General features: G+C 32.3%; 7 protein-coding genes across 10 annotated transcripts in view; 3 read left to right on the plus strand and 4 right to left on the minus strand.

Annotated features, from left to right (window-relative positions):
- The first annotated feature begins 48164 nt into the window (after nucleotides 1-48164).
- LOC133694165 (probable protein phosphatase 2C 9) lies at nucleotides 48165-51959 on the plus strand. Its single transcript, XM_062115626.1, has 7 exons — nucleotides 48165-48448; nucleotides 48720-48823; nucleotides 48933-49076; nucleotides 49738-49977; nucleotides 50079-50355; nucleotides 51278-51432; nucleotides 51568-51959. Exons 3-7 carry the CDS (start codon nucleotides 49038-49040, stop codon nucleotides 51706-51708), a joined length of 852 nt encoding a protein of 283 aa, XP_061971610.1. The 5' UTR covers nucleotides 48165-48448; nucleotides 48720-48823; nucleotides 48933-49037; the 3' UTR covers nucleotides 51709-51959.
- A 3815-nt stretch (nucleotides 51960-55774) lies between these two features.
- Nucleotides 55775-58712, minus strand: LOC133694167 (14-3-3 protein 7-like). The gene is made up of 7 exons (XM_062115627.1): nucleotides 58553-58712; nucleotides 57468-57774; nucleotides 56985-57072; nucleotides 56747-56856; nucleotides 56425-56573; nucleotides 56269-56303; nucleotides 55775-56041 (listed from the first exon to the last, which is right to left on the minus strand). The coding sequence occupies exons 1-7, from the start codon at nucleotides 58617-58619 to the stop codon at nucleotides 56036-56038; spliced, it is 762 nt and encodes a 253-aa protein (XP_061971611.1). The 5' UTR covers nucleotides 58620-58712; the 3' UTR covers nucleotides 55775-56035.
- Nucleotides 58713-68810: 10098 nt separating this feature from the next.
- On the plus strand, nucleotides 68811-71436 carry LOC133694745 (uncharacterized). 2 transcript variants are annotated; one of them, XM_062116430.1, is made up of 7 exons: nucleotides 68811-69088; nucleotides 69182-69232; nucleotides 69306-69555; nucleotides 69924-70076; nucleotides 70356-70461; nucleotides 70557-70671; nucleotides 71055-71436. In XM_062116430.1, the coding sequence occupies exons 2-7, from the start codon at nucleotides 69185-69187 to the stop codon at nucleotides 71091-71093; spliced, it is 711 nt and encodes a 236-aa protein (XP_061972414.1). In that variant the 5' UTR covers nucleotides 68811-69088; nucleotides 69182-69184; the 3' UTR covers nucleotides 71094-71436. The 2 variants fall into 2 exon arrangements, with proteins under 2 accessions (XP_061972414.1, XP_061972413.1); XM_062116429.1 differs by having other exon boundaries at nucleotides 68812-69232.
- Nucleotides 71437-71970: 534 nt separating this feature from the next.
- On the minus strand, nucleotides 71971-74473 carry LOC133694744 (5'-adenylylsulfate reductase-like 4). Its single transcript, XM_062116428.1, has 4 exons — nucleotides 73995-74473; nucleotides 73283-73470; nucleotides 73056-73180; nucleotides 71971-72770 (listed from the first exon to the last, which is right to left on the minus strand). Exons 1-4 carry the CDS (start codon nucleotides 74193-74195, stop codon nucleotides 72316-72318), a joined length of 969 nt encoding a protein of 322 aa, XP_061972412.1. The 5' UTR covers nucleotides 74196-74473; the 3' UTR covers nucleotides 71971-72315.
- A 2968-nt stretch (nucleotides 74474-77441) lies between these two features.
- Nucleotides 77442-84248, minus strand: LOC133695247 (uncharacterized). Its single transcript, XM_062117150.1, has 4 exons — nucleotides 81803-84248; nucleotides 80802-80943; nucleotides 78505-80727; nucleotides 77442-78078 (listed from the first exon to the last, which is right to left on the minus strand). Exons 1-4 carry the CDS (start codon nucleotides 84100-84102, stop codon nucleotides 77722-77724), a joined length of 5022 nt encoding a protein of 1673 aa, XP_061973134.1. The 5' UTR covers nucleotides 84103-84248; the 3' UTR covers nucleotides 77442-77721.
- A 37820-nt stretch (nucleotides 84249-122068) lies between these two features.
- LOC133693477 (uncharacterized) lies at nucleotides 122069-125761 on the plus strand. The gene is made up of 5 exons (XM_062114696.1): nucleotides 122069-122424; nucleotides 122755-123279; nucleotides 123380-124694; nucleotides 124782-124928; nucleotides 125054-125761. The coding sequence occupies exons 2-5, from the start codon at nucleotides 123226-123228 to the stop codon at nucleotides 125566-125568; spliced, it is 2031 nt and encodes a 676-aa protein (XP_061970680.1). The 5' UTR covers nucleotides 122069-122424; nucleotides 122755-123225; the 3' UTR covers nucleotides 125569-125761.
- A 15558-nt stretch (nucleotides 125762-141319) lies between these two features.
- The window catches only part of LOC133694463 (probable pectin methyltransferase QUA2), a 5668-nt gene continuing 2808 nt past the window's right edge, over nucleotides 141320-144179 (minus strand). For 2 of the 3 annotated variants that reach the window (XM_062115971.1, XM_062115974.1), the window contains exons 5-9: nucleotides 143646-143859; nucleotides 143279-143454; nucleotides 142843-143146; nucleotides 142120-142258; nucleotides 141320-141927 (exon numbers count right to left, since the gene is read on the minus strand). In XM_062115971.1, coding sequence (XP_061971955.1) covers nucleotides 141763-141927; nucleotides 142120-142258; nucleotides 142843-143146; nucleotides 143279-143454; nucleotides 143646-143859 — 998 coding nt within the window. In that variant the 3' untranslated portion in view covers nucleotides 141320-141762. The remainder of the gene's footprint in view (nucleotides 141928-142119; nucleotides 142259-142842; nucleotides 143147-143278; nucleotides 143455-143645; nucleotides 143860-144179) is intronic. The other variant, XM_062115973.1, reaches the window with a different exon arrangement.

Below are 144179 nucleotides of genomic sequence, written 5' to 3' on the forward strand. Positions count from 1 at the left end.
GGAGGTTTTGGCGGGTTATTTTTTCCGACAGAATCACCGACGAATTCAAAAAGACAGCCTGTACAGCGATGTGACCGGTTCGCCGTTTATTTTGCCGACGGAATCACCGAGGGATTTGAGATGGTAGATCCATACAGTGACATGTCGATTGTTCCGTCAGAATCATCGACGGTTTCATCGACGGTTTCACCGACGGAGTGTCCGTCGGTGAAACCATCGGGAAAAGTTAATATATGTCCGCTCTGCCGACCCTCTCCTCCCCTATTTCTCCTTCTTCTTCCTAATCCCAACTCTCCCCCATCTACAAACAACCAGCCCCCCTCCCCCCGAATAAAAATCTCCCTTATATCAACACAACAAGTTATATTTCTTGAAGTTTTGTGGTCACAGCATCCGTGTTCTGATTTACCGACAGATTTTATCAATTTTTGTAAGTAATTCTATCTTTTTAAATTTTAACATTTAATTAAATGTCAATTTTATTGTTTTTTTAGTATATGTATTTTGTTAGTAGATATACATGTTTTATTATTATTTCTTAAACAAACTTGTAGTATATGAATGTATAATTCTATACCTGTTATGGTTTGTTTTAGATTTTGTAAGATTGTATTTGTTTGTAAATTGTTAAAACTTTATGGAACTACCGAAGTACATGTGCTGTTTTGAAATAATTAATAACTTGCTTAATGGGTCCGTTTAAAGTTTTATCAATGGTATTGCGGAGTGGTAATTTCTATAAATTTATATATTTTAATTTGTATGGACGTTGATAAATGATAATGAATATTTAATATTTATGAGAAGTTGTGATTGGTTTGTTGGATAATCTCGAGGTAAAGTAATATTTTTGCAAGTTTATTTACCTAACTTAGTTAATTAATACATGATGTCATCATAATTTTATAGAGGTTCGATATAAATTATGGATGATCGTTCATGGATGTATCGAGATTCACCCCAAGGATTACGGAGGATGGATTATTGTAACGGGGTTCAGGGTTTTATTAATTTCGCAACATCTATTCCCAGAAATTTTACTGGAGGCGGTATTAGGTGTCCATGCAGGAAGTGTCAAAATAAAAAGTATCTGCATCCAGATGTTGTAATGATTCATCTTCTACACAAAGTGTTTATGGAGAATTACCAGTGTTGGTATGCACATGGAGAAGTATTTGTTAGTGAGAGGAGAATGGAAGAAACGGTGGTTGGGTCTACTTCTAGTGCTAGCAAAGTGCATGAAGCGGCAAATGACAACACTAATCCTTACAGAAATATGGTTATGGATGCAATGAGAATGAATCAAGGTAATATCAGTCAATGTCCAATCATAGAAGAAAAATTTAATGCAGATGCAACTAGGTTTTTTGATTTGTTGAAAGATTCTGACGAACCACAGTAAATTATCGACCGTAGCACAGGTGTTCACCATCAAGTCAGATCACGGGTTGAGTGAGGCCGGGTATGAAAAGATTATTGAATGGGCAAGAAGCATTTTACCTAAAGAGAATAGGCTGAAAGAGAACTTCTATGTTGTGAAGTCCATGATGAAACCCCTCGGTTTAGGATACCAGAAAATTGGCATGTGCCATAACTTTTGCATATTATACTACCTTGAAAATGCTGAGATGACCGAGTGCATGACATTCGGGCATTCCCGTTACAAACCTAGAATTGGCAGAGGAAAGACTCTAGCGGCATATAAAAAACTTAGATACTTCCCGATCAAACCTAGACTGCAAAAGTTATTCATGTCACCAAGGACTGCTGAGCACATGACATGGCACCAAGCACACCATGCGGTTGATGGAGTGATGGTTTATCCTTTTGACGGCAAAGCGTGGAAACGCTTAACAGTGTTCATCCTCACTTTTCAGCTGAATCAAGGAATGTGCGTCTTGGGTTGTGTACAGACAGATTCAACCCATTTGGGTCATACTCACCGTTTATAAATTGCCATCGGGAATGTGTATGAGGCCGGAGTTCATGTTTTTATCTACTATCATACCCGGTCCAAGCAACCCGGGGGGGAATATAGATGTTTGTCTTCGACCGTTGATTGATGAGTTGGCGCAGTTATGGTCCTCCGGAGCTCTGACTTATGATATATCGAGGAAACAAAATTTCCTTATGAGGGCGGCTTTGATGTGGACTATCAATGATTTTCCAGCTTATGGAATGCTTTCTGGTTGGAGCACGCATGGAAAACTCGCATGTCCATACTGCATGGAAAACAACAAGGCATTCACGCTAGCAAACAGAGGTAAAGCTTTTTTTTTTACTGTCACCGTCGCTTCTTGCCACTTAATCACAGGTACAGAAAGAACAGAAAAGATTTCTTTGTTGACAAAGTTGAAAAAGATGTTACATCCCCGCGTCTTTCTGGTGAAGAATTGCATGATGTTGTCTCAGAGTACGGTGACATTGTGTTTAGCCTTCAATCAAGTAAGCAAAAGTTTCCTGGTTTTGGTTTGACCCATAATTGGGTAAAGCGAAGTATCTTTTGGGAGCTTTCTTATTGGAAGACCAATCTGTTCCGAAATAACCTTGACATCATGCACATAAAAAAGAACATGTTTGAGAACATTTTCAACACCGTTATGGATGTGAAGGGGAAGACAAAGGGCAACATCAAGGCTAGATTGGATATAACTTTATACTATAACCATAAAAATATGGAGTTGGTTTATGATGAGTCACGGGTCGCAAAACCAAGAGCAAGCTTCGTGTTAGAGAAAAACGCACAACTGCTAGTCTACAAATGGCTTAAGAGTCTACGTTTTCTGGATGGATATGCATCCAACATATCAAGGCTGGTTAATATAGAGGACTGCAGATTGTATGGAATGAAGAGTCATGACTGCCACGTGTTTATGCAAACACTCATCCCATTAGCTTTTTGTGATTTGTTGCCAAAGGGAATATGAGATGCACTCACGGAGATCAGTCATTTCTTTAGAGATATATGCTCCAGGAAGTTGAATGTTGATCACATTGAGAGGCTTCAAACGAATATCGTCAAGATACTATGAAAACTTGAGATGATATTCCCTCCATTATTTTTTGACTCAATGGAGCATCTCCCTATACATCTACCGTTCGAGGCAAAAGCTGGAGGACCAGTCCAATATAGATGGATGTACCCATTTAAACGGTTAGATATTACAGTTGTAATGTAATTCATATATAAAAGTATTTTATATGTTTTTCTTAATTGAAAATACTTGATTAATATTTCAATGCAAGTACTTGTTTAATCTCAAGAAAAATGTTAAGAACAAGGCGCATATTGAGGCTTCAATATGTGAGCCCTATATTGTTGAGGAGATCTCAACATTTATCTCGTACTATTTCGAACCTCATCTGAGAACGAGAATCAATTGCGTTCCACGGCATGATGATGGCGGTGAAGTGCCTTCCAGTGGGAACTTATCAATATTCTCCAATACTGGATGACCCACACCTAAAAATGCCGTAAGAGGAAGATATTTATCAGAAATAGAGTTCAAACAAGCACACAACTATGTTCTTTTTAACTGTGATGAGCTGAGACCTTTTATTCAATAAGTTTATACTAATTAAACTTTGTTAGTAATATACTGTTAATTATATATTGTAATATCATACACTCATCATCACTTGTAGGCAACATCGACAATATTTACTCTCCAATAACTCACAGCTGACCGAATCCCAGATCTTTTAATTACAAGATGAACAGTTTTCCACGTGGTTTAAAACACATGTAAGCACTATCACAAACTCATTCTAACTTGTAAAATTATTGTACGTATGCATGTCATTACGAGATTCTCATTCATTTACTGTTTATTGATGTACATTACATACAAGGTTTATCAAATGGGAAAGAGTGCGCCTAAGTCATTATCTTCACTATGCCTGGGGCCTGAAAGAAAATGTAAGTGCTACAACGGGTATTTTGTCAATGGATATGTTTTCCATACTGAAGAATACGGGCAAGGAAGAAAGACATATAACAGTGGTGTTTGTGTTAGGGGATCCACTAGTAGTGAGTTAGAAGTTGACTACTATGGTAGATTAGAAGAGGTTGTCGAACTGGAATATCATAACGAGCAGAATAAAGTGTTTTTATTCAAATGCTATGGTATGACACGACTGACAGAGGAATCAGAGTTGATCCGCACTATGGTCTAGTCGAAATCAACTCAAAAGCTAGACTCCGTAACATAAACGATGTCTTTGTTTTCGCAAAGCAATGTCAACAAGTTTATTACACATACACCCCTTCATTTAGAAAGGATCGATCAAGAGTGGATTGGTTGTCCGTTTTAAAAACGAAACCCCGGGGTTGTGTCGAGGTTGTTCAGGATGAGAACAAAGACACAAGTGTGCGAGATAAAGTCTTTCAAGTTAGTGAGTTGGTTGAATCATATCAAGTTGCGTCTTTGATTGAATTGGAAGAAAATTCAAATTTTTATGTTTTCGATGATAGTCTTGTTGATGTTGACGCAGATGAGTTGAATTTTGTTTTGAGCTCTAGCGAACAAGTAAATATCGATGAAGAAGATGATATCCATATTGAAGATTGCGATGAAGGTGATGACAATTTAATTGATGACGAAGAAGAAGAAAATTCTGACTAACTGCCAAAATGAAGCCCTGTGTAAAACCCTTTTATTCATGTAATTTAGATTATGGATGATATATTTTGTAACATGAAATATTTATTACTTGAAATAATTACTTGAAATGCCACAATCACAAAATAATTACTTGAAATAATTATAGATCATGGATGATATATTTTCTAACATGAAATAATTACTTGAAATGCCACAATCACCGACGTCCATACCGACGGATACAAATCCGACGACATTTCATAGAGAGTTCAGAAAATAATTACTTGAAATGCCACAATCATCGACGTCCATATATCGACGGATACAAATCCGTCGGCATTTCACAGAGAGTTCGAAAATAATTACTTGAAATGCCACCATCACCGACGACGGATATAAATCCGTTGGCATCTCACAGAGAGTTAAAAAATAATTACTTGAAATGCCACATTCACCGACATATATACCGATGGATATAAATCCATCGGTAATTTGTCAGCATGTCAATTTTACCGACCAAATTACAGATGGACCACACGAATTCTAAAAGGTTGTGCATTAAATGCACATCTGACCGCGTCATAGTGCCTGTTGCTACTCAATTTTTGACCCATACTTTGATAAATTTTCAAATAAAAAATAAAAAAATAAAATAAAATAATAATAATAATAATAAGGGCTTACATGTGGCGGTAACATAGAGCATCAGGGTTAAGGAAGCAATATATCAATGAGATAATTACTAAATCATATATAATTACCGCAATATAAAATACCATAGATATATGATTTGATTCGTGCTGGTTAGGGAAAATAATCACTGCAATTAAAAAAAATACCATATATATAGGATTTGTTGGTGCTAGTTATAGTAGACAATCTCTGCAATAATTATTGCAATATTTCTTTAAATAGCACGTGTAGAGATTTTCTATATAAAAGAACACCTGGCCATATAGAAAAGGGAGGGAAGAAAATGGAGAAAAGAGAATTTTAGAGAAAAAAAATAGAGAGCAAGCAAAAAACCTAACCCTATTCTCTTTATTAAAAAAGGCTACAGTGGCTGCCCCCGTCCTTGGCCAAAAACAAGCCAACAATCCGGCGCCCCCTCCCTTTTGATATATTTTTTTTCTTCCCAAGCCTCCAGCCAATCCCCTCTCTTTTGGCCAAAAGCCAGAGAGCCGCTGGACACCGCCTCCCTTCCCCCTCTCCTAGCCAACAAAAGGCAGCCGCTCATCCTCTCTTCTTCTTCGACAGAGCCCCACCTTCTTCTCCTCTCACAGCCTCCAACAGCCGTCCCCAACTCTTCCCCATCTTCCTCCTATGGTCGCTCTCTCCCTTTTAAAAAATAAAAACAGAGCCGCCCTCCCTGCTTTTGATTTTTGCTCCCGTGAACCAGCACAAGCCTTCCTCTTCTCCATCCAATAGCCCACAAACGCCGTCCCTTCCTCACGCTAGCCGCCCACCCTTTGGGCAAACCAGCAGCCTCCAGCGATACCCATCTTCAAGTCCCACGTCTCTCCCCATCTGTTTCGGCCTTCTCCCACAAACCCATGGTTCCCCATTTCCTCTGTTTCTCTCCCAAACCAGCAGCCGTCCCCACCTCCTTCCCCACAGCAGCTGGCCACTAAACCTCTCTCAGCCTCCCAGCACACCACAGAGACCGTCCACTGCACTTCCTCATCTCCCTTTCCCGATCTCGCAGCAGTCGATCTCCTTCACCGCCAATCAGCCAGCTCACCTAGACCAAATTTCAGCCTCCAATAAGCAGCGGCCAAAGAAATAGCCCGAATCCAGCACCGTCGTCGCCCAATCGCAGGAGCTGCCACCGGGAGAAGAAGGAGAGAACAGCAAACTGAGAAGAAGAAAGAAGACAGAAGTTAACAGATTTAAAAAGGAAAAAATACAAGAACAATCTGGACAGAAATGGATTAAAATCAACTGCCTGCGTTTTCTTTTTTTCTTGTTGCAGGTCACCGCCGGCGAGGAAGGGAAGAAGGGGTGAAGCCAAGTCAGATCCACCCTGTCCCTTGCTTTTTTTCTTGCGGCGCGTGAACCCACGCGCCGCCAGTGGCGACGGCGCGTGGAGGAGACGCGCCGCCATTGTTCCTGCAGTCCAGATGGCCTCCCCTGCAATTCCTGGATTTTTGAGGGTCTGTTTTTTTTTTTTGTAATTTTTACATGCTGGAATATGGATTTAAATTACTGTTAGTGGTTTTGTTTAATTTCTGTATTTGTTTAACATGTAATTATATATAGGTGTATGAGAAAAAAATATAATAAAAAGGGATGTGTGTGTGTGTTTGTACCTTTTTTTTATGTTAGTAAATTAAAAAATAAAAAAGGATAAAAAAATTTATTTAATGTTTTAATTTGTATATTGTCAAGTATCTGAAGGACAAATAAAATCATGTTGTATTTTCCGTGAAAATGTAAGAATATGTTTCTACATATATTTTGGGATTTAATAGCTGATTTATTAAAGCCTTAAGAATTTGACTAATATGTTTAATTGCGATGAACTGTGATGTGTGTTTTACAAAGAAAATAAAAAAATATTTTCTTGCGTGTTGCATACGGCCAATACCCTAACATGTTTTGAATGTTTTTTTTTATATATATAAAAAAATATATTGGAAGTTTTGAAAATGTGTTTTTGCATGGATTTCTTAAACACAAAAATTATTTTCTTGCATTTCTGGATTTTACAACATGTTTGTAAAACTCCAAAGGGTGTTGGTCAATATTTCAAAAAATATAAAAATCTTATTTTGTGGAGAAATCATCTAGTACGTATTCACCATTAATGTTTGGATAAAGAAATCCTAAAGGAATGAATATCCAAAATATTTAATGGGAATAATTTGTTATTATTCACTGTTAATATTTGGATAAAGAAACCCTGAGTGGTAAATATCCAAAATAATTTTCTAGGAATAATAAATCCGCACACATCCTTGAAAGAAGCCTTGATTATAATCAAGGACATTTCAATTTTTACTCCATGGTTTACGAGCCGTGAGGGTATAAAATACTAAGGCAAAAATAGGCTTTTAAAGCGACCTAGATTTCTAAATTTTTGTCCCTCCTCCTGGCGATTTACGAGTCGCAAAACTCTTGAAATACTAAGGGAAAAATGAGCTTTTAAAACACATGGAATCTCCTTGGATTTCTACTTAATAAATTTAGTCTGAATCAAACACAGATTTCAAGAGATCTGCATTGGTTCTCCTTGACACTTTGTAGACATATCTAAAGGTATGATCTATATTGGCCAAGAATTCTTGCTTTTAGACTTTGAACCCAAATCCATTCATCATAGCAAACCTATCATAGGAAAACTAATTAAGAGAACACCAACACCATAGCAATCATAAAGCAAACCAAACACCAAGCAGCTTACCTTAGGTAGGGCATACTAGGGGTGCTAATACCTTCCCTTTACGCAACCAGTCCCTTGCCTTAGAATCTCTGAAAGACCAGTCAGGTTTCCTAGTGACCATAATACTAGGTGGCGACTCCCTTATTCACAATAAAACAAAAGACCCCGAAACCAATCGAGGGTCGCCGCGACGCCGCGCTCCGCTCGCGAGGGTGCGACAGTGCCGACGGATCATGAAAAATATGGAGGGTCATTAAAAATTTTGGTGAGAAATTCAAGAAATACCGACGGATTTTTGACACGTTACCGATGGAATAAATTAAAATAATAATTAATTTTATATCCGTTGGTGAATCCATCGGTAAAACTGTCATATAAGTTCCAACGACCGCCCCTTCAGTTTATTTTTTCTTCCTCAGTTTTTCACCTTAAATTTCAATTCTTTTCCTCTCCGTTCTTCAAAGTTTTCACCTGCAATCTCTAGCAAGTTTTCTTATGAATCTTCATCAGTTTAAAAGGTATGTGTTTCTTCTATTTCATTTTATTTTAAGGGTTTTTTTTGCTATTTTTTTTGCTATTTTTTTTGTTTTGGTGTATTTTTTGTAATGTAGATAAAATATTGAATTCAACACATTATTAAAGTAAGCATATTTCATTGCTAAAGTCTATAGTTTTTTTTTTAATTTATTGAATATTTTTTATTGTTGTATTGGCATAATTATTATTAGTTAATTTGTTCAATATTTATTGTTAATGTTGAATTTACCATAAAATTAGTAATTGAATATGTTGGAATAACTATTAATTTTACTCTATTATTGAATGATTTGTGTTTAATTTTTTGCATTTATTTGTATTGGCATAATTATTGAATAATTTTTTAAATTGTAATTGTGAATATTGAATTTACCTTAGTATTAGTAATTGAATATTTTGGAATAATTGTTAATTTTACTCTATTATTGCATGATTTATATTTAATTTTTTCCATTAATTTTAATTGTTAGTCAACAGTTTTTATTTATTTATTGAATATATTTTATTGTTGTATTGGCATAATTATTGAATAATTTGTTGAATTGTAATTCTTAATATTGAATTTACCTTAGGATTAATAATTGAATATGTTGGAATAATTAGTATAGATTGGGTCAATTAGTTGTGGCTTTTGTTAATATGTGCAGGTTTGTGGATTTGGGTAGTATCCATTATAGGGGAGGTGCTGTCGAATTTTTTTTTAACATTTGAATTTAATTATATAATTATTTGTATAAAATTATGTAGATGCGTAGAATGAAAAGCAGAGTTGGTCACTCATGTACGGTCGCAGCTAGCTCGTCTAGCATCGATGATGATATTTCCTTAGGTGCCTCTCAAAAAGAGGCACCTACACCACCTACGCCGTCAATTGATGCTGCCTCTTCCAGCGCTACTTCACAGCGCAGAGGCGGGGTGCCTTTATAGCGGAATCAATTTACCCGTAAGTACGAGGCACAGTGGAAGGATGACCTTTCAATGTAAGTTTGTTAGGGTTTAATTTTTTATTTTTTTAAAAATTACAATATAATTTATGAAGTAACCACTATTTAATTTATTTCATGTATTTTCAGGTTCACAAACATTGAGGCTGCCCGAGTAATATCATCGGCGTTTAAATCGTCGATGGAGATTCCATTGTTTCAATGGAGTCAGATATCCAAGCATCCTGAATGGATGCCTCAAATCAATGCATGGTTTGATAGATTTCAGGTTGGTGTTAATTTATAATTTTCAGCTTATTTTCAATAAATTATTAATATAATTGTAAATAAATTATTATTTTTATTTAAACTTGTTTATTTGTACACAGCACAAATTCTGCTGGGACAGCGAGCATAACACTGTTGTAAGGAGGGTGTGGGAAAATCATGAGGCAACTAGGTAAGATAAAAAAAAATACAAGATTTTTTTTAGACAAAAATTTATGTTTCGAAATGTAATTTTTGGTTGCGTGAAGTAGGTTGCGTGATTTTTGGTATGAAGTCCAAAAAAGGGCAAAAAAAACCGCGAGGGATAAAGGTTCACACGACGCACTATCTTGAGCACGTGACGTCTAAGCGGTTCACACGACGCTCACAGTTCGGTGCTGGCAACCGGAATCGGCCAATTCATGGCTCGATGACAACGCACACTAGCGGCTCCATTTCATTTGCTGCATATGCGAAACAAATGGTAAGATTAATTTAAATGAAATATATCATTAAATTAAGTTGTTGTTAATATATCTTTTTTCATTATAGGCTGTGTCTCTTGGACGTGAGCCGAGCCCGATGGAGCTGTTTGTGGAGACGCACGTGCGAAGTCAAGACCGCCAAAAGGGAGCGCAACAGTTCGTTGATAACCATGCTCAACATTTCGTGGTATGTTTGTTTGACCATTTTATTTTGTAAGTTATTATGTTTATTGAATTGAATATGCTGATTACTTTTTTTATTTTCAGGAGACCTATAATAATCGGTTGAGGGAGAGGTACGGGGATGATATTTTGACCCATCTAGAATTCGATTCGGATTTGTGGATGGAGGTTGGATCGTCAGGTGGACCCGATAAAAATCGGGTTTACGGGCTCTCCAACACTATGGCCGACAACTTGCGGTCGACTCGTAGTGTTTTAACCGTTGGGAGCTCCCAATCAATATCGAGCTCCCAATCTAAGAAGTTCGTGGCCTTGCAGCAACACACGACTTAGCTCACCAACAAATACGACCACCTATCAGCAGAGTACGCACAACTCAAAGTGTCTCAAGCACAACAAAGAGCGAAGTATGAACAACAAAAAGCGGCTTATGAACAGTTTTGCGAAATGGTCATGAACATGGCAAATAGTGGAACATGTGCGCCTAATCCTTTTTCGTCGTATAACCACTAGCCTCCTCCTCCAGGATCTCCTCCTCCTCCTCCAGCTCCACCTTTATATTAATTTGTAACAAACATTATTTACCTTTAAAACTTCATTTAATATTTTTTTTGAAACATATTCAGTTTGTAATGAATATTATTTAACTTTGATTTTTTTTACGTTTAATATAAATTTTATTTGCATAATTGGTTTGTATTACAATTAATTTATATAGTTTTATATTATATATTCTAAATAATTTTTTAAAAACAAATTTAGAAAAAAAATATTACCATGGGTTTTACCGACGGATTCATTCGGACGGTATTTTAAACACTCACCGACAGACTTACCGACGGAATTAATCTGTCGGCATTTAACAGTAGCTGCCACACTTACCGATGAATTTACAGACGGATATATTCGGTCGGTATTTCATACACTCACCAACAGATTTACCGAAGGTTAGTAGCCATCAGTAAATCACGATATCACCGACGGACTAAAAATCCGTCGGTATATTTTAAGCGGGAATCTTTTTTTTGGCACGCAAATTCCGTCTATAAAACCATCGGCAAATGAGTTTTTTGTTTTGCCGACCGATATAGCGATGGAATGGGGAATCACTGACGAAAGGAAAACCGTCCGTCGATGATGACGTCGGTGAAAAAATCACCGACAAACTGCTAATCACACACCGACAAAATTTTTCCATCAGTAAAACTGTGAAATCTTGTAGTGGTTTTGATTTGTTATAAGCTACATGATGGTTTTCTTTCTAAATCCAAAAAGATCTCCTTTTCTTCACAAACTTACTTTCTAAAGTCCTTTAAAAGACATTTAATTTTGAACTCCCTAAAATTTTTAATAATAATATATACATATTTTCATTTCGAAATAAAATCCAAAAAAATCAAAAATATAAAATCCCAAAAATTTTTGAGACACAGGGAGATAGACCTTCAAGCTGCAATAGACCAAAATGCCAGATCTAGATATTTTTGACAAGATGAGATGAAGAAAGAAAGAAAATTGAGGTTGAAATCCAAACTTGACCAAAATCAGAAGAATTAATTAAGTTTAGGGACTTAAGAAAACTTCTAATTTGGATCAATTCATAAAATTTGGATTCAATTAAGGTTGTATAGATTCAATTAAGGACTTAATTGAAGAAAAATCAACTTTGAAAGCCTAATTTGAATTAATTTGCAAAGATTGAAAGATTAGAGACAATTAAAACTTTGAAAGACCAACTTTCTTAGGAAAAAAACATTGTTCTTTGAATAAAATCATTGTCTTGAAGCTTAAACAATATGCCTACAACTTCAGCAAACCCAACAGACTAACTTAAAACAACCTAAACTATAACAACTTTAATACCTAAAACCTATTACCACAACTTCAAAAAAAAAAAATTAACCTAACATCAAAGCCTATAAACATCATTTTATACCAAAATTTAACACTTTAATGAACAATTCTAATCATCCGAACAAGTTTCAAACAAAACATACACACAATAAATCATGTCACAACTAATCATTTGAAAAAAAAATTAAATAAGTCACCAAATGCATTAAAACTAACAAATAGCTAAAAAAGAAAAGCATAATGAAGATAATACAAACATTTAATAAGTAGAATGAAAAGGGAGGGGTGTGCTCATTGAGCTCTAACCTCTAATCAAAGTTAAGGAATACATTAACAATGTTGCCTTCTTTGCTTGGAATTTCATGCCCCATTCTTAAGCTTCTAGTCCTTTGGTACTTCTACTCTTACTTTTAGACTCAAAAGCTTTGCCTTTTACCTCTTTCTTTCCACTTCTTATCAATCTTTGAAAACCATTTTTATTAAGAGACTTTTGGTGATCAAATACTCTAAGTTTTTCTCCTTTTTTTTTTATTATCTCTCCCTCATCCTTTCTATGATTTCTTTTTCTTTTATAGCCTGAAAAGGCAGGTAGTTGTAAAACCATTAATGGGTTTGAAGGTGGGTTTTCAAAACCAGATCATAGGGGATTATTTCCTCTCCTTTTTTTTATTGTTAGGAGATTATTCTTCTTTTTTTCCTGCTTTCTACATGTATAACAAACTCTTGAAGCTTCTAGAAAATATTGGGAACTTCATAACTGAAGCTCAGCCAAAAATGGCTGACTTGAGGTGCATTTTCCATGAATTAATCATGGCAAATAGGAGGTTATTAAAGCCAAATAAGCCATATATCCTGTAGAGGGGGTGTTATTCTTCAACTGGGATCAAACTATGATTGATTTGGTGGCCTGTAGCTTTCCCATCATCGATCTAAAGTTAGGTGTAACACTATCAAATTTAATTGAATCAAGCAAAGCTGTCATGGGACTCGAAGTTGAGGGCTTCCACATGGCAAGTGGGGTAAAAACGTTGAACAAGGGTGGCACAACCATGCAAAAGGAAAACTCATTTATTGATAGAAAGAGGTCGAAGATGCCACCTTCTTTTGCCTAAATGTGGCGACTCAATCAGCCTTCTCGACTCAGGAAGACAATAAAACTGGGATAGACGACATGTCACTCAATCTTTTTATTAAAATTGAGTGACATATTGTTTACTTAAACCCTAAAAATTAGGGCTTTCTAATTGGGATTTTGATAAATTTCAAATTGATTTATGTTGTTTCAATTTATGCTCTAAAATCCTTAATAAAGATGAACCTGACTAATTTTATGCAATTAGGCTCCTAACAAAAATTAATTAAGATCTTCTAAGTCTAGCTCCTTTCATAAAATAGCCATTGTTTTTCAATTTTTTTTTAATTTAGTTCCTAATTAAGCCTTAAACTTTGGTTTTCTTCAATTTAGTCCTTAGAAAAGTTCAGTGCAGCCCCTAATATTATGCACCTTTTGCAAAAAGGTCCTCAATCATGAATTTTTTTCAATTCACCTCTTGTAATCTTAAAATTTCAAATTTCTTGCAATTGAACCCATGATTTTACAAATATGGCCTTCGAAAGTTTCAATTGTGTCTCTAATCTTTCAATTTTGCGAGTTAATCTGAATTAGTCCTCAAAACTTAATTAATTCTTTTAATTTTAAAAAAGTTTGGATTTCAACATCAATGTTCTTTCTTTCTTCATCCCATCTTGTCAAAATATCCCGATTTGGCTATTCTTCTAGCCTTTTGGTCTGTTGCAACTTGAAAGTCTATCTCCTCATGTCCTGAAAATATTTTAGGATTTTATATTTCTATTTTTTTTGAGATTTTATTTTTAAATGACAATACATATATATATTATTATTAAAAAAAATGTAGATATCCAAAATTGGATTATGATAATTGTCTCTCTCTTTACAATACTTACAAAGTAAAGTCTTTTAAAGGACTTTAGAAAATAAGTTTGCAAAGAAAAGAAAACATTTTCAAGTTTGAAAAAAAAACCACCTGGGAACTTATAACAAATCAAAATGGTGTTAGGTGTTTGAGCGCTCACTAGCCCCATGAAAAATATTTAGGATTTTTTACGAATAGTCTGTGTTCAGGTGTCCTACTCGTGTGTGAAAAAATATCTAGGATTTTTTATAAATGGCTTTTTTCGGGTGACCAAATCGTGGTCTCTAATCAGATGACATGCCTGTGGTGGTCTTTGTTCGGATGACCGGCCTGTGGTCTCTGTTGGATAACCTATCTGTGGTTTGTGTTCTGGTAACTTCTTTATGGTCATGATCGAGTGACCTGCCTATAGTTTGTGTTCGAGTAATTTGCCTATGGTTTGTGTTTAGGTAACCTATATATGGTCTCTGATTAGGTGATCTATCCATGGTTTGTGTTCGGGTAACTTGCTTGTTGTCTCTGATCAGGTGACCTACTTGTGGTTTGTGATTGAGTAACCTGTCTATGGTGTGAAAAATATCTAGGATTTCTCATGAATGGTCTGTCTTGGATCTTCTTATGAGGATTTTTTGCCTCCTTTCTTTCAAGATGATTCATCTTTTGCCCGTGCACTTTTAATCATCTCTAGACCGAAATCTTGATGGTTTAAATTTGTTGAACCTTTTTGGTTGCTTTTGAGGAACCTTCCTTGAAAATTTCTAAAAATATGCTTATGATGTTTATTTATGTATTTTACATGTTTATGTTTTGAAAAACTTTTTCAATTGTTCTGATTGTTTGGCTTCTAAGCTACTTGAGCCAGCGTGTAGGTCTTTTCACGATTATCACAATGTCTTTAGTGATTTTTTAGAGTTTTTGACCTTATAGATTTGAGGAAATAATTTCATGCTTTAAAATAGTTGTCTCCTTTCAAACGTGTTTATGTCGGTGACTTAAGTACAAGATACTTTTCAAAAGCCTTCATTTATCTTGATAATTCTTGGGGATAAATCTTATACAATTGTCAGAATTTAACCTTTTTCGATTTTGAAAAATTAAGTGATTTTGCTATGCATTTAAAAAATATCTTTAAATTACACAATTCCCTGTTTTTTGAAAAATGAATGATTTGTTTTCATTGCATTTTAAAGGGTGTTTAAAATTGACAATGTACTATGGTGAGGTAACAGAAATTTGGTATAGATTCTTTATGGTAAATGCTTGTTTTTCTTGCATGCTAATTTTATGTTCATGAATGACATCAAATAGTTTTGAAGCTTATAGATGAGACTTTAAGACGCATAAATTAATCTCTTCGATGCTGGTTTATTGTGACTATAGGCATTTTCTTTAAAAAGAATGGTCGTAGTTTGAAGAACTTGATCAGGTTTTGAATATTTGAGCCGGAAGAAACACCTCATCTATTGACAACTGGAATCAGTCTCACAGGATAAAAGTTTTGGCACCAATTGTTTTCTCAGCACGATCGTAGAAAGATGATTGCTCCCATGATTTTGTTGTCTGCATAATTTTCTATTAAAAAAAAAAAAAAACCCTATCCAGAGGATCTGCTCTCTTGCATGAGCTGTTTTGCTTCAGAGTGGGGATTGGAGGTTAAACTGAACATATGAAAGTAACCTTATATTCTTTCCATCCCAAAACAACCCACCAGGCTTCCATTTTTGGTACGAGGGAAAATGCATGGTTAGGCTTCCATGTTATAAATTTCAGTATTATGCCATGGCGAATCTGGATGTTGACATGGAACCTTCTTATAAAACAAAACATATTGCAAATTCACAGTTCACGCCTCGACAGTTTTCTCAAAGGTTAAATGGCCTTGACCATATTAATTAGGAAGCTAAACTGTCCTAGTCCTGCAGTAGGTAGAGATCCCGTCGAAATGTGGAAGGGTCATTTATGTGGCTTTCAAGGAGAAACAAAAGGGTTAGATGAGTTTACTACAAAAAGCCTTCTTCCAGGTTCTTCAACTGCCTCAGTCACACGTTTTATGCCGGATGGTATCCCAGTTGTTACTTCTCCTATGGTCTATATTGGTACGTTGTTTAGTTTTTCAACAACACTTTACAAATCAAACATACTTTTTAAATTATCAAATCTCACTTCATGATACATTTTTGAATTCATATCTTGTAAAGCACAAGTCTTGACTTGATTTCATAAATAAATCAAGTCATTATAAATATTCAAATTTAAAAAAAAGTATTAATTATTTTATTTTTTAAGAATAATTTAAATAAATATTGCAACTCATATACTTTAATAAAATCAAATATTTACACAAGTATCATTTAGATGCTCAAAATTATCTACACGTATACAACTCGCAGGTAGCATATATAATGAGCAACTTGCAAATGTGACTTGTAGCTCGTTAAAGTGTGCTATTTTCTTAATTGTTTTTGGACTATGATTTGTTATTAATTTTATTTTATTTTATTGTGCTAAAAACCAGAAAACACTCAACAATTCTACTTGTTTTTTACGTGTCATCGTCAACAGTGAAGCCTTTCTTGGATATTTTATGTTAGATTCTTCCAATAATGAAAGTAAAGAGCAGTAATCTAATGTCGAAAAAAAGGGATACTGATGATAGGCCATCGTATGCACACTGTCCGATGATGAGTAATAAAATCTCATTCTAGAATACTAAGAAATTATCGGTGTCCTTGAAACCTTGTATCCATGTGTGGATGGGGACATGGCGTTCTTTATTACATGCTTGATAATTGATAGTCCAGACTTTTTTTTGTTCTCTTTTGGTGCCAAACTAAGAAGCAAGCGAATCGGAATCATGGGATGCTGAGACTGGAAATCGTGGCTTTTTCTAGCTCATAAATTTTGGTCACTTTTAGTGTTTCTTTTTCGGAAAAGAAAGCATCAAAACTACTGCATTTCTTAGGACAGGCGAAGGCATTGGATTCTATTGAGGACAACTAAGTCAACCATGTTTTATACCAAAAAGAGAGTGCAAAATGATTTGAGAAACACCATGAAAATGCTCGACGATTGGAATGAAGCAGGTATTCCCCACTGGTTTATAAAGCCTATGTTGTGGTAATGGACATTGCATAAAGGTGCTTGTGATTCATGTCTGATCATTACTAAATCAACACAGCTTGACTTTCCAACGCCAGGCAAGAGATAATCTAATAAATGAAATAGATGATGTGTGCCACTAACAATTCATTCTCTCTACGAATTCAGACTTCACTTTGTGCTGTTGTGCAACTTAACTATTTATTCTCTATTCTATTGATTGAAGCAGCATCCAGCTGAAGAAAGTCCAGCATTGATCCTCATGCCTCATTCTCTAATATACACCATCTTTTCTGGTTTCTTTAGGGATCGTCAATAGACAATTGGGACATAAGTTCTTCCTTGTAGTTCCTGTCTCACGCTTGAGAAAAGACCTTAAAGCACCATAATGAAGCTTTTTGGGGATTTCGGCTCCCCTATGCGCGGACCGGTGGTGTTCTGATAGTTGCTCATTAAAAGCTAAGTACACTGACACAATATTTAACGTGGTTCGGCAAATCGTCTACATCCACGGGAGAAGTCTATATTATTAGAGATAGAAAAAGGATACAATAAAAATACAATAAATACATGGAGGAGGAGGATACATTCACTCTACTCAACTCCCAGCTCTCACACACTGTTGCACATGACAACAGGGCTGCTACCCATGGCAGCAGGGGCAGTAGCTCCTCTTTCTCTCTTCTTCTCTTCACTTACTCTCTACACTCTCTCTCTCTCTTTGCTCTCCAAAAATATGCCTCTTTTATAGGCATCAATGGTAAGTTTCTCCAGCATATTTGTTAACATCAATGGGACAAGAAAGCCTTAAAGCATGCTACCAATTGTGGCACCAATGGTGCTTCCACTAAGCTTGGTGGTGGGGTATTGCCACAACATGGCAATATCCTAACAATCACTTCCTTTGTCATTTATGTGGGCAATTGTCCTCTTGCTTCTTCAACACAAGCTTGCATTCTGCAGCTCTTCCAAGCTTACCATTTTGAGAGCATCTTCAACACAACATTCCCCTTCGAGCGTATCAACCATGCTTAGTCTGGAATGATTTTTTAAGCCTCACACCAAGGCTTACAACACCCCCTCAAATGGAAATTCCCTAAGTGTGACAGTCATTATCTGAGTATCTCAATGTGATCACGAGCTCACCACTCTTTCAAGAGTCTACTCATCTAGGAGTTGCGTCTGCCCTCTGTTGCACCCTAGGAACCACGCCTTACTTCTCTGTGAGTCTCTCGCTCTTAGTCTTAAGAGTCTATGTAGCTCTCCACCTTCAACCATGGGGGCAGCCCAATAAAGGTTAATCCATATCTGTCTTCATACTCTGAGTATTACAATACCATTACCGAGCTCACCACCTTGACAAGAGTCAACTTGTTCCTGGAACCTGCGCATGCCCACTGCTCATTCCTAGTAGTCGCATCTTAATGCTCCACAAGTCATCCACTTATTGTCCAAGTTAAATGTCTTCTAGCTTATTGATCTTTAGCATGGGGGCAATATCCATGAAAGTCAATCCTGTATTTGTCTCTATACTCATCATAGCCACTTCATTGACTATCCATACACCTGTCCACTTATATCTAGCCATCACATTGGCTTTGGGGTGTTCTGAACTTGGCTCATATCGTGGCCCTCACACCTTCTCTAAGGTGTCTTTGCCGGTTGTCATAGGGCTGTCTGAACTTGGGCTCATATCATGGCCCTCATACCTTCTCTAAGGTGTCTTCGCCTTTCACAGACGGTTGCATCCTCCTTCAATTGAGATGCTTCAAAATGGCTCCAAAAGTCTCTACCACCATGTGGACTATGGGAGATCACTGCCACTGATTACATAGAAAGAGAAAGTTGCGGTATACTCCTCGCAATCCTCCACCTTGATTTCTATGTTTAGAGCTTCTGCACCTTTTTGCTTGACAGCTCCGCCTACACCAACTCTCTTTGGTGTCTTCACCTATCATCATAAGCGGTCGCTTTTTTATCACAGGTGATGTAACCATATTATTCGATAGTTTCACCCACATTTAACTAGTGTTTTGCCTATGTTTTATGTATAAAATGCCTTGATATTCTTTGTTTTATGTTTTGAAGGCACGTTTAGATGAAAGATGCAAAAAGGAGTAAATTGGAGGTAATTGACAGATTTGACCCTCAGTCGATGTTTTGTACAGATCATGAGTTCTAGAAGTCAAAATGAAATGATTCCAGTGGCATTAAAAAGCTAACATCCATACCTTTCTGGAAATCTAAGTCAAGAAAAATAAAAATACAAAGAGCATGGAAATCACATCCTTCAAAGTCAAAACTCGCATTCTGCCAATGTTGACCTTTTTCAATTCAAAATTCAATATCTAGAGCTGTAGATATCCAATTGATGCAAACTCAATTGTTTTGGATTTCTAATTCAAAGGTCTATAAACGCTCCAAATTTCAGCAAAACATGATGTCATATGAGGGAGATATGAGTTTTCAAAGATGACAACTGAATTCTGCCAGCAAACAGGTTCGTGAAGAAACGAATCCAAATTACATCCCGAAGCATCAAAACCGACATCCAAGTTTTAATTTCAGCAATTTAGCTCCTCAAGAAAATCAATCCAAAAGGTCAAGGAAGGCAGCCACCAACCTCAAACCACCAACCACAAACCAGCTGCCAGCCATCAGCCGCCAGCCGCCTTCACACTACCACCATCTATTGATGTTCACACTTGAACTTTGATTTTTCTTACTTATAATTTGTGTATAAATAGACAGCTAAGTTTATGCTATTAAGAGAGCCAAAAAAAAAAGGGAAGGAAAAAGAGCCAAGATAGAGGGAGAGAGAGTGCAGTTGAATCAAAGAAAGAAGGGTAGCAGCCATAAGAGAAGAAACACAAACTCTCCCCTCTACAAATCAAAAATCATGTATTCTTCCATCTTTAGGAGTAGTTGTTCAATAGATATGCAAGGTTAAGCTCGTTTTCTTGGTTGCAAGGACGCAAACACCTTCAGATTTCAAGAACTGTGAGATTTATTCTTCCATTTATTTTCAGTTTGTATTATGAATGAGTATGTTTGTTTTCCTATGCATATTTTCTATGATTGTTTATCTTAATTGCTAGAGCGGACTCTAAGTTATTATTGTGAACAATCTATTGCTAAGTTTGGTATCAAAACCGGAGTTGTGATATATAAACTTGTGAAGCAACTAAGCTTGATAATTGTAGCGGAACTACGTTATTAAACTTAAGGAGAACATTCGATCAAATACAACACAAGCTGACAACTTGGTTGTTAAGATTAATGAATTTATCTAGATCTTAAGGCTGTCATTGGATTAAATCATTAGTGCGGACACTATGATTGTTTGTTGGTTAGGGTTAGTTATACAGCGGATCTGTTAATTAACCAACGTTAAGAAAAGATAAAAATTCAGAATATAAACTGGAGTTTCATTTCAAGGATCGGTTCTGATTTCTATAGGTGGATGTATGCTTGAAACCAAGGTTTGTTTTCTTGATATATTTTAGTTTCAATTGATTTTATTTGCTATTTTAATTTTTTTCATAGTTTAGATCATCACAAATCAAAACCTCCCAATTGCATAACGTATAGCATAAAAATCCAAACTAAACCTTCCTCGTGGGATCGACCCCTTGCTTGCTCTATACTATCTTGTGTGTTTTAAGCTAGGGTAACTAATTTGTGCGACCGCGACATCGCAACAACAAGCGTTTGCACCCCCTCAATTAGGTGCTTCTGCAATAGCTCTCTTTCCATCCTTGTATGTATTGGAAAGGTCTTCGCCTGTTGTATTCATTAAGAGTATAAGAGACTTCCTGCTGTACAACTTCTAACAGTCTCTGCTCTGAGCTTTATCTGGGAACTCTTCTTCTCCTTGCACCTGTTGTCTCATTTCAGTACCTCGTTGGATCCTATTAGTACTCTGCACAATCTTCGTGTGTCATTGTGTAATTTCTGTTCTCCAGATTTCTCCCTATTGCTTGCTTATGTTTGATAGTAACTCATCCTGTCACAACACCTATCTAAGTTGAAATAGGGTGCCAATCTTTATCCCTTTGCTGTATTTCTCTTCCATTATTAGGGTCTTCATCAATTCTCCCATCGAGAAATCACAGTCACCGAATCTACCTTCTTTAGAGAAATCACTACTTCATTAGATCCTTGAACATACGAAACCCAACTATTCTCTTGTGTTGTCATCCTGCTAGTCTTCAACCGTTTCATTACAAATTACTATATATATGAAAATAGTACCATATGGATAATCCTTCCACTAAGCAAGTTTCTATGAAAGATTGGAGGGGTCACACCGATCCCGCTTAAAACTCAATCTCCTAGATAGAACTTCTTAGGCCATATCTATCCATCGTATTGTCTTTCTATATATACAACCATTTGCTAGCTTTGTTGCGGCTTTCCTTTACAACTGATCTGGAATATCCTGGTTTTATACCTGATTTCTCAACATCTGGCGAGACTACCAGTTCTTAGATTCGTCAAGATTGGTCTTCATCAATTTCCACTCTCCACCTCAAATTGTCCACATGATCGGGTGTCCAGAGCGTTCTAATTTTGCCTTCCTTTAAGGCAATTAAAATTTCTCCCACTAATCAATTTAGCACATGTAATTGGGTAAACATGTGTGATTTTTTCTTCTTTATCTCCATCGACTACCATAAAGACCTTTAGATGCCTCCTAATCGGGCAATCTTTTTTAATACACCACCACCATTTCTAGTCTCAGTTTCAATGATCGAACCACACCATTGCATCCGAAACGATCAAATTAGCTGGAAACAAGTCTGAAATTGTCCAAATCACATTTCAAACGGCTAAGATTTGATCAAAACAAATCTGGCTTAATCAATGACCCAATTCAATCTCAAATCCTGTTGCATGTAGGATCAGCTACACTAGATCCTATCGCTCGCTCTCGGCTCGGCTCGCGACTACTGACGTGGTACATGGGTCCCACTGTGGTGATGTGTCATCTGACTGCGTGCTGACATGGCATGCAAACTATGCATTCTGACGCCATGAGTACATCATGATGATGTCATACTTATCCGAGTCAGCCAAGTGGGTCAGGTCAACCTATCTAGGTGAAGAAGACGCGTGGCGCGTGTCTGTACGCGTGGTCAGCCACCTCGTCGGTGCGTGTGGGCGCGTGCGGGCATGTCCGACGCTGTTTTCACCAGTGGCTTCGTCTCTTCCTCCTCTACACAGTGGTATGGTCAAAACACAATTTTGACAACTTTCATTTTTGAGCAAAAATCAAACACCACTTTAAACCATATGCTCTGATACCAATTGTTGGGGATTCCGACTCCCCTATGCGCGGGTTGGTTGTGTTCTGATAATTGTCAATTGAAGGCTAAGTACACTGACACAATATTTAACGTGGTTCGGGAAATCACCTGCATCCACGGGAGAAGTTCATATTATTAGAGATAGAAAAAGGATACAATAAAGATACAATAAATACATGGAGGAGGAGGATTACATCCACTCTACTAGACTCCTAGCTCTCACGCACTGCTGCACATGACAGCAGGGCTGCTGTCCATAGTAGCAGCTCCTCTTTCTCTCTTTTTCTCTTCACTTACTCTCTACACTTTCTCTCTCTTTGCTCTCCAAAAATATGTCTCTTTTATAGGCATCAATGGTAAGTTTCTCAAGCACATTTGTCTACATCAATAGGACAAGAAAGCCTTAAAGCATGCTACCAATTATGGCATTAATGGTGCTTCCACTAAGCTTAGTGGTGGGGTATTGCCACAACATGGCAATATCCTAACAAAGCTTGCGCACGGGGCACCCATGTAAGTGATTAATTCATTACATAGCATGTGGAAGGAAGCCTTTCAGTTCCTAAAAAAGAAAAACATAATTACCATCATTTGTATCAAAGAGCCATCTCAATCCAATACTTTAAGTTATTAGGTGAAGTTTCATGATATGATTTATATTATTCTCCAACACGTCTCTTTAAGTGAAAGCTCTTTGGACTTGAAACTTGCACAGATTTACATTACCTTGTACTTAATTTTTATCAAATAAATAAGGGTAGTGAGATTCGAACTCGTGACCGCTTAATCATCAAAGCTCTAATACCATATCAAAAAATTATTTAACCTAATAATTTAAACTGTTAGGTGAGTTTCAACATAAGAGGATTAAGTTGGAGTGAAAGTGTAAATATTATGCATTATCGGAAAGCTGTATTATTCTGCTTCTTTTTTCCCATAAACTGCCTGGTCTTGGGCTACATATATACCTTTAGTTCTTAAATCTCTATAATTAGTTCTTTAGAGCTGGACCCGTTCTGGTAAAAATCTCAAATTTTAATTGTTGGAACTTGTCCTCTCAGACAGTCAATCTGCTATGTTCTTACAAAATATATAAAAACAATTTGTCCCATTTGCTAATAATCTTTGAATTGATAGTCTATTTATGCGTGCTAGTTATAGCAAAGTCAAATATAATCTATTTTTCCACCTTTTAGTAGTTGTTGGGCATGGATGATTAATGAATTTTCTTACACTTATATGTGATTTTTTTCCTAATTATATTAATCCGATCATGAGCCATGAATGGCTTGGCCATTGAAAAAAACAGAAGGAAATACTAATTATCATGATTGTCGTTGAACACCGTTGTCCACCACCGAAATCTTTTTAAAGGTACTTTTATAATCCCATTGGGTTTACGGTGCCTTGTTTAAAAAATAATTTTAAATGACTTAACCAGAAGGTGAAGAACTTAAAATAAGAGATGTTTTTGAAAAATGACTCATTTTCATAAATAAAAAAAATAGCCAATTAAATTATGCACCATTCTCGTCCTATCAATTAAATATATTTAGAGCCTGTTTGTTGTTACATTTTAAAAACGCTTTTAAAAAAATTAAAAAAAATTATTTGCTTTAAATTAATTTTTTTTGTTTTTAGATTATTTTGATGTGTTGATGTCAACAATAATTTTTAAAAAATAAAAAAAATATTATTTTAATATATTTTCAAGTAAAAAAGTACTTTAAAAAACAACCGAAAACATACTTCAAGACACCGCCTTACAATTGGTGCATATGAAAACCATTGCCTTTGATTTTTATTTTTATTTATTTTCAAAAACCAAAAGCATCCTAGAACCTACCCTTTTTAAATCAAGATTATATACAAAGGATGTTAAATAGTGTAAAACATTATAGTTATATGTTCATTTGCATTGTACGTAGTGTGGACACCAATCTAATAACAAAATAATATGCAATGATTTTAAAAAAAAAATTAATGCAGGAATTCATGAGCTGACACAGAGCACTTGCCACACCCAACATCTGAAAATGCTTAATGCTCCACTGTTCAACACTTTGATAGCATTTAGTTATTACTAGTTACATGACCCGCGGTCAATTCTTTTTATATAAAAAATATCAAAAAAAGTTAAGATTTAAAAGTGTTAGATCTTTCTACAAAGCTATACCCAAGAGTCTTGGGTTTAGGGTTGCAACGCCTGACCCAAAAATAATATTTATAATATTAATAATAACATTAAACTTGCATGACTCAAGTTTAAGTGAGTTCGACTGCAATACCAGATCCAATAGCCTTAGATGTGGGTCTAACTGTAAGGTCGTATCATAAAAGTATGATAATTAAATAGCTTAATTAAAAAAAAAAACAAACAGAAAGAAAAAAAACTAATGAAGAAAAAGAAAAAAAAATCTGAATTAAATAGGTTACCCTTTCAAACAAGGTTAACCCGTCAAACTTTGGATTAGTGTCGTGAATGTTTGATAACTAAATAGAAAAAAAAATTGACGGGTTATCTAGAATTACCAAGGCTAACCTGTCAAACCCGGGATCTGTGTCATAAAAGTTTGATAATTAAATAGAAAAAAATTTAACATTAACAAACTAAATTAAATTAAAAAAATTAATTAAAAATAAAAAAAATAAAAACAAACAAAAGGCATCAGCCTTTTCACTATGGACTGTTGTATTGTGCAGTCCACAGTTAAAGACATAAAAATGGCAAAAAAGCAAAAAGAAAAAAAAAATAAAGGCATCAACTGATAACTAAATAGAAAAAAAACATTAATATTAATGAACTAAATTAAATTAAAAAATATAAATTAAAAAGAAAAAAAACTATGAAGAAAAAGAAAACAAATCTAAATTAACAGGGTTAACCCATCAAAATCGGGATCTGTGTTATGAAAGTTTGATAACCAAATAGAAAAAAAAAATTAACATTAACAAACTAAATTAAACGAAAAAAATTAATTAAAAAGAAAAAACAGCAAAAAAAAATCTGGGTTAACCTGTCAAACCCGGGATCCATGTATTGAAAGTTTGATAACTAAATAGAAAAAAATTTAACATTAACAAACTAAATTAAACAAAAAAAAAGAAAAAAAAACCCGAAAAGCATTAGCCTTTTCGCTGTGAATTGCAATAGTGAAAGGCATAAAACAACAAAAAATAAATAAACTAAAAGCCTAAGCGTTTTACTGTGGACTGCACAGTGCAGTCCACAATGAAACACTGAGTAATATTTATAATATTAATAATAATATTAAACTTGCATGATTCAAGTTTAAGAGGGTCTGACTGCAACACCAGACCCAAGAGCCTTAGATGTGGGTCTGGTTGTAAGGTCGTGTCAAAAAAGTGTGATAGTTAAATTGATCAATTAAAAAAAACAAAGGAAAAAAAACCAACAAGAAGAAAAAAAATACTGAAGAAAAAAATTTGAATTAACTAGGTTAACCCTTCAAACCAGGTTAACCAGTCAAACATGAGATTCGTGTCATGAAAGTTTGATAACTAAATAGAAAAAACATTTTGATGGGTTAACCCTAAATTAACTAGGTTAACCCGTCAAACCCGAGATCCGTGTCATGAAAGTTTGATAACTAAATAGAAAAAACATTTTGACGGGTTAACCCGTCAAACCCGACATCCGTGTCATGAAAGTCTGATAAATAAATAGAAGAAAATTAATCATTAAAAGAAGAAAAACAATACTAAAGGCATCAGTATTTTATTGTAGACTGCATTGTGCAGTGCACAGTAAAACACTAATGCGTTTTAGTATAAAAATTTTTGACGGGTTAACCCTGAATTAACTAGGTTAATGTAACTCCTGGGTAAATTCCTGTATTTTGATTTACAAAAAAAAAGGGGGCAAATAATTATATATATATATATATATATATAGAAGTTAAATAAGTGGAAATTATTATCTAATAATATAAATGTGGGACAAGGATTTAAATTGACTAAGTCAAACTTTTGGGCCAAATCATTTTAAAACAAAACAAGGAATGATTTAAATGAAAAAAGGGGGAAACTTGTAAATATATAAACAAGTAGGGAGTGGATTTTGAGAGGGGAGTGGCCGGCCATGTTAGGGCTTGAGAGGAAGAAGAATTGAGTGAAATTTATCAAAGTTCACCCAAAATAAATTCACAAAAAAAGAAAGGAAGGAGATATAATTAGTGATTAAAGTTTATTAGGAAGGGTTCGAACAAGAAAATCTCAAAAGGGGAACAAAAGATTTTTTTTAAAGAGGGGAGGCTTTGAGAGGAAAATAAAGGGAGAAGGAGGAAAGAAATTTGTGTGGTGATTTCAAGCTTTCCATCTCTTATTTCTTTGAATTAAAAGGTAACAAATCTTTTCCTCTCAATTAAATTGATATATTTAGTATGTTAAGATTTTATGCAATTGTATTAGTGAATAATTATGGTATGAGTTATGAGGTCTAATGGGTTCATTTATGAAATTATGATGAATTAATGTTTTAATAAATGAAATAGTAGTGGGTAACGTTTCAATTTGTGAAATTGAAGAAAAAATAATTACTGGTTCTTTTGAGGAGAGGTTTCGGCCAAGAGGAAGAAAATAAATGAAAATGTTGGATCAATAATTAATTGTTGAGTTATGTGGTAATATTGATGATGGAGAAGTTATATTAGTGATGAGTTAATAATTAAATGAGTTATATGGTAATATTAATGATGAAAAACTTAAATGAGTTATGTTAGTGATGAGTTAGTATTGTTGTTTGATAGTTAAATGGGTTATGTGATAATATTAATGATGAAGGAATTTTATTAGTAATCAGTTAATATTGTTGTTTGATAGTTAAATGAGTCATGTGGTAATATTGATGATAAAGGAATTTTATTAGTGATGAGTTAATATTATTGAGTGATAATTATATGAGTTATATGGTAATATTGATGATGAAGGAATTTTATTAGTGCTAAGTTAATATTGTTGTTTGATAGTTAAATGAGTTATGTGATAATATTGATGATGAAGAAATTAAATTAGTGATGAATTAATATTGTTGAGTGATGAATTAATATTGTTGAGTGATAATTAAATGAGTCATGTGGTAATATTGATGATGAAGGAATTTTATTAGTGATGAGTTGATATTGTTGTTGAAAAAAAAAATTAAATGAATTATGTGGTGATGTGTTGATGAAGTAATTAAATTAACAATGAGTTGTTTTGCTGGTTTGATAAGTAAAGTGGTTTTGTGGTGATGTTGTTGATGAAATAATTAAATGGATGACAAGTTGATTTTGTTGAAATAAAATTTAATTGGTAATGAAATGAACATGCAGGAGTGGACGAGGCTACAGGAACCACTCAGCAGAGAGGTTCAGCTAGCAGGACGCAAACACCAAGTAGGTGTTTAATATCTTGAATATTTTTTCTTTCTCTGAACTTTAGATATTTAAATTTTCCCTTGATCAATGAAATTTTATGTGGAATGATGGTAGATTTTTCCATGATAATTTATTTTGAAAATAGAAAACTTGTGAGTTAGTTATCCTGGAATGGAACTGATGCCCTGTGAATGGGTTGCTGGTGGACCAGTTATCCTGATATGGAACTGGTGCCTTGTGAATGGGCTGTTGTGCTGGTATGGAACTAGTGCTGGTAGTCCAGCTGTGCTGGTATGAAACTAGTGCTGGTTTGGAACTGAAGTTCTATGATGTGGACAGATTTAAATTTTAGATTATTAATTTGTGAATAGTACTTGAAAGATGATAGTAAATGTGAAAATTTTGTGAGTAACTAATGTATATATTTATATGTTAATGCAAATGTAAATGCTCTAATTGACCATAATTATCTTTTAAATCATTATGCAGGTTCATCTCAATACCGCGCCTCCTAGTAGTTTTTAGAGTTTACTTCCATTACGAGTAAATCTTTTGGATATGTAAATTGTTGATAATAACATTACTATATGTATATTTTGAATATTATAATGGTGGGTATGTATGAATTTAAATGGATCAGCTTAATTAACGTGTACTATGTTATGTAAATATTATCTAATTATAATGGTGATATATATATATATATATATATAAGCATGTAGTTAATATCATTTGTGTTAAACTGTACTCAAAAGATTATATATGATTGAAGGAAGTATATTAAATCTATAATCTATGGTTTGTGTATCATGGTTAAGATAATTCTTTCTTCATTTCAGCAAAATAATTATTCATTGAGTTGATATGTTTGAGAAAGTGAAATATTGTTAATTAAGATATATGGGAGTATGATAAGAATATTGAATTGTGGAAATGGTTGATTAGGGACTGATGTTGATTTTGTCGATAACTTGGGATAGGCTAAATGATGGGAAACTCTGCTGAAATTTTTGAAAAAAAAAAACATCATGAATTTTCAAAAATATATTGCTAGAAAATTTTGAGGTTGTTACAGTTAACCCGTCAAACCATGTTAACCCGTTAAACCTAGGATCAGTGTCATGAAAGTCTGATAACTAAATAGAAAAAAATTAATCATTAAAAAAAAGGCATCAATTAAAAGAAAAAAAAAGAAATAAAAAATAGCTCCATTGTAGACTGCACTATACAGTTCACAGTGAAAGCAGAAGAAACAAAAAAAAAACTAAGGCATCAATGTTTTACTATGGACTACACTGTGCAGTGCACAATAAGACACTGAGGCGTTTTAGTATATGTTACAACTAGATTATTTACTCGGTTACGTTACAGGTTGGTTTAATTTTTTCTTAAACATATACAAAAACATATTCAGATGTTTCTAATGTTTTTTTCTAGCAAAAAAAATCATGTGAGAGTTGACCCGATATAACCCTATTGACTTTGTGGGTCTAAAAACAACCCATAAAACCGTAAAATATAGTTTCACTACAAAAGATTTCAAGATGATATTTTTTTTTAATATTATGATAACATATTAAATTGACTTGGGTCAACCCGGAATAACATGTCAAATCTGCAACTTAGGTTACGAGACATAAAAAGAAAATTAAAATAAATTATGAAGTCTAATTCTCAATCAAATCAATATTGAATGATAAAAATGAAAAAACAAATCAATTAAAAAAAGGACTTAAAAAGTGACCTAAGTTAACCTGTCAAACCCACGATCAGGGTCATAAGATCGAGATAATCTCATGGAAAGCAAATGAATCAAATTATGAATTTCAATTCCCAATCAATCTAATGTAGAAAGATGAGATTAAAAAAATCAATTAAAAAAAGAACATAAAAATATGACCCAAGTCAATCCGCCAAACTCATGACCCCAATCATCGGATCGAATAACCTCTTATAAAATTTTTAAAAAAAATAACTTGATTTAACTTGGGCTAACCTGTCAAATCAACAACCTTGGTCACGACACCGAGATAACCTCATAGAGAGCAAATTAAAAAAAATTATGAATCTTAGTTTCCAATAGGGGTGATCATTTTCAGTTCGGTTCGGTTTTTACCTATAAAAACCAACCAAACCGAATTATTTTTTTAAAAAAAAAGCAACCGAAACCGAACCAAAACCGAGTCAAACCGACCGGTTTTGGTTCGGTTTGGTTCGGTTTTTAATGTAAAAAAATCGAGAAAACCTATAATATATTTTGGGCTGTTTGTAATGGGCTTTTAATGGGCTTTTTGATGGGTTTTTAATTAAATTTCTGATGGGCTTGTGATTATAATATTGTCTACTTTTCTTATAAGATTCTTAACCAAATCAATTCTTTTTTTGGGTTGTTTTTTGCAACTGAATATTCATTTGTTGCCTTCCTGATAATTTTTCATTTATTTTGTTTGATTGAGCAGGACTCCTGCTGCATAAGTTTAAATAACACATACCAATAAGTTAAAATACAAATTACAATGCATTGCCTTCAAAGGGCTTAACAAAAACAACAAATAACATTATCATAAAACACTCCAATAGTCCAATTGTTGCCATTAAAACCTGAAATTAAAAATATAAAATTATAACTTGATAAATTAAATTAGAAGATATAAAAATAAAAGTATTCCACATCAAATTTGGGCAATTTTCAAGAGAAATTCTAAGCAATAGAATGAAAATAGAAAGTTGAGCAGGGAAACAAAAATCCAAATAGAAGCAGAAACAATTTTTCATATAAAGAATAAAATCAATATGATTTTCCAGCAACAAATACACTGTAGATCAAAATACAGATAAGGAATCTCTTATTTCCTTAATTATCAACTAAAATAAAGCACAAACATGGGTTTTCAATTCTGTCGACTTGGTTTGAAAAACAATTTTACATATTCTGCACTTCCTCATATTGTTGTTGTCAATCTGACTAATTTGAAGAAATAGAAAATAATTAATTTGCAATTCTGACTAAGTAATTTGCAATGCCGCAAGCACTAGATCAAGATATATACATTCTTTTCATTTCTCAAGAATAAAAACCCAATTAAAGCAATCACAAACATTTATGCAAGCAATATAGTAAAATAAAAACCCAACAAAAAACTACAAATGGTTACCTTAGATATGGATTTTTGAGCATTCAAAACAACAACTGTGTCTTTGATCTCTGCATTGAAAAGCAAATACAATAAATATAATAGAGGATAGACTAATTAATTAATTAAAAAGGAAAAAACATAATTAAAACTTACTGTTGTAAAATCAAACTTTCTTCTCGAATCTACAGTAGTATAGTGCGTTTTAGTCTTTTAGACCCAACATCTTGTCTGCAACCATAAAATAAAATAAAAATTGCCAGAAGAAATTCAGCAAGGTCATTAATCAATTATGATCTTGTTGTAGAAGGGGCTGAAAAAAATGACAATGAGAGAATGTTGACAGAATGCATATGTGAAATGTTATAGAGATTCAGAGAAGTACCATGTGTCTGTGATCTTGTATAGATGAAGAGGAAAAGCCAACTAGATAGGTTCTGCCGTTCTGGAACACGTTGATCTATTGTTGAGACTTGAGAGGCTTTATTGGTTTCAACTTTCAAATTTCAGCTGATGCTTGGCGTTTCTATGGTTGTCTGTGTTTGAGAGTCTAAGACTCTAAGGAGAGGGGGCGGCCGCCGGTGCTAGTGTTAGGATTTCAGCTGATGCTTGGCGTATCTCTGGTGTTTGAGAGTCTAGGGAGAGGCGGCGATCGCGGGTGCTAGGGTTAGGATTTCAGCTGAGCGTGTCTCTGGTGTTTTAGAGAAAGAGAGGGGGCGGCCGCACTACTAGGGTTAGGTTATTGGGCATTAGGCAAAGATTTTTTTCTATTTATAGTATTTTATTTTTATTCGAACCGGTTCGGTTCGGTTTGGGTTTACCGGTTTCAACACTACAAAACCGAAAACCGAACCGAACCGGAGGTTTTTCTAAAAATTATAATCAGTTTAATCGGTTTTTTTCTTGGTTCGGTTTTTTCAGTTAATTTTTGGTCGGTTTTCTCGGTTAAATCGGTTTATCAGTTTTTTTGCTCACCCCTAGTTTCCAATCGCTTTTGTCAGACCTAATATTAAACGATGAAATTTATAAAAATTCTAATTAAAAAATTATACAAAAAGTGAGCTAAATCAACTCGGGTTAACTTGTTAAGCACTATTACTGAGTCATGAGGTTGGAATAACCTAATAAAAAGCAAGTCAAAACAAATCATGAAGTTTAACTCTCAGTCAAATACAATATTAAATGATGAAATTGAGAGGAAAAAAAGGTCAATTAAGAAAAAGAAAAATAATTGAGTCAATTGAGTTAACCCGCCAAACCTGTGACCCGAGTCATGAGATGGGAACAACCTAATAAAAAGCAAATCCAATGTTGAAGGACTCGTGACCGGAATAATGAGACTAAGATAATCTCTTAGAAAAAAAACAAAAACATAACCTCATTTAACTAGGGTTAAAACGTCAAAACTCGTGACCTTGGTTGTGAGATCAAGATATTCTCATAGAAAGCAAATCAAAAAAAAAAATTATGAAACTCAATTCCTAACCGACCTAGTATTGAATGATGAAATTGAAAAAAATATACAATTAAAAAAATGACACAAAAAACAACTCGAGTCAGCTTGGGTTAATCCATTAAGCACTATTTCCAGGTTAGAAATAACATAATAGAAAGTAAACAGAACAAATCATGAAGTCTAATTCTCAATCAATCCAATAAATAAAAGTTAATTAAAAAAAGAAAAAAAATAAGTCAACTTGATTAACTCGCCAAACTCATGATTTGTATCATAAAAGTATGATAACTCAATAAAAAAACAAATATAATAATAAATGATGAAATAAAAAAATATTAATTAAAAAAAATCAAGAAAGAAAAGGAAAAGAAAAAAAAAGAAAAGCAAAGCACTATTCAAATAAATAGCACTTTGTGAGGAGGGGTATAATAAAACATCCTCCTCATTTAGTTTCTAGTTAATAATAATAATAATAATAATTAGAAAAAAAAAGTACCCCACTAAATCCATAAACCGAGACAACTGGGGTTACCTTGTCAAACTCACAAACTGGATCATTGACTCAGTAAAGTTTAATAACTTAATTTTTTTTCAAAATCATTTTTATTTAACTAAATCTTTTAAAAAATAGAGCATACCACCATCTTGGGATTTTTTTGATACCGCGATAACCATATAAAAGGCAAATTAAAATAAATTATTAATTTTAAATACTCATAAACACATCATATAAGGATTAAATTAAAAAAAATCAATAAGCAAAGGAAGAAAAAGTGGTCAAAATGCACAAAAAAACAACATTATTAATTACTATTGTAACGAAAGTATTATTGGGTGTGAGGAAATATTAATTAATTTTCCCTATACCTTTTAACTTTATACTTGATTAATTTTATGATAGAAAAGATAGACCACGACAAAAAAATAAATGTTTTTATATTTTTTTTATTTTGCAATAACTTGAATTTATTATAAAATTATTTTAAGAATAGATTTATTTTTATATTTTTTTTATTTTTCTAATAAAATATGTTTTTTTTCATTATAAAGCCAACACAGCATATGAGTCACAAACATCAAATAAATTAATTACATTACATATATCCTATTGGTTCTGATAATGACAACAAGATGTACTGAATTTGTTCAGTCAAACCCTTTTATCCTTATAGATCTCCGTTTATGAACTAATTTTTTTGCATTTCTATGCAGAAGTTAGCATGCATTTGCAACGTTTTCCTTGTCTCCCTATGTTTTTTTAAGAATTCCTTTAATGAATGGAATAGCTCACAAAAAGTTTAATAGAAACTAGATATGTGTTATATTGTGGATCAAATCAAATATATTTTTAAAAAATTTAAAATAATTGTCCAGGTATTTTTTTAAAAAAAATATTCATAAACTCAAAATCTAATATATATTGGACAATATCTTTTTTAAATATTGAAACAGTGACAAATTAGATAGACTTTAAAAAAAAATATTGAGATGATAACATATTAAACTAAACCAGTAAATTGATCTATCAAATCTATCACTCAGGCCATAAAATTGTGATAATCTTTTAAAAAGTAAATCAAAATAAATTATGAAACTCAATTCCGAATCAACTTAATGTTAAAGAATGAAATTGAAAAAAAAAATAAAACAAATGACCAAAGTCAACCTATTAAACCTACGACCTATGTTATGAGACTAAGATAATCTCATAAAAAAATAAATTAAAAAAATACAAAGTCTAATTCCCAACCAAGCCAATATTGAAGGATGAAATTGAAAAATAAATCAATTAAAAAGATAGCAATAAAATGACATGAGTCAACTTGAGTTAACCTATCAAACCTGCGACTTGGATTACGAGACCAAGATAACTCCATTAAAAAAAATATGAAAGCTAATTCCACCTGCAGATCCAACACTGAAAGTTGAAATAAAAAAAACTAAATTATTAAAATCAGGATAATCTCATATAAAGCAAATTAAAAAACTTACAAAGTCCAATTCTCAATGGCTCGCAAAGGTACTAACATCGCTTTTATTGATTGAAAACAATAGCAACATAGGTGAATGGATGGCCAGAACTTGAGGACAAGTTCTCTCCAACTTGGAGGGACTGATGTAGGAGGATTTCTAGGGAAAAAATATTTTTCTTTGTTATTATTATTTCCTATTTAGATTAGGAAAATAGTTTTCTTTATGGTATTTGTTTTTTACTATTTAGTTTAGGAAATTAAATATTAAAGTTAGTAGTTTTTTTTTTTTAGTTTGTTTAGGATTTTTATTGTTTTTTTCTTTATTTTAAAGTTTTCTAGTTTGTTTAGGTTGATTTTTGGATTTATTTAAAGAGTTGGCAACCTCTAAAAAAAAAGACTACATCAAGGTTATTTATACCCTTTTATCATTATTATTATTCCTTTTTGGTATATATTTTTAAGAGGAGGGAGGGGGCATTTCTTCTTGATTTTTCTTTTTTCTAAATTCAAAACCATTAACAAAGGCTAAAACCATTTGAAAAAACTTTATTCACACAACTCAAAAACACCATTTACTAGAACAATGTAATGATTGTTATGCCTTTCCCCACAACTCTTTAAATTAGCAATTAGGAGTAGTTCAGTCTTTGCACATGAGACATTAGTCATTATTAGATAGTTTAGGGATAAAAAAGTTTTTTTCTCATTTTCAAAGCACAGTGAAATGATCATAAAACTCTTAAAATAAAAAAAACAATTAAAATTGATATCCTAGGGTACTTCCATCTCCTAACACTGGTTTTTTTTTCTATAATAAAATGGGTTAAGAGACAATTTAATATTTTAATAAATAAAAAATAATAATTAAAAAAACAAAAAGTGGTTAACGTGTGTAAGACACTTGATAACGCATGCAACACCTCCTACCAGCCAAAAACCATCTTCCACTATGATGCATTGTGACACGACTTAAGATTGATGTCTTCTCCCAAGTGTAGGAGTGTCGAAGTAATAAATAACACGACAAGATCGGGGTTAAACCACAGAAAGGTTAACTTTATAAACTACAAATAAAGAAATAGATAATAACATAGAAGGAGTTGAAGAGAGCTTTTAGATGTGATATTGATGTAAGGATTAAACAAGGATAAAATAATTGTCAAGGTTAAAGAATCCACTAATGGTATTTCGAACAAGTATAGTATAAATTCTTTTTATTACTTAACTGGAAATCACACACAAAGGAGGTTCCAATCGGATTATAAATTGTTAACATGATTACATTAGTTATTTTATTCGAATAATGCTAATACTTGTAAATGTTGTCAGGTATTCATGATTATAATGTTAACAACAAATCAAGTTCATAACACAGGTGTCGGTTATACCATACAGTTGGGCTATGAAAGTGCCAAGTATTTGTTTGTTGTACCAAAGGTTATACAACATAAATCTAGATTAACTATATAACAAGCAAAGTATTAAAAGTGAACAAGATAACAAAAACAAAACATGTTAGTATCAAACATTAAAGTCCATGTTGAGTTTATACTATACTTATTCTTACACCATTAGTGTAACCTTTTCACCTTGATATAATAAACTTAGCTAAACATAATGAAAGAGAGAAACATAAATAAATAAGATAAGAACATAAATAAGATATAAGTTAACTAAGTAAAGGAAAGGAAATGAAAAGCATAAATAAGAGATTAATATAAACAAAACATAAGTATTACAAAAATATAAAGAGAGAGCAAGAACATGATCTTGATATGAAAACTAAGATGCCTAAATACATGGCAAATGCCTCCTTTTATAGGCCAAAATTTAAAACTATTGATTTGATGACTAATTGTTGAGTGGGTGGCCACATCTTGACTTGGTGACAATCCTTATCTTCTTGTCTGAACAAAACGCCATTGCTAACGTCAAAATTTGAACAGATTGTCCCTTTATAATTTTCTAGGAAATTTTCTCAGCTTTTCAACAAAAAAAAGAATCAGTGCATTTGGACTTCTAGAACTTGAGATATGGGCTGAACACTGAATAGTGTCTAGCCTGCAGGACAGATTTTGACTTCTCTATTATTCCTAAGATTTGGACTTCCAAACAGCAGAATTGAGTCTTAGACTCCCATGAATGTTTTAGGCTTATGTCTTAGCTTTCTATCCATATAAATCAAATTAAAATCCAATATCTACAGCTCCAGATATGACCCAATGACTGAATAATATTTCAGTTTGGACTGAACTAGCATCTCTTTTCTAAGCTTAACCCTCTCTTTGTCTTCTCAATTTTAGTAGTTGAACTCATCAATCAATCCTTTGATTTATGTGATAGGCCTGTATTTAGAATGAGCATTTACCATAAATTAAAGCTATCTTATATTATTGAATTTGTTATTATAAAACATGCTTAAGTTAGGGAATTTAATGATACTTTAATTGCAATATGATGATATAAAGCCATGATAAAAATATATTTTAAGTACTAATCACATCGCCATGTCCTCTACGCTGTGAGGTGGTACGGTTTGTCACCAATGACTTTTTTTCCACGCTTTTCTCTCTCCTCCTGGAAAATCATTTTTCTCATGTAAAATTTCAAAGTTATCCCCTAATCTTTTGAGATTTCAACTTCGATCTTTATTCTTTTCATTTATAGTTTTTGTTTTTGACATTTTTGTAAAATTTTGATTTGTTTTCAATGACATTCTTCAATCCCAATTCGTGATATATATTTTTTTTTTCAATATAGTCCTTATTCTTTTGATTTTTTAGGGTTTTTTTGTTAAATTGATTTTTATTTTCAATTTCACCCTTCAATTAAAAAATTATTTTTATTTTTTATTTCAATTTTGATCCTCATTATTTTTATTAGTTTTTTTTCTTTTGGGTCCTTTTATTAATTTGATTTTTCTTTATAATTTCACCCTTCCATAAAAAATCAAAATTATTTTTAATTTTTAATTTGATCCTCAATCTTTTAATTTCTATTTTTTGTATTACTGGAATTTTTTTAATTTCATCCTTCAACGTTTGATTGGTTGAGAATTGAACTTTTTTATTTTTTCTAGTTAGGGTGCTTCCAGTATAATGATTCGGGTCACGGGTTTAAAAAGTTAGCTTGGGTTGATTTTTTTTTTGTATGGTCTTTTCAGCTTTCATCATTCGACATAGGTTTTATATATAAAAAATAGACTTTAAAATTTTCTTTATTTTCTTTTCTATCGAGTTATCCCAATCTCATAACTTGGATCACGGATTCGGCACATTAACCCGGGTTGGCTCGAACCTTATTACTTGGGTTACAAGTTTGTCATGCTAACTCTAGTTGAATCGGACCAATTTTTTTGTCTTTTTTTACTCAATCTCATCCTTCTGTATTTCATGGAATGACAATTGAGCTACATCGTTTTTATCTATTTGAAAAAAAACTATTTTTTTCTTGGTTATTGTGATCTATTTTTTTCTTTTTAATTTGGTTCATCTCTTATAATTGCTTATTTTTTTTATCATCTAATTAAAACAAAACCAACTTATTTAACCTAATCAGATTTATGACTCGATTTATGGATTTTTATTCCTACTTTAAAACGTGCTTAAAACATTGAACATCAATTTTATGGGGGGGAAACGAACCTCACAGCGTAACCCAAGTTCATGGCTAGTTTATACTATATATAGATATAATAGTCGGCTCTAATTATATGTTGACTAAATAAAAAATAAAATATCATTTATCTCATTGAAAATTTTTAAAAGAATTCTTAATAATTATCTTTTTAATTGATCAATAAAGGTTGGCTTCTTTATTGTTTTGAAAAGGGAAAAAAAACAAAAAACCTTGTCCTGACCCGGTTAATTACTTGGCCTTTAGCCCTCTATTGTTTCAAACAAGCTTTTGATCAATCTTTATTGAATTGTTCGGGGTGCTAATTTTTTGAAATTAGATTTGGATTGGCTATTTAATTTCATTCATCCTAAACTACCACGAGCGGGTGGAGCCAAGAATTTTTTATATCCTGGGCTATGATATAAATATATATAAATTATTTTTTAAGACTAATCATTAACTCGGATATATAAATTTGTCAAGTTAACAATAAAGTTTTAATCCAAATAGATAACACAAAATATATATAAAAAATGAAAGTACATAAAATTCAAAATAAAAATAAAAATAAATTATACTATCAAAGTTGCACCATTCGATGTTTTGTAGAATATAATTCATTTATGATCAAATTCGAATCAATATCTTCAACAAGCTCTCGTTCAATGTAAATCATCATAGAATATGCTAAGAAATCCTCTTCTATTTTATTGCGAAGCACAGTTTTAACATGTTTCATAGCTGAAAATGCCCACTGTATAGTGGCAGTGAAAACATGCAAAGTCAAAACAAGACAAATTAACATGTCAATCAAATGATAGTACTACGACTTATTTATTTCAACTAATCCTCGGCATAATTCAGAAATGGTAGACATATTCTGAAAACTCTCATGATGAATCACATCAATCTGATAATGCTCTAGCTGAGATCTCAAATAATACATCTCTTGTTCATTGAAATCTTCAGGATAAAATTTCTCAACAAGCTTGTAAATAGCATCAGCTTTGAATGATTTAAAGTTGTCTTTAGGTTCTAAAGCAGAGCTAAGTACAATAAGTTCCATTGTCCCATCACTGAATTTAGAATTTAATTCCTCCAATTGAAAATCTATTGTTGAGTTAAATATATCATAATGATAATGCTGGTAAACTATCATTGATCCTTGTTGTTGACATGAACAACATGTAGCCTTTTTATACGAAGCATTCATATGTGGTATATCAATCTCATATTTTGTGCAAACATATTGCATATTTGCAAGGAAAAGATCAAATCCATCATCTCTTAAAGTTCGAAGCAATGTTTTAGTAGTTGATACAAGATCCATTGCATTTAAGATGTCAAGAGATTTTTGTTGCAAAGCTCGACAAAGTAAATCAGTAATCCCTATTATTTTATGCATCAAATATAAAATGAATATATATTCAAAAGATTTCATCACAATCAAACAACCACCAGCTTCTCCACGTATAAAGTTAAAAGATTCTTCTTGAACCATACTTTCAAGAACAATAATAATTGCACCATACATATCTATTAAGCTGCAAATAGAATCAAAATGAGAGCTCCAGCGAGTAGTTCCACTTTGAATTAAATTACCGATTTGATTAGCCCCTCTACTAGTCTCACGTTCTCCAGTAGCTACCATATGTGCAATTTCTATAGCCTAAGTATATTGTACCTTGATATGACGTTTGGGAGAAGCACTAGTAAGATTGATAATGGTTGTCAATTTTGAGAAAAATAACCAAATAGAAATATCATTTCTATTTGCTGCAATTAATGTCAATTATAGTCAGTGAGCAAAGCAATGTACATAATATGTATAAGGACAATCTCTGAGAAATAGAGCTTGAAGTCTATTCCATGCATCACGCATATTGCTAGCACCATCATAACCTTGACCTCGCATATTGAGAATATGCAAGTTATATCGAGCAAGCACATCACAAATTTCTTTTTTAAATGTTGAAGAAGTAGTATCTGAAACATGCACAATACCAAAAAAACGCTCTCGTACAAAACCCTGAATGTCAAAAAATCTCAAAATAATAGCCATTTGTTCTTTATTTGTTGCATCTTTGACTTCGTCAACCAAAATACAAAACTTTGCATCTCTAACTTCTTCACAGATCTTTTTCCTCACTTTGTTCACGAGAATATGCAAAATCTCTTTTTAAATAGTCGATGAGGTATGCTTTGTATTTTTCAGAGTTTTTTCTCAAATAACATCATCAATGTCAACATTCAGTCTCCATATAAGTCTTATCATCTTCACAAAATTGCCTCAATTATTAGAATTCAAAGATTCATGATGACCTCTAAATGCACATGCTTGTCAGCTAAGCTATCGAACACTTTCAATTGTTGTCGTAAGTCTTAACCGATTTTTCTAAACTTCTTTAACAGTTTTTGCATTCAACACTTTATCAATATGTCTACTTACTTTCATTAAATCTTCAGCAGATTTCACAGCATTATTATGTGGTAAAGTGGGACTTTTTATATGCATCAGAAGTGCACATCTAACCCCATCATTAACCCTTTTCCAACTTCTAAAGCCTTCGGTGGTGAAAGGGATTAGGGAAGTCAAGTGCAAGATGAAAAGATACTAATGCCACAATAAAATATTCATGAAATGCAGAATATATAAGGATAAAATAGTGATGCAAACTATTTGGAGATTTGGGGAACTTAACTTTGAAATACCTAGTAAATTATTAGTACTAGTGCGTTAGCATCCGTCCATTTACTCCACTAACAATTTTAAACTTTTTTATTGAAATATTTGCACAAATTTATAATATTATCATCTTGAATTGGGTCTACAATTCTAGCCCCCATTTCCACCTCTTAACAACTTCAACTATCTTTGCAACAACAAAAGCGTTCAACATTGGCTTCTTTAGCCCACCAATCATAACATGGTTATCAACTCCCGACATAACTGACCTTATATTGTTATCTTTACCACTATAAATAACACTCCCTAACTCATCTAAATATTCTATATCCTCAATCCATTCACCAGACCCAACTTCACCATTCTTTTCAGTGCAGTAATTTCTCACAAAGCTATTGGCTTTAACATGACCTATATTACTAACCACATCAGGGTGTTTTTATGGGAATACATTTGGGGAAATTGAATTGAGACCTGTTAGAGTATTAAAAAAAACTGAATGTATTCAAACTATTAGATTTCTAGAGGTACAGTCTACTGCAATGAATGTGAAACATTGAATTCAAAATGAAAAGTTAGGGCTTGTAAATTCTTACTTGATGATTTACACTCTTGTGGCTCTCTGTATAGATTCTTCTTCTTGATGATTTACACTCTTGTGGCTCTCTGTATAGATTCTTCTTCAAAATCCAAGATAAAATTGTATATTATTGAGAAGAAAAAAGCTAAAACCTCAAGTTACTTGAAAGGCATGCGAACCAATTAATTGTTTATGTTTTGGTAAGTTTGTTGTAAAAGACAAAAGGAAAGTGAGCAACCAATTAATTATTTATGTTTAGGTTTGTTGTAAAAGACAAAGGGAAAGTGGGCTACTAATTAATTATTGATGTTTAGGTTTGCTGTAAAAGATAAAGGGAAAGTGGGTTATTGGGTTTTTTATAAATTATTTTTTTTTTACCTGAGCTATAACCCACTTAAGCCTTCTAAAAGGCTCTGCCTTGACCACGAGTAATATACGCTTGCAATAAATAAATAAATAACCATATACTTGATGTAAATTCTAATATTTATTACAATATTATACATTAACAAAAAAAAACTAAAAAGAGAAGGGGATTTTATTGCACCCCTCCTTACAAAATACTATTCACTTGGATGGTATTTTATTTCTTTTCTTTGGGTTTTTTTTCATTTCTTTCTTTGGATTTTATTTTATTTTTTAAAATTTCAATTACATTATTCACCATTAGGTTTATTGGAGATTGTGGTTCATATTTTTTTTAATTTATTTTTTATGAGGTTATTTTAGTCTCATAACTTGTACAACGAGTTTAATGGGTTGACTTAAGTTTTTTTTATCCCTTTTTCTTATTATTATTTTTCTCAAATTCATTTTTCAACATTAAATTGATTGAGAATTGGGTTTTGTGATTTGTTTCAGTTTACTTTATGTGAGGTTATCTCTATCTCATGACTCGAGTCATGAATTTAGCTAGATAACCCGAGTTGACTTAGTCGTTTTTTTATGTCCTTTTTTATTAAATTTTTTTTCAATTTCATCTTTTCACTAGGTTTATTAGGAATCAGGCTTAGTAATCTGTTTCAATTTGTTTCTATTGGGTTATCTTAGTCTCATGACTCAAATCACGAGTTTGATAGTTTAACTCAGGTTGACTTGAATCATTTTTTATCCTTTTATTATTTGATTTTTTCAATTTTATCTTTTAACATTGAGGATATTGAAAATTGAGCTTCAAAACTTCTTTTAATTTACTTTCTACGGGATTGGTATGTTCTTATGACTTGGTATGTGGATTGACAAGTTAACTCGAGTGGATCTGAATCAATCCAATATGTTTTCATCTCAATATTTAAAAGCAAATCTCATCTAAAATATTTATTTTTGGTTAAACTAAGTTTTTACTAGTTATTTGGGTTGCCTTTAGACACACCAAGTTGAATGGGTCATATTGTATCAATTCCCATATGGTTTAATTCTTTTTCTACTAGAAAAAAAATTAACAACGCCTAGATATTTTTTTCTTATGTTAAAAAAATTGATCCAAGCTACAGCGCATCGCAAGCCAAATATCTAGTACAAACTAAAAACATTTGAGGTCATACAAACCTGCTTCATTGTTTATATGAATAGTAAAGTAGGGGTTTTCTATTTGTCCATTTCCCTTTTCTATTTGTCCATTTCCCTTTTTTATTTTGACTTCATCTTTTTTTTTATCCTCAAGACCTTTTTTTTACCAGTCTTCCAAGTTGCCTTTGAGCTGATGAGGTTGACTTGTCAATCTCATCTATAAAATTTATTTTGAGTCAAACTAAGTTTTTATCGATTATATGGCTTGTCTTTTGACCTTTCAAGTCAAACAGGTCACATCGTATCAATTCACACAAGGTTTAGATTTATTTTCCTACTAGAAAAAATATTACAATGCTTAGACATTTTTTTCTTACATTAAAAAAAATATTTGATCCAAACCACAATGTAGCGCGGGCCAAAGATTTAGTACAAACTAAAAAAAAAAACAATGTCATACACACTTGATTCATTGTTTATATGAATAGTATAGCATGATTTTTTTTGTCCATTTCCCTTTTTTATTTAATATTTTTTCTCAATTTTATCCTCAAAACATTTTTTTACTAATCGTTTAGGTTGCCTTTAAGCCTACCAAGTTTACCTGTCCATGTAAATCCCATATATATTATTTTAAACCCAAGCTAGGTAGGCAATTGGTTGAGAAGTTTTTTTTCTATCAATTTTATCCTTAGACATTTTTTGTCGATCATCTGGGTTACCTTTTGAGTGGCCAAGTTGACTGGCCATGTCAAGGCAAATCCCACACATTTAATTTTAGCTCTCGTTTGTTTACTGGAAAGTAGTTTCTTTTTGGAAAGTGAATTTTGGGAAAGTGAATTATTTTCTGATATTTGGTAGTGTAATGAAAAATAAGTTGGAAAACATTTTCCAATGTTTGATTATGTCATGGAAAATGAGTTGAAAAATAACTTAATTTTTTATTTTTTTCAAGTTTATTAAAATAATGAGGAACAAATCTTACAAATTAAAAATTTGAATGAGAATGAAATTGAAAAAAAAATAATTTCATAAATTATCTCAAATAAAATAAATAATATAGAAATAATAGATATCAAATTTAAAAAATAAAAAAATTGAAAGATGAAATAATAATTAACATTTCATAAATTATTTCAAATAAAATAAGTAACAATCAAAAGAATGAGGACTAAATTTGATAGATAAAAAATTTCAATTAAAAAATTATAAGAGAAAAACAAATAACAATTATAAAAATGAGGACCAAAGTTAATATAAAAATTAAATTCTAAAGGATGAAATTGAAAAAAAAATATTCAAAACAAAATATATATAGCAATCAAAAGTTTAAGGACCAAATTTGATATAATCAACAAATAATATGATATTTCTAAATTTTTCACAACTTCCATAAAGTCTTTTCTGCCCAAAATAAAAGGAAAACACTTTCCTTAAAATCAAGCTAAATTTTCATTTGACTGAAAAGTGTTTTTCGTTGACCGGAAAGTGTTTTCCGTTGACCAACTTTTCTAATGGCAAACAAATAGGCAATTATATGTGCTAGATCACATGAGGAAATATTTATTACTCCACTAGAACCTTTCATTTGCTCTTCTAATTTTATAAGATATTTGAGAGCTAAGAGTGATCCATCTATAATTTATAAGCACACACTTAAAAAGTCTTTATAATTTCAAGGAATAACATAAAATTTAGGGCTACCCCCACCCCCTCCCACTTAAGGGTAGCCACCTCTTTGACAATGGTTGTTGTTGGTCGCTACCTAACTCCGGTCCTTCCATGATCACGAGGTGGATGTTTGGTTAGGGGTCCCCTCATAAATGAGAAAAGATGATGATCACACATCACAATCAAATAAAGAAGTCACCACCTAGAATTAACGGTTATAATAACCTAATAACTAATCTATCAAAGTCTAGGTAAGTGGTTGGTTACGTGGAGTGAAGATGAACTCAACCAATGATACCTCTCTAACATTTGGCCTAAGGTTAGCTATAGAGCTCACATCAGTCATAAGAAAAAAAAAAAAAGTCTAGTTGTAGTGCATACAGGGAAAAGGAGTGAAGTAAAATAAATAACAAGAAAATACATAAAAATCCCTCCCTTAGGAAGATAGAGGTCTCAGGACTCAATAGTGCACGCGATAAAATAAACTCAAAAGCACATACATAAATAAGATTTCAATTATCAACACAATGGAATTCTCAATTGACCATCTTTTTAATGTAAAGCAAAACGCCAAACTTGATGAAATTAGACATAGACTACACATAAAATATCATCATCATTGGCCAACCATCCCTCCAGGGTTGTTGTTGTTGTTGTTGTTGTTGTTATATATACCTTGCAACACATCATTATGAAAAAAAATATACATGTATTAAAATAAAATAAGGAAATTATGTTTTCAAGTGGTCAATTAGTAATGTCAAAGGGTGAATCGATCAGAAAACACAAATTTTAAAGGAACAAGTTAAAAACAAATTACTTATAGGTGACTTGATCGAAGAAGCATATTTTTTTTTTTGAATTGGTTGATTAAAACAAACTGCTTGTAGGTGGACTAGTTAAACATAAGATTTTGAAAAAGATCAGTAAAAAAACAAACCACTCATGGGTGAACCGATCAAAAAACACAAGTTTTGAAATAAATTGGTCAAAATGAATTCCTCATGGATGGATCAATTAAACATAACATTTTTAAAAATGATTTGTAAAAAATGAACCGCTTATGAGTGAGCCGATCAGAAAACACAAGTTTTTAAATCAACTGGTCGTTACAAACTGCTAATGGATGGAGCAATTAAACACGAGATTTTTTAGTAAGGATCAGTCGAATGAACTGCTCATGGGTGAACCAATTGAAAACGAGATTTTGAAAAAGGATTAGTTGAAAACAAGCTGCTTATAGGTGAACCAATTAGTAAAATAGGATTTTGAAATCAATTAGTCAAAACAAATTACTTATGAGTGGACTAATTAAACGTAGGATTTTGAAAAAAGAATCAATTGAAAACAAACCGCTTATGGGTGAATCAATTAGAAGAAAACGGGTTTTAAAATTAACTAGTTAAGATGAACAGCTTATGGATGGATCAAATAAATACAACATTTTGAAAAGGATCAATCAAAATGAACCATTAATGGGTGAATTGATTAGAAAAACATAAGTTTTAGATTTAATTGGTTAAAATGAACAGCTTATAGGTAGACCAATAAAATAAAATTCTTAAAAGAAAATTGGTTAAAACAAATCGTTCATAGGTGAACCAATTAGAAAAACACAGGTTTTAAATTTAACTGATCAAAATGAATCACTCATTGATGGACCAATTAAGTATAAGATTTTCAAATAAATTTGATAATCTTCAAAATTCATCTCATATTGATGATTAAGATGTATAAATAATCAGACAATCGATATTCATAGAGTCTTTTCGTATTGAAAAATTAAGTCACACAATCAAAATTAAAATATGAAATTCAAGATTTAATTTTGACAAATCACTTCACGAAGATGCATCATGCATAGTCAATTAGGAAATCATAATATAATCACGCTTGGAAATAGTTAATCAGGCAATCGATTATGCAAATTAAAGTTCAATCAATTATTCAAGCCTTGATTTGGCAAACATTGGGACTGATACTCGTCTCAAATAATTCTCATAATCAAATCACTATCTCATCCTTTCAGTTCTACCACAGAACATAGATACTGTTGTTATCCCTCCTCAAAACCACCCAAGGTCTTAGACCCTTTGGGTTTGGCGTGCTAAGGAGTGCTGTGGATAATTCATTCAGTCAAATATCTACAAATACACATAAAATAATTACATGAAAATAATTTTGGGTTCAAGAAATTACTAAAATGCTCTGATCTAGGTGAAATTATCGTTTTGCCCCTGGTCAAATGGCAAAATTATAGGTTTGCCATCGCACTATTCATGCAGTATTTGGAGATATTTTAGTGTTGGTTTTGATGAGTTTTTGGTGTGTCGATAGGCTCCCAAAAAGGATATGGATCTCATTCGTCCACTAATAGTAGCTGTGTATCTCACAGCCACCCAAGGTGGGAGATCGACGACGATGAAGTTTGGTTTTTAAAAATAGTCATTTCCCTCTTTTTTATTGATTCTAATGATGTTAGTGATGAGGGCTAGTCAAGTTTTGATCAAGGGAGGCTAAAGCTTCTTTTTATGGTGGTCCCATAAAAAATAAGGGTTAAATGGTAGAGATAGGTGGTTGGAATCACCATCTCCAGCTGACATGAGTTTAGACGATTCAGATTGCTTTTAATTTGAACCAACGATCCAGATCAATCTGATTTGAAATTAATCTAATGGCTCTAATTTGTTGGGGGTTGTAATCATACATGGGAGAGCTTATATGAAATCTTTCTTATTCAATGATTAAGAGGGAAGAGGGTGCTTGGCAGTGTGGTAGCGGTTGCTTTTCAAATAACTTTTTGTGCCGAAATGCATGCCAATGATTTTTTTTTATTTTTAAAAAATTATTTTTGACATCAGCACATCAAAACGATTCAAAATGTACAAATTATATTAAATTTTAGCACAAAAAATTTAAAATTTTTGAAAAAACAAACCACGTTTCCAAACATGTTCTCAGATGTGCATGAGTTTGACTCAACAAGTTTGTCTCTGGTCAGGTATGGATGATCTTAGATGAAGCCTTTTTAATTCAACAACTGATATGTTTAGAAGTTTGATCCGAAGATTGGGATTGATTGGGTCTTTGATTTGGTAAGGGTGAGCTTATGCTATATTGTGGTGGAGAGGGGATTAGCGAATTGCAAAATGTTCTTTTTTTTACCAAACCTTTCCCAGAATAAGAGTAAATGGTGCACTGCCACTTTTGAGACAAATGAGATGTGATTAATCCATTCCATCCCACCGTGTCGACACATGAAGGTAATTATATATATATATATATATATATATATATATATATAAAGACCTGTTTGTTTGACCATCGAGAAGCAATTTTGGCTCCCGAAATCTATTTTAACCGAAATGACAGTTATGACCCTTGCAAATCATTTTATACCAATTTCAACACGCTATGTGAACGGCAGTTTTGACCAATTTGTACAGGAAACCCGATTTGACCGTAAAAGGGCAGGAAAAGAAATGAACAAAACCTATTAAAATGAATTTTACAATATAATATGTATACTCTAAGAAAAAGTCACACAGACCATCCATTCATGCGCCCCGAGAACTATTCTATTGTGTAGTGAAAAAACACCTCTGCAGTATTCGCCATAAGAGGTAGTGGCTGGCTACTGATTTCACAGAACGATTTAAAGTAAACACCCCTTCTTGAGTTCTTGTAATAACTCTTGTTTACTATCTGAGGACAAAGAAAAAGGAAATTCGATTTCTGGCCCATGAGTCTTTCTGCGCAGGAGCAGGAGGTGGTGTCCCATGTACAGCTACAAAACAGAGAGAGGAACAAAAACAAAACAGTATTAACAGGGCAAAGTCAACAAGCAAGAAGTCTCTGCTCCTGCGGTATATATTAGTCTTTTTTCTTTTCTTTATTGTACTATTATTTCTCTGCCCCCCCACCTCATTGCAAAAGACTCCCTTGGAGCGGTTAGAAAATCATCATATAGGCATCCTTCGATTCTCTCCTTCTCTCACGATCTTTTTTTATATATAATTATACTAGTAATTTCCTGTTATTTTTTTGTCCTTAGAAAAGGACTTTCGATTGTTCTCTCATCTCGCCTTCTCTTTGTTTTTTGCATCATTTCTCCATTCAATTGGGTGTGCAAACTAGTAAGTAGTACAAACAAGGAACAGCAAAAGAAACCAGACTTTCCTCACCAAACAGGAACCACAAGCTACACCCATTCCGAGCTTTTAATTGGGGATAGTTTAGAGGTAATTCGTTTGTTTTGAGTTGTTTCTTGGAAGGGGTTTTAGGTTTGTGTTTATAGGTTTTACATTTTAGTTTCATTTTTATGATCAAGTTTGGATTTTGATGGTGCAGATACTGGATTTGGGAGGTGGGTTTGGTTTGGAATCTTGAATATTGAAAGTGGATGGTGGGAATTTAACTGAACAAGTTGGAGGTCCTCTACATAGTTCTGTTTCTATGGATTGGTTATGCTGTTTTTTTCCTTCCTACTCTCAGGTAAAAAGAACATTTTTTTCCTAGTTTTTATTATTTTGGTATGTGTTTGTGATTCTTTAATTGTTCTATTCTTATTTCTATTCGACGCATAACCTTGTTTCATGATTAGGTTGTAAGAATGGGTGGTGGAACATGGAGCTATACGTGTGATAGGCTATTTCTAAGGGGGAATTTTTCAGTTTTCGTATCAGTTTGGGATTTAATTGTGGATATACATTGGATAACCCATGGCTGGAAATTTTTGGTTACACAGATATACTTTTGGTTTCCGTTCTGTCAAGTGTCAATGTTTACCTACTTGTTTTGTGAGTTCTTCGGGGATCTAGAATTTACATAGTAGGTGTAGCTACTCGCTAAACCGTTCTAAAAGATTAGATTTACTGATGAGTTTACAGTATTAAGGTCTTCTATGTAACCCAAGAAGAAAGCACAGTTGCAAGTTTCGCTATTGTTTTTCATTAATGTTATTGAGCAACTTTCTATGCTTCAATTGCTTGGTAGTGTAGAATTATATTTCTCATGTATTGCTTCATTTAGTCCCATTCTTGCCTGCCTCCTAATCTGAGTACTTAAAGTAAATTAAAACTCAATTTTGCTTGCTTTCGTATTTCTCTTCGTCTTCTAATCATGTGACTTAGACTGTGATTATTGTTACTTGTAGCTTGTGGGTGGGCGATCATCATCTACCTCCGGTAAGGGAAAGAATCAAGAGGGTTTGATCAAGTATGGTTTCAGCCTAGTAAAAGGGAAAGCTAATCATCCAATGGAGGATTATCATGTTGCCAAGTTTGTGCAGATTCAAGAGCGTGAATTAGGGCTTTTTGCTATTTATGATGGCCACTTGGGAGACAGTGTGCCTGCATACTTACAGAAACATTTGTTTTCCAATATCCTGAAGGAGGTTTAGCATTGCTTCCAAACATTTTATTGATGGCCAAACATTTTGGTCTGCTTAAATAACTTCAGAATGCTTTCTAACACTTTATTATTTGATCCTTCTAGGAAGAGTTTTGGGTTGATCCCAACCGATCTATCTCAAAAGCCTATGAGAGGACTGACCAGGCAATTCTCTCTAATAGTTCTGACTTGGGGCGAGGAGGATCTACAGCTGTGACTGCTATCTTGATAAATAGTAAAAGACTATGGGTAGCTAATGTTGGAGATTCAAGAGCAGTTCTTTCAAGAGGAGGCCAGGCAAGGCAAATGACCACAGATCATGAACCCAACACTGAACGAGGCAGCATAGAGAACAAAGGTGGCTTTGTCTCAAACATGCCAGGTCTTTTTCACAGTAGCCATTATTAGTAATCTCTCTGTTTGAATATCTGCTCTTCTGAATTTAATATACACCAATGGCTTTCTGAGGAAATTATTGGTTGTTATTCTAATCTTTTTAGTGGGGAGCTGCTTCTAATTTTTTAACGCATAGTTTTAAGGCTTATGATTTATTCATGTGAAGCTAGAATTTCAAAGAATAAGACTAATTTTGAGTTTCTGAATATGCTCATTTGTCAGCTTTTTGAAATTCTCAAGCAAGTGAACCAATATCTTCCGAACCCAAATAAGAAGTCATAACAATGAATGGTCTACTTAAATTGAATTTATGCAGCATTCAGGCAGTAATAGACAATTTAGAGTTCAGTGGCTTCCAGTTAACTTTGATCTGCATCAGAGCAATCTTTGAAAATAAAAAATAAGTATTCTCTAGAAGAGAGGATCTGTGGCACTCCCCCCCTGATCATCGCCTGGATTCATTTTGGATGAGTGAATGCATACATATTTGTTCATCATTCAAAGAATCTAATTTCAGTTTGCTTGTTATGTGGTGTTCTGCAGGTGAGGTGGTGTTGAAGCTTTCATGCATATCGTTCAAATTGTTTTGCTTTTGGGTGTTCAAATCCATTCTGCATTTAAGAGCACTGAACGCTTCCTTCTATTATGAGATCTTCTTTTTTTCTTTTTTCTTTTTCCTGTAATTTCCTACCCTACTTAGGCTTCCATGACCAAAGTCTTTTAAGGCACTTTGATACCTATGACATTAAGTGATTAGCTAAGGATTTCCATTTCTATGGGAACAGAAAATGTCATCAGAATATGAAGTATTTCCCTCTCTTTGCAAATGTTTTCTCAGCCAAGCAAACACTCTGTTCTATACCAATAACAATACTGTCGATCTCACTTCCTTTTGAACTTCTTTCCAGGAGATGTCCCTAGAGTTAATGGGCAGCTGGCAGTTTCTCGTGCTTTTGGGGACAAGAGCCTTAAATCACATCTGCGTTCTGATCCTGACATACAAGAAATCGACATAGATAACAACACAGAAGTTCTTGTACTCGCTAGTGATGGTCTTTGGAAGGTGAGTCATTTCATACTAACTTTGTTTTCCATGTCGAGTCAGTGCTAACCACCTGGGCTGGCTAAAGAATCTGCAATGTGCTTGCCTTAGAAAGAAGTCCATAAAATCTATTTTTTTCCATGTGAATATACACAGGTTATGTCAAATCAAGAGGCTGTTGATATTGCAAGGAGGATTAAAGACCCCATGAAAGCAGCTAAGCAGCTGACAACAGAGGCATTAAAAAGAGAAAGTAAAGATGACATATCATGTGTTGTTGTTAGATTTAGGGGGTAGAACCCTTTGCAAGATCATTGTTATCCAGGTGCCAGTATTACGTATTATAAGAAGAATTTCTTTACAGGGGTTGCCAATTGGTGAAAATACATACTTGGTTGGGGTAGTACTCAGGATCTCCAGTAGTTTGGAGTTTGCTGAAGGGAAGAGAAGATTAGAAAGGATCCCCCATTGTAAAATTATTTTATTGATGTTGTGGTGTTTGATATTGTTTGGTTTCTTTATGGAAGTGGATCAGAACATCTGATGTATATTGTGTTCTAAGCTGCCTAGAAGACCATTTTATCTTTGTTTTGATGAAGAAAGTGGTTTTGATTGCGATTGCAAGAACTTCACGGATCAATTCAGTGAACTTTAGCTACCAAGACCATCCCTGCGTCTGCCTTTGTTGTGAGCTCTTCAGAGGTTCATATTTTTTTTGAGTCTGATACGGCAGATCTTCCATCCGAAGTTCAATATTGATATCCGCTCATGTTTTAGGCTAAACTGCCGCTAAAGCTTAAGCTTAACCTGCCTGGTTTTTTAGTTTCTTTCGGGGTCTGCACTATTTGCTTTCGGAGCTGTCTTGGCTCCCAAGTCTTAATCAGGCTTCTTAAGTCGATGTTAGAGGAATTTATTTATTTAATTTTTTTTTTTTTTGAAGTTTGAATAGTGTAGTGACGCGGTTTTGACTGCATTGTGTCCTTACGTTGTTTGGAAATACACTATGTTTTTGGTTTGTGAATGCTTGTACTGCTATCCTTTTTGAATTAAAATGATTATAAAGCACATGATTTATTATAAGATTTTATTAGCTAAATTAGTAAAATTAATTTTAATATTGAACTGTTTTATTATTTTAATATAATGTTTATATTTGTTTTTTTTATTATTTAAAAGTTAAATAAGAATCTTCGTATTTATATAATTGGTAATATATATATATATATATATATATATATATATATATATGAAAAATCAATTTTCACTCCTTAAAGTTAAACAATAAAATTTAAAGTTACTTATTTGAAGTTTTTTTTGACGTTTTTACTTTCTGATGTATGGTACCGTAAGCTAGTATATACTCTTAGTGTTAGTAGTTTATACTTTATAGTATACAATTAAAAATGACATTAATACAATTAATTCATGACAACAACCACCTTTGACGCTGCCATTCCCTCGCTGCTCTAAAAACCAGAAGAATGCTTGGTCTCTTATCAGTGTATGGGCCAGAGCCCAACTTCGCTATGGAATTCTAGAAAAACCCTGCAGCTTAGCCCAGACCCAGCTGGCAAGTGGAGGCGATATTAGGGTTTAGTCATTCTCGCAGCCACCCTCGCTATATATATACGCACCCACGCCATCGAAGAAAGAAGCCTCCAGTCCATATGGAGCTTCCACTTCTGCAATTTTCATCCCTCTGCTCTCCCTCCTCCCCTCTTGATTCTTGCGATAGTAATGGTAGAGTTCTTGGTGTTATTGATTTCTTTTTTTAAAAAAAGAAAGAACAAGGTTTCGAGTAATAAGATTTGCCTCTCCTTTCAGCTGCAAGGGCCAAGATCTATTTCGGATCAATTTCTTGACGGCTTTGTTCTAGAGGCATACATAAACTATTCGATCCAGAGTCTTGGGGTTTGTCAGATTATTATTTGCTCTTGAGGGGGCATTGTTTTTTTCTCTGGCACCCATTTCTCTGGTACATTTCTCGAGAGTTTTCTATCAAAAGAAAACTTTATTTTTTTTAAAAAATCGAGTAAACATAATTTTTCAAAATAATTATTTTAAATTTCATTTTTAATAGAAGAAAACAAATTTCATTTTTAGGGAAAAGAAAGGGGGCTCAAACAAACAATTATACTATTTTAGATCTCATTTTTAATAAAATAAAATTTTATTATTGCTAAAGATCAATTATTTATTTTTGAAGTTTTAATGTTCATTACTTTGTGAAAAAGACTAATTTTAATAAACTCATGATTTTAACAGATCAGTTATGTATATGTGTATTTTTAAGCAAGGTCTAATATACTCAAAAGAATATTCACCCGAAAATCTCTGCGATGACCGATCTAAGTTGTAGGCTAGGAGGAAAATAAAGAGGAAAAACTGAGTGCCAAAATAGTCACAAAATTCTGTAGAATTTCTATCCAAAAATGTCTAGAAAAATCAACTAGAAGCATTCTCCAGCCCTCTTTTACGGAGTATTTGGAACAGAACTAATTCTATTAATTACTGAGTTAATTATTATTATTATTACCAGCTTTGATTGTCATGAAATAGAATTAAATCATATAATTTTAGCTTTAAATATGATATTTTTTAATTGAAAGAATTATTTAGGTTTGAAGAGAGTTTTGAAAGTAAACTTAATAGAATCTATTATTATTCATGGGCTGGAATGGATTGGAAAAAATAATTTTTTTATAATTTAAATAATTATAAATTTAAATTCAAGCCTAGAATAACTTGGCAAAAAATAATATTTGGCAGCCCAAAGCCTAAGAAGTTATTTTACAATAGGTTTGAAATTCGACCCGACTTGACAGGCCGATCTGGAATCTAGCTAATCTAATACTGGAACCGGGTTAGGTTAATAAAAAAATAAAAAATCATGACCCAGTGTGACCTGACTGACTAGACGTGTTGACTCTGAGATCCAGTTGACCCGGTAAAATCCATTCTAAAACCTAATTGCAAGTTGATTTTTGTTTTTTTTTATTAAAATAATGTTGTTTGTTTTAAATTTTTTAAAAAATAAAGATTGATACGATTGACTCGATTAAAATCCAGAACCTAGATCTTAAACCATCTAAATAGAAATTGACACGACTGACCCGGTCAAAATCCAAAACCTAGATATTAAACCAGGCGAGTTTGAAAACTAAATTTAATTCCAAGTCTGGCTTAAGGTCTAAGTTTCACTTTGCTGAGATGCTCTTCTCTAATATTGTGCAACTCCTAAATTCAATAGAAGAATTTAAAAATTTAAAAATTTAAAAAAAAAATAGTTATATTTCTCATTAATAAAAATAATTTTTTATTATAAATAATTTTTTATATTTCACTCGGTAGATATTAAAATTATATTGCATTGTAGCTAACACCTCATTCATCATAATAAGTAGAAAGTAGAAACTAATAATTTCCAAGTTGGATAAAAATATTTTGTAACTTACTTCTTTAAATGTTTTAAGATAATTTCCAAGTAAACAAACAACCGATCAGAATGATACAAGATTCTAGCTTTCACAGCGCTAGTAATATCTTCGACAACCATCACCGGACTTGGGGTCCAAATGAATTCCATGCGAATATTCATCGCTTGATCTAATTCTGTAGCATCTACCAGTCTCACGGCCAAATCAATAACTTCCAAATGTTAGCTATTCCCACCAAACTGTCAACCATGCGTAGCTGTTCATCTCTGAATTTTAAGAACAAACCACACAATCCTTTACTCATCACTGCGTTTTCTCCGGTATCTTTTAATGATCAGATGGCCCGGTTAAAATGGTTTACGGTTAAGAGTAAAAATAAAATTTGGTCACCTGAGCAGGCAATGTGTGGAGAATATGTAGAATAGAAGAGAGATTTGATTCGAGATGTTCCTAAAGACCGGAAGCTCACAAACATTCCAAAGATTACACAGGTTTGGTCATTCTTTTCAAAAATGTTTAGTCTTGATTTCCACAAATGAATCGGCCATTTAATTATCTCATCACGCATTCTCGTGTGTACTTTAATAATCTCTCTTCATTTGCCCGACTACTTTGCTTCACAATATCAACGCATGTGCTCGAAGGCTCATTTCATGCTTTCAGTGAAAACATATGAATCTTACAATACACTTTCACGCAACCAAGTCTCAACAGCAAACTAATCATTTACAGGCCATCACAACGTCACACTTCAGAAGGTTTCAGATGCATTAGATCCCCTGCATCAATCAGTTTATCCATGGCGAAATGAATGACAAACCAGGAAATGAACTGATTCCAATAATCTGAAGCACTACCAGTGAGCAAGCAGGACAAAAGTGCGCAAGAGATGTACAAGTCTGAAAGGTAAAAATGCCACAACCAAATGCGTGAAAACGAATCTGTTGATTTGCAATGGCAATTTAAGGGGCGTTAAAGCTATAGATTTTTAACGCAGACCACAATCATCCAAGTAGAGTGTTCTAAGAGAAAAAGAAGACACAACGAAGGGTCTTAAAACATTTGTTCAGCAAATAGATACATGCCAATGGTCCACCATTCCCTGTACTACTACTGAGAGTCATTCTGGCATGTTCCTCCCTTCTTCAGCTAACCCAATCTTAAAGAATTGCTCTCCACAATCCCGGCTAATTCTGCAAAATTAATTCTCATTAGCAGTAAATGGAGAAAATAAGAAACATTAATAACAAGCCCCGGGTAAACATCAACATGCCAAAAGGCAATCCAATCAAATGATGAGTGCTTTACATGCTCTGTGTATGTATTTATCAAAGGTATGCAGGTGTGCCTGTATGAATGTGCAGGTGTGCAAGTTCGAATAACACCCACACACAGATTATAAAAGCTCAGTTTTGCTTACCACTGCCTTAGGTTCATCAGCTGCAGATTGCTCACCTGCCAAATTAAATAGCACCTTCATTAGTCAATGGCCATTTACAATCGAAGTTCTTGACTTCTTAGTCCAGTTATTAAACTCATATTACTTCCATTATCAAGTTACAACTTCGAATATCACCTCCTTCCTCTGGCAGATCTGAGGTCCATAAAGTGAGATTGTCCCTAAGTAGCTGCATGATAAGGGTACTGTCCTTGTAGGAGTCCTCATTGAGGCTATCAAGTTCTGCTATAGCATCATCAAATGCTTGTTTAGCCAGGCGGCAGGCCCTGCATGATACAGATGTAGTTTAAAAATAAGATGCATTATTCAGAGCTTACAGCAAAAGCACTATCTGAAGTCCTCAAGTTCAACAAAATGGGTGTGTGCATGATGTATTTACAACAACAAAAAATATTGAATGTGTTTCAGCATGTTAAGCGAGAAAGAGACGCATGTTAACCTTTCGGGGGAGTTCAAAATCTCATAGTAGAAAACGGAGAAGTTTAGAGCCAGGCCAAGTCTAATTGGATGAGTTGGAAGCAAATCTGAGATCGCAGTAGAGGTTGCTGCCTGCAGCACAAAAGAACGACATTAGTACTTTGATTAAATTATCTATCAGCTTCATAATTAAAAAGTTAAAGTGACAGAAGAGAGAATAAAAGAAACTCTGGGAGAAAAAGATGATTAACAAATACTACCTCATAAGCCTTGAGGGACTGATCCGCAGCTTCTTTACGTTCATCAGCACCTTTAAACTCAGCCAAATAACGATAATAGTCTCCCTTCCTGCCTCAAAAGAAAACAAAAAAAGAAAAAAAAAGAAAAGATCCAACATAAGCAATAGAATCAATTAAAGGAAGTTTGAGCATTGCAAGCTACTATACAAACACAGATATGATAGTTAATAGAAAAGGAGGTTATATAACCTGTGGAATGAATAAAATGAATTCAACACATATAAATTCATAAACAAGAGAATTCTTGTCGTTTACCTATTCTTGCTCTATATATAAGAATTTGGTTGCATGGATCCATAAGAAATAAACCTAATCTGTAGAGCCTTTTGTCTATCATTCAGGAGTTTATAAGGCATCAACAACCTTATTTTGTTAGCCATCTTGAGATTATTTGCCCCACCTTTCAAAATAACTCAACAGTAAGGATAGTGCAATAAATCTTACATCTTATAGTAAAAGACAGTAGATTCCCCAGTTGAAGAGGATGGGATGAGATGCTGATCAATGACTGATAATATATCATTGCAGATCTTTGCAAGCTCATCTTCAACACTCTGCATGTACTCCTTTATTCTTTTCACATTCTGTTCATTCCCCTTGGCCTCCTCCTTCTGTTCAATGGAAGAAAGTATTCTCCACGATGCCCTTCTAGCACCAATGACGTTCTTGTAACCCACGGACACCAGATTCCTCTCCTCCACTGTCAATTCCACATCCAACTTTGCAACTTTCTTCATTGCTTCTACCATCTCTGCAGCAATTGGTTTTTAATGTCATGTTTTCATATTCAATATAATTTACCTACATTTTGTTTTTAAGAAAAAAGAAAGGGAAAGGAACAACAGCAATTCAACTGAATAAATTAGGCCAAATGGAAGTGAAATAAAACTAATAGAATCAAAATTAGAAACCTTCTGTATCAAATATTAAGAATGGGAAAAGAACACAGTTGTCTCATTTTAATTGCTATGTGAACCACAACAATCATCCATAAAAAATCTTCAATTATTACACTCCTCTCTCAATTTAGCACAACAGAAGAGTGCGTACTCATTCATCAATGGGTTGCTTAGAAAAGCTTAGCGTTATTCAAATCCTCGAATATCAAAAAAAAAAAAAAATGTTATTTCCCTCTCTTTTTTTTAACCCATACACAACCTACATACCGAAAAGAGTGAGCGGTCATGGGAACACAGTACTACCAAATCGAAATGCTAAAAAACAATTAACAGATTTAATTCTATTAAAAGTCCAGAAAATCCTTTATGGTCATTCTTATTTCTAAGCAACTATAATAATGTAGTAATTAGGGTTCTAACAAGCAAGCGTATCAGTCAATACAGCCATCAAATCAGCGTATTAAAACACAAATCCACCCTTGTAATCATCCACTAAATCATAGGGAAAAATGAGAACATAGAGCAGCAGCAGGAATTAAGCGTGATAAATTAACAAGATAAAAGGAAAATGAAAGCAAGAAAGAAATAAAGAGTCGCAGCTTGTGGAACTCGATTGAACAAAGCACATACCATCATATCTCTCAGCTTGCTCTGCAAGTCTCGCCAAGTAGACCTGTTGTTCTCTCTCCCTCTCCATGCTTTCTATCTGTCTCGTTCTCGCTCTCTGTCTGATTTGTTTTTGCTATTGCGGTTTTTGGTTGCCTGGGTAACTGTTATGATGAGATTTGTTGGTACCTACTTTTCTAATGAGCCGTTGGATTCGACTTTTAAGTTGTGTTTGGAATTGTGACGGTGGTGATAATTTAAAGTATTTTTTATATAAAAATATATTAAAATAAAATTATTTTATTTTTTAAAAATTATTTTTAATATTAATATATTAAAAATATTTAATAATATAAAAAAATTATTTTAAATAAAAAATTTAAAATTTTAAAAAATATAATTTACAGTGCATTTTTAAATACACTAAAAATAATTACAGTTAGTTAAGATTAAGTTTTGAAGGGTTCGGAAATTAAATCATGGCCGTTTGGGTTGGGTTTTGGGAGTAACCCACGCCAGGGGTATTTGGTATTTGTATTTTTTTAAAATAATTTTTTAAATTTTTTTATTTTTAATAATGTGAATTAAGATAATTAAAAAATACTAAAACAAACCATTAAGTTAATATTTTTTAAAAATAAATAAATTTTTAAAAAGCATAAAAAAACAATATCGTGCCCTCCTTGAACCTTTTAGCATTTAACCCTCCACCCTATTTCGGTTCAAGTGAAAGACTTTTTAACCCTTTCGTTCAAGTCAGGCAAGAAAGTCTTTTAATTTGATTAAGATCGCCAATTGACTAGTCTTTCACTAATTAAACCTGAACACGGACGAATCCATTCTAAAATTTATCACATGTTATCATCCCATACCTCTCTCTCCCTCTCTCTCCCTCTCTCTCTCTCTCTACCGTAAAAATTTGGTCAAATTAATTCTTCTATTAATAAATTAGGTTTTACTAATAAAATCAAGTATAATAAATTATTAAACCTAATCAAATGATTATTTATGCTTTATTTTAATAAAGCGTAAAATGAAGGGCTACTCTTTATTAATACTTTATTTTTTTAGTTAATGTAATCTAATAATAGTTACTTATAATTTATTTTATTTGTTAATGTAACCTAATAATAGTTAAATTATTTATTTTATTAGTTAAGTCTAATTTATTGTAGAAGTGTTAATTTGATTTAAATTTATATAATATAATAATATATGATGATTTTTAAAATGAAAACATATTCATATTTAATTGAATAATTGAAAATACAACAAGGTAATAGTGATTTTGGCAAGCTGACTATTTAATTTGATTAAATTTAATAAGCTTGGTTAATTTAATAATATAATAAAAAAAATATTAATAAAAAATAAAACAAACAAAAAATAGTAATAATTAACTATAAAAAATAAGCTTCAGCATCATACTCGGTAAAATAAGAAAGAAAAGCTTGTTGAATACTCATCATCGCTCCGACGTGGACATGGCTCCATCACCAAAAAGAACCCGTCAAGACAGTTCTAACGACGCTACAAAAGGTTGTATGATGACACCAAAAGAGGTCGCATGCGATGTTAAAGAAACGACCAAAAAAACAAGCCAAATAAAATATCATGAAGTGAACATCTCATGTTTATATTTAATCAATTAATTTAATTTAATTCAAAAACTAAAATTAACGAAGAATGATAAATAAAAAGACCCGAGCTAACCCAACTCATTTTCAAAATCAGTGAAAATTCTATAAAAAAACAAATAAAAAATAACAGAGCTTAATCTCTAATTAAATAAATGTTGAAGGATGAAACTAAAAAAAACGTAAGCTTAAAAAGGAAAGGAAAAAAAAAAGCAAACCCAAGAGAACCTCCTAAACCTGTTTTAATCTCCCAAACTTGTAACATGTGAAATCCTAGACTCGAACTCAATTAAAAAGCTTAATTTCTAACTAATTTAATGTAGAATGATAAAACTGAAAAAAAAATATCAATTAAAAAAATAAAGTCAAAAAAAACAGTCAAAAGAACGAGAATCAAATCAATAGGAAACAAAAACTTGAGAATAAAATCATAAAAAAATTATCTCATATAAATTAAATATTTATCAATTGAATGGAGACTAAATCTGACATATGAAAAATCGGAGGATAAAATTGAAAAAAAATCAAAATTTTAAAATTATTTCAAATAATAATCAAAAGAACATTGACCAAATTTGAAGGAAAAACAAATTGAATGGCTACTTTAAAAATTTAGAGGGTCAAACATGGAAATCGAGAAGAAAAAAAAAAGATCATTTGCACCAAACTAGTGGTTAGTAAGCCACAAGTATCACCTAGGTATGAAGGGGTCGTCAAGATAATTCTAACACTGCCTCGAAAGCCACCTTGTGGTGGTCGATTGTCTTTTCATGCGTCGCTCGAATGGCACAGCCAAAACCCATATGTTGACGTATGAAATGCACCTGTTAAAAAATAATATTTATATTTATTAAATTACTAATTTGATGCTTATTCAACTTGATTTTAACAAAAAAAAAAATAGGATGAAATACAAAAAAAAGCCCATGGGCATGAGTTAAAGAAAATTTTCTTTTAAGGACAATTTAATCATTTGATTGTGTTTTAAAAAGTGAAAGTACAAAAAAATCCTTTAGACCTAAATTTAAAGAAGGTTTGCTTTTAAGAGTAATTTAATCATTTCATCGTGCTTTAAAATGTTATGAGGTCGATTTATCCCTATCAATTTGTTAATGACTAATAGACCCCCGAGAAAAGATCTTATTATCTTTAATAACTAGTTCATTGGTTTTTTTTATTAGAGAAAGACTGAACCCTACTGGTGTTTTTCTAATTAATGATCATTATGGTTCCTTTTTGCTTCTAGATTTTTTTCTAATTCTTTTGTTTCTTTTAATGAGAAATGTCATGTTGTATTTTTTTGTTTTTTTCTTAATTGATGACAACATCATTTTTTTTCATTCAATAATATATTTTTCTCTAATTATTTTCACATTTATTTTTAAAGCCTAACACAAATGATGAGGGGTGTGGAAATGACTAAACCAAATGTTTTTAAACGAGAAAGACAATAAATTTATTGGAAAATTACCTTGACTTTTCTATAATTTAGTCTTTTTTTTCACTTTGCCTTTATTCTTTCAAAAATTAAAATTTATATCTTTAGTCAACATAGTTTTAAAATTTAGAAAAAAAAAATGAATCCATCCTTATATATAATATACTACAAAATCCTATGGAGATGAATGAAACAAAATTATCTCTAACACAACCAATAAAACTTGAATAAAAATTCAATAGCCTCTTAACAAATATATCAATCTTTCAACTTTCAATTAACAGAGATATAAACACAAATTCAATCAAAATCTTTCAACTTTTAGTAGATTTAATACTTTATACATGTACATATTTATTTTTGTGTTTACATCTAGAGTTTTATTTGTGATTTTTCCAAATATTAGGGGAGTTTTGATTTGTGAATGATGTTGAAGTTTGATGAGACGAAGTTTTGTGGTGATATGGATTTCTTTTATACTCCCTTTATGGAAGGAGATATGATTGCTCCTCAAGATGAACCAAAGATTACTGCAAAGGCTGTGAGGAGAGATACACACACAATAATGAAAGTGTGGTAGAAGATAGATCTTTAATTTTTAGTTTTTGGCAGAGGAAAAGGTATAGGAAGAAACAAAAGTAATCCATTTAATATCACGTCATGTCCCTTCAATTTCATCATTTACATTACATACTTTTTTGTTAAGAAAATGAAAATGAAACCCCAAACATAATGTCAATATAAAACTTTAACCAAATAAACTCAAGATAAAAAAGGAAAGTAAAAAAATTCTCACGATCTTATTTTCTTTTCATAAATGTTTTATCCTTTAAAATCATGAATGAATCATTCATGGACAATAAGCAACATTAGTTATGCCAACTACTATCCATGATGGGTTTATAGGATAAGTTAAGAAAAAATTAAGAAAAAGAAAGACATGGCTCTAACTTCATACTTCCTTATATTACTACCAAATGGGGAAAAAAAATCTTATGGTTGTCAAGCTCAAGGTAATGAGATGAGACATCAAGTTAAGACAAAACAAAAACAAGGATCTTGTATTAGAATTGTATTTCTAAATTGATATATTAGTATTGGGACAAAAAAGGGCAACATCATGTAATATACAAGATTAGAAATATTTGTTTTCCTAAAATAAAGGTAGAGATAAAAAAAAAAACAAAGATTCAGGTAGTCTTCTGGTTGGTCTGTTAAATGGTGAAGGATAGAGAATGATGCATTACCTCTTCCTAATTTGTTTTCACATATGAATTTAGGTGAACCACTACCTTTAATCCATTGGATATTTCATTGTAGATGAGGGAGATGGTGGGTGTGAGGTAGTCATGATGGCTAGACAATGGTTGTCGACAATAAAGAAATAGAAAAGGGAGAAGAGGTGGTGGCTAGGATATTAGAGAAATGAGTTTCACAAGTTAGTTTTATTTTTTTTTACTTTATAGAAATTTTGTAATTTTATAGAAATTTTGTAATTTTATATTTTAAGCACTGCAAGGCTCTTTAGTCATTAATTAGGATATAATAGTTACCATGTAAATAATTCAACTTTTTTGTTGACTTTTTTTTTTGAAATGTAAAGTGTTATAAATATATAAACAGTTGACTTTTTTTAAAAAAAAAAATAAAAGGTGCTATAAATATATAAACACTAGGATGTAAACTATAATTTCTAAAAGAATTGAAAAAAAGTGAAAATAATGATTAAAATATATGAGTGTTAAGGTAATTTTTCTAAATTTATTTCTTACCTTATTGTTGGGTAGGGATTTCATTCTAATAATTTTGGTGTCTTAACTCAAGTAATCATTATGTCAAGCTTTTATCAACCAAATCTGATTTTAGTTTTCTTGGATTTTTTTTTTTATATATGGGGGTTCTAGGGTTCTTGGCCTCTAGGTTTGCATCACACTTAGGACTTGATAAAATTTTATTTTATGGTCTTTGGAGTTCATGCTCAATGTATCCAGTTTGAGAACACTCTTTATGATAAGAGGAACTCTTATATAAGGTTGGAGTACAATCGTTCTCTTACCTACTTTTCTTCACATTATTTTGTTTTATTCCTTCAAGAAATTAAAGTTGTCTACATGTATTCGGTGGTGCATGTAATAAAGCAAATTGTTGTGTCATTTGTTAAGGGAGTGTGATAAAAGTTCAAAATTGTTCTAATATGGCTAGAGCAACTTGAGCGAGAACTTTTATTTATAGACTATTTGAAGGGATTGATGCACCTACAGTGGGGAGGTCAGTTACTCTCTTGTGTCTTGAAATTTTTAAGTCGTTGGCTATAGAAAAGAACTTTTAGTGATAATGATGTATGAAAAGAGAATGAACTAGTCTTTATTTGTTTTCCATAACCAGCACCACTAACGAAGTAAGAAAAAACTTCAAAGAAAACAATAACATAGAAAAGTGTGATGTATGAAAAGAGAATGAACTAGCCTTTATTTGTTTTCCATAGCTAGCATGAAGTAAGAAAAAACTTTAAAGAAAACAATAACATAGGAAAGTGTATGGTGTGATTGTTACGTGTGTTATTCTATCGTGGCTCGTATGTTCTTACTTGGTGACTTAAGGTATTTATATACCTCAGTCACACAAAAATATCTTGTACAAAATAGAGTTGCAAATATATATCATGTAGAAGTAATTATAGAAAATAATTACCTTTATCATAGAGGTTGTCTCGCGTCCCCTGCGCGGTGTTCGATGGCATTTTCATTCGTTTGCTTATTCTTGGAAGTCGCCACCTAATATTCAATTTAGGGTTACTAGGAAACCCAAATGTACTAGTCTTTGTTAAAGATTCACAGGTGAGGAACTGATTGTGGCTAGGAAATGTATTATCACCCCTAGTGCACCCTATCTGATGTAAGCTGCTTCGTGATTTGATGTGATTTTAAAAAAAATTAACATATTAGCCAAATTCTTAAGGCTTTAATAAATTAGTTATTAAATCCCAAAATATATGTAGAAACATTTTCTTGTATTTTCACGGGAAATACAACATAATTTTATTTACACCCAAGATATTTGACTGTATGCATGGTTGTTAAAATCGCGATTCAAGTCGTAAAATCGTACGTTTTTACGAGTTAATATAGACTTTACGTGCTAAATCGTTCATAAAAATCAGAAATGAGTAAAATCGGGTAAAAAACAGTTAAAATCGTTAAAATCGGGTGAAATCGTATAAAATCGCGATTTTACCACCGATTGAACGAGTTTGCCCGTAGGAGAACAAAATTCAGTGTAGCTGCCACGTGTCACCCGTCTATTGGCTTGAATATATCGAAGGCAATTTATTTAGTAACTGTGACTCACCGAATCAGTCTTCCGCCACACCAAAAAAAAAAGATTCTATCTAGCAACCCAACCCCGAGAAATATATATATATTAATTCCCTGCATCAATGGAGTGTTCAACTGTTTCTTGAAACACGAATAATATTGTTTGAGACCGCCCACTATATCCAAGGGTTAAGCTTTTTCTCCAGCAAGCTAATGAAACTGCCACGTCAGATGTAAATATTCGCATGGTTGGTTAATAAGTGTATGGTTGCTATTGAGATTGAATAGCCAAGACTTTTATATAAATAAATGGAATTAATTAATGCTTCTCTTATTTTCAAATGATCTCGAGTCTAAAACTCTCACGCTTGAGATCATGCATGATCTCTTGGAAATAATTCTAATGTTTCTAATGGTTCTCGTTAAATAATAATTCTAAATTAAATCACAGTTAAAAAATCAAAATATCTTAGAATCAAATTAATAAAAAAAATAATTTAAATATAAAATCAAAATATTTTAAATTTAATGTTTGCCCAGTAAAGTTTCCCCTGGGGGCAGAAGAAGAAAGCAAGTGATACGACCAAAGCTTATTGGTCGAGGTGCTCGGAGGCCGGTGCTCGTGGCAGAACAAAAAAAAATCACTGTGACTGGCTGGACCCAAGGATTCCAAAAACTCTCCAACGGAAGATGAATGAAATGAAGCTGATTTTAGTTTACATGACACACCAACAGATTGATGAATGCTTGAGGAATGATGAGGAAGATGAAGGGAATGAAGCTGATTTTAGTTTACATGACACACCAGCAGATTGTTTATTTTAAGTTTGTTAATTATTAGTTAATGAAAAGTAATTTTAAATTATGTATCGGATGACTTTTATTTGAACCATGTATTTTAAGATGTTTGAACTATGTATGAATTTTTATTTGAAGCATTATTTTTAAGGTCCTTGAACTATGTATGAATTTTTATTTGAAGCATGAATTTTTTTTAATGTATTTTAAAATTCCTTACGATTTTTTTATGATTTTACGATCCGTTTTTACGATCCGAGTTTGCGTGCGGCTTTCCGTGCCGTCTTAAAATCACGATTTTAACAACCTTGACTGTATGCAAATTAAAACATTTAATCCTTTTTTCTTTTTTCTTTTTTAACATTTACAAAAAACATACCAAAAAAAATACAAAAGCACACATATCCCCTTTTTTACTATGTTTACTTACCCATAATTACATGTTTACAAAATAACATAAATTAAATAAAAAAACTAACAGTAATCTAAAATACATGTTCCAACATGTAGAAATTACAAAACAAACCCCTAAAAAATCCAGGAATTGCAGAGGAGGACTTTTAGGAATGCAGGAACATTGGCGGCGCGTTTCCTCCACACGCCATTGTAAAGTATACCCTCAATTATTAAAGATACAAAAAAATATGATGTTAAAATTTTAGCTTTAGAACGATTATGATTTAACCCGATAATGTAGAGATTTCGTCACAAAGGAAGATTTGTCTTGAAACTTAGATGAGACCAACAGATAGAAACACGACTTAGAATAACAATCAATCAACAATTTAGTTTATCTTAGGTAAGGTGCATGAGGGGTGATACATCAGTCCCTTGCATAACTAGTCCTCTTACCCAGACTCTGGTAGACCAATAAGTTTTCTACTGATCATAATATTAGATGACGACTCCCTTAAATCATGCATATACCTATAGCTTCTACAATAGAGAATTAGGTGTGCATAAGGTGGTGGCACGAACTTATTGTGCTAATATTTTATTTTTCTTTTTTATCCTTTCTTTTATCCTTGTCTTTTACATGTTGTCCATTAAAGCAAATTTAGGGATTGAACTAGAGAGTTGTTATAGAATCAGGGAGTAAGATGTAAATTTGGGTCAAATAACTAGCTGTAATTGATTCCTTTTGTATTTTTTAGGATTGTTGGGCCAATTGAACAATAGTTATCAAGTCTTGGCTGTTGGACCTTGAGCCAACAAATTGATCAGACAACATTATTCAATCTATTATATTATTTATTAGCCTTGAGGTTTTTGACCTATCAATAGGGTAGCATTTGGTTACTGTCCAATGATAGAAAAAACAGAGACAATAGAGACAAAGAAGACAAGACAAAAAAGAAAATAAAAATCAAATTGTGTTTGGTAGTGAAGTACAAGACAAAGTGATTGTCTCTATATCATGTTTGGTTATGTTGGACAAGACAATAAAATATGAAAAGTCTATTTTACCTTTAATATGTATTGTTGTCAAACTTACATATTTAAAAAAAATAAATGGATACTTTTTTTAATTTAGTTTATATTGAGTGTTAAAAATAATAATATTACAATAATTATAGTTATAAAACCATGATTAACTTAACGGATTGACCTAGGGTCTAAATTGGTCCAAGTTTAAGAAAAAATAGAGAAAGAATTGATTAGATATGACTTGATCAAAAACCCAAGTCAAACTAGAAAAAAAAAAAAACACGGGTTAAGAATCTGTTGATTTTTTTAAAAAAGTATTGATCAAAACAAGGTTACTTTAATTATTTTTCTAAAAAACAATTTAGGTCAGTCGAGTTGACACTCTTAACCCATGACTTGAACCTTGTCTTGGGTCAAGTTTCAAAACCATGATATTAATCACTTTTATCCAAATGTTGATTCGATTCAACCCATGTTGACCCTCTCGATTTGTGATCTGAGCTTTGCATCAGTCAACTTTGAGTTAAATTTTAAAACTGTGATAATAACAATTTTTATCCTTACATTGACCCGGGTTGACCCTCCTGATCCGTGACTCGGGCCTTGCTCCTGGTTGACCCTCAAATTAAGTTTTAAAATTATGATAACAATTACATAAATCTTATGTTGAATTGGGTCGATCCGAGTTACCCTCTTCTCATGTGACTTGGGCTTTATCCCAGGTCGACTACTGAGTTGATTTTCAAAACTATGATAATAACAATTTTTGTCCTTATATTGACTGGAATCAATGGTCAACCTCACTCGTGAACCAGATCTTGCCCTGGATCAACCCCCAAACTGGGTTTTAAAACTATGATAATAACCATTTTTATTCTTACGTTGACTCGGGTCAACCCGACCCATGACATGAGGCTTAACCAGTGACTTAGTCTTTGCCTTGGATCAACCCCCGAGTTGAGTTTTAAAACTACAATAATAATCATTTTTATCCTTATATGTCGTAGTTGGATAATTTTGAAATTGAAGGTTTTTTACAAGGATATTTTAAGAATAAAAAATAAAAAATATTGTATTTAAAAACATGTTCATTTTGTACCTCATGTTTTGAAAGTATAGAAATTCACTTTAAAATTGTTTATATCTCTGTTTTTGTCTTTTCAACTAAAGACATTTTTTATTTTACTATTTTCATCCTTTTTATTATAAGACAATAACCAAACACTACTCCTAAATGACTATGAATACGTATATTTTTAACTAACAAAGGTTGTGTTTGCTAACTAATTTTATATTTTTTAAAATACTTTTTAGAAAATAAAAGCTAAATATTTTTTAATACTTGAAAATAATCTTAGTAGAAAATGTGTTTTATATTATTTAAATTTTTAAAAAACTTTAAACAAATAATTATAATTATTGTTTGATTTACTTGTTTTTCTTATTTATATATTTATTTGGTTATTTTAAATGTAAGCAAAACAATGTACTTATTTTTTTATTTAAAAAAATCAGTTGAATAAATATATTTCTTTGATTTTATATGAATTCGATGTTTTTAGAATAAAATTCTTTTTAGAGATGGAAGTTACAAGATTATTATTTTATGAAAGAAAACACAATTAAAGAGAGGAAAAAATATAAACAAAAACGAGCGAAAAGAAAGCTATGACCTGATATAATGCAAGCCTCCAAGTCCCAAGGGTTCAGTTAGTTCAGTAGGAACCCTTCCAATCGCGTGGGAAGAAAAAATCGAAGCTTCCCGCCATCGATAGATTCGCGCATCATTCCCTCCCTCCCTTTCAAAAGAAAAGGAAGAAGAAGATATTACTATCACCCAACCAAACATCGAATTAGGGTTTTGCAGAGTCTCGTCTCTCTCAAACACCTAATCTAATCAGAGCGGTCGCTAACAGGGCGGGAATCTCCAATCAGCTCGATATATGTATATGATTTGAAGCCCTAAAAATCACTCTAATTACACTGGGTATCTCAATTTCGCTATTTCGGTTTTACTGATTAATTTCTTAAAACACAGAGGATGGCAAATCACAGTGAAGATCTCTCCCAATTAAACATTTCGATAGAGGTATTTCCTTCTTTCAATTTTCTCTCTTTTCTATCCCAAGTGTTAAAAATTCAGTGTATGATTCTTTCAATAGGAAAAGGACAAGCTCGTTGCTGAAGTGGTCCGCTACGTGCTGTTCAAAAATCACCAGAATTCAGGGTCTCCAATTAAGAGAGATGAGCTAACCCAGATTGTTACTAAAAACTATAGGCACCGTACCCTTCCCGCTATTGTCATTGATGAGGCTAAACACAAGCTTGCCAGCGTTTTCGGGTTTGAAATGCGTGAGCTTCAAAGGGCTCGCCCTTCCTCGACCAATCAGGGTCGTGCTTCTTCCCAACAAAGTAATCAACTTTTACCTCACTTCGTGTTATTTTTTTAGTATGCGAAAGGTTTTGTGGTTGCTTGCTTGGATTAGACTTGTTTAGATTTTGACTTACTGTGTGTGCCAAATTAGTGCTTGAATCAGTTAAATTTCCAATTAAACAACTTGCAGATTTTGGTATTTCCTACTAATAAACGTTGCGTTGTTCTTTTGTCGTGAATTGACAAGTCCATTAAAGGGTATGTTGTCCTTTACAAGAACGCTGAATATCAATAATTTTTGCTTAATAATACTTCAATGGAAACTGATGCGATCATTATGCCAGTTATTGGTCTGCCGATTGCCTTTTCTACTTCAGTTACAATTCTTATGATCTATGATTTCCAGGTGTTGCTGATGCTAAATCCTATGTTCTCATAAGCCAACTACCTGCTGATGTTTATAGGAAATATGTCGAGGATGTAAACTCTGCTCATGTGACTGGTTTTACTTTTGTCGTGATTAGTGTTGTGCACCTTGCTGGAGGCAAAATCCCAGAGGGTATGTCTTTTGGTTGAATTTTCCTATGATAAGCAATTCAATAGAGTAAGCAGAGAGGCAGAAACTTTGGTTTGGAACTGCATTTTGTTCAGATCATATCTTATTTTGAACCCGCATGGTTTTAAATTTAACTCAACTATTTGCTCACTGGTTTCCTCCCACACCAGGGTAGTCATTGTCTCTCCACTCTTGCATGGCATGCACAACAGCTATGTTTTTTCTCCCTCCATATCTACTATGTACTTATCTAATTTGATCCCTCTCACTCCTGTTATGCAGAAAATCTCTGGCATCACTTGAAGAAAATGGGATTGTTTGAAAACGATGAAAGCCATCCTGCCCTTGGAAACATTAAGCAAGCATTGGAAACACTTGTCCAGCAAAGGTTAGAAGCATAAAATGAGATGAAGTGTTTATTCAAGCAAGCATTGGAAACACTTTGTCCAGCAAATCTTTATCATCTCTGTTTTTGTTTTCCAGATATTTGCAGAAGGACAAAATCAGTGGCCCTGAAGGCAACACTTTGGTTTACGAGCTTGCTGAGAGAGCTCTAGATGGACCAGTCAATGAGAGAGTTAAAGAATACATATCACAGGTATTGTACAGATGTGAACTTGATGGCTTGTTTTTTTTTTCCTTCACATTTTATGATGATACAATATTCCTTTCCTAATACTGCAACAATGTATCCAAGACCAGACTGTCCAATGCTTAAGAAAAATCACATTAGGTTGTCAATGATAGAAACCCTTTTGACAGTCATGCAATTTATTCATGATTTGTCCTTGAAAAAATCTTCCCACATGCATAAATTGCAACCATATATATAAATACTAACAGGCACTAGGATAATTTCATGACTTCTGAAGTTGAGATTCTGCCATGTGGCACTACTAAGCATTTTTCAAAAAAGTTGTTTAAGACATTGCAAAATAGTCCCTGTTAATTCTTGACATGTGAAGGATTTTGTATTGCCAGGTAGTGAAAAGAGATGTGGCCTCTGCGGTAATCAATTAGCATCCTCAAGCTAACTCCATGTATCTAAGATGCAGCAGTTCCATCTCCTGTTAAATGAATGGTAACTCATTTTGAGCGACACTTCCATGCGCATGGCTCCTCACCCACCCCCCCCCCCCCCCTGCATGCTAGAATCTGGAATTTGCTTCCACATGTGGGAGCTGGTAAATAGTAAAATACTGTTTTATCCATTTCCACTGATGAATATGCTGTGAGCAGACTGGGGCAATCAGCAGCTTATATTGCCAACTTGCGTGGATTGTCTTTGTTTTGGGTGACTTGTATTAAAGGGCGCTGCACGGCCTTTTGCACAAGCTTAGTGGCATACTTTGTTTTCAGAAAATGGTTAGTCTCTCCCGCTGAATCATGTTCTCTTTTCAGACCATTTATGCAAAAGATTTCTAATTGCAATTGAAAAGCTGAAGAGAATCGCATAAGCTTCTTTAGGACAGAAATGCTCAACCTTTTTGTAGTTGGGGTGATTTAATGCGCTTGCAATGCTGGTGAATTTATAGATTGAGAGATTTTAAATCAGTGGTTCCTTGAACTGAAGAATGGATTTGCTGTGCATCACCAGTGTAACTTTTCCATCCCCAACAGCACCACATGCGAGTGGTAAAAGGATGAAAATATATCATGAAGAAACGAGTGTGACCTTCGGAGATCGTAACTTTTTATACACGTTATTTGCAAGAGCTCGTGAACATTAAGGGCTAATCCAGAAAAAGAGAAAAAAGTGAACTCGAAGGAACCTATACCATTTGTTTTGGTCAAGGACATTGAGACGCCCCACTTAGAGCGTTGCTCCAAAATTCTCGAGGGCACTATTCTTTGTAATGGCATGCCGGACATTCAAAATCAACATGTGAAACCCGGATTGAAAAGCTTAAACTTGTATTGGAAAATAAAGGGGGACGAGACAAATGAGAATCATGTATGATCTATTCACAAATTGAATTACAATTATTTCCGCTTGAATGCTAAATAAATTGTATTCTAAATTATAAACAAATGAAAGCTGGATCGCTACAACGTCGTCGACATGCTTCTTCGTGGTTACAAATGCTGGACCCCAAATGAGACTTACCGACATGATTTTGAACCAAAACCATCTCTGCATAAACAAAATGTCCAACCAAATTTTCTGTTGGTACACCCCTAATCTGCTCCACCTCCCGCTTTTTTTACAAGGGGAATGTATATTCCCATTGCAGGGAAAAGTTCATCGACATTCACAAACAGGTGCACCCCTGCTGGTGCTTGCATCCCCTATTGAAACTGTAGCAAGGGACTTGGAAGCCCAAGCCCTGGCATTCATTGCCCCTTCCTGCAAATTACTCTTCTTGCAAGGCTCGTTCAAAGAGTTAAATAGCTGTATTGCTCGATTCAGATAAGCCCGGGGATGCTCTAACAAACTCTCCAGTCTCATGTTCTGCATGTGCCGCCTCCAAGTAAATTGTGCAAAAGCAAGCATGGTAGGGAAAGTCCAGTAAAACAGCCTCAGAAGCACAAATGTTGTTGCCAGAGCCAAATATGTCTCCTCCCTAAACAAGTTCTCCGGAGATCTTGCCCACGAGAATGGGCAACTTTCTTGCTCAGGGGCATCATGTTTTTCATGGTGTGATGCACGCCCAATTTTGTCCAGCGATGCTTTATCCAGGGAAGCAGTCTTGATACCTAAACCAAGCAATATGCTCATCAAGTCCCGCAGGAGAAATATAACTCGGCATTAGAAGAATGTTCTTGAAGAAAGAAAAGTATGTGATGCCATTTTTTATTCCAGATGCAGTGTAATGAAGAAGCATGTTCTATGTGTTCATATACTAAGACTCATCTGCAATACTCACATAAACTTTTCTTTACTCATCTGTATGTATAGAGATAAGGAGATTAAACCAGAATCACAAAAACTAAAAGTGGAAGCTTTCAGTTGAACATTCTAGAAGGACAGGAAACCCTTACCAGTAACATCACTGTAGAAAGCGATGAGAGAACCAAGAGTCCGGGAGCCATGATAGCAAACACGCATAGTAGAATTAAATAGGAAAAGAGTAGGAAATCCATGAACTCCATACTTGGATAGTATGCTGCAGAAAAATCAATAAATATTAATGCTTCAAGGCAACAAGATATCACAACAATACATAAGAATCTAGAACGATGGCATTTTATCTTTTCAGTTTACAAACCTTGGCCTGATGGATGATTCTTCAATCGCAAAATGGGGAATCGAGGGATACAGCGAAGAAAGGATAGAGAAGCTTGGTCTAAAAGTCCTAGAAAAAGGGCACCATGATGCATAGAAGAGCAAAGCCACGTATTCATGACTATTCTTTTGAACTAAATTTAGTGCCTTCTGTAATGAAACCTCGTCTCCCTTCACAACAACAAACATAAACTTCTTTAGAATTACACATCCATTTTCACTCACAATGAAGCAAATTTCTGTCTATGTCCAACCAAATGCTTCACTCTCACATTTTAGCAGAGATAATGTTTCGCTACCACAGATAGATAATGCCTTTCGGCCTTGAAAATTAATTTCACCTCAAACTTTCTTAAAGAGGCAACAAACTGCCAAGTGCGCAACCCATTAAAAAAAATGCCAAATGGGCTTCACGGATACGCTAATATAGATTTTAAAAAGAAAAAACACGAAATTCACAGAAACAGAGAAATTTTCTATAAAATTATTGTCCTCCAATGTCATATCCTGATGCTACAATTAAACAATTAGAGAGAAATGGGCCGTCAATCCCAGTCAAATAACATTTAATTAAATCCAAGGAATCATCATTTGTGGTTAATTTAATTACATTAACAAAATCAAGTTTCATCCCCTAAAGAATGTCAAAGACACAGTATTCAATTTCTTTATAAGGTAAGGAAGTGTCGGCTTACCTCGGTGAAACCAGGGAAAAAGGGGGATTCATCAACACCAGAAACGACGCAGTTTCGATCTCGAAACCCAAAGATCGAATCTGTGACGGACTCGATTGGACAAATCGAAACCGTATTGGAGGAGGCGCACATTAAGATTAGACTCCCGTAGATCATCAACGACACCAAGATCCGCGTCTGCCAAACCCTAGTCTGCATCATCGAAAACCGCAAAAGAGGAAAAGAAAAAATATAAAACCCCTAGCAATGAGGGGCGTGAGATAACAGAGAAAATAAGGGAAGGAGAAAATGGGACATGTTAGCGTTGGAGGGTGGGTCGATAGAAAAAAGGGTGGTGAGTAATCCAAGTGTGAGTAGAAAAAAATAATCTGGAGATGGGTTTCCTTAAGAGAATGGGAAATTTAATGGAAGAGAGGGATTAGGTTTCAAATTTCAATTGATAAGCGCATTTTAGTTGGGGAGGGGCCAGGCCAGTGGGTTTGGGTGAGGGTTTGCTTTCCTCAACGGTTAGAAATATTATTTTTAAAATATTTTTTATTTAAAAATATACTGAACAAATTTTTTTTAATTAATTTTTATATTAACATATTAAAATTTTTAAAAATACAGAAAATAAAATCCTTTTAATCTAGGGTCATGTTTGTTTTCTTAAAAGTAGTTTATGAAAAATCACTTTTCAAACTTTCATGTGTTTATTTGCTATTAGAAAAAGTGGTAACGGAAAACACTTTCCGGTCAATGGAAAATTTTTTCCGGTCAATGAAAAATTTGACTTGGTTTTCAGGAAAGTGTTTTTCCTTTTGGCTGTGTTTGTTTTTCGGAAAATGGTTTTCAGGAAATCACTTTCCAAACTTTCATGTGTTTGTTTGCCATTAGAAAAGTTGGTCAACGGAAAATACTTTCTAGTCAAAGAAAAATTTGTCTCTGTTTTCAGGAAAGTGTTTACCTGAAAAATTTGGGCGGAAAACACTTTCTGAAAGTTGTGAAAAATTTAAAAATATCACTATTTGCTGATTATATCAAATTTGATCTTTAAACTTTTGATTGTTATATATATATTTTGTTTTGAATATTTATTTTTTAATTTCATCTCTTAAAATTTAATTTTTATATTAACTCTGGTTCTTATTTTTATAATTGCTATTTTCTTTTTCCTTATCATTTTTTTATTGAAATTTTTTATCTATCAAATTTGGTCCTTATTCTTTTGATTGTTACTTATTTTATTTGAAATAATTTATGAGATGTTAATTATTATTATTTTAATTTCTTCATCTTTCAATTTTTTTATTTTTTATTTGATCTCTATTATTTTGATTATTATTTATTTTATCTGAGATAATTTATGAAATTATATATTTTTTTTAATTTCATTTCCATTCAACTTTTTAATTTGTAAGATTTGTTCCTCATTATTTTAATAAACTTGAAAAAAATAAAACATTAATAAGTTATTTTTCAGCTCATTTTCCATAACATAATCAAACACTGGAAAATGTTTTCCAACTTATTTTTCATTACACTACCAAACATCGAAAAATACTTTTCCGGAATTCACTTTTCTGGAATTCACTTTCCAAAAGAAAACTACTTTCCAGCAAACAAACGGGGCCTAAAAACATTTCTGTTTTTTATCGTTACTAAAAATATTTTTAAAATAAATTCTTTAAATCATATTTAAATAATTATCCAACTATACTATTATTTTCAAATCATATCAATGTCTTTAATAGTAATGCTAAAAATAGCTTTTTTAATAATTATATAAGACCCTAACATCTATAATTTTTTTAAATGCAGATGAAATATCTATTTTTATAATTTTTTTAATGTTATATTTTAAATGCTTTTGAGTCAAAATTATCTATTTATTATTTTATTAATTTTTATTAAAACTTTTTTTAAGATTATTATAAGTAGACTTCTAATAAATGAAAATGTAAAAACAATATTAATAAGGGAAAAAGATTTTTGAATAAAAATATGCTTTTTTTATACTTATTTGAATCTTTTATTATAACTTTAATTGCTTATAAATTCAGTCCTTTTTTTTTTAATTTTAGACCTTTGATTTTGAAGTTTTCAATTGTTTTTCATTTCACTTTTTATAGGGATGTTTGGTTTAGAGATGTGGTGGTTTTTTTTTTTATAGAACTCACATAAAATATATGTATTTTTTTTTAGTTTAACGTGAGTGTCCGGGTCAGCTTTCGCGCACCTCAACTAATCTCACAAGCCCTGAAGTTAACAACCATGTAAGCTTCCAGTGGCCATCATATAAGCAATCACAGGGCTCAAACCTAAAACTACAGAGGAAGCAAACCTCTTAGTACCAAGCTCTTATCACTGGCCATCACCTAGATGGTTAATATATGCATTTTTTTACTTTTGTGAGTTCTAGTGATTTTTTTTTTGTGAGACTCACATAAAAAACATATATATATATATATATATATATTGATTTACGTGGGGTGTCCAGGCCAGCTTGCGCGTACCATGACTATTCCCCACGGCCCACTGGACATCCTGCAAGCCCAGGGACAGGTTAGGCACCGCGGGGGTGACAGGCGTGCACATAGAGGGTCGAACCCGGGACGGGAACGGAACAAGTCACACGGTTGACCACAGCAGCTAGGCCCTCAAGTGCAAAAAACAGATATTTTTTGCTTCTATGAGATGTGGTTTGCTTTTTTAAAAGGATTGTACACTACCCATTCTAACTAGGACCTTCCAAATTTCTTCCACCTTCATCTAGGCCCTTGGCTTTTCAATTTGTTGAATTTTGCCCAAAACTTCAATTTTTCTCTTCCAAATCTTAACATCCTTTTCAGTTCGGTCTTTCATCATGTAATTTATATAATCTTGATCACGATCAATTTCAGTTTATTTTCTATTTTTTCTTTGGCACGGCCTCAAAATTGCATGTCCATATGGTGTTCTGACTAGTCTGTTTGTGACCCAAAAACACTTCTTTTTTTGATAATTTTGGAAACGCTACGACCCTATATAAGCGCAAGCGAAAAAAATGTTACAGTATTATGAAACGAAACCAGTTTCATTCAATGATGATCTTCAGAGTTTCACATCCCTGCTCCTCCTGGGAACCGATACGAGTTTTTAGAACAAAACAGACCTAAGCCTAGAGAGGAATACGTTCTCCTATTTCCTTGCTGGGACATCTCATCATGTTCTCTACGTAAAAGGAGAGGAAAAAAGAAGTGTATTTTGCTATCCCCAGGTCTCATCAATCTCTATCCCTTTTGAGATTGAGAAGGAAATAAAGACTGGGTATAGTTGTTGCATGATGGTCAAAGATTGTGTAAAGAAGCACTACCTAGAAATTCAAAGTAAAAAGAGTACTAAAATAGCTAATGCAAACAGCTTTTGCTGCATGATAAAGAACAATTTGAGTGTGTAAATTGACCAGTTGAATTTTTCCACAGCCTGTGCGAATGAAAACATTGTCACTTCATAATAATTCACATGCTGAAAAAAGTATCCATGGTTCAAGAACTTGAACCTGACAAAAACAATTGTTAATTTGACACCAAGCTCGACTTTTAGAAGACAACAGGGTAACAACCAAATGGGTTTTTGAATTTCTGTAAAACATGGAATCATTTCTAGCCAAAAGAAACAATTTCTGAATGTAGAAAGTAGAAACTACCTGAGCTCTTTTTCTCATGGGAGCCTGGAATTGTTAATTAGCAACCCATTTTACTGTACATTATTGCCCTGAAAACCTGGCAGTGCACTCTGCACACATGAAACCCATCGTGCTTGTTTGTGCTTCAGATTCAAATGCCTCCTGGCAAATCTCCCTTCCACACCAGACACACACAGCAGGTACGTGGTGCCTGCTTGCATTCTTTGGCAAAAAAGGCAAATCTCCCTTCTCAAGACAAACAGAAGAATCAAACCCTTGAGGTATAACTGCATCACATGAAACAACCTTGGATTCATCTGAATGAGAGCTCACTTGAGAAGTCAGAAGATTATATTCCATATTTTCCATGCCACCCGATTTCAACCCTTCAAAACCTGATATAACACCATATGCCTCCCCAAAGAGTTCACTTTCACCCTGTTCATTAACAAAAAAATGATACATCAAGAAGTCCATCGACTATATAACAAGCAAGTTTTAAAGCTAAAGATAATGGTCATCACTCATCAACTCCTCACTGGAAAATAATTTATTTCCAAGTAAAAAGTCCCATTTCTCTAAAATATAACATAGAAGAACTTGAAAGAAATGCATGCCACAAACACATACAAGAGAACCCTTGTATTGACAAGGAAAGCACTAAAGACAAAATAAACACAAATGTAAGGGAAAAGGATAAATCAGATCACTGGTTCCCACTACCAAAAAAATACTTTCCACCCAGTGATCTCAGAAAAAAAAAATGCACTATATAAATTTCTGAAGAAAAAAATGGAACTACCATCTAATCCATTAGCATAACAGGCTAAAAGTATCAACATAAAGAAATTGCCCATGCCATACCTTATCTGAAACCGCATCATACAGAGGGAAAAAACCTGATGCTTGCACTGGTTGACAAGTATCAGCAAAATCACATCGCAGGCCACCATTTTCTTCATTTCTCCACAAAAACTCAGATTCGACACTCTCATTTGGTCCAGGGTGGCCACTAAAATCATGACCCAAATCATCTTTCTTGGATTTTTCTGTGTTCTTTACCCTCGGCTCCTCCTGAATTGACCCTGTAAATGCTGTGAGCAAATTCTTTTCAACACTCCGCATCGGCGCATCACCAGATAGACAAAGTACACTCTCTACGGAATCCATTTTCTGCTTCAGCTCATCCATGGTGCCATTGAAGGGACCAGTTGCGTTATCTTTAGCAGTCAACGTATGTTGATTCCCAGCAAAAAGAAAACAAATTTCCTGCACAGTGCCTGTCACAATATCTGCATCCTGTTCAGTGCAATTGTCACCGAAAGCAATACATAACTCTCCATTGCAGGAGGTTTTAGCTTCCTGTAGTTTGTCTTCCGCTGATGTGGTGCATGATAACTGATTCACACTATTCTCATCATCATGGGATTGCTCATCTTTTGAAGCAAATGTTAGTCCATTTGTAGATGGAAAAAATGAAAAAATGTTTGAACTTCTTTCCTGCTTAATATTAGTTACGGTCTGCACAGATTGATCAATCTCACTGCCAAACTCATTGTTCTTAAGGCATAGAACTTCATTGTGATTCACCACATTTATTGTGCCCTTGGAAACCTTAATTACATTACCTTTTAAGTCAAATGATTGCTCATTACCAGATATAGTAAGCAGGCCACCTTCAGATTCCTCTTCTTGACAGGGTTCTCTTATTGTGCATTTAGGAGTCCCAGTGATATTATTTTCAACAAGATGCATCTGCTCGTTCAAAAATGGAATAACTGGGCAGCCCCCATGATTTTTCCCTTGTTCATTAATCGCCACATTATCATCAACCAGTGCAGTGTTATTGTCACGACAAACACTTGTTAACTCATTCGCCCCAGGTTTACCAACATCATCAAATTTGCTCTCATTTAACATGCCAGTACAAACACTGTTCATGTTGTTCTCAATACCCATTAAATCCCCTTTAGAACTTTTTTCCTGCATGGTTTCCACCGCAGTGGAATTTAAAAGCCCGACAGAACAGCCTTCAGAACTTCTTTGCTCCTTCAAATTAGCAGCAACATTCTCTGCTATTGCAGCACAAGAACCAGTAATAGGCTCACCTTTTCCATCTGCATCCCAATCATCAATTACCATGTTATCAATTGTGCTAGAGCAATTCCTATCCTCAATAATGTCATCATTAAACATGTTCTCCTTGGCATTTGGAGCAAGTAAACCACTATCAGAACCTCTCTCCTGATTGAGTTCCTCAATTAGCCTAGGGGGAACCTGATTCAAATTTATACAGGCCAGGTTCCTTACATCACCAGCAACTGAACAGTCAAGATCATCGATAATGTTGGTGCAGTACTTGGGAACATTTGTTTCATCAGAAGATCTATGAATTGCATTATTCTCATTACTCAACAAGGCTGGTTCTGAACAAACACTAATTTCAGCAGCAACAATGTCAGTAACTTCATTCATCTCCCCCACTTCATCATTGCTAATATTAGATGCTCTATCCTGCTTACCACAATAGGCTTCTACAGAAGTATTTGCCTTCATTTCACAACATGGAATGATGGAATTTATTTCACCATTGGTTTTAGTGTTAGAAGTTATTTGATCAGAATCCCTGTCAATGTCAATCGATGTTTGGATCTTTACAGATCCAAAAGGAATTTCAACAGATGCAGGTTCATCATTCTTTTGAGTGGTTACGTCGCTGGAAGCATCAAGTTTCTTGAGATAATCTTTTATGTGGTTCCCAAGGTGGCCATTGAAGTGATGCCTTTCTTCAAAAAGTTTAAGACAAAACTGACATTCATACTTTCCATTTTTTATTATCACCTCTTCATTTGTTGATGTCCCACATTTAAGCTGTTTTGGAGACCGCTGATGAGATGATAGCAAGTGCTGTAGCAAGTCATCCTGCCCATCAAAAGTCAAGGTGCACTTGTGGCATTCATAATTCATCCCTGTTTGAACCTCCCTCGGACACCCCCCTGTCTCAGTAGATGTAGAGGTGACAGGCAATGCCTTATAACTAATCAAATCATTCTCATTCTTGCCATCTTTACATGTTTGATCTGCAGACTGCAGCACATGGGTAAGTAAAAACTACAGGGAAAGTTGAATTGCTCAAACAAAAACTATAAGTATCAACTTACAATGGATGTAGCTATTTTGTCGGTCAACTTAATCCTGCCATCCATGTGATCAAAATTCGACCGTCTTACATCATGAAGTCCAGAAAAGGAAAGCAAATACGATGAAACTTCCTTGCAGGACACAAACTGCAGCCCATTAGGGCTGGATGGTATTGAATTAGGAAATGTAGGTAAGAATTACACAAGCTACAAAATATGCAAAATTAATTATGAAGCATAAACTTCCTAGGGTTATATTTGTATTCTGTTCCACTTAGAAACTGCAAAAATAACTGTAGCAGAGAACAATCAAGCCCTAATAGGGGTACTGGTATAGCATTTATCATTTAATAATATCCTATGAACCACAATGTGTAAGGTCAATCAATAGCTAGAAATCCAGGTAGCAATTTAGGACTTCATTGTTATCATGAATAGTGACAGGATAACAGTTGTCTGACTGACCTATCGAGAATACAGTCAAAATACACATCCTCTACAATAAGAAGATGACTGAAAAAGGCGTTGCCAATGGAACAAATGGAGTGAGAATGTCAAGTGAAGTTGAAAAAAAATAAAATTCAAGAGCATCATATACAGACAATATATAGCTTATTGTGTGAAATGGAGAAACATCAAGCAACCTACATGTATTGAGATTTGAGAGTAACCAAGATGGCAATGGCAGCTTAGATGGATGATGAGAACTACGAGTGAAAGATATCCAGGGAAATTAAAATTCAGAATTAACAAGCCATCCTCATTAAAATTAAAACAAAACAGTTACATGCAGAACTTCCATAAGCAAAGCATAACTCTATTTAAATCTCTTTATCGCAAAATTTGTTCTCTTTCATGTGAATTTTCTTCCATGTTGCTATGCATATTTTAAGTGTCACTCAACTTTACTTGCTCATACAATAGCAGAACAACGAAAAACACAAATCAATTACCCTACATATTTACTCAATACAATCAGCAAAAACTACTATTTAAAGAGAGAGAGAGAGAGAGTAAGAAACCTTATGTATCTTGTACAAGCCAACCAAACACGACCGGCTTGCTTCTTGACGCAGATAGAGAGCTTCCACCCAATCGGCAGGGCATCCCCAAACAAGCTAGCATCCACAATCCTCCTCTTCTTTCTCGTACTCCCCCATTCACCCTCGAACCCTTCCAAAAACCCTAAAAATTCTGCCTTCAACTGCATTCCCTCCGTCCTCCTCCGCAACTCCTCCCCATACGGATCTTCCATATTCCCCAATGCCACAAGGTCCACTACCACTCCATTCTTGCCCACCATCTCCATCTCCTCTTTCTTCTTATTCTGCACTTCCACATCGTCACATACAACAGCAATCGTTTTATTCTCAATTTTTTTCCTCTCTACTAACTCGTTATAACCGAAATCGACATTCTCATTCTTCCGTGGCCTGCCTCGCTTCCTTTTCTTTGAACTAGATTCAGCAATTCGAGTCGAAATCAAGTGATTTACCTCTAAGCTTTTTACTCCTCCTTGACTAAAGCCAAGCATTCCCTCCGCCCTCCTCCGCAACTCCTCCTCATACGGATCCTCCATATTCCCCAATGCCACAAAGTCCACTGCCACTCCATTCTTGCCCACCATCTCCATCTCCTCTTTCTTCTTATTCTGCACTTCCACATCGTCACATACAACAGCAATCGTTTTATTCTCAATTTTTTTCCTCTCTTCTAACTCGTTATAACCGAAATCGACATTCTCATTCTTCCGTGGCCTGCCTCGTTTCCTTTTCTTTGAACTAGATTCAGCAATTCGAGTCGAAATCAAGTGATTTACCTCTAAGCTTTTTACTCCTCCTTGAATAAAGCCAAGCATTCCCTCCGTCCTCCTCCGCAACTCCTCCCCATACGGATCCTCCATATTCCCCAACGCCACAAAGTCCACTACCACTCCATTCTTGCCCACCATCTCCATCTCCTCTTTCTTCTTATTCTGCACTTCCACATCGTCACACACAACAGCAATCGTTTTATTCTCAATTTTTTTCCTCTCTACTAACTCGTTATTACAGAAATCGACATTCTCATTCTTCCGTGGCCTGCCTCGCTTCCTTTTCTTTGAACTAGATTCAGCAATTCGAGTCGAAATCAAGTGATTTACCTCTAAGCTTTTTACTCCTCCTTGACTAAAGCCAAGCATTCCCTCCGTCCTCCTCCGCAACTCCTCCCCATACGGATCCTCCATATTCCCCAACGCCACAAAGTCCACTACCACTCCATTCTTGCCCACCATCTCCATCTCCTCTTTCTTCTTATTCTGCACTTCCACATCGTCACATACAACAGCAATCGTTTTATTCTCAATTTTTTTCCTCTCTTCTAACTCGTTACAACCGAAATTGACATTCTCATTCTTCCGTGGCCTGCCTCGTTTCCTTTTCTTTGAACTAGATTCAGCAATTCGAGTCGAAATCAAGTGATTTACCTCTAAGCTTTTTACTCCTCCTTGACTAAAGCCAAGCATTCCCTCCGTCCTCCTCCGCAGCTCCTCCCCATACGGATCCTCCATATTCCCCAACGCCACAAAGTCCACTGCCACTCCATTCTTGCCCACCATCTCCATCTCCTCTTTCTTCTTATTCTGCACTTCCACATCGTCACATACAACAGCAATCGTTTTATTCTCGATTTTTTTCCTCTCTTCTAACTCGTTATAACCGAAATCGACATTCTCATTCTTCCGTGGCCTGCCTCGTTTCCTTTTCTTTGAACTAGATTCAGCAATTCGAGTCGAAATCAAGTGATTTACCTCTAAGCTTTTTACTCCTCCTTGACTAAAGCCAACATTTTGCAATTCCGCTTTATTTGTACAAGGCAAACGCATATATTCATTATAGATGACAGGAACGGAGACTAGGTTATGATTATTCTCGTTGTTATTTTCAATAAAGTGAGAATCAGAACCAAACAGCGACTTGAGAAGATAAATTATCTGTGAATTCTCTTCATCGAGAGGATGTCGTTCGGTAATTTGAAAGGGAACAACAGGAGTTGAATTCGAAGAAGAGGAAGCGTTATTGTTGCGAGGGGCGAGGCGGAGGCGTGAGAAAGTTTGTTTGCGGCTTCCAGCAGACTCGTTGAAGACTGAACGGTCGATTTTAGGAGTGGAGACGTCGGCGGTGTCCGTTTGGAGACGGTGGAGGGAGGAGGAGGAGGAACAGAAGGAGAGGGAGAGGAGTTCGGGTTGGGAAAGATGGCGTAGGTCGATTAGAAGGAGAGATTCGGTGTGGACTTTATTCTGGTAGTTGCAAACGGAGGAGTCCACGGTGGCTGTGGCCATGACATCTATTTGAGAAAGATAGAGAGGAGATTATGTAACTCAGAAACCGTTGATGAGGAGGAGAGAGAAACTGAAAAGGTTAAATGGAGGAGTGGAAAGGAGTTTTTGTTTGCGTGACCTGGTCGGAGTATGATTGTGGAGGCTGTTTTTCATTGTATTTGTAAGGTGAGTTTTAGAAATATATTTTTTAATAACTTTTATATATTGATATTAAAACATATTTTTAATATAAAAAAATATTTTTAAAAAATATTACTAAATTGACATTTACACGATGTTCAAGTGGGTCTGTGACGAGTACATTTACATTTTGGTTAGTACAGCAAACTTAGGGGTTGGTTGGGTGTTTGTTGGCAAAATAAGATATGAGTGTGTCTATGATTATTTTTTAAAATATATTTTATATTAAAATAATATATTTTTATTTTTAAAAATTATTTTTAAAATTAATATATCAATACAATTTAAAATATATAAAAAAATTTTAATTTTTAATAAAAAAATTAAATTTTTTAAAAATATGGGTTGATCCATATTTCCAAACAAGTAGTTTGGGTGTTGTGTTTAAAGCTATATGTATTTTAGTAGTTTTTATATTTTAAATTATTTTTTATTTAAAAATAAATTAAAATAATAATTTTTTTAATTTTTAACCCCACATACAAACAATCTAAATATATTAAAAAATTAATTTAAAATAAATAAATAAATTTTAAAAGAATATTTTTAACAAAAGAGTTGTAAGTTGAGAATGAGCTGTGGACTGGCGACGGGGCACTGGCTACTTCGGGTCTGTACCAGCTACCTTCTGTGTGACCGTCCATGATTCGGAGAGAAGCCAATCTCACTTAACGATAATTATCATTTGGCCCAATTGTATTTGAACAATACGCACAAAAAGTTAAAGCAACAGTGGGAATATGTGATTGTGTGTGCCACCTTCGTTCAAAAGTAGATTTATAGGAATAGCCATAGGACAAGAAGAAATTATTAGATGTCATCTGCTTGCTTCCTCGATCGTCGAAGAAAATAAAATTATTATTATTATTAACATTTTATTTAAATTTTTACAAAATACTAAGTGATATGAGTAAGTCAGTGTAGCCACGTCTATAAAATATTATTTATTAAAATAGTATTTTGTGTTTATTTTAATTTAATTCTTTAACAATTTAATTTTTTATTTAGTTTTTTTAATATTAAATTGTTTTAAAATTTATACTTTAATTTTTTTTTTAATTTTCTCGATGTTAGGTCATATAATAGTCTCATATATTTAACTTTTTTTCTTTTCAATCTTAATCTTCAATGTTATCTCTTAAAAGCGGGGCTTCATTTCATTTTATTTTTGCTTCCTTTAAATTTATATCGATCTGATGACTTAGATCGTGAGTTTAATAAGTTAACACGAGTTGATTCTAGTTATTTTTTTACCGTTTTTTCTGAAATATATTTTATATTTCATCATTCAACATTAAGTTAGTTGGAAATTGAGATTCATAATTTTTTTTATTTTCTTTCTATGAAAATATTTCGATCTCATGACTCAGGTCGCATATTTGGAGGTAATTGAATTTTTTTAATTGGGTTTTATAACTTTTTTTTATTTGTTTTTCATGGAATTATCATCTGATCTCATGACATGAGTCACAAGTTTGACAGGTTGACCCAATTTGTTTTTCTTTTTTAATTTAATATTTTTTTCAATTTCACCCTCCAACAACTTAATCTTTTTATTTATTTATTTATTTTAATTTTATTTTTCAATATTAAGTTGTTTGGGAATTGAGCTTCATAATTTTTTTAATTTGTTTTATATGGAGTTATCTCAATTTCATGAATTTTTTTTCTTGATTTCAACCTTGAACATTGGATTTATTGGAAATTAAACTTTATGATTTTTTTTATTTTTTATAAAATTATCTAGATCTAATGACCCAAGTCGCGAGTTTAAAAGGTTAACCTGAGTTGACTTGAGTTATTTTTTTATTTTTTTAATTGACTTTTTTATCTTATCCTTCAATACTAAGTTGGTTGGAAATTGAGTTTCGTAATTTTTTTATTTGTTTTTTATTGGTTATCTTGATCTCATGACCCGAGTTATGGGTTTGACATGTTAACCCGAGTTGACTCGGGTAGTTTTTTTATCCTTTTCTAATTTAATATTTTTTTAATTTTATCTTTCAATATTTGGTTGATTATAAATTGATATTTATAATTTATTCTAATTTGTTTTCTATGAGGTTTTCACGATCTCTTGATCCAGGTTGTAGATTTGACAAGTTAACCTAGGTCGATCCAATATGTGACAATCTCAATATTTGAAAAACAATGACTCTCAGTATATTATTGTATCAATATTTTAAAAAGATATCCAATATGCATCATATTTTAAGTTTATGATTAAAAAAATATTTATTAGAAAATATACTAGCAACATTTGGATTTATTTTATGTTAAAAAAATTATTTCAACCCACAGCGTAGTGCTGACTAATGATCTAGTTATCAAAAATTAAAAGGAATGGTGCTTTTAGTATGAACTACCTCACAAAACACAATTCATTGTGAAACAATGTTTTTTTTTCCTTTATTTTTTTTAAAATCTATGTTTTTTTCTTCTATTTTTATCCTTTAATATTTGATATATTAGAGATTGGGCCTCATAATTTATTATGGTTTTCTTTCTATATGGTTATCTCAATTTCATGACTCGTTTCACGAGTTTAGCGAGTTAACCTAGTTGGTTCAAGGTTTTTTTTCTCTGTTTTAATTGGTATATTTTTTTTTAATTTTATCATTCAATATTAGGTTGATTAAGAATTAGGGTTTATGATTTATTATGGCTTGCTTTCTATAAGGTTATTTCGGTCTTATGACTCAGATCATGGGTTTTATAGGTTAACCCGGGTATGCTCGAGTCATGTTATTGTGTTTTTTTTTTAATTTCATCATTTAATAATGAATTTATTGGTAATTAGGCTTCATAACTTGTTTTGATTTGCTTTATATAGGGTTATTTCAATCTTATTACCTGGGTCTTGGGTTTGGCAGGTTAACTTGGGTTGACTCGAGTCATTTTTTTTCTTTATAATTGATATTTTTCTTCAATTACATTCTTCAAGATTAGATATATTAGGAATTAAAATTTATAATTTATTTTGATTTTCTTTATATAGAGTTATCATGGTATCATGACTCTAGTAATGAATTTGACAAGTTAATCCGTGTTAACCCAGTTTTATCCAATTTGTTATCATCTATGTATTAAGAAAAAGATGTCATCTTGAATTCTTTTACTTAAACTATATTTTTAATTATCATCCAAGTTCCTTTTGAATTTGCAAAGTTGACCAGGTCATATAAAATCAATTCTTACATGGTTTAATTTTTTTCTTCGCTAGAAAAATATTCATAACACTTGGATGTTTCCTTTTATGTAAAAAAAACCTCATAGTATAACATGAGTCAACAATAGTAAAGAAACTAAGAGGTGAGACAAAAACATTGTACCCAAGTGCATTACACTCCCTCTCACATTTCACTATAGACTGGAGAAGTGTTTTTTTTAATCCTTAAAGTTTTTTTCTCCTCGATTGAGCCCTTGAATTGCAAAATTAAAGGGAAATTGATTCCTATTTATTAACCAGGGGCTTTTTTTCTTTTGTTCTCCCCCCCCAAAATATTGTATCCTTCAGCCTTTTTATTTAACTTTTTTATTTAGCTTAAAACAATTAGGCATACTTTGCTACTTAAGTACCATGCGCCTGTCGTAGTTATTTTTTTCTTTTAAAAAATATTCCATACAAAAAAATTATCACGCACTTGATTATCGTATAATTAAAAGAAAAATAATCTTAGTGCTAAAAGTTTTTAATTAAAAATGGCAATGTGCATGACTAAGGTCGTGAGTTTAGATAGTTGACTTGAGTTCACTAGGTTTTTTTTTAATTGAGTGCTATTTTTTATCAGTTTCATCCTTCAACATTGAGTTAATCAAGGATTGAGCTTTCTTTTTTTTATTGTTAGGTTATCCCAACAGGTTTTGGAGTTCAACCTGGATTGACTTAGATGAATCCAATATGTTTAATATTAAATAAAAAAGTGGTTAGTATGTCACCGTCTTGATATTAGAAAAAAATAATTTTGAATTTATGATTAAAATCTCTTTTAAAAAAAACATTAGCAATGCTTAGACTTTTTTTTAGAGTTCAAAAAGTTTTTTTATTCGACCCACGACATAATGCAGGCAAGTGGTCTAGTTAATAAAAACTAAAAGAGCTTGTGTTTTTACTGTGTATCACTTTGCAAAATACTATTCATTGCAATAATGTTTTTTTTTTTCAAATCTATGTTTTTTTTTTTACCTTTCAACATTTGTTTTATTGGAGATTGAGCTTTGTTATTTGTTGTGGTTTTCTTTCTATATGGTTATCCCAATATAATAACCCGTGTTACGGGTATGGCGGGTTAACATGGTTAACTGAGGTTTTTTGTTTTCTTTTTTTTTTTTCAAATTTATCCTCGACGTTGGATTGATTATAAATTAAACTTCATGATTTATTTTGGTTTGATTTCTATGAGGTTATCTCATTCTCATGACATGATCACAAGTTTTGTGGGTTAACCCGGGTCACGAGTTCGGCAGGTTGACTCAAGTTATTTTTTTGGTTTATTTTATATGAGGTTTATCCTGGTCTTATGACTAGGTCATAGGTTTGATAGGTTAACTCGTGTTAATTCAGGTCATTTTTTATGTTTTTTATTTAATTTTTTTAATGTCATCTTTGAATATTTGGTTGATTGAGAATTGAGTTTCATAATTTGTTTCGATTTACTTTCTTAGAGATTATCTTGATCTCATGACTCAGGTTATGAGTTTGGCAAGTTAACTCGGGTTTATTCAGATACTTTTTTTTCATCCTTCTTATTTCAATTGAGTTTTTTAAATTTTATCCTTCACCATTGGGTTGACTGAGAATTGTGTTTCATAATTTGTCTCAATTTACTTTATATGAGATTATCATGGTCTCATGACCAAGATCACAAAATAAGCAGGTTAACCCGGGTTGATCCAATATGTTGATATCTCAATATTTTTATTAAAAAATGATGTTGTCTTGAATTTTGCTTTTTTAAGTCAAAAATAGTTTTTACCAATCGTCCGAGCTTCTTATAGACTTGTCAAGTCAACTAAGTCATATCGGCTTAACCCTTACACAATTTAAAATTTTTTTCTACTAAAAAAATTAGCAATGCTTGGATATTTATTTTTATTTTTAATATTTTTTATCCAATCCATGACATAAAGTGAACCAGCAATCTAATTTATCACCACATCTACTAATATGTTTGTAAAGGAATAATATATTGAAAATACTTAACAATTTATCACACGGTAAATTTTGACAAGGGAACTCATTCTCTACTCTCATATATGATGATGATGATGATGATAAGATGATGATGATGATTCTTAAAATACAAGATGATTAGGAATAAGGTTGATGTGTTGGATAATTAGCTGATCTCTTAGTTCAAACAATCTGATTCATTCTCCATAGTCAAAGTATCTGGTGATTTGATATGGAAAGCCCAAAGGGTTGGTAACTGGTAGCAGATTATGCCTGGTGAGTCAGGTGATTAATAACAATGGTAGTAACAGATGATGTCTAGTAAGCCATGATAACAAGTAGCTATGGTAGTAGTAGGTGGTGCTTGGTAAGTCATGATGATCGGTAGTTGTGGTAGTAGCAGGTAATGCCTGATAAACTAGGTGACTGATAGTTGTGGTAGTAACAAGTGATGCGTGGTATGTTAGATGACCAGTAGTTAGATAGTAACAGGTAGTGCTTGTGAAGCTAGGTGGTTAGTAGTTGGTATTTGCAAAGGTCGTGGGGACTCTCTGATGGTAAAGTCAATAACTTTAAAGAGAGAGAAAGTGTAATGATATTTTAGAGAGATAGACTCTGAAAATACATATGCTAAAAATATTAAGAATGAAAAGATTGTGAACTTTTGGCTTGAAGGATTCATGATGTATTTATAACCCATGAATCTTGTCCTTTTATGGAGAGAAGGGGCTGAAGTGTATTTTAACCTTTGTGATATTTTGAGTTGTATTCTACTCAAAATAATACAAATTGAATTCACATAAAATATGTACCTGAGCCTATGGGGCTCGTTTGGGTTTTTTTGGTCAATTTTATTTGGATCCATCAGTAGTCCCTCAAGTTTTTGTGGTTTTAATCAGCAAAGACATATAAAAATGCATGGTTACCATGATGAGTTCGTTAATTTTTTTTCATATATGAAGAAGGGTTGAAATCCTGGGTAAGAGCCTGTGTGTAGAGGTGTGCACCAGTTTGAAAAAAAAAATTAAGTATGTTAAAGGAAACTATGGAGGAACCCATACTTAGAAAAATTCTTAAGAGGATGAGGTGAGATATAAAAAACTCTATATTTAGAAAATTTCTCTAAAAGGCTAGGGGAAACTTATGGAGAAAAAGTTACTACTTAGAAAAAAAAATTTAATTGCTAGTAAAAACTCATAGAGAGTGAGCCTATACTTAAAAAATATTATAAAAGACTAAGGGGAACCTAATGAGGGCGATTAATGGCGACACCCATACTTAGAAAAATTTCTAAAGTGTAGTGGGGACAAATCCATGGAGGGTGGTTCTATTACACCAGGGAAACTAAGTCCATCATTTAGAGAGTGGTCGCATTAGAGTACGGGAGGTATGTGACCTCCATAGGATGATGTCATAACTCAATTTTGAGTTTACCCTAAAATTACCATTTTCTTTTGAAATGAAAAACAATAAATTTTTTTATTGAAAATGAAAAAAAAAAAAGATTAGCAACTTGGTAAGAACAGACTGAGAAGGGTTTCAAATGCATGGAGGAACCAAGCTAGAATTTTGGACACAATTAAAAGCCCAATTATACCTCATTATACCTAAGACTAAAGGAGAATACAAATTTAAGCTCAAATTAAATGATTATTAGACGAATCTATAAAATATTAAGTATGAGGTCTTAATTAGACTTTTAATAGGTTAATTTGATTTAATCATGAGCCTAATTAATGATTTTGATTAAGTTTAAGATAATTTAGGTCAAATTAAAAGATTTAATTAAGTGTAATGACTTAATTAGATTTTTAATGAGTTAAATTAATTTTATAAGGGACTTGATTGGTGAAAAACTAAGTTTGAAAGCTTAATTTAGGCTTAATTGAGAAGATTAGAATTTTAAAAGACCATATTTTATTTTTCCAAACTCAATTGGGTGGAATCAGGGATAAAATTACAAAAAAATAAAAATTTAAGGGTTCATTAAGGGCCAAATTAAAAAGATTTAGAATCAATGACCAACTTGTAAAACACACGAGACTATAAGGATTGAAATTGATGAAATCAATGGCTAAATTGAAAGTTAAATGGTCAATTGTCAAGTGTTTTGATAAAGGATTTTTTAGCTTAAGGACATGTTTGACAAGCACGCTTTTAGGTCTATTTTGACAGTTTTATTTAAAGAATTTTTTTTTTGCCAAACAAACCCCAAATAAATTTCCAAAAAATTATAAAAATTTTGAAAAAATATTTTAAAATTATCTATGGGTCCCTCGCATATTTTCCCAATTATTTCACTTAATATCATGATTGTAGAATTATACTGTAAGATATTGACACAGTATTAAAAACACCAGTTTTTCATCAAAATTCCAAAAAATTCTAAATCATTTCCTCATTTTAAAAATAAAAAAGATATGTTTTATTTTATATGCATACAATCAAATTCTAAAATTTTCATGCATATTTTATACAAAAAAATAAAAATTGAATCTTTATCATACTTTGAAAAATAAAAAAATCAGATAACGGGTATCACAACAAGTTTGCGATTATCCAATATGATTTGACCAAAATCTAAAACAAAAAAACCTATTTTCTTGGGTTTTAGAATTGTTAATTTTTAATATGGTAAGATAAGAATCTTCTTACTAAAGAAGACTTTTAGACAAACGTTTTTGGGTTTTTTTAGAATAGTTAGGTTTTAATTTGATGAAATAAAGATCTTCTTATTGAGAGAAACACTTTTCTCGAACCTTAGATAGATTAACAAATAGAAACATGACTTAAAACAATCAACAAAGAAAATTATTATAGGTACGGTGCACCAAGGGTGATACATCTTTCCCTAACACAATCAGTCCCCTTACCCAGACTTTTGCAGACCATTAGGTTTTCTAATAATCATAATACTAGGTGGAGACTCTCTTTCCTTTTGTTTTACTAATAAAGGAAAATAATTTGTTGTCCTTTCTACCTATATCATTCCCAATATGCTTGCTTTGAGATGATGATCGCCTGGACAAAATAGTGATTCCACTGGGAACTATCATGGACTAAGCTTTGTTTGTTTATATGATTGTTGTGTTTTTTTTTGGTTAGTGTGTACATTTTTATTCTTATTATACTTTAAATTGTATTGCTTTTTGTCCATCATTTTTATTATCAACATGCATTCTTTTGTACATGTGGCACATGTATTTGTATATTGGATATAAACTAATGCCTCATGCATCGCTTGCTTTAATTTTTGAAAGCATACATAAACTTCTAGGTTAGGTAGGAGATTAATGATCTGCCCTATGACTATTAGTCAGGGTTCAAATATGTGAAACACCCAACTCATATATAAGTTACTGCTTGGTAATGGTGGACATACGTGATTTAATCATTCCTTATAATGCTTTTATAATGTCTTTACGAAGACTGTCATTGGGCAGATCTGAGATTCTTTTGAGACCAGGTAGAAAACCTACTCATGCTCACTTAATGAATAAAACTTATCCTTAGGCTATATGTGTTACCTGTAATTTGTATTAAGGCAAGCTTAACCATGCTTATCCTGTATTGCAGGATTCTGAACCAAAATCATGACTTCCATAAGTATCCATCTTTTCAATAATTTAGGCAAGAATCTGAGCTAACATAAGTAATTGAAGGAAACTATCTAATAATTGATGATAGTGGATTGCCATGTATTACTAAAATAAATTATGTGGTAAATGACCTAGGGAAATTGCTACCTATTATAGGGTACGTCGATTAGATCCTCTTTTGAGAGGCGATATTAGAGGATTGCATAACTAATGAGTCTTTCATTATAAGCAGCAGTTGTAAAAGCATAATGAATTTTTAGGATCCTAATTATAGGTGTTTTACTTTTGGGAACGTCAATATGACACCTATCTTAAAGGAGTATGAAAGGATCCTGGATTTTTCAAATAATAACTATAAGATCTACCTTAGATGGAAATTTGAAGACACTACTTCAGAGGTAGTCAAGTTATTATACTTGGGAAAAATCAGCCAGTGTAAGGTAGTTGATGAAGGATTCAAGTGGAAAATTATCAAAGCTGAATGAAGAAGAATGTTAAGGAAGGAAAGTTGGGAGATGAATGGTACAAGCTAGTGGCCTTTGCTATATTTGGGTTAGTTACGTTCCCATTTGGAATTGGAGTTATCAGTTTAGAAGCTGCGAATGCCTTCATTAAGAATGAACATGATCGAATCAACCTTTCAGTTGCAATTTTAGCCAAAACCATACTATCATTCAACCATTGTAGGATGCATGAGAAATGAGTCATGAGATATTCCATCCCAATGTTGCATATATAAATCATTAGTCGTATAAAAAGAGAAGGATAAATAACTAACAACTTTGACAAATGATCATGAGATAGTAAAATAATGGAAAAAAAGGTCATGGTAGCCGAAAAATAGCCAAGGGCATCCAAGATGAGTTGAGAACCCAAATAGCCAAGTATGAAGAGTTGTTTAGCAAACATGTGATAACAAAAAAAGAGTTACTCAAAGTCAAAATGCCAATCAAAGGCAGGATAAATACCGATAAGGGAATAATAGATTTCTTGGAAAAAAAAGATAGACTTATAGTGCGTTTGTTTTCCGGAAAGTGGTTTTTGGGAAACCACTTTCCAAACTTTCCTGTGTTTGTGTACTATTAGAAAAGTTGGTCAATGGAAAACACTTTCCGGTCAGCAAAAAACAGTTTCATCTCAAAGAAAAATTTAGTGATTTTCACGAAAATATTTTCCTTTTATTTTGGATGGAAAACACTTTCCAGAAGTTATGAAAAATTTATAACTATCATATTATTTGCTAATTATTTCAAATTTGGTCCTCAAACTTTTGATTGCTATATATTTTGTTAGAATCTTTTTTTTCCAATTCCATCCCTTAAAATTTGATTTGATTTAATTTTTATATTAACTTTAGTCCTTATTTTTATGATTATTATTTACTTTTATCTTATCAATTTTTTAATTGAAATTTTTTATCTATCAAATTTGGTCCTCATTCTTTTGATTGTTACTTATTTTATTTAAAATAATTTATGAAATTGTAATTATTATTATTTTAATTTCATCATTTTTTAATTTTTTTATCTGTTAGATTTGATCTATATTATTTTGATTATTATTTATTTTATTTAAGATAATTTATGAAATTATATTTTTTTCAATTCCATTCTCATTCAACTTTTTAATTTGTAAGATTTGTTCCTTATTATTTTAATAAACTTGAAAAAAAGAACATTAATAAGCTATTTTCCAACTTATTTTCATAACATAACCGAATACTGAAAAATATTTTTCAATTTATTTTCCATGACACTACCAAACAACGAAAAATAATTTACTTTTTCGGAATTCACTTTCTAAGGAAACCACTTTTCAAAAACAAACTACTTTTCTGCAAACAAACGGGGCCTTAGAAAGAAGTTTTATGTTGAAAAAGAGAAAAATCAGTCAGCCGGGATTGACATGGAAGAGAAAAGAAGAATCCAATCCCAGTACGCAACACAATATGAGGAAGAGATGAGTGTTAGAAAAGCTGCTGAGTTTGACATGAGAGACTATCAGAAGAGAACCGAGTCTTCAAAGGGATAGATCATGATATTATAATTTAAGCTAGAAATCTAAGAGAAGAAGATTAAAGAGTTAAGAAGTCATTACTTTGCGATGGAGAAAAAGTTAATTAGGACTAAACAAGAGCGCCAAGGATGTCAAGACTATATTGATAGTTTTAAAGCTCAAATTAACTCCAAAATAGTAGAGCTTGACATTGAGATAAAGGAGCTGCAAAGGGCAATGACTAAGGTAGCACAGTTGGAGACTATGGTACAAGTGCTGGAGAGAAGTAATGAGGCTTTAACAACCAGTAATAAGGCTTTAATAAAGAAAATTAAGAAAGTAGCCTATCATGTTAAAAGGTTGCAACAATAAGCCACACAAATTAAAAATGATATCGTGAAATACTGAGAACACATGAGTGTCATCACTTCTTTTATTAGAAACATAACTAATAAAGGAGATGCTTTTTATGAGTAGTGATGTATAGGGCTTTTGAATTTTGAAATTTTCAAACAATATATGAACTCTTTTATTACTTATGAGATGGTCATAACCCACCTTTATTTCTAATGAGTTTTGGTATTCAACCATGATAAGAACTTGGCAAATGCTACTTTACACCAACTAGTTGGACTCATAAATCCTGTCTAATGAGCTATAAGAGTCACGAATCAATTTAGAAAAGCTAATCAATGTCCAATATACATTGGCATATGCATCATAATCATGCATTTGTTAATAAATCATCATATACACAAGTTGAAATATAGGTCCCCAAAAAGCTCAAATTCACAAAGTTTATAACACCTGACTCCAACTGAGAAATATAAAAGATAAAGAATGTGTTCACCATGATGCCCACTTCTAAGATGAGTTGGATTACCTGAAAGTTAGCATGACTCACATCGCTAGTTACTCGAGCAAACGCTCAGAAATACCTTTGGTGAAGGCCTATCTAATCAGGCCGTCACTTTTGCTCAGACTCAAGCAATAGTTCAGCTCGAGGAAATGATGGGTGAACAAATTCAAGAACCCCAATATAATGCAACATTTATACAGTCAATAATACTGGCACCAATCCCTGCAGCTATAAATGTATTTGCTAATAAATCTTTTTTTAAAAAATTTCTGATGACATTGATTATGATAAGATGATAATGTTGGAAGCTAGAATAAGGATTATTGAAAGGTTGGATTTGTATGATCTTGTGCAAGCCATGGAAATATGTCTAGTCTTGAACATGGTTGTATCAAAAATATTTTGTGTTCCCAAGTTCATCAAATGCATCAGAACCCAGTGTCCTATCACCCACCTCAAAACTTATTGCAACAAAATAAAAGAAGTAATGCATGATGAAAAACTGTTAATACACTTCTTTCAAGATAGTTTAAGTATGACAATGTTGAGCTGATATATAAGACTAGATAACATGAATCTAAAGATGGAAAAATCTGGTGAAAGCTTTCATCAAGCAATATAAATATAACATTGATATTGTCCCTTACCATAGTTACTAGCTCTCTACGTACTCTCAAACACACACCTACACTGTCATTCATCATTCAGACTTAAAGAAGGATACTTAGAAGACAACATCATTAGATAAGGTAAGCATTCAACTTTGATGATGGGGTGCAGCTCAATGAGCACACCCCTCCCCTCCCCTTCCATTCTATTATTATTATTATCTTTTATATTGGGTGTTCATTATGCCTTCTCTTAAAGCTATTTACTAGTTAAAATGCAATAGATGCCTTTTGTTTTGTTTAACCATGTCATGTTTTAGTATGTATATGTGTTTAAATGTTGTCTAAGGTTTTGTTTAATGCTTATGATTGCTTTTAAGGTGATAAATGTTAGGTTGAGATACATTCTTAGCATATTTTGATGTTCAAGATAGTCAATGAAGTCTTTATGGTAGTATATGTTGAACGTTTGGTTGTTGTCTGTTTTTGATGTTCTTAAACCATTGTTAGTGGTTAGCTGGGTTTGCTTAAGCTAAATGCATATTGTTTATGGTTAATAATATGAAACAAAAATCTTTGAAACAATGTTGGAATGTGTTTTAGGTTTGCTATAGGACATATATTATTTTGCTTTTGATTCCTTATTTTGCTTTTGATTCCTTATTTCTTGTTGTTTTAATAGTTAAAATAAGTTGTTTTGAGCATATTTAAGTTTTAGTTGCTAAGTTTAGTATGTTTTTTTCATTGTTTTTGGGTTTGGTTGCATATTTGCCATTTTGAGTCTTCTAATCATATTCTACATTTACCAGGCAATGTTTTTGGAAAACTCATTGCCTTGGCTATATGATTTGGACTAGTTTTGGTGTATTTCTTACCACTACGTATGATACCTTTTGCTAGTAATCTAGATTTCTTTTACCTCAATAACATGTATTTATTGATTTTAGTCTTAGGGTTTCGGTTTCAAACCGAAACCGTCCCTAACTAAATCATGATGATTTAGTGATAATCGAAGTGAATAAGTGCTAGATTATTGATCTTTGCATGATTTATAATCTCTTTATGCCCCTAGTTTTGTTATATCTAATTGATGATAAGAGTTATTTTTTCTGGGTTCACGAAGAACATTTATCGTGTTCTTCATTTTGTGTGTGTTCCATTTTTTTTTGCTTAAGGGTGTGTTTGACAAACAGACCCTTAGACCTATTTTGGCAGTTTTATTTAAGAAAAAATGGTTTTTTTTGCCAATTAGGACCCAAATAAATTTCCAAAAATTATAAAAAATTTCAAGGGCCATTTTAAGATTATTTATGGGCCACTCATACATTTTCCCAATCATTTCACTTAATATCAGGGTTGTAGACTTATACTATAAGATACTGACCCAGAATTAAAAACACCCGTTTTTCACTGAAATTTCAAAAAATTCTAAAACATTTTCTCATTTTTAAAATAAAATATATATATTTTATTTTGTGTGTATACGACCAAACTCTAAAATTTTCATACAAATTTTATACAAAAAAATAAAAATTGAATTTTCATCATAGTTTGAAAACTTAAAAAAATATTAATGCGTATCACAACAAGTTTGCAATTATTCATTAGGATTTGGCCAAAATTTCAAATAAAAAACCTTTTTTTTCTTGCATTTTAGAATGGTTATTAGTTTTTAACTTGATAAGATAATAATTTCTTTATTAAGAAAAACTTTTCTTAAACTTTAGATATACTTTTCTAGGCTTTTTAGAATGACTATGTTTTAACCTGATGAAATAAGGATCTCCTTAGTGAGAAGAAATTTTATTAAATCTTATACAAACTAACAAATAGAAACACGACTTACAAAAAACAACAAAACAACATACTATAGGTATGGTGCACTGGAGATGATACGTCTTTTCCTTGCACAACCAATCTCCTTAACCAGACTCTTGTAGACCATTAGGTTTCTTAGTGACCATAATATTAGGTGGCAACTCATTTTTCCTTTGTTTTATAGATAAAGGACAAGAATTTCAAGTTCTTTCCACCCATATCATTCCTGATAATCCCATTCTGGGAGGACGATCCCCATAATGCTGCACAAGTGCAACAGGTGACATGGGCGCAGGAGCCCCTGTGAAGTCGATAGCTTTCTCGATGATGATATGGGGGATTAGGAGTCTCTATGAGGTTTATAGCCTCTTGATGATGGCATGAGGACTTGGGAGCCCCCCACTAAAGAGTGGTGTTAGTCCAAGACTGTATTGGAAAGGCGGGAGATTCAAGATTAACCCTTAGGAAATTAGTGAGAGGCTTTTAGGTATCACTTAGAGAATAAGAGATCTCAGATCAATCCCTGATGAATTGGTGAGAGGCTCTTACACATCACATAGAGAATGAGGAATCTCATATCAACCCTTGATGAATTGGTGAGAGACCCTTAGACATCACTTAGAGAATAAAGAATCTCATATCAACCCTTGACGAATCGGTGAGAGGCCCTAAGGCATCACTTAGAGAATGTGTCAATCCAAGACTACATTATAGAGTAGGGGATCTAAGATCAACCCTGGCAAACTGGTGAAAAACCGTTTGGCATCATCTAGAGAAGGTGTCAATTTAAGACTGCACTGGAAAGTGGAGGATCCAAGATCAACACCTAGTGATTGTGGGGATATTGCTCTAGCCAGACCAATTCAGTTCCCTTCTAGGAGAGTGGCTGGAAGCCCTCTACTGTAGATCTGTAATTAGATAATGTATGTCAAAGATACATTATTATTATTTCAAAAATAAACTTATATTTCCATTAAATATTATGCATAATAAGGTGATTTGTTAGGCTTCAGGGAGCTTGGAGAGTTTGGAATGAAATAACATGATTGGTAATTGGGGTCCATCTCATTGTAGCTGAGGGGAGTGTGTATGTAGTTCCGACTATGTGTATGGGCATCGCAATGGCACAAATGACTCTTAGAGGGACTTGACGAGTATGAAGGCAAAATACTCACCTAGAGGTCATTCTGCCCAAGCTCTTATGGGTAGTGCAACGGGCTACAAGCGCTGGGAGTGGCCAATGATGATGGTGATGGGGTCAAGTGTGTTACCACAATTGCCAAGACTTGTTGGGGGTGACAAGATCTAATTTTGACCTTGGATTGTCAATAAAGTCTAAGTTTACACATGACTAGTGAGTTGTTGAAAGTCTGGTTGAGTAAGAGTGTTCATGGTAACGAGTAGATTTTTTTTATGTCCTGACCTAGGTGTGTCTTGGTTGTGTGCCATAGAATGACTTGGAAATTCCATAAACAGGTTTTAGCAATTGATGAATTTTTTTTTGTTAGTTTCCCATAAATGGCGCCAATTGATGAGTCCTAAAATCTAAGATGTTTAAGAATAAGGCTGACGTGTTGGATAATTGATTAATCTTTTAGTTTAAGCAATTTCATTCATTCTTCATAGTCAAGGTATTTTATGACTTTATATGGAAAGCCTAGAGGGTTGGTAACTGACAGTAAGTGATGCCTGGTAAGCCAAGTAATCGGTAACTATGGTAGTAGCAGGTGATGCCTGGTAGGGCAAGTGATTGGTAATTGTGGTAGTAATAAGTGGTGCCCGGTAAGTCAGGTGACAAATAGCTATGGTAGTAGCAGGCGATGTTTGATAAGTTAGATGACTGGTAGCTAGGTAGTAGTAGGTGGTGTCTGGTAAGTCAGATGGTTGGTAGTTGGTACCTACAAAATGTCTTTTTTTATGGACATGAGGACTCTCCAATAGTAAAATCAATAACTTTGTAGAGAGAAAAGGTACAATGATATTTTAGAAAGATAGGCTCTGAAAATCAGATATAAAAAGATTTATTACCTTGAATGCATTCGACTAATATGTAAAAGAATTTGCTCTTAAAATCTCTAGTTTTAATTTCAATTAATATGTAAACTTGTTTGAAAAATATTATTCACCATGAAGAGAAAATGAATAAATAAAAACATGCGTAGGAATTTCACACAGTTGGATGCAATGCAACCCATTTTGTTAGGGCATAAATTAGCTAAGAGGCCAGATTGATGATAAAAAGGGGTGATATATGTTAATATATGGTCTTTGTGATTTCTTATATCTTATATTGATATGTTATAAGAAATTTGAATAAAATATAAATAATTTTTTAGTTGGGGCGCATATACATTTTTTTTAGTTCCTTATCCTAAATCTAACAACTATGATTAAACCATTATTTCCCTTTATTATTTTATTTTCAAATTCATTTGTAGTTTTTCACATCAACTCCCCCATTTATGTAATTCTAGTTCCATTTATGTTCTCCATGGAAGCCATATGAATTATGATTACACCATTATTTTCCTTTATTATTTTATTTTCAAATTCAATTTTAGTTTTTCATATCAACTCTCCCAATTCTTTAATTCTAGTTCCATTTATGTTCTTTATGGAAGTCATATGGTGATTAGTAAGCACTAGACTAACAGTCATGATACATTATAAATCTTTATTATTTTTCAAGTAAAATATTTAGATATAACAAGAGCTTTTTTTTTAATAAATAAATCCAATAATTCAAACTAACAAAATAAGCTGATTTTATTTAAATCTCTCTCTCTCACACACACAAAAGACAACCAAATGTGTGTGTGTGTGTGTTAACGATAAATGAAAAACAAGACCGACAAGAGACTCCATGAAGAACAACAAAAAAAAAACATAGGATTTTGACGGTGCCACTCAAAAGTGTGGATGCACGGTCTGATGCCCAGGTCTCCTGTTGCAAGGAAAGAAGTGTTAGCTTTCATCTAAAAGATGATAGGTATTGCTGCCAAGACAACGCTTAGGGAAAGCAAGGTGATCATGTGCAACGGAATTAGAGCAATTAACTGTAATGTTAATACTTTGGAAAGCATTTAAATAAACTTTTCTGTGTTTGTTTGCTATTAGAAAAAAGATAGTTAATAAAAAACACTTTTCAGTTAAAGGAAAACACTTTTCGGTCAAAAGAAAATTTGACTTGGTTTCTAGAAAAGTGTTTTTCCTTTTGACTGTGTTTGTTTTCTGGAAAATAGTTTACGGGAAACCACTTTCCAAACTTTCATATGTTTGTTTGTCATTAGAAAAGTTGGTCAACGGAAAACACTTTCCAGTCAAAGAAAAATTTGGCTTGGTTTTTAAAAAAGTGTTTTCTTGGAAAATTTGAGCGGAAAACACTTTCCGGAAGTTGTGAAAAATTTAGAAAAGTCATTATTTACTGATTATATCAAATTTGCTGCCCAAACTTTTGATTGCTATATATATTTTGTTTTGAATATTTATTTTTTAATTTCATCTCTTAAAATTTAATTTTTATATTAACTTTGGTTTTTATTTTTATAATTGCTATTTGCTTTTTCCTTATCATTTTTTTATTGAAATTTTTTATTTATCAAATTTGGTCCTCATTCTTTTGATTGTTACTTATTTTATTTGAAATAATTTATGAAATGTTAATCATTATTATTTTAATTTCTTCATCTTTTATTGTTTTTTATTTTTTATTTGATCTTTATTATTTTAATTATTATTTATTTTATCTGAGATAATTTATGAAATTATATTATTTTTTAATTTTATTATGATGAAATGGAGTCTGACATGTGATACAACGTTTTTTTATTTATTTCTTGACTTCTCATCCAATAAGATTTCTTCTGCATGATACTCTTTTCTAGTAACATGACTGTTAATCTCATCCTGTCTTATCTTGTGTGTTTGGTTATTGTTTATTCATCCTATTCCTCTACTTCCCTCAATTACTCTGGGGTTCTTGAACTAATTTTAACAAAAATCAAATGACACCCTCCTCCCTCCAAGCAAAAAGCTGAGCATCAGAAATATCAATCAGTCACAACCTGCAGCAAATTCAAGTCGACAAAAAACTTTTATCTCTGCAAACCAGATTATGTACGTAGATCTCACATCAATGTTAAGTACAACCAACCATGTTAGCGAATACTAACCAGTTGCTCCACTGCATACGTTGTCAGTTCCAGCAGCTGACTTCAACACTCCATTTTCAGCAACTTCTGAGCCTTCGCCATTATTTCTCACAAAAGCAGGATGTTCAGAACACTCATTTGTTGCTTGGAACTGGTATCACGAATGTAAGGGCACATGGGAACTCAATTGAAGAACATATTTTTCTGAGAGGTTACCCCAGCTATCAAAATTAACATTACACTGAACTTATTAGGCTGTTCGGAGTTGTAATTAAGTTCTTCCTTAAGAATCTCTCTAAGAAATGTTTTCTTTGGGAATATCCTTCACGAATGAAAATTAATTTCAGTGATCAGAATAAAGTTTGTTTTCATGGGATAATAGGTGAAGAGCTACATATTTAAAAACAAAACATACGGCCACTTGTTAGCAAGCTTTCTTGCCGCAAACTGAAATATTAGAACCAAATCGAAAGGAACAAAAATAAAGGATAGACACAGACCTGGAAGAAAAAGTATCGTAGGTGACAGTTTACTCTTTTTCAGCAGACTTAACCACAGCGCTGAAGCTATCTAGCTGTAGATGAAAGGGTGTCAATACACTCTTTCTCTCCAAGCTGCCAAATAAAGAGCAGCAAAATCCTTTCAAAAGAGTGAAGAAAGTAATATGTAGAAATAGATTCCAAAGGAACAGAATAGCAGAAGGCAAAAAAAAATAAAAATCCAAATGAATATGGCTGAAAAACGCAGTAAACATTGAAGAACGACACAACAGCAAGCGACCTAAGCCATGGAACATAAGATGGTTGCGGCAGCGAAAGGTCATCAAAAGAGTCGAAAACCTGAGAAAGGAATTAGGAAAAAAACACCTGAGCTAAATTCAACTTTGAAAAAAAAAAAAGAAAAAAAAAAATCCAGGGACAGCACATGGCATGAAAAAGGAACAAAACAACCGTCAAACGACAATGTGGTGAGAAAAAGCAATGGAATCCCAGCCGAGCTACACCACTGGAGTAGAAGAGAGAAAACTTATAGTGTGTTTGGTATTGTGGTTTTGGTTGTGGCTGTGGTTTTCAAAAATATTATTTTATAAAAATTATTTTTAGTTGAGGCTAGTTTGAAAAAATATATGTTTGGTTAAAACTGTGGTTGAAATTGAGATTGAATAAAAAATAATTTAATTTGTTTGATTAAAAAAATACTTTTCAAATTAAGGTTATTTTATATATATATATATATATATATGATTTTTAATTTAAATATTGTAGATTTAACTACTGTTATTACATCATGAAATAAATAATATTGATATCAAATATTTTTTATTATTTCATTAAACTATGTGCAATGTCATCACATACGAAATAAATCTATCAAATAAAGACTATATTTTCCATCGTTTCTTAAGCGCGCAACAACAAAAACTAAAGTTTTTGTTACGTCATCAAGCGATCTCCTTCTAATTTTTTGAATAAAACACAATTAAAATAAAAATAAAAACTGATTTTTTTTAACTGGGTCGGACCCGACAAGAACATAATTGGAATTGCGATCAAATTCCACAAATATTACGTCATCATGCGATATCCTTCTAATTTATGTAGTGTTATTAAATAATATTAAATACTAGTTTTCCGAGTAAAACTCAATTTTTTAAAAAAATTACAATTTCATTACGTACAAAATTCATTCGACAAGAACTACAATTTTCTAAAAAATTTTGAGTGTGCAATAAAATTAGGTAAAATATTATCATTTATAAAAATTAAGATTACAGTACGAGTAAATTTAATTCACCTTAAACTAATTTTTTTTAAAAAAATTCAAAAATATTGTTCACGTTCGCGTGAATAGTGTAAGTGAAATCACTTAACTTAACTGCACTGATTTTTTATTAAAAAACAGTGAAACTTTTCATATAAACAGTGTGAGTGAATTAATTCACTTTTACTAGTTTTTCAAAAGTAAAATAAAAAACCTGTTCATTTTAGTGAACAGTTACAGTGGAACATGGTACCACTGTTCATGCTCCATTGTTGCTGTTTTTCCCAGATGAATGCAGCTTCTCCTTAAACATGCGGTGCCATGTGGGTCTTACCCACTAAAAATGCTTTTATTTTAATTACCAAACATTTATTAATGTGATTGCGAGTGAACTTTCACCTGCAACCACGTTAGCAATAGGCATAGGAATCCCAGCCAAGCTACACCACAGGAGTAGAAGAGAGAAAGCAGGAACGCAAAACAACGTAAAGAAAAGAGATAGATTCGCTTAGGGACTCCTTTAAAGGTCTCTAAATCAGACCCAAACAGGCACAACCCAAGGGGGAAAAAAATCCTAACTGTCCATGATGGGAAAGAGGATATCAAGGGCAGTAGGCATCATTGTTACAGCTAACGTGGCAAGTCACCTAAAATTAAATTGACAGAGCATGAACAAAGGATGGCAAGGCTGTACTGCACAACAACTTGAAATCAAATCAAGCTGAAAATTCATACCTAAACTCTCTTTAATCAAAGAAGATGTTCGTCCAGCACCTATCCCAACAAAAAATACCCCGGACATCCTGCAAAAATCTCGGACAACTTGCCAAGTTGGGAGCGTCTTTCATGGGCAGCCATTCTAGCACACCAATCAGGCGAGGAAATCAGGCTTTTAGAAATCATCTAGATCAGCATCTAACCCCTCAAAAACAGCAAGCTTGAGCCCACAACCCAACCGAAGAAAAATAAAAGGCTTGAAGAGAGTTGTTTAGGAAGCACTGTTGTGGTGACTAGGACTTTTTCTCTAGGTCCACAATGATTCTTCAAGGCCTTCTAGTTTTTTTTTTTTAATTGGTATGTGGCGATCATAACTAGTTCACAGCCATGTTAAGGTGGAGCCGAGGAGCAGTAGTTTTAGTTAATATAAAAAGTAGTAGCCTCTCCTGGTCGTGAAAACTCAGCGCTCATAGAAGGATCTTGTAGTTTCAACAGAAAGCGAGATGCTCATACACCGTATGCTCTCGAATTAAAATTTCAAATAAAAGTTGTACCCATGTGAAATGGCACATGAATTATCGTAATTCTAACAAAAAGCAAAATTAAGTAATTTTCATATCACTACTATATGCATACACTATAAGAAAAATAATAGATATTTTACGAGTAATAAATTTAAATATTCATATTTTATTTATTAAATTTTAACTATTTATTATTTAATATAAAACAAATATATATATATATAAACATTATAAAAAAAATTACTTTAGTTCTAATAGTATTTATCTTATTTGATAAGTAATTAAGAAAATAAATATTTATACATCCTTTAACACTTATCAGATAAGATGAATATTATTAGAATTGATGTAATTTTTTTTATAATGTTTAGAAACATAAATATGTTTACGTAAAAAAGAGAAATATATTACAGGATGATTGAAAGCATTACAAGAATAATCACCTTCTTCATCTCAACTTCAAATTTAAAAAAGAGCTTCTTGAAGCTTCTTCTTGTATTCTGATTTTGAGCTGTATGAAGCAAGATATGCATGAAATTTACTTTTGAAGGTTAAAAAGTTATATTGACCTGATGATGATGATGTTGGTTGTTTTGGTTGAGATTGAGAAGATTATAGCTAGGATTGAACAACTTAAAAGCAAACTTGGTCTTAATTAAAAGCTTTTATTAAATTAAGGCCACCATTTTACCCTAAGATCTCTCATGAGACCTGGGCAATAACTAACTTCTTCATTTACACCATGCATTATCATGAAGTCCCAACATCAAATCCAAGAGAACCCAAAGGTAGAGATGAAGAGTAAGGAGGCAAGGGTATATTTTAAAAGTTTCTTTTTATGTAAATAGTTTTAAAGCTTTTAAAACTTTCTGAGAAAGAATTACAATTTTAGGAGAGAAGTATTGCTATCATTTGTTTGAAAACCATGCTAGAAAATTCTTTGGACAATTGTTATCAAAATAAATGAACTCCGAATAATCACAGTTCTTTAAGTAAATGGTAATGAATCATGATTGTTGACATAATTGAATGCAAGAAGTTGAAAGTTTCGATGAAAAGAAAATTTTAGTCTAAAGACTTTGATTCTAGTATTGATAGGTTAAAACCTTCAAAATCTTTATTTTTAAATATGCAATTCTAGAAGGATTGTCCGTATTTTTATTATAAATAATCTCGACTGAGTTAGTATCAATCAAGATAAATTCATAAAATTGTATGGTTTATTGCAAACTTTCTAGGAAAAATTGGAATTGAGGGGGAAAATATAAGGGATGATCTTGATCTTTATTATAAAACTCTTTTTCAATTGGGCAAAAATACATCTGACAATTTCTTGATCTTGACATGCTTTTTTAGAAGACTTTGATGAAGTGTTTGAAATAGGTATTTGCACCATGGTCAGTAAGGCTTGAGTGTAGTTTGAAGGTGAAGTAGTACATCTATGTGAGTTTGACATGATTGAAAACTAGTTGGTTGAGGTAAAAGTTAGTGTTATTTAAGGAGTCATGACTCGAGTTGAATTAAGAGGACTTGTGGTTGAGTGAAAGCCTCAAGATTTGAAATTCCTAGATAATGAAGACTTTTGACATGAATTTTAAGAGGCTTGATGATTTTAGTCTTTTGTAAAAAGGTTGGTATATTGTTTTAAGATTTGGGAAAACAATCTTAAACATAGTTGACACATTCAAAAAACCTTTGAAGTTAAGTTTTATCCCTGGTTGCATTAAAAGATTTATCAGCAAATTCAATTTCTTTTATTAGAGTTATTAATCATTGATAAATGTTATATCTTCAAAATTTGATTTTTGAAGCTGAGACAACTAGTTTACTTTTTTATGATATTTAACTTTTTTGATAAATAAATAAAATGTTCAATGATTGATTTAGAAAATACTAGGACATCATCTATGTAGACGTTTGAGAATTTTGAATAAGAATTATAAATAATCATTCAAGATCTTTTGAAATTCTGATGGGGTATTTTTAAGACCAAAAGTATTACAATCCATTCGTAATGTCCAAACAGGATAGTGAAGGTTGTTTTTTTACAATCCATTTTATCTATTTGGATTTGCCATACACCAAATTTCAAATCAAATTTTAAAAATATTGAAGCACTATAAATTATTTTAATGAGATCTCTTTTATTTGGAAAAGGATGTCTAATCCATTAAAAAACTTTATTAAGTGGTTTATAATGGTTTATAATTAATGACAAGCCTTGGAGCTCCACGTTTAATTTTAGCTTAATTTTAAACATAAAAGCGACACAAGACCAATGAGACTTTCTTAGCCTAATTAAACCTTTGTTGAGTAATTCATTAATTTCTGTTTTACAATATTTGAGTAATTCTTGATTCATTTGAATAGGTCTGGATTTTTTAGGGATTTTTCTTTCATTAAATTCCTTCTCATAAGGTAACTGGACCATATGAAGCTTTCTGTTCCAAAAGGTATTTGGTAAATTAGAACAAATCTCTTTTTCAAATAATTATTGAAATTGTTTGACTTTTTCTTAATTTCGAGGAAGTTTAATATCTTCTTAATTTTTTTATAATATACTTCTTGAATTAATGAGTGTAGGTGTTTCTTTTCCTGAATCACAAAATTTGATTTATAAATTGACTTGCTTTGAAAATTATTTATTTCTATTGGCCTAGGAGATAATATAAACCTAAAACTATTTCTTGATCAAATATTTTTGTTTTGATGCCTTGATTGCTTAATTAAAAGAATATATTTGAGTTAGAAAAGGAGTTTCTAAAATGATTTGTTAGGTCATATCTTTAACAAGTATAAAAATATTCTTGAAACAAATTCCTTGATTGTATATGTGAACATTTGTAACTTGTAATTGATTTGAATTTTTTTGCCATTAGTGCCACTTACCATTTTTGTGGTCTTTTCATAATATCTAGTTGGAACTAATCTTTTTTAAATACAATTTTGATCTGCTCCAAAATCAACAAGAACAATGGTTTTTATTTGATGCTCATTATTAATTACCAATGTTACTTCTAGATACCATTTTTGAAATTATGTTTTTTGTTATTGTGTTTAGGAATTCATCATGTAGAATTTAAGTTACATATTATCTTGAGATGTTGCAAGTGCTTCTTGATTTATAAAATCTTTTTTATCAGGAAAATGATCTTGTTTTCTAGTAATAATAATTTTAGTTGAGTTTCAATATGATCACATTGAAGTTGTCTTAGTTCTTCTTTTATTTCTCTAGTTTCTTGTTGCAATTCTTGAATTGTAGTTGGGTTTTGTTGTTTAGGAAATCAGTTTAGAATGTATTGAAGATTATATGGCATTATATCTCTTGATATATTTTTATTTAAAACTAAATCTTTTAGTTTAAAAAGATATACTTTTTTTATTTCAGATTCTTTAATTTTATAAATGACATCTAGTATAAAATCTATTTCTTGAGTTATTACATTGATTTGTTTGTATGAACATGTACAAACTGTTGGACTATAGTTTTATTTTCTTAATCATTATTTGATTCATTTAAGGTTTTATTATTTTGAATGATTAATATCTCATCACTAGATTCATCTTGAACAATGTTAGTATCGAAGTTGAGAAGGTTGAGGAGTTGAATTTTTATTTTATCTTCTATCTTTAATTCTTGAATTTGTTTTTTCATTTTACATTGATTTTTATAATGACCTACTTGACCACATTTATAACAAGTTAATTGTTTTGGGGTTGTGGCTTTTGATCTTTTGTATGATTTATTTGACCACTTTGACTTATATAAGGGTGTTTTTTATATATAATGTTTAGCTTTTCATTTTTTCTTCCTAATTTTCTTATGCTTTCTTGAGGGTGCAACTAAGGTTTCATACCTATATTGAGCATATAATGAACCTAATTCTTTTCTACTTTCATGAAGTTTATTTTTTATTTTTGCCTTAAACTTGATATTAGTATAGAGAGATCATCTTTCATTATTGATGTAAGTTATAAGGTCTCCATATAACAATATTTCATAAGATATTAATCCGTTATGCAAATTCCTTACTCTTGATTTGACCTTTTCTGCAAATAGTTTTACAAGTTCGGATAGAAATCTTTCTTTTCAAAAAAGGTGATGGAATATTTTTTCTAACAAAGAATTTTGAAAGGAATGTATTCTTGCACCATGTAAAATCTTAAAATTTAGGGCATGTTAAATTTGAGAGTATTTCAGATGATTTTTTCCTTAAAACTATTATGGGTCTCTTATCAAATGTTTGGTGATGGTGAATATTAGGGTTGAGATGTTTTCATTTTCTATTTTGACATCATTTATTACGAGCTCTCTATCCTTTTTAGTGAGATAATGATCCCCCCAACCTTGAAGTTGGGCTGTAAAACCAGAGACTAAAGCTTGAGTTATTTTCTTGTTAAATTGATTTTTGAATTTATAGGCAATGGTTGCCATTGTTATCTCTTGAAGTTTATTAATAATATTATGTTCACTATATTTGACTATATTCTATTCATATATACTTTGACCATCATAATAATAATCTGGGGTTTGATAAGGTAAATCTTTTATTTGAATTTTAAGAAGTCTTGGTTCGTTATAGTAGTGTTTGCTTTTGTATTTTTTATATTGGTTTGACCTAGGATTTCTAATCTTAATAATGACAATATCCTATTGAAATTGCTCAGCAAGATCTTCAATTTCACTTTAAGCATTTTCATTTGTTTTGATGAGTTTTTTAAATTTAATGAATCAATTTTTTAAGTAATCATTTTGATGAGGTCATTTGATGAGGATAGTTTAATCATTTGATCTTCTAGTATTTAGGTAGGCATGATGAGTGAATTTGAAATAGTGGAAGTTTTTGAAATGAAAGTTAATGATTGGGCTATTCATCTCTTTATGAAGAAAAAGAAAAAGAGGTCACATTAGACTCTTTGCATTGTAAATGCTTATAATTAATACTTTATTTATTAGATTTCAAGTATTCATTACCTAGTGCTATTTATTATTTAATATAATTTGAATTTGAATTTAAATTGAGTTTGGTAATATTTAAATATATATTTTTATTACTTATCAAATAAGATAAATATTTAAAAAACCCACTTTTTTTCCATTATATAGAAGGAAAGCCCAGACAACGAAAGCTTTCTCAAAGAAAAAAAATTGAAACCTGGGTCATTGACTTGACCCAAATCAATATGCCCATATAATTTTGATAATACATGTTGTGGGTGCCACGATGGCGGGGGCGATGGCGAGGTTTATTATGCCTCCTAAGGAGATGTATGTTGTATTTGGTCACGACGGTGTTGAGGCTAAAGTGGCTAAAAAGGCAGCAGAGAGAGAGAAAGAAGAGGCAGAACTTTGACTGGAAGCAAAAATGGGGGAAGAAGCTGGTTTTTAGCCTATTTTGAACCTGATTTTTTTCATGCTCAGGCCATGAAATCCACCTCTATTTATAGGAGGTGGAAGAGGGAAGTTTTGTCTTTAATGGTGTCATATCTTGGCCCTTGTTTCGGCTGGGAAGAATCTCAACCGTTGGTTCAAAGTAGACATCATGAATTGTCAAATATAAGAGTTCAAGGCTGGCTGACTTGGCCACTTTAAGCCGGCATCGCGACCGCTGTGGTGTTAATCAGACTAAACGAACCACATGGGGTTGTAGAGAAATGTCAAGTGATAATTTGCATGTAAGTTTTGTCAAATTTGGTGAAGATTACAAGCATTAAATACACCTGCAAAGTAACCTCCTTGAGCTGTCATTTCAGAGAAAAATGAGGAAGAAGATAAACAGTAACCAAAACCGCGTCATTTTGGTAACGTTCACTTTAATCATTCAATTGCTGATTTGTCTTAATTACACCCCTGATTGACTTTAAATTTTTTATTTTATGCAATGTCGTCCTAAGAAAACTTCAATTTCAGCCCTATATTTGATCGCCTTTTTCTTTTTGGTCCTTGGTTTTGGATTTATACAATTTAACCCTCAATTGACCATTAAACTTTCAATTTCTTCAATTTCACCCCGGTTTCAATCAATTAAACCCATATAATTTGGTGTCTTTTGTAAAATGATCATTAGCTGTGGAAATTTTTAATTTAACCTCTAATTGACCTCAAAACTTTAATTTTCTTGTGATTTTACTCATGATTTCAGTCAATTAACTTGGCAAAAACTAAATTTGATCTCTTAAAATTTCAATATTCTCAATTAAGCCCAATTTAGGCTCCCAAACTTAATTTTTTACCAATTAAGCCCTTAATAAAATTAATTTGACCCATTTAAAGTATAATTTAGTCCTTACACTTAATTAAATCCTTTAATTGAATCTAAATTAATTTTTAAACATAATTGAAATTTAATTTGGCCCATGATTAAATCAAATTGACCTATTAAAAATTTAATTATGTCTTGGACTTAATTTTTATGCAGATTTGTCCAATAATTATTTAATTTGACCTTAAATTTGCATTGTTTCTCTATTTGTGGGCATAAAATGGTACAATTAGGCCTCAACACTCATCTAAAATTGCAGCTTGATTTTCCTATATGTTTGAAATCCTCCTTTGTCTATTTTCTCCACGTTGTCAACCTTTATTTTATTTTTTGATTTTGAAAAAAATGTTAATTTAGGGAATAACCAAGAAATGGGTTATAACACTATGAATAAAACAATGAAGAAAATGGAAAAAAAAAGTTAAAAAAAAACTTGAATTCACCCAGGTTAACATGCAAAATATGAGACTTAGCCGTGACACCAGGATAACCCCATCAGAAGCAAATTGATAGTTCAATTATCAAACAATCCAGTGTTGAAAAGCAAAAATTAAAAAAAAAAACAAATCATAGTCAAGCTGTGTCAACTTGTTGACCTTATAGCCATGAACATGGGATTGAGATACTCTAGTAGAAAGGAAAATAAAAAAAACATGAAGATCAATTCCTAATAAATCAAATATTAAAGGATGAGATTAGAAAAAAAATCAATAAAGAACCTAAAAAAAGATGAAGGTCAATCCACGTTAATATTTGAAACCTCGTTGAAGTTGAACCAAAAAAATTAACGAAGTAAAATTCTCAATTACAAAACACCGAGGGATAAAATTTGGAAAAAAAGACAATAAAAAATTAACTAAAACAAAACAAAAGGCGAATAAAAGTTGACAAAAAAATAAATCAAAATGAAATTTTAAGTATGGATGACAATGAGTACCTGCGTGTCGGATATTCTTGATATCTATACGCTTCTTGTTACCCACCAAGTAAGAATTATAGATATCCATAAATTATCAATCATATGACTATTATTTATTATTCAATAAATAATATATACATAGTGTGTTTGTATGTATTAAATAAAAAAATGAAAAATGTTTAACAAAGATATCTATATGATATAAATATACATTTCATGTTAAGTTTGAAATGGTTTGAGTTCAGTTTTAATAATTTTCATACCTTATTCATTACTTATTGGGCAAAGCAATCATAAAAAGATATATATATATATATATATATATATATATATATATATATATATATATATATATATATATATATTTTGACCTGTATAGGATAACATTCATCGAATTTGAATTAAATTATCATCTATTACATCGACAGATGAAATTATCTATCACCATGGATATCTATTATCTAACAACTATCTAGTATTAAATAAAAAATAATTATGAAGTGTGTGTGCACGTGTCAAATTACTAAACTATAAAATAATATATAAATGTGTGTGTGTGTGTGAATATCAAGATGTGTATATATCACACTGTATAAAAAAAATCAAAATGTTCTACAAATATATTTGTATAATATAAATATATTTTTTGGTTTAGATTCAGGTGAGTTCCTAGTATGTTTTGATAATATTCACACTCTATTAATTACTCATTGGACAAGGTAATCATGCAAAAAAATCAACATGTTCGAGGCGACATTTATTGAGTTAGGATTAAATAAATGCCAACAACTTTTTCTTTTTAAATATATCTTTTATATATCAAAAGACTTAATCAACCCTAATTCTAATTGACAATTACAAAAAAAAACCAAAGAGAAATGACAAAAACAACCTTTTACCCAAGTAAAAGAAAAATAAAATTGCAATGATATTTAAATAATTGCATTGTTTTAAAAAAGTTAAAAACTAAAAACACCCCTTGCCCCTAGTTATATTTTTTGTTTTTTAAAAATAAATTAATAATTTAACTGTTTAATAAAAATATCAAGACACCAATTTACACCAAACAAATTTGTTATGTCAAATGAAGCTAATGTAAATGCTATTTAAAAAAAAAAACTCAGCCTCCTTTTAATATATATATATATATATATATATATATATATATATATATATTAAAAAAAAACATATGTATTCAGTAGAGAGATTTTATTAAGCAGGCAACGTGGCTTTCTTGTGGCCCGCATAATTCGAAAATAGAACACGCCAAGGGTGACTCCACGTCACTGCGTGGATGTGCGGGTTAGCGATATAAAGAGAAAGATGTGAAGTTACACTGACACGTACGGTAGTGCGTACGACACGCTTCTGCCATCTTATCCTATCATATCTTCCTTCCCTGCATGTCATACGTACAATAATCCTTAGATGTTAATTTGATTGAAACCTCAAAGAAAATTACCTCTCACCATTTTTTGCTTTTCATTTTTACCATTTGAAACGCTTTTGAAATGGAATTTGAGTTTTTAATATATCAGCGTATTAAAATATTTAAAAATACTAAAAATATATTAATTTAAAATTAATAAAAAATAAAAAAAGTTTAAAATTTTTTAAAAACATTTTTAAAATAGAATTTAAGTTTGTAATATATCCATATTCAAGATGCTCATAGAGTTCATGATGCTAGAATAATAATAAAAAATAATGAAACATAACTCACTTTTACTCAGTTCTGTATTACATTATTGTGTATGCTACTGTTGATTCTATAGTGCTTTATTTTTTGGTCGTCAATTTTTTTTTCATTTCATTAACACGCTTGATGTTTCAATCAATTTATATGTTATAATTGGCTTTTATTTGTATTCTATCGTATGTGCAAGGTTGTTGAGAGTATTTTTTATATGAATTAAACATTAATTTTATGAAAACAAAATATATTTTATTGCTGGAATTTTTTTTGAAAGGACAAGGATAAAAATTAATAAAAATATTGTTCAAAAGATATGTAAAACTACAATTTGATCCTTTAAGTTTCAATTTTTACCTACTCAGTCTATATTGTATGATGATTTTATTTTTTGGTCCTAAATTTCATTTTGTTTCTTAAAAATGAGAGAGAAAGTCATTGAAAAAAAAGAATAGAGAAAATACCTGGTGGCCACTTTCCAACAATGAAAAAAATTCGAGCTTGTATTAATATTGTTCAAAAGACATGTAAAACTATAATTTGATCATTTAAGTTTCAATTTTTACATACTCGGTCTATTGTATGATGATTTTATTTTTAGATCCTAAATTTCATTTTGTTTGTGTTTTGTTTTCTAAAAATAAGAGAGAAAGTCATTGGAAAGGGAAAAGAATGGAGAAAATGCCTAATGACCACATTCCAACAATATAAAAAATTCGAGCTTTGTGTTAATGTGTTCATTATAAACGATGAAATTTCATGGAGGTGTTTTGAAACTTTAATCTTGAAGGGGAAAAAAATCCAAAATTAAGAAAAATATATGTGCTTGTTATAAACAATGAAGTTTCATAGAGGTGTTATGGAATTTTAATCGTTCAGGAAAAAGATAGATCCAGAATTAAGAAAAATATTGTTTAAAAGACACAAAAAACTATAGTTTGATCCCTTAAGTTCAATCTTTTACATATTCAATCTCTATTGTTTCAGGATTTTATGTTTATTCTTAAATTCATTTTGTTTGCATTTTATTTCCTAGAAATGAGAGAGAAAGTCATCGAAAAGGAAAGAGGATGGAGAAAACATTTGAGAGATCACATTCCAATAATGAAATTTTTTTTGATCTTGGTGTCAATGTATTTATTATAAATAATGGAGTTTCATGGAGGTGGTTTGTAACTTTAAAGTTGCTAGAAAAAAAAAATTTAAAATTAGAAAGGTTTTTTTTTAATTGGTCTAAAAATTTATTTTTGGATCAATTTTAAAATGTTTTTTTCTTGTTTTTGAATAATTTTTTTATAAACACAAGTAATTTCTCTTATATAAAATTTTTATGCGAGACAGTTCAGTATACATATTATTTGACAAATACTTATATGTTATTTAAGTTAAACAAAGCCAACAGTTTGATTTCTCATAACACTTTTTCTTCTACATCTTTTTATATGTTGAAGAACAATCATTATCAACCAAGGTTTCCACTATTTGTAATTTAGAAAACTGTTCGAACTTCTAACAATAAAAAATGAATTATTTTTTGATTCTTTGTGAATTAAAAATGTAAAGCGGAAAACAAAATCAAAGTTAAAAAATAGAAAGCCTTTATAGCATATAGGTAAAAAAAAACCTAGAATTTTTACTAAGAAACAAATCCCCTTAAATTAAAAAAATCTCTGATTTTTCCACCTAAGCAATATATTTATTTTTTTGAATTTTTTCTTTTTTCTTTTTCTTAGTATTTCATTGAGAAATTGATGGGAATGCTCATATAAAATCCTTCGAATTCCTCTTATCTCTCTACTAGCTTACACGTTTCCTTAAGTTGGTAGAGAAAACGATAGGATTTCGGAAGATTTTTATTAGTATTTCTATCAAAACATTTAATAAAATCCTAGTGAAAGGAATATATTCAAAGAATAATATAGGTAAATTCAATTCCCCCCCCCCCCCCCAAAAAAAAAAAAAACCTAGTAAATTTATCAACAATTCAATATGGATAGGACATTTGATTAAATGTTCGAGATTGAGTTTATTCGATTCATTTCTTCTTCTATTGTAATATTAACAAATAATCACTCTTGTATAGGAAAAAAACACAATTTGAAGCGCCAAAAAACGATCTTGGAAATTTGCGATAATTGAAACAAGAAGGTGTATAGAAAGAACATTTTGTTTTATATGACTGCGTAAATGGTATGTTGATGATTTCTTTCATGTTTTATTGAACTAGTATTTTTGGCATATGAAAAAAATATTAAAATTAACTCTTCAAAAATAAAGAAATAAATCAATAAAATACTACACAGGAATTAGAATGAACAAAATTATTTATATATAACACAAATTAATAAGGTAGATATATGTGTAGAAATTTATTCAAAGCTTCACTAAATTTTAATATGATTACATTAGTATTATAGGTTTTACAAATCTTTTATTTTAAAGACTTTATTGTTAATATATGTATGATAAATATTAAAGACAAAGACAAGAATAAAAAACTTATTTTGTTTTTTGACTAAAAAGTCTTTTATAATATTAATATAATTTTTCAAAAAGTATAAATTCTTTTCTCTAAAGGAATAAAATATAATATAAAAATAATAAACAAGGGTCTTCTATCAAAAAATAACAAAGAAGATTCAATTTAATTTGATAGTTTTTTAAATTTTGATGTATTTTTTTTTGTTTTTAGATTTTTAATTATATGTGATGTGTATAGAAAATAAAAATATAGCAAGGACAAAATTTGTATGAATTACTTTGTTTAAGTAAATCTTATTTTAACAAAAGTAGGGACAGTAAAAAGAAATAACAAAAGTTTTATATATCTATTTGTTTAAAGCAGTGAAAACGATTCACAACAATAACAAAATATCTCATATATTTTTTTAAAAACAAGGATCTAGTTTAATTATTTGATAATTTTTTATGTATCTTTACTTTTTTTTAGATATTAATTATTGATTTCTTGACGTATTCTAAGCATTTTTAGAGTTTTATTTTTCACAATAAAGTATTATATATTTTTAATATTTTATATGATATATAAATAGACATGCAATAAAAACGTAAGATTAGCCGATTTTTAAAAATTATATTAATATTTTTCTCTATTTCTTAAACTAAAAATTGAGTTGAATTTACCAATATTATATATATAAAAACAATGGGATATTAGTAAAATATTAGAGCAAGACTCATTGTAATGTGGATTGCTACAGTAAACATTATTATGTCTTCAATATTAAAAGCTAATGAAACGCAAATTAAGGGGTAAAATGATCTTTTCATGAGGTTAAATTGACATTATCAGATTAAAAGGAGATAAATCAGTCTCTTTATATTTTTGTTTCATAGTAAAATTATTAATTTATCCTTAAAAAATAACTAGAGACAAGGTTTTTTATTCTTTTCATCTTTTTTTTAATAATTTAATTACTTAACTACCCTTGAAATTTCATTTTCTTGACTTGCATTCATGAGTGTTTTAGTCATTTTGAAAACACTCCAAAGTGGAGTTTGAGTTTTTATATCTAAAAATTAAATGTTTAACTACCCCCTTGAAAACTCTCTAAAAATATCACAAGAACTTCAAATAGTTCATTTTCAATCTCAAAACACCCTTTAATAACTTTAAAAACCAAAAAATTCACCTCAATAAAAATAACTTCTAGAACCCCATTCTATTTTTTTTCCAGCATGCTTAAAGGACAATACCACCTCTATTGAATTTCACTCTTTAAGATGAACCAGTTGACGCCAAGAGCTTTTTTGGTTGTCGAGATATGGCTGACTAGGCCCTTTTTCTCTCTTCTCTTTTTTTTTTTGACAACTTACTCTCCTCGCTCTCAACAACCAGGGACTAAAACATGAATAAATGAAGTTTAAAATTGAAATGTAAAATCCTAAAAGAACATGAACCAAATTTATAACAATGTTATGCTTAATAAAATGTTAAAGGATGAATAGTAAACAATTTGCATGTATAGTGTTTTAAGTTAATTATTAACAAAAAAAACTAAAAGAAGAGGAGAAGTTACTATACCCCTCACAAAATGCTTATAAACCTCGAGAATAAACTTGTATATAAACTGAAAATAATATAGGTAAAAAGGAGGTATAACTCAAATTGTAAAAAGAAAAAGGAATGGGGCCAAAAATAAAACATTTAAGTAAGTGGAGCTAAAGTGTAATTAAAGAAAAATAAGACTATAAACCCTATTTTTCTTCATTATAAGGTCAACTGCAGTGGAGACAAGAGGGAGGAAATAATTTTTTTTATTTTTCCACCAAAAATTGAGAGAGAAACACTAAAACGTGTTAGGTTTATGCAAGATTTAGATCAATTGGTAGGGAAAACATCATTAGGCAAGGAAATTAATAAGAAACATGTGAAAATAATTGTGCAGGAAAAAGAAGAGAGGGCTGACTGGTGTGCAAAAAGGGAGGAATCATAATTTTTTTAATTGTTTAAGGATCAAAGTCTAGTTTCACAGCAGGTGAGAGGCCCTAAACTTGATTATGCAAACCAATTTGAATTCAATTAGGAATTGGTGTATTGATTTTGAATTTAAGCTAGGGTTTTTTAGGAGAATTTAGGGAAAATGTAGAATTGTATGAAATTAAATTAATTAGAGTATTGTAGATTGCTTTGAATGTGAAATTATGTAGAAATATCAAAGAAAATTCAATGGTTAAATAATCATTGGTGGCCAATCATTGGGGGAGGGAAATCAAAAGAAAATAATTTATGATTTCCCTTATAAATTGCTTGTGATGTGTTATTTATAATGTCAAAAATGGTTAAGGGAGATAATTATTGCATGATAAGGAGAAGAGAACCTTTGGTTCTCTGAGGCCAAGTTTTGGCTTAAAAAAAAGGAGGAGTTTTTGAGATTTTATATGTTAATAATGGATGGATTATATATTATAGAAGGTCACATTTAGGGAGGTTACTACATATAATATAGAAATGGTTGTTTTGGAGGAAGTGTGGGAAATGAAGATGTTTGAAGGTTCATTTAAACTTTTGTTGAAAACTGGATAAATTTATCTTTATAGATTCCACAAGGGATTCAACCTTTAAAATGATAAAATTTAGTTGAGGTTTCTCATAAATGTTATAGCCAAGGATGTTAGCTTTCCAATAAGATTGACCTCACTTAATTGGGTTTCTTTCCCTCAGAAGATGTGTAGTGCTGCATCTTAGTATTTGAAGCAAATAAGTCATGTTTGAAACCAAAAATTATAATATTAGTTATGATTAAAAAAAAAAAAACAATGATCTTAAAGGATATAATGAGAAATACAAATGTAAAGGAAAAATTGTAATAAGGAGGTGTATATATATATATATGTGTGTGTGTGTGTGTGTGTGTGTGTTTTCAAAAAGGAGAAACATTTAATGAAATGGGTGAGAAATGGAAACATACTTGATTACAATTCTAGTTAGGAATGATTAATGATATCAAAAAGTTTCATCAATATTGACATTCTTTGGATTTGATTAGTCAATCTTAGGTATAGGAGACTAATGATGTTAATAGAGTTTGCTAATATCGACATAATCACCATGGAACATGGATGGTATTGAATGTGATTACTATTCGAGTTAAGAATAGTTAATGATATCAATAAGTTAAATTGATATCGAAATTTCCAAGAAAACTTGATTAGTTATTCCTGGTATGGAGGCTAATGATGTCAATGATCCTTAACATTGGCATTTCTGAGGATATTTTAAGGTATTGTTGGAACGTGATTAACTATTTTAGTTTAGAAATAGTTAATGGTATCAATGGGTTATATTGATATCGACATTCATAACAAACTTGATTAATCGGTTCCAGTATGAAAGATTAATGATACTAATGTGATTCATTAGTTTCGACATTACTATCCAAAGGTTCTTAGAAAAGAAAAGATTTGATTAGCTATCCGATGAAGAATAGTTAATGATATCAATAAATTAGTATTGACACTTTCTTGAAAGAATTGCCCTTCAATATTAATATATGATGTTGGTAAAAAATTGAGAGTGGAATGAAAAAATATTAGTGAATTCATGAGAAAAAAATCCTAAAAGGACCAAGTGGGGAATTGTAAGATGTATGAATGTATGTTAGTATTGAATAAATTACTTAATTACCAATGTAAATATTGTTTTTCCATGAAATTTATTATCTAATGTTATATTTGTTTCAGGACCGTTACATTCACGTTAGTAGTGAATATTAAATCTTTTTTATCATTTTGTTATCTAGTTTAAATTGATTGTTCATTTATTTTGTATTTTAGAAAACTGTCATCTTAAATTGTATTAATATCTTTTAAATTGAATATATGAACTTAAATTATATTTTCATGTATTTATATTTTACATGTAAGTTTGTTTACTTATTTAATGTCATTTAATACTTCATTTCTATTGTATTAATGTTTGAGAAATTATAATTGTGTTGATGTGGATCGTTGGAATTAAGATCCGAGATGATTGGGATGTGGTTGGATAATGATTAATAGAAGTGTAACATGTTGTTGTTGATAACTTGGGACTTCCCGGTATATGAGAGCTCTACCAAAATTTCAGTGGACTTTTGTATGAATTCAGTTCTTTTTAATAGATTTACTTTATCTTTTCTTATATTATGAATGATGTGTTGTCTTGATAATTGGGTTGTTACAATGGTATTCACTAGAATAATGTTTTGTCTTTTACTTTTTAATTTTATTATTCAATATTATATTTATTGGAGATTGAGATTTCATAATTTTTTCAATTTACTTTTAATTAGGTTATTTAAGGCTCATGACCCGGACCACAGGTTTTATAGGTTAACTCTATTTTTTTTAATTGATTTTTTTTTCAATTTCATTCTTCAATATTAGGTGATTGAGAATTAGGTTTCATAATTTATTTATTTTTTCTGTGGAGTTATCCCCATTTCATGACTTGGGTTATGAGTTTGACGGATTAACCCTAGTTGACTCAAGTTCATTTTTATGTCATTTTTAAAAATAATTTTTAATCATATTTTTTTAATTTAATCTTTCAAAACTAGGCTGATTGAGAATTGAGCTTCATAGTTTGTTTTAATTTTCTTTCTATTAAGTTATCATGATCTTATGACCCGGATCCTGAGTTTAACAAGTTAACCCAAATTAACTCATGTTATTTTTTGGGTTCTTTTTTTAAATGATTATTTTTTCAATTTAATTATTCAACATTGAGTTTATTAAAAATTAAACTTCATAATTTGTTTTGATTTACTTTCTATAGAGTTATCATGGTCTGATAACTCGATATGTAGATTGATATATTAACTTAGATTGATCAGAATCGATCCAATATATTATTATCTCAATGTTTTTATACAAAAAATCACATCTTGAATATTTATTTTGAATCAAATTAATCTTTCATTGGTCATCTGGATTGCCTTTGAATCCGTTAAGAAGATTGAATCACATCAATTTAATCCCTACATGATTTAATTTTTTTTTTTAAATATTAACAATTCCTAGATTTGTTTTATGTTATTTTTTTTAATATAATCTCCAGCGTAGCATGTACTAATAATTTAGTATGTTATGGTTTATTATGGAATGGAATATGAATTGAGATTATAATTGGTGACTAATGAGATTACAAAATTTATAAATAGTATAAAGTCAACAATTCATTTTTATAAAGCGAATGGTAGTAAGAGGTTAGCTTACACAAAAGCCGTGTAACATGCGCGTGCTTTGTCTTGTCTAATGCGGCTTCACCACCCACCGAAGAGGTAAGTAACCTTCAATTGCTCCTCCTCCGCTCCTCATCATTATTATCACGGTCTATTTCAGTTCCCCCTCTTTCCTTCCAGTTTCTCCCAACCACCACAACCACATCAACAACGCTCTCTCTCTCTCTCTCTCTTATTTGTGTGGTGGTTTTGTTTTGCTCTCTGTAATTTAATTTATTGAAACTAGCTTGAGATATTCTTTCAAGGTTCCATACTGAAACTGTAATATTCCTCCCTGTGCTTTGCCGTTCAAATCTGGCGCCTTTCAGCTTCAACAGGTATTGTTTCTACTCTTTCCTCTTTTTCATTGCCCGAATCCGCCTTAAATCTTGAAGAATTATCTCTCTAACTGCGCAGAAGAGTGAGTGCTTTGTGAATCAAGTTTGAAAAATCATCTTTAATTGGTGAACGAGGGGTGGAGAAAGGAAGTTTTTTTTTTTTCCCATATTGATTGATGGGATTTTCAGAAATTCTCCGTCAATGGAGCTTATTATTCCTTAACTTAAGGGGGTCTGGAATTTATTTAAACATATCTAGATGTTTTGTTGAATGGGTCTGAAATTCTCTCTTTTGTTGTTTCGTTTAATTGAATTTATTGCGCATATCAGGGAAAGTTTTGAAGAAAGATTCTGTGAAGCTTCTGGAGAGAAGCTGCTGCTTAGATAACTCTGGCCGACACTTTAGTGATATTTGCTCAAACCGGAGCGAGTATTCAACCTTTGTTTCCCAGTCCTCCAGCACCAGCACCAGCACCAGCACCAGCACCAGCACCAGCACCGACACCAACACCAACACCATTCTCCTCATCATTATTATGCTACTGTGCTCGGTCATTGGTTTGGCGACTTCCCGTCGATTACGGTTAACATTTGATCATTCAATCAACTTCTATCTCGTCTACTCTACTCTACAGTATTTAGAGATGTAACCATCGACAACATAAATTTTTACACTTCGATGATAGAAGAAGAAGAGGCAGAATAGAATAACAAGGAGAAAAAGGATAAATCAGGAGTGCACATCTCATTCGAGCTCCTTTTGAGGAAATTTGAGTTTGGCCATTTTCTCTCTCTTCCAAAATGATGAAATTTAACTGCTTCTCTGGTCCGATTGGGAGGAAGAAGAAAGAGAAGGTGAGAATTGATTGGAATATGGATTAGGTGAAGTTTGCTGTTTTACTCTTCTTTGGAGCTTTTGATGTGCTTGCTGTAACTTTCTTTTGTTCGATTTTAGGTTGATAAGCAATCATCAAGAACAGCTGACTTCAACACTGCGCTTAAAACCCTGAATATCAGGCTTCAGCACCCAGTGGAACCTTTTGAAAGCGATGGGTTGAAAAGCACATCTTTTGGTGTGTCATTTCCTTTAGATGTTGAGAAGGACTCAATCAATGTCCAGGTGATGAGCCATGAGAGTCCTGTTGTGAATGAAGCAGCATATGAAGGAGAAGATGAGCTTGAAGAGGATGTTTCAATGAAGAGGGACTTATCTGACCTTGATCTCCAATCCCATGTGGCCAATTCTGGTGAAGAAGTGTCTTTTCCTGTAAGTGCAAGGCTGGATTCCTCTGATTCACTTGATAGAATGGGCAATGAACGATATGCAAAGAAAGATGAGAAAAAAGTTGATGAAAAAGGTTTTGATGTCATACAAAGTGGACATGTTAGTGATCCTGGTATTGGGAAGGCTGAGTTTTGGGGTTCGCCTAAGCTTAAACGGTCCTGTTCTAATCTGGAAACAAGCAAATTCCTAAGAAAAATTGCCAATCAGCTGCCTCTAGCATCTCAGTATTCTGAAGAATTGCAGGGACTGGCTGAGAAATTGAGAGATCCTCGCAGCCCCGCATCTATAATAAGCCATTGCAGTGCCGACAGAGTGATGTTAAAGAAGCATTCTTCTAGCCAAGTTCTACCCTCTAGGAGTAGAAGACTCTGGTGGAAATTGTTCCTCTGGAGCCACAGAAATCTTCACAAACCCTGGTATGTAAAACCACAGCCACAGGCTGTAAGTAAGGTTTTGAATCAGCAAGGTGGCTACTCTTCAGATACACTTGAACTCGACAGAGCCCTGAGCAAGATGCAATCACCTGGTTCATTCACCAGAGAGTCAATGAACAAGGGCCGTATCAACAATGAAGAGGACAGCCAGAGCTGGAATGGTTTTCATGCTGGGATTTCTGGTCTATGGCCCCAGAACCAGTGGGTTGCTTTCTCAATAGAGTCATCTCCATTTTCAAGAGTGAATAAATGGGTCGAAGATCTTGATACCCAACCCCCTCCTCCAGATGCCCATGATGATAACAATGATGTTAAGAGTGACAATGGCATTGTTTTCCTACCCTCTCCTGATACTGGTAGATCACCAGGAAGAACCACGGCATGCCCAGATTTTAATTTCTCAGAGGAGATTTTGCATGCCAATAGCGTGATCCAGTCACTTAATTCATCCTCAACTGTAGCCCACATTGCAGGCATTGGCTTAAAAGCTATTCCCACCATATCACATTTCTCCAGTCTTCGATCTGTTAACTTGTCAAACAATGTCATAGGTATGCTTTTAGCAGAAGCAAGATGTCAATTGTTAAAAGGAACATCATGGTAATAACTTGCTGCATCTCTTCTACCCCTGTTTGCAGTCCACATTACTCCTGGATCACTGCCAAAGGGCCTTCACACACTCAATCTTTCGAAAAACAGGATCGGCACTATTGAAGGACTCAGAGATCTCATCCGATTGCGGGTACTCGATCTCAGTTACAATCGCATTTCTCGACTTGGACAAGGTATTTAATTCGAAGAAAACACATGCTACTAGAGCCATTTTAAATCATGCAGTTCTTTCACGAGAAATAATATTTCCCCAATTAATTATATGGTTGTATATGTTTATTCTGGATTTACAAATCAGGGTTGTCAAACTGTACAATAATAAAGGAACTCTATCTTGCTGGGAACAAGATTAGTGATGTTGAGGGGCTGCACAGGCTCCTGAAGCTTACAGTCTTAGACCTGAGCTTTAACAAGATAACAACAACAAAAGCTCTGGGCCAGCTTGTTGCGAACTACAACTCACTGCAAGCTCTGAATCTCGTGGGCAATCCAATTCAGAGCAACATCAGTGATGACCAGCTTCGCAAGGCAATTTGTGGTCTCCTCCCTAAGCTAGTGTACCTGAACAAGCAACCCATCAAACCACAGAGAGCGCGAGAAGTTCTCACAGATAGTGTTGCCAGAGCCGTCCTTGGAACCAGCAGCAGCAGGAGCTATCGGAAAAAAGCAGTGAAGAGAGTGACCTCCAGCAGTTCAATCTCCAGTATGCACAGGGGCAGTGTTGGGGGTGGGCAGAAAAGCAGGAACAGGTCGAACAGCCGAACTCATCACCTAAAGACATTGTCCTCTGCGCATGCTTCTTCATCTCGTTAATTGTTTCCCTATTCAGAATTTTTTGTTTTTTTAATAAATAACTTATTAGCTCTTGAAAGTGCCTTTCCCTCCTGTGTTTTTCCTCCTCTGAAGCAGGACATTTTTCAGTGGGAGATTTCTTGCTTTATGTATTTGTATCTGTTTTGTGGTACTAAGAACGAGTTGCAATGTTCAAACATCTTTTGCATCCAAACCCCACAAGAAATGACACCTATCAGATATGCCCCCCTCCCCCATGTTCTTTTGCTGGGACCATTACACGTCAATTACAACTTTTACAGGATTTTATATCTGTGATTTTATTTTGTGCTTCATTCATATTTGCACATAGAAGTAACTGCGAGTTGGGACTTGGATTTTGTTTTTTTGAAGTTGTTTTTTTTTTTGAATAATGTAATGAAAAATAAATTAAAAAATATTTTTTTAATTTTTTAATGTTTTATTTATTTTAAGTTTATTAAAGGAAGGGATTGAATATAACAAATGTAAAGGTTGAAGGAAGATGAAATTAAAATAAAAAAATCATTTCACCTTAGTTTTTTTTTATTTTGTTTTGAAAAGTATTTTCATTAAAAAATAAAACAAATATGTTTTCAAGGCAAATTTTCTTTTCCACATGAAAGTATTTTTTTCTTATCTTTTCTATGTTTTCTTTTAAGGCAAATTTTCTTTTCAACATGAAAGTATTTTTCTTTTATTTTTTCTATTCAATTTATATGATGATTATGAATGTCTTCCCATACTTATTTAATATGATTGTTTAGTTTTATTGTTAGAGCGGACTCTAAGTTAATATTCTAACCAATATATTGCTATGTTTTCTATTAAAACTGGAGTTGTGATATTTAACTTGTGAAGCGATTAAGTTTAATAAATATGAAAGATCTGTATTTTGGCAAAAGCAAGTTGGGAGGATTTCAAATGTAGAAAAAAAAATAAGCTGGAATTTTGGATGGAATCGAGAGCCTAATTGTACCCCATTTTATCCAAAACTGGAAACACAATGCAGATTTAAGGTCAATTTACATGATTATTAGACGAATCTGCATAAAAATTAAATCCAAGGCCATAATTAGATTTTTAATAACAAAATTTAATTTAATTATAGGCCAAATTAAAGTTAATTATGTTTAAGAATTAATTTGGCTCCAATTGAAAGATTTAATTAGATGTAAAGACTTAATTATACTTTAAATGAGTCAAATTAATTTTATTAGAGACTTAATTGGTGAAAAATTAAGCTTGGGAGCTTAATTTGGGCTTAATAAAAAAGATTGAAATTTTAGGAGACTAAACTTAATTTTTACAAAGTCAATTGGTTCAAATCAGGGGTAAAGTTGCAAGAAAATTAAATTTTTTGGGTCAATTAAGGGCTAAATTAAAAAAATTTATAGCCAAGGATTATTTTGTAAAAAGCGTCGAAATTGTAAAAAGCGTCGAACTATGGAGACTTAATTGATTGAACTTAGAGGTGAAATTAAAGAAAATTAATAGTTTAATAATCAATTGAGAGTTAAATTGTATAAATCTAGGACCGAGGACTAATGTGAAAAAGACAATAAAATTCAGGAATGACATTGAAGTTCAACAAGGGAAAATTATATAAAATTGAAAGTTTATGGTTAATTAGGAGTGCAATTGAAAGAAATTAAAAGATGGAGGACCAAATGAACTTTGACCAAAACCCTAAATTAAAACCCTAAAAATTCAAAAATATCACCATTTTGGATAGTATAAAATAAAAGGGACCAGACGATGCGTCATCTGGTGACTTTTTATCTTCTTCTTTATCTAAGCCAAAAACAGCTGCCAGGGTAGCCTCTTTTTGACGGCATTTAATATGTCATCTTTCCATTAAATTTGACAGAACTTGGATACAAATAATGGCTTGACATCTAACTACACTCTAGTGGGGTTTTTTCTGATCAATTGACGCCACAACTGTTGTGACACCGCCTCAAAGTGACCAACCCGACCAACCCTTCTGCAGTAACGTTTTAGGCCATGATGACAACTTTGAGTTAACGATTGGAATCCTTCTGGATTGAATCAAGGGCCAAGATTTGGCATTATTAAAGACAAAATATCCCTCTTCTATCTCTTATAAATAAGAGTGGATTCCATGGCCTGAGGGAGAAGAGAATCAGGTCCAAACTTGACAAAACACTAGCCTTCCCCCTAATATTTTATCTGCCATTATCATTTTTTTCTTTGCCGCCATGACTTCTACTTCTACAGCCACCTTGCCGCCGTCTTTTCCATCGAAAACTCCACCACGATTAGCCAACATGACTACCTGCTGGCCACCTTATGTCGAGAGTAGTCACCACGAGCTTCTCTCTTCTCTATAAGTTTCCTTTTCTTCCTCCTAGACCAGCAACAACCTCTACACCTTCGACCTCTAGTCACCAGCAACAAAGACAACAACACCAGTAGATCAAAAATTACCACCATTTTAGTTTCTTCCTTTTCCAACACCGGCAACAACAACATCTCCAACCACACCGACTGTTTCTCCTTCTTCACCCTTCAGCAGCGAACACTGCCCATCGGGGTCTCCACCAACATCTCTGCCACCAGTCGACAGCTAGACCAATCAACCACTCTTTCCATGCCAAGTAGTCTCCCCCCTCTTTTTTTTTTCTTCTCCCCCCTCTTCTACATTCACGCTGCATATGAACAACGAATGTGAAATATAATTCACATTCTATTGTTCACATAACTTAAGCACTAGGCTAGGCCAATGACTAAGTTGCGTTGGGCTGGACCCGACCTAACCCAACCCAACAAAAAAAAAAGGCTAGATCTGTTGGGCCACTAGTCAGGCCAAATCTGGCTGGGTTCAGCTTAGATAGTTGGGTCGACCCAACTCAATATATTTTTTAATAATAATAATAATAATAATAATAATAATAATAATAATATTTTAATATTAAAAAAAAATTCCAAAAATTTTATGGGTCATTTTAAAAATATTTATGGGTTCCTCGCATATTTTTTCAATAATTTTGTATAATATCGAGCTGTAGACTTACACTGTAAAATACATATCTGGTATAAAAATACTCATTTTCCTCTGAAATTTCAAAAAATAATAAAAAATTGTTTTGTTTTGAATACAGCCAAATCCTAAAGTTTTTCCAAGCATATTTTCTAAAAGATCACAATATTTTTATCATACTTTAAAAAAATTAGATATTGTAACTAGTTTATAATTATCCATTAGGATTTGAGCAAAATATAAAAAATCCATAACAATTCTTCTATTCAGAATGCTAGGAATTAGTTATATTTAGGAAATAAATGTGATGCTACAAGTTAGACTTCAAAACAGCAAGAATTTCACACAATAAGGTATAGGCTCTCTTACGAAAGGAGATCTGTCTTGGACCTTAGAAAAATACTAATGGATATAAATACAACCTAGAAAAACAATCAAATAACAATGCAACTTATTTTAGGTATGGTGCACTGAGGGTGATGCATCTTTTCCTTGCATAATCAATTCCTTATCCAAATTCTCGCAGACCATAAGTTTTCTAATAACTATAATACTAGGTGGCGACTCCTGAAATTTATAATTATAATTTTATGATTATATCCAAAACCCTTTCTTTCTCCAACACCTCTCAAATGGCTAAAACGATGCCCTTCGACTTCGCCCCTAGCAATATGTAAGAGTTTTTTTTCTTTCAAAGTATAACATTAGAAAAAATTTCTTAAGGAAATAACTCAATTAAAAAATTATTATTTATTCAAAACCTAATTTTGAATAACATAGTTTGAAGAGTCACATGTGTTATCAAAAATCAATTTTGGATCCTCCAAAATTATTTTATAAAAATACATTTTTATTCAAAAAATCAAAAATTCAAAATTCAAAAATATTTTCGGGACACGAGGAGATAAGTCTTTGAGTTGCAATAAGTCAAAACACCAAAAGAATAGTCAGATTGTGATATTTTGATAAGACAGGTTCAAGGAAGACTTAACAAAAAGAAAGTTGAAGTAGAAATCCAAAATTAACTAAAATTGAAAGAATTAATTAAGTTTAAGGACTTAATTAAACTTCTAACATACTTATTTGACTTAATTATGAACTTAATTATTAACTAAAATTGAAAGAATTAATTAAGTTTAAGGACTTAATTAAACTTCTAACATACTTATTTGACTTAATTATGAACTTAATTATTAACTAAAATTGAAAGAATTAATTAAGTTTAAGGACTTAATTAAACTTCTAACATACTTATTTGACTTAATTATGAACTTAATTGAAGTAAAAACTAAGTTTGAAAGTCAATTGAAGAAAAATTAAACTCTTAATTAAGTTTAAAGAATAGTTAAACTTTTAATGCGTTTTGTGAATTCGATTGAGGATTCAATTGAAGAAAAATCAAGTTTGGAGGCCTAATTCGGATTAGTTTGCAAAGATTGGAAGATTAAGGACACAATTGAAACTTTGAAAGGTTAATTCGGTGCAATCAATGGATTAATTGAAAAAAAATTAAATTATAAAGTTCAATCGATGATCAAATTGAAGAAATCTGAAACTAAAAACTACTTGGTAAAAAATATTGAAATTTGAAGGTCTAATTGAAGAAGATTAAAGGTGAAATTGCAAGAAATTCAAAAGATTAGAGCTGATTTGGAGTTCTATTGCAAAGTTTCAAAGATTAAGGGATAAAATTAAAAAAACTATTATTCATTGTCTTCTCCCTAACAAAAAAAAAGCTCTAATTTTTTCCTCACCTCTTCACCAAACCATGCGAATCTCATGACAATTTACATCCTATTACTTCACTTCACTCTAAGCATAAACTCCTAAATTTTCTCTCAAAAACATTATCCAACAGTATTCTGCCTACAAAAATAACCTTTTATCCTTCCTTCATCAGTTATAAAGCCGCAAGATTATGTCCTTTAATGAATGGTTGAGATTTATTCCATTAGCCTATGAGCCCTAAAACTTCCATGCTTCTCATATAAAAATCTCACCCAGCCAAGATTACAACAACCTTATTCCTTAATCTTTCCAGCCTTAAACAAACCTAGAAACACCCCTCAAATCATACGCCTCCCCACCCCCCCCCAAAAAAAAAAAACCCTAGTAGCTCCATTACCAAAACCAGCCACCGTGCCTCCTCTTCCATCATCTTCAGCAACCTAGAAAACCAGCCCCCACGCCATTTTCTTTGATCCTTAATTGTACAAGCAACAAAACCATTTCCATCTTTAAACCCGTGAGCCGCGCCAGCAGAACACAAAAAAAATACCGATAGCTCTTCCATTTTTTGAGGAGAGGACCTTCCCTCTTTATGGCATTTATTTTGGTTTTGGACCAAGACTTCAACTCCTCTCCCCCGAGTTTTTCAAAGACAGACAAACACAAAAAGTTGTGACTAGTGTTACTGAAAAGAAGGGAGCTGTGACTGGTTTGGAGGAAAATAACATTTCCTCTCAGAAGTCTTCCTCAGCAAGCTACCACCGTGAGCAACATCTCTCACAACCTCTCAGACCAGCAACCTCTAATCCCACCGTGTGCAAGCAACAAGGGTTTCTCTCCAGGCATATGCAGTTTTGTTTTCCAGCGGAGAACCTCATCTACAGAACTGGTTTCAATTAGGACCAGCTGTTGGAGTCTTCTTCATCAGTCACGTCATATCTCTCCGGTTCCACCGTATGTAGGAGTCCTCTCCATCAGCTTCATCCTGCTCCAAGCTCTGCACCAGCACCACAGTGAGCAGTCCAGCGCACGTGCACTCCTCCAAAAGCTGCAGCGCAGCTGTGCACTCTCCCAACATCCATTGAAGCAACGTTCAGAAGCTCTCCTTTGCACCAGCACACAGCTTCAATGCGTTGATAAGCCGAGACCAGCAGTTTCAGTTCATCCTCACATAAACCAAGCAGCCCTATCTCCCTTGTTCCAACCGAAAGCCACAGTAGTTACATGTTCAACCGTTAGAAACAGCACCTGACAGCAGCAACAATGCCATGGGAAACATCCTTTTTTTCACAGCAACTGTACTAGTGGTTGTTGATTTCGTTATCATGATTTGCTCAAAGCTTTCCCAAGTAATCAATTTCAGAGGATAAAGTCTGTTCTTTTAGAAGCCAAGACTACTAAACTGTTACTGCCATGACAGGTATAGTTTTCTTTCCATTATAACTGTTACTGCCATGACAGGCATTGTCAAGGATCAAAAAAAAGTTATTTAAAAGAGTTAATTGGTATAGTAAATATTTTTTTAAAATTTTGGTAGAGGTTTTTTTTGTATTTTCAATACTAAGTTATCGATTCAAAATTAAAACCTGTAAATAATAACTATAAACTCATCCCAATATAAATAAACATCACAACTCTACTAAACACAACAATTTCCATGTCCCCTGTAGTTTATATACATATATATATATATATATAGTTAACATTCTATGATGTCATATACAACATTTAAAACTAATTTACTTACAATAACATTAATTTTTTAGGATACATACACATTCAAATATAAATACAACAAAACTATATTACTAGTTAAAATAAGGGCATTGTTCTTAATTACATGCCCTGCAAAAGAATAATTTAAACATTTTAAAATTTCTTAACATACAAGCAATATAAAACATAATATCAATACTTCCAATACAAAAATTAACTTAAACAAGGATTTCCATCTATGCTTCTACTTTTCAGCTCGAGGGTGCGATGTACCTAACAATATATTTATATAACATGTGAACATTTGGTAGACTAAAAAATTTACACTTATTAATAATACACAATTTAAATAAGAGTTATTTGAAGCATACACAATAATATACGCACTAGCTCATTAAATGAAGTACTTATCATCAATATAATAATTTAATCTAAATTTTATTTTTTTGCCAATCCTTTACTAGATATCTTCTTTATTAACCAGTATACAACTTTCTCAAGTTGTCCATTAATTAGTACATTATATCTTAAGTTCAGGTAAGAAGAAAAGGAAAATAGTTCAACTAATGTGCCCATTTTACAAGGCATTATTTCCATTAACCAGGAAATAATCTTTTGACGCACCCATGTAACAGGGCATTATTTCCATTCTTTTTATTTCACAATTTCTACATTAAAATTACAATCAAAGGAAATTTCTTCTAAAATACTAAATTAAACAATTAATTTATTATAGGGTATTTAACACCTACCTGGTGTTTGTGGGCGTGAAGTGGTCCCCTGTTGTTGATTAGGTCCTACGACCTCTTCTGCACCAGCACAAAAATCAACATGTTAATTATTATTCATAACCAAATAATAAAAATCTCATTTCATTTTAAGTTAAGAAGAGTAAAATTCTCCTTTTTAACTCTTCATCGAAATTAACTTTCTAATTCTCCAAAAATTCATTTCATTCATCTAAAATCACTCTTTTACATTAACAAAATCCAAGTCAAAATTCTTTTTCTTCTTTTTATATGTCATGGCCGAAATTTCTTCAAGGAAAAAGGGTGAATATTTTATTTTTGTAACATCCTTCACCGTTCCATTTATTAACATTAATAAGCCCATAAATTCTCATAATTCCTAAACAATTGCATTAAATTCACTCTTTTAATTAACAAAATCCAAGTCAAAGTCCTTTTTCTCCTTTCTTTATGTCATGTCCGAAATTTTTTCAAGAAAAAAGGTGAATATTTTATTTTTGTAACATCCTTAACCATTCCATTTATTAACATTTATAAGCCCATAAATTCTCACAATTCCTAAACAATTGCATTTAATTCTTCAATCTCCCAAAACTTCTCCTTTTGTCAAGAGCAATAACAAAACGGGAGGAGGGGTTTGTTTCTTCCATTTCTAAATTAAACACTTGCCCATTAATAATTTATGCTTCCTAATATAGGTTCAATCATAAATTGCATCATTTCAATAGTTAACACCACAAATATCCAAATTCACATAATCATAGCAATTTAATTTCTTCATCAAAACTCAAAATTATAATTAATAATTCTAAACATGTTCTTCAACTTACTTGGATAAAGATTCAAGGAATGGATGCAAGAAAAATTCAAGTTTCCTTCTTCTTCCTTTTTAAACCCTAGCTTTAGATTTCTTTCTTCAAAACAAGTTCCAAGAATTAAATCACCCCTCTTAATTCCTTTTTTCTAAGTGCTAATCACTCTAATTACACTTCTCTTCTTTTTTACACATATAATTTGCAAGGAAACAACTAAAAATCACACAAATCCTCTCCCTCTCTTATGGCTTCTAGCCATCGGCCAAGCAAAGAAAAAAATGGGCATTTATATAGTCCCATCTTTTAAATTTGCACATTGACCCCTTGTGTTTAGCATTTTCCAAATTTGTCCCCATTCTTTGTTTCTTAATAAATTAATGCCTTATAACTTTCTTTGTTTAATTTTTGCCCCTCCAAATGCTTGCTTACTATTTATCTATCTATCTATCTATCTATTATTGTTATTATTATTATTATTACTATTGGTCGGGTTAGAATATAATTGGCTTTTACAGGCATAGTTTTCTTTCCATTATAACTATTACTGCCATGACAAGCATAGTTTTCTTTCCATTATAATTCACTGCTATTGTATGCTTGTCTATGTTTTTTTTTCTTTTGTGCCCAACCCCTTTTTTTTTGTTTGAACAAAGCTTGCGTTTATCATGGGCTTAGGTTTGCTTTAGGTGGATTTGATTTTTAGTATAGGATTTGGGTCAAGGTTAAAAAGTCCAGTCCACATGACTAGGCTGAGCCTATTAACAATATTCTAAAAGTCCTGGGAAAAGTACTTTAGCTTTCCCCATGCCACATGCTTCTTCTTTTTTTATTCATTTTTTATTTTATTTTTGTTTGTTTTTGTTTTTTTTTTGTCGTTCTTTTTTTCCCCATATTTTTTCCCTTTTTTTGGCTTTAGATTTTTTTTTCTCAAGATTTGTCTTATTCTTTTTTGTTTTTGTATTTTTTTTAAATTATCTGTCGATTTGTTTTTAATATTGAATTGGTTGATAATTTAGTCATGTAGTTTTTTTCTTTAAAACATTATGGATTACTACAATGTTTCCCTATATAGTTTTTTTTATGAATTTTTTTCTTTTTTTTTCAAAATGGTCTTTGTCGATTTTGCTTCGTAATTTAAAAAAAAAAAAACACTGTGGATTGTTACAATGTTTCCTCACATGGTTTTTGTTTTGCTACAGTGTTTCCACACGTGTTTTTTTTCAAAATTATCTTTGTCTAATTTTATTTTAATATTGAACTGGTTGAGAATTCAGTTTTAACTTTACCTGCATGTTTTGTTTTCTATTTTTTTTCATTTTCCTTTGCTTTTTTCTTCCAAAATTGTCTTCTTCTTTTTTCTTTTTCATTTTTTTGTGTTTTTTTTTTCAAAATTGTTTTTGTTGATTTTTTCTACTTTAAAAACACTGTGGATTGCTACAGTGTTTACCCCACATGGTTTTTTTCATTTTTTATTATTTTTTTTAGAATTGTCTTTGACAATTTTATTTTTTTTATATTGAGCTGGTTGAGAATTTAGCTTCGTAGTTTTTTTCTTTAAAACACTGTGAATTACTACAATGTTACCTCACATGATTTGTTTTATGATTTTTTTTCAAAATTATCTTTATCGATTTTATTATTTTTAATATTGAGCTGGTTGAGAATAACAACTGTAAATTTCCTCATGAAACACTATAGATTGCTACAGTGTTTTCCTGCATGGTTTTTTTTTCCTTTTAGTTTTTTTTGTTATGATTTTTTCCAAAATCTTCTTTGTTCATTTTATTTTTTAAATATTAATCTAGTTAAGAATTTAGCTTTGTAGTTTTTTCTTTGAAAACATTATGGATTGCAACAGTTTTTCTCCATATAATTTTTTTTCATAAATCCATGACAACGCACAAGCATGTCATAAGCCCGCGGCATCGCGCGGACGTCACATCTAGTTAAAGCCTAAGTTGTGTTTGGAAATTTGTCGAAGAAAAATGCATTTGTTTGGGTCTTTAATGCTTATTTGGCAAACATGTCTCTATTAAAATTTCAAACTTTGTATTTTTGTATTTTTTGTGTTTACCAATCACAACCCTTGTGTGTTTTTTTTTAATTAATTAATTTTTATGCCTTCAAATAACCTATTTATATTTTTTTTTGTTCTTATATTTTACTCTCTCATATTTAATATTCATGATTCAAGTTTCAGTTTTTTTAAAAAAGAAACAGCGGATGCTCGCAAAGGTTTCAAAGGTTGTTACTCAATCTCCTAGGTTAAAGGTCTTACTGGGTGTGTAGTGTCAGTCTTTTCAAGAGGATCTTGAATAGTTGAATCTAAGGTTTTTAGACACTAAAAAAATCTAAGAATTTTAGAGTTTTTGAATGAGGGTCTTAGTCTAGCGCCCTCCTCCCCCCTTGTAGTTAAGGTTTTGGTGTAGATTTTTTATATAGGATGATGGGAAAGTTCTAGAGATTGTGACTTGGGGATTTCTTGACCTTTGATGTTTAAGATGAAATTGTAACCATTTATTACATTTAAGGAAGAAATTTTGTCCTGCTCTGCAGTTAGTGAGGGGAGCACATCGATAATCTCATATTTTGGACTATTAAGGAGGGGTTTTAGTTGTGTTATGAGATCAACTTGGAGGTAAAGAAAGAAGATTTGAGTGGTTGGAATTGTAGGCGGTGATCATGGTTATTGATTGGGAGAATCTTGGTGTGGTTTAATGGTGGGATAAGGGTGAAATAGATATTGAAATGTGGCAACGTAGTCATGTTTTTCGAGCTTTTATTTGAGAAAGTAGATAAACAATGGCTAGACGACAAGTCACTCGATTTATGTTTAAAAAAATCAATGAACAAGTTATCTATTAGAGGGTAAAATCAAGGTTTAATTTTCCCATTTCAATTCCAGTCCCTAACCTCTTTAAACATCACAATCAAGCTCTCAATTGATCTTAATCTTTGGAAAGCTTTTCAATTATATCCCTATTATTTTAATTGGACCCTTGACTATTGGCACCTTTTACACTTTGATCTTTGATTTTAAAATTCTTCCATTTTATCTTTAATTGGCCATTCAAACTTTTAATTCTTTCAATTCTATCCCTAATTAAATTAATTAGGTAACATAATTTTGGCTCCTCTTCATCTTGGTCCATAAGCTTTTAGCTCATGTAAATTTGACCTGAATTGCTTTCTAAACTTTGATTTTTTTTATTAATTCCTTGATTGCATTAATTAAGTCAATCCAAAGTTCAATTGGGTTTTGGAACTTGTTGATTCCTTTTATTTTGGTCAAATTGAATTCCAATCTTAAATTTATTCCAATTAAACCTCTGATTAAGTCAATTAAACGCATAAAAAGTTTAATTAATTCCTTAGACTTTAAAATTTTGTAGATTCATCCCGATCTTCAATATATTTTCTGAGACTAAGTCCTAATCTTTAATGTATTTCCTTCATTTAGGCTCTTTATTGATACAATTGAATTCCTAAACTTCTTTATTTTGTCCATTTTGATCTTTTAATTTGTAATTTGTGCAACAAGATCCAATTTCAATTATTTTTCATCAAGAAAACCCTAGTTGTCTTCTCACCTAGTGTTCTCGCCAGCTATGACTCAAAACCTTATTTGTTCATTACCTAGAATATTTTTTAAAATTTTGATTTTTTGTTTTTGATTTTTAGATTTTTTTGAAAGGAAAAACATTTCTTTCATAAAAATGAAAAATCATAGGAAGTCTAGAATTAGGTTATGATGAAGACTTTAAAGTTTTAACATTCTTTTTAGTTAATACATCACAAACTATAGGTCCACCAAATACAAACTCTGTTATATCCATATCTATATCCACATCCACTGTTTCTTGATAGTAAGTTCCATAAATTAGGATTTTCCTTTCTACTTCTTTCATTAACTTCTCATATCTAGAAGCCCTTACTCCCAATTAATATATATTTTTGAACTTCATTCGTTCAAATTTCTTTCTTAACTCTAATTGTAATCCTTGTTGAGCAATCATAATAAATTTCATTTCTGGAATTCTAGCCCAACATTTTGCTCTTGCTTCCATGAATCTATCCAAATATTTTTAAACAGTTTCTCCACGATATTGCTTTAATTTCACTAAATCAGCCAATACAACATCTAAGTCTGTCATAGAAAAGCTTGAAATATAGTTTGCATATCATTCCAACTCTGAATTGAATTTGATGGAAATTTATATACCAAGTAAAAGCATCTCCAATTAATGAATTTGGAAATAAACTTAGTTTCAGAAAGTCAGGATCAAATACTTTTTTACATTAGCAAATAAATCTTACTATATGTTCTATAATAGACATGGTCTCTTGGTCATTATATAAAGTAAAGTATGGAAACTTAAAATTACTAGGATAAAGGTTCATTCTATCAATGTAATTTGGATATGATCATTTATGTGTTGGCCTAATTATTTGTTACACTTTGAGTCCATAGGCTTGTTCCATTATCCCTAAAATCTACTCTGGATCAACTCTACTTGGAGGTTCATTTATTTTTTAGTCATTTAGGATTATTGTCCCATCTATATCTTTTAGTGATAAGCTTTTAGAATTAACAAATTTGTTTTTCAAACTACTCCCAACTTCCTCTTTTATTAAAGGTTTTCCTTGGTTGACTTTTGGTTCAAATAAAAAATTATTCCTAACAATGAATTGTTCCGGCCAACAGGGCTCTGTCACATTTTGTTTGGGCTCATTCCTCTTATGATTTGATACCTTTTCTACTTTCTTATCTAAATAGTTTTTAACCTCAACTATCACTTGTTTGGAAACCTTATTCAATAGTATAATTAAAATCAAATATCACTTTATCATTTTCTTTTCTTATTTTGGCATCTAATTTTATATTGACATCTTCAATAGCCTTAATCATTCCCTAATAAGACTCCTTATTCAAGTTTTATAGTTTTCCTACTTCATGCTCCAAACTTCTTTCACCATTTTGTTTTTCTCTAACATTGGACTCTAGAATGGCATGAGTTGATATCTCATTCACTGATATAATTCTACTGTAATGATCTTCAATCATCTTTATCTTGATTATATGTTTCTTCTTAAATTCTTCAGAAAGACATTTATACCTCTCTTTGAGTATCTTATTACCCTCTTCTACTCTTTATTCAAATACTCTAGAATGGCATGAGTTGATATCTCATTCACTGATATAATTCTACTGTAATGATCTTCAATCATCTTTATCTTGATTATATGTTTCTTCTTAAATTCTTCATAAAGACATTTATACCTCTCTTCGAGTATCTTATTACCCTCTTCTACTCTTTATTCAAATAGTAAATATCTATCTTCTACAATCATAAAATAACTTTCTTCTTCATTTTATATTTTTTTCCATTGAAGGATTGATTCTCTATTTTTTTTTCTTCAATAAAGATATCTATTAATTCTTCTCTTTCTTCTAGATTTTCTGGCAATTTTGATCTTTTTGGTGTTATAGTTTCAAATAAATAAATATGACACTCCCACTATGGCCTTAATTAAGAGGACTTTAGTTTTTTAAGTTTGGATATTAAGTTTGATGTGTGCAATGTATGTTTTAGATTTAAATTCTAGACTTCTACTGCAATTCTAGATTTGTAATTTTAGACTATAGCAATGCCATAATACAATTCAATTCTCAAGAAGTAATCAAATACTTTAATGCTTTGAAGTTAAATAAGAACTTTAATAATTCAATATTAAAGAACTTGCATTCATTAGATTATCTTTGTTTTTATTATAACTATGCACTAGAAAGCCTTCATAAAAGAATATGAATTGATATTTTTGGTATTTTCTGGTTTTCTTGATAATGGAAATTACCAGCCTACTGATTATTGCCTACTAGTTATTTGCATATTGATTACTACCTATTGGTTATTGCCTATTGATAAAATAGGTTTTGAAGTCCCTTCAAATTTGATTGAACTACAATGCAGTTGTTGTTTATTTATTGAGTTGTTGTATTTTTTTAATTGTCTTATTCTTTTCTGTTCAACCTTCTTTTTTTAATTATCTCATTCTTTTCTATTCAACCTTCTTTAAATATGGAAAACTATAGAAAATTGTCTAGTAACCACCTATCTTCTTCATTCCTAGTTTTAAGGATGCATGACTTTAACTGCTCTTCTTCAATACTCCATGTGCCCTGTTAGTTTTTCTTTTACAAATCTGGATCATATTTACTTTGTATCCTAATTCTCCTTTGTTCTTATCCAAACTTTGTCATTCCTTTGTGTAATATTGGTTTAGCTCATAACCAAATCATGTTTTTCCTTAATGTGGCCCATACTTCATTGCATACTTACCAAGTAAGTCCCATTATCAAGTTTGTCTTTTTGTATTTTTAGCCTAGATTATCTCTTTATTAATGTTATTGAATAACAAAAATGCAATAATATTAGAGTTATGGCAATCAGAATGGAATATAACTAGGATAATAATTGTGAATGATCTTTCAAAAGAAAAACAAAGTTTTTTCCCAGGCTAGCACGCACATTGAAAATTTTTTTTTCCCAGGCTAGCATTGCTAAAAAAATCATAAATTAACACATTTAAAGCCCTTACATAGGTCGCATCTACAAGAGTCAATACACACAAGTACTATCTATACAACTACGTAGGTGTGTTGCGTATGTAGTATCTACGTAACTAGTATATTTCATTTTTCTTCTTGCATGTCCATGCATTCACATTCAAATTAATTCCCCATCTTGTATGTAAATATAGCAAGTCAATACACATGTTTTATGAATATCCAATGACCATGAAAGAAAAACAAATATTTCAATGGCTAGAAAAAAAAGAAAGATGAGATGACACAAAAAGACAAGAGAAGAGAGAGAAAAGAAAAAGAAAATAAAAAATGTGATGTAAGAGACACATCAAAGCTCTGATGATAACACTTCTTTAACTATTAAAAAGATCTCGACGAGAAAAATTTATAGATACTATGAAAAATCAACTTTAAAATTGGTGATGAGCCATATGTACCACCTAAAAGATGTGACATGCTTACTTGTTGGCATTTCATCACCTATTCCAAAGTTGGTTTTTCATGATGTCTATAGATTCATTTTGTCGAGATTTTTCTGATGATACTGGAAATGTTATCATTGGAGCTATAATGTGTCTTGGGTTCCTTGTTATTCTTGCCCATGAAGAGTGCTTTTAGGATGTCTTAGTATGTGTTTGGTTAAAACTATTGTGCCATAGATTTTTACATGCAAAATCAATAATGAAAAAACAGGTTTTGATTAATAAAAAGTAAATTATTTTAGCTTTTATAAAACCAAAGTTTTAAACATAATTATACATGTAATTATATGCATGTAATCCAAAACAAAAGGCACCATGTATTAGAAAGATGGAATGCGACAAAATCACAAGTTTGGTATCCCTGATTACTGCCCACGAATTTGAATCGTCATCATATCAGTATGTTAAGTGTTTTACAATGTCCAAAATATGACATGATTCTTGCTTTCGCAAGAAGCATCCCCATGTGGATGCGGATCCCATATAGTCTTTTATGCAATTTTGCCCCCTTTTCCCGCTGCTTTTTGCATAAGACGGAAGGCCATATTAGTACCATCTTATGTCTTTGGGAATGAGAAGGGAGAAAACAAACTGCAAATAGAGGTTGAAGCATAGTAGAAATGTAGTTTCCAAAGTGAAGCAAACACTAGGATGTTTAACGAGAGAAAAGATGATGAAAATAAATATATTTCTTCCAATTGATGAATGAACAGCCAAGCATTTTTATATACCACATCAAGTAAATAGGACCTTGCTCATTCCGTAATCATCTTCACAGTCTTAATCATGTGGTTGTATAGTGTTATAATTTGACATCACATCAAAAATGAAAAATAAATTTAAATCAAACCCTATTCTATACTTCTCATTTGCTCAGCACCTCAACTTGAGTAATTACATGGTCCTGCATAAGCCTTGCGGCTTCTGAGAGTTGTGGTTGGTTCCACCATGATCCATGTTTCCTCTCCTCTCCTCTCCTTTGCTTTCTTGTTTGTTCTTTCTGTTCAAAACTTTTTATCTTCCTTTATATGGCGAAGCTTCATGATCGTTAATTAACATGACAAAATGAATATGAATAGTATGATCTAACTTTCTCGAGTTCCATTTGAAAAGCTCAAGACGTGACTCCTTGTCTCTTAAAGAAAGGTTTCTGGCAGATAAGGAGTCTATCATCACTGTTACTTTCGATTTCTATAACTCGTGCATCCCACTTCAGCCGTGTAGTCAGCCTTCTTGCTGATTCAACAAGTGGAGCTGTGTCACGCATTATCACCCAACCCTGCACCAATCACCAACATCACTGCATCTAAATTCTTCTGACCCAGAAACTAGATCATAAAATCTAACAGTTTCCAATCATTGAGGATTCTATCTAGAGAATAGTCTCTCGGATTAAAAGTATTTCTCCACCTTACCCACAAGGATTACACGGGATACAAAATTAAAAAAGAGATCTGCTTGAATTGGGTACCTCTGGACGAAGTAACCGATCTATCTCGGTGAATAGATCCAGCATGGTGCACCAGCGCTGCTGACGGGTTTGAAGGGATAAAAGCCCTTCAGCATGCACTAAATCATAACTTCTAGGGTAAGTCGGGAATGGCTCACACCTTACATGGAAATAATTCACCACATCAATGGGGGAAAAAAGCAACCAATAAAGCATAAAGGGTAGAAGAGTGCACAGAATCTAGAGTTAAGACAAAATAAACTTGATGCTGGAAGGTTCACCATATCAGTGGGGGAAAAAGCAATAATTAAAGAATAACGGGTAGAAGAGCACACAGAATCTGGAGTTAGGACATAAAATAAACTTGGGACTGGAAGGTTAAGGCTTAACTAGTCCAAAGGAATGTTATTTATCTTATCCATTTAGGATAACCCAACAACAAGAAAGGGATAAGCGGGCAATCAAATGGAGAGTGAAGGAGAAGGGGTGGGCATCCAAAAGAGGAATGGGAAGAGGAAGGTCAGGTGCAGAGTAGATAACCAAACAGAGGAAAAAATCAGAATGGCGTATTTCCAATCTAGCATGAAATGTACTAACACCCTGCAGGATCATCATCCAAAACAAATAACTGACATTGCATCTGATGGTTAAGAAGCCCATTCCACACATGCAAGAATATGAGAACAGGAATAGCATTTACCAATGGATAAACTGAAAAAAAGGGGAAGTAGATGGTAGAATTACCAATCATGCAGTACACCGACCAAGCCTCTGTCCACTATCAATGGAAGGTAGTTTGGTCCTCCTGTTGGGACCACGTTCATTACCCATACAGACTTCCCGGCTTCCAGTAGTGCTGAATTGAAACCACCAAAATGAGCGTTCATGTCTAGTACATTCCGGACCATGTTATAAGGTGGAGAAGGATCCTCTTCACCAGGTCTCTTTGGATGATCAGAGAATATTATAGGTGACAAAACAGACCAATAATTAGGGAGTGTTGTTTTCCAGTTCTCTGCATCTTCCCTAAAGTCTGCTGGATGCAGGCCTGAAAAAATATATAAAGAACATGGATAAGGCAAAAGGCATACAAGGTATGGATATCCATACTCAGTTCTATATTATGTAGTTTGTCCACCAAGATGCTGTTCCAAAATCATGTAAAAAGAATATCAATTACCGTATACTGTAAGCTCACTCTTGTTCAAGTGAGACCTAGAAGGCCAGTTTGTCTTCTCTTGGATAGGAATCCATCGGCGACTCTGTGTTCCAGCTATGCACCCTTGGAGTGGTCTATAATAAGGAGATTCAACATCATGAGCTTTACTGCAGGTGGAAGGGCCTGCACCGGGCTTCCTATCATAACAAAGCATATTAAGCTACCAATCAGAACCACCCCTTAGTCATCATAATTATGTAGAGATTTTTTTTTAACCGATTTATGCATAGATGCATATGCATGCTCTTTAAGCATTATACTGATGCAAATTCAACCAAAATCAATCCAATTTTCAATATGCAAGTAGATATCTTGCCAGTGGCATTACCGTGAACTATAGCAGCTTTTTTTACTTGTCTTTTTCCATAAAACAGTTTCATCTTGTTGTGACAGCATCTCCCAGCAGAGATTTTCAGCAAAATCTCGTACAAAGTTCCACCTTTTCTGGTTCTCTTTGTTACGAGCATTGGTAAGTGGTGAAGTCCAGACAAAATACCCACCGGGCTTCAAAACTCTGTCAGCTTCGATTAAAAAAATACCATCTGCAGCATGTGACGTGAATATTTAGCAGTGTTTACATGACCGGTTTCACACAGCAAATAGCAAACAAGATTCTAAAGTTAACAGTTGCAGGCACACTGTTTGAAGACTGTCTGGTCTTTTCAACAATCATTTTCCAGCAATCAGATTTAAAACCAGGTAACCCAATGGAGGAGAGTAATTAGTAGCCTATGAGTTGTGCACACTTATTCAACCTCTAGACCTCTGGAATTAAAATTAAAAACGAATATGAAGCTGGCAAAGTAATACTTGATGGAATAACTTTGAGATAGATCTGCAATATTAGATTTTGAAAAGAGGC

Source organism: Populus nigra, chromosome 5 (genome assembly GCF_951802175.1).
Source record: "Populus nigra chromosome 5, ddPopNigr1.1, whole genome shotgun sequence".
Taxonomy (NCBI): Eukaryota; Viridiplantae; Streptophyta; class Magnoliopsida; order Malpighiales; family Salicaceae; genus Populus; species Populus nigra.

What these genes read in the sequence shown, in the direction of transcription:
- LOC133693477 (XM_062114696.1), top strand. Translation starts at nt 123,226, where the DNA reads ATGATGAAATTTAACTGCTTCTCTGGTCCGATTGGGAGGAAGAAGAAA. An exon ending in CTTGTCAAACAATGTCATAG is followed by an intron (nt 124,695 to 124,781) that starts GTATGCTTTTAG and finishes CCCTGTTTGCAG; the next exon opens with TCCACATTACTCCTGGATCA. An exon ending in CATTTCTCGACTTGGACAAG is followed by an intron (nt 124,929 to 125,053) that starts GTATTTAATTCG and finishes TTTACAAATCAG; the next exon opens with GGTTGTCAAACTGTACAATA.
- LOC133695247 (XM_062117150.1), bottom strand. Translation starts at nt 84,102, where the DNA reads ATGGCCACAGCCACCGTGGACTCCTCCGTTTGCAACTACCAGAATAAA. An exon ending in GCTTGTACAAGATACATAAG is followed by an intron (nt 80,944 to 81,802) that starts GTTTCTTACTCT and finishes AATACCATCCAG; the next exon opens with CCCTAATGGGCTGCAGTTTG. An exon ending in ACAAAATAGCTACATCCATT is followed by an intron (nt 80,728 to 80,801) that starts GTAAGTTGATAC and finishes CATGTGCTGCAG; the next exon opens with TCTGCAGATCAAACATGTAA.
- LOC133694167 (XM_062115627.1), bottom strand. Translation starts at nt 58,619, where the DNA reads ATGGAGAGGGAGAGAGAACAACAGGTCTACTTGGCGAGACTTGCAGAG. An exon ending in AGTCCCTCAAGGCTTATGAG is followed by an intron (nt 56,857 to 56,984) that starts GTAGTATTTGTT and finishes TTTGTGCTGCAG; the next exon opens with GCAGCAACCTCTACTGCGAT. An exon ending in ATTTTGAACTCCCCCGAAAG is followed by an intron (nt 56,574 to 56,746) that starts GTTAACATGCGT and finishes TGTATCATGCAG; the next exon opens with GGCCTGCCGCCTGGCTAAAC.
- LOC133694745 (XM_062116430.1), top strand. Translation starts at nt 69,185, where the DNA reads ATGGCAAATCACAGTGAAGATCTCTCCCAATTAAACATTTCGATAGAG. An exon ending in GAAACACTTGTCCAGCAAAG is followed by an intron (nt 70,462 to 70,556) that starts GTTAGAAGCATA and finishes TTTGTTTTCCAG; the next exon opens with ATATTTGCAGAAGGACAAAA. An exon ending in TTAAAGAATACATATCACAG is followed by an intron (nt 70,672 to 71,054) that starts GTATTGTACAGA and finishes TTGTATTGCCAG; the next exon opens with GTAGTGAAAAGAGATGTGGC.
- LOC133694165 (XM_062115626.1), top strand. Translation starts at nt 49,038, where the DNA reads ATGGATTGGTTATGCTGTTTTTTTCCTTCCTACTCTCAG. An exon ending in TTTTTCCTTCCTACTCTCAG is followed by an intron (nt 49,077 to 49,737) that starts GTAAAAAGAACA and finishes TGTTACTTGTAG; the next exon opens with CTTGTGGGTGGGCGATCATC. An exon ending in TTTCCAATATCCTGAAGGAG is followed by an intron (nt 49,978 to 50,078) that starts GTTTAGCATTGC and finishes TGATCCTTCTAG; the next exon opens with GAAGAGTTTTGGGTTGATCC.
- LOC133694744 (XM_062116428.1), bottom strand. Translation starts at nt 74,195, where the DNA reads ATGATGCAGACTAGGGTTTGGCAGACGCGGATCTTGGTGTCGTTGATG. An exon ending in TTTTCCCTGGTTTCACCGAG is followed by an intron (nt 73,471 to 73,994) that starts GTAAGCCGACAC and finishes GTTGTTGTGAAG; the next exon opens with GGAGACGAGGTTTCATTACA. An exon ending in TTTCTACAGTGATGTTACTG is followed by an intron (nt 72,771 to 73,055) that starts GTAAGGGTTTCC and finishes TGCTTGGTTTAG; the next exon opens with GTATCAAGACTGCTTCCCTG.